This window comes from Manacus vitellinus, unplaced genomic scaffold (genome assembly GCF_001715985.3).
Source record: "Manacus vitellinus isolate BGI_N305 unplaced genomic scaffold, ASM171598v3 scaffold_13_pilon, whole genome shotgun sequence".
In the NCBI taxonomy this organism is placed as follows: domain Eukaryota; kingdom Metazoa; phylum Chordata; class Aves; order Passeriformes; family Pipridae; genus Manacus; species Manacus vitellinus.
The window spans coordinates 10,322,723-10,458,686 of NW_021938999.1; the positions used below are offsets into that span (position 1 = coordinate 10,322,723).

Below are 135,964 nucleotides of genomic sequence, written 5' to 3' on the forward strand. Positions count from 1 at the left end.
CCCGGGAGCCGGCTGGCCCAAAATACGTGTTTTCCAGCCCTCTGCTCCGTTGCTGCGGTGTCACACTCGCTCGGCGAGGTGTTCGCTCAGAGCGGGGGAATCGCGCTCTACAGCCCTGCCTTCATTATTTGGGAATCGTGTCCCTGAAAGCGGTGGCAAAGTGCAGGCGCCCTGTCCGCACTCCGACCCGGTGATTCCTGACCCGGGAGCTCCTGGTGTGCCTCCCAGGAATGTGCCCGGGCCGAAGTCCTGCCTCTGCGCAGCCTTCATGTATGTACAGCTTCCAGATAGTGGGCAGAGCCAGCGTGCGACTCCCTAGCCCGGCTGGACAGATGTGCCCCGCGTCTCCTAGGCTGAAAAACTCACTTATTTCCTTGAGCCGTGTCAAAGCGCCTAAACAAAACAACAACAGCAGTTCTGATTGTCATTGTCGAGCATTTAGTATGTTCTAGCTTTGTGAATATTTTGCCGCTTGGATGAGTTTCAGGGAGGAGGGTACTTGTAGATAGAGGAATCGAAAAAGCTAAAGCTATGTTGTGACCAGCTCTTGTTACTGAGTAACTACCAAAGTTCAAGCCCCTCAGTATGTGCTCCGATTGCTGACTTTTGCGGTTGTGCCTTTTCCAGCTCCTCTGTCGCGCCTTTTCCAGCTTCACCCCCCTCTGGGGGTGATATTATTATTATTATTATTTCTACTGTATTATTATAATTGTTATCATTATCTTCATCATTATTACTACGATACATTACATAAAGATGCTCTTTTTGTAAAGAAAGTCTTAACAGTTATTTTTGCTGTTTGTGGGAAGGTGTGTTGGAAGACAGGAGATACTGATAAACCTTGGAGCAGCTCAGAGCATCCTAACGCTGCCACTGAGGGCTCACAAAACCACTTCCATTTAGGGCTTAATCTAGATACAGGGCTCTTTATGAACTATGTTTAAGTGTTTGTTATCTGACTTATTCAAATATGGAAGATACAGTTTTCTTCCATGTCTGAGGCTAATCACATTAAATACTGCAGGCCTGGGCTTAAGCGGTACCTCAAATCTAATTTGCACACTACTTTTTCTAAATTCTCTGGATGTACTTGAGGACTGGAGTATTCTGTCACTAGAGTGACAGAAAAACAGTTTGCTTCTGTTTTGTTTGCTGTTTCATAGGAAATATGACTTGGTAACATTCCAGGAGTGGTAGAAATTTTAAAGAGGTCAAATAAAGGCCTGAGGTAGTTTTTTTTTTCCAGTTTAAAACTGAATTTGGATGAGGTTTTCTGTGGCAGCTAGGAGCATTTTGTATTATATTTAGAACAGTTGGAATTGTCTGCTTTGTTAGGGCTTTTGAAATTATGTCTTTCTATATGCTTTTTTCCAAATCTTAGGAACTCCAGCGTCTCTGAACAATGCTTAAACAAGTAGCTGCTCTTATCTTGTTAGGTAATATGAGCAAACATCACTTATCTTCTCCCTGGATGATACTGTCATTTCTTAATCAATGAAACACACTTAGTGAGAATACTTTCAGTAAAATTGCACTAAAATATCAGGTAGTTTGCAACATCAAGCTTTTTACAGAGTTACCAAACACTCTTACTAGCAATTAAAACAAAAGTGAGAATTGATCTTGGGTTTTTCTTTCTTTTTTTTTTTTTAAAGATAGTTTTGCTGTATCCACAACTGTAACATCTGTGTGGAGTACTGTATGTATGTAACATTCAGACTCTGAGAAAAAACATGGATCTGATCAGAAGGTTACGTACTTATCCTGTTGCAGTAGCTGCCGATCCGTACAAGCTAATGTTGGTGACGAAAATCCCTTGGAAGTAAACAACTCAGAAAGAAAAAATACATGCAGACCACACTGAACAGTACAACCCTAGCTTAGGCAGCTGTCCATGAGAAAAAAGTTGTGGTATCTCAGCGTCATATCTGTCACAACTCATTAGTCTGAGTGTTAGCTTCAGTGTCCCAGTTCTCTGTTGCTGCAGTTGAAAATTTGGGATGAAAAGACAGTTCGTTACTGGTTTAGTGCCTATACAGTTTCGGAAACAAAGTAATTTGGTGGGCAAGGATCTGTCTTTTGACAGTTAATCCAGCATCTCCTCCCTCTACAGTGTCTTTTCCTGTCTCTGTGTGCATCATAGGACATTTCCTCTTAAATCACAGAGATTATCAAATACTTGGTTTCAAAATCTTAAGTGTTTTTGAAAAACTGCTGAGAATCATGCTGATTTCTAGTTTAGTGAATATTTCTAGATGGGAATAGTTCCCAGTAGGTGAACTGTGCCCTGGATCCAGTACTGAGCTTCCATTATAGACTGGACCTTACTCAACTGTACAAGTGCTCCAGAATTTTTCAGACTGGGCTTCAAAATGTGCAGTTTATCTCTAAACCAGATAACAAGATAAATGTTTTTACATCAGTTAGATTTTTCTTCCTGTGTACTTTGTTACATGTTCTTAAGCTTCTACAAATCCCCCAACAGTATAATTCCTCCTGTGTGCTGGGAATTATATGCCATCTCCTCAGAATCTGGGCATGGGCATATGGTATGGTGCGTGTGCAACTTGCTGATAAATAACAGCAGTCTTTTTAAGTGTTCAGATTATGAGACTCTCAACAGATTCATCAATGTTAGCTGGGGAACCTCTTTGTCTGAATGTCCAGTTATAGCAGTGGCATTTGTTCATAGTAAAGTTTTCTGCTAGTGACTTGGTATTACTGAAAAAGGGAAGTATTTGAAGTCAAAGTCCTTGTTGCTGGAAAACTGCAAGTGAGGGGATATCAGCAGGCTCCTTGAAGCATTGTTTGTGCTGTGTGGTATCTTATTCTTATGTCTCTAGCAAGAAGTCCCTGGAACCTTGCCCTTCTGTGACAGTGAGGGTTCTGTTCACTCACTGCCCTTCCCAAGCCAAAGGGTCAAAGCCCTTCAGTTCCTCATTCGTCTGATATCCCTGACACAGCACCACTCCATTTTCTTTCTTTTTGATTCCCAATGCTCTGTTTATCCCATATTTGTTTATTTCTGCAAAGGCAAGAAACCTTCCAGGGTATATGTGGTCTGAAACTGTATTGAGAAGATCAGCTTGGCAGAGCTGTTTTGTTCAGTGGGAAGATACCTGTGACTGGCACGTACGGGGCCTGGGTTGGATGGACCATGAGCTGCAAGTGGGGAAAGGCCATTGACTGAACTTTGTTCACTTAAGTAATAATAGCTTATTTTGCCTTTGCCAATGAGATTTATTACTGTTGCTTGGCATGTTTCGTAATTAAGCTGATAGCTATAATAAGCTGCCATGCAATTACCCTTAGGAGGAGCTGACTTGCTATCTAGACTGTAAATGAGATCTGTTTCAGAATTAATTTCTTTCTGGATGCTTCAAGGAAACCTAAAAGATATGTTTTAACTCTTTATGCCTTACATGTTGAATTTTAAGTATTTGTCACTTCAAATTACTTCTTTTACTCTGCGTGGATGTAGGAGAGCACCGACTTCTGAAACACTTCACGTGAGTGTGTGTTTATTCTAGGTTTTGACAGCCTGTATATTCTTTATTTAGAAGGCTAGAGGTATGCCAGGAAGAGACATGAGTACTTTTTAGCCTACTGATTTTGACTAGTACTTAACGACTGCAAAGTATTCGTTACAGCAGCCTATATATACTTATTTTTTGAATTAAAATCTTGTGATGGGAGTGTGAATGTGTTCTTTTACCTCCTGTAATTCTGTCAGTGGAAAATCATTGGAAACTTCTGGCTCGGCGCTCCTCGTAAGATACAATCTTCACTCTATCTAGGTTCATTATCTTCCAAGTTTTGATTTGCAGTCACGTGGTGCTGTTACAAACCCCAAGACATCATTACTCTAAAGGAACACTGCAACTGTATGGTACTCAGACAATTTTTAAATTAATGGAAAAGTAACCCCTTCTAGAATCATTGCAATTTTCGTGTTGAAAGGGTAACTGTTTTTCTTTTTTCATTAAGGAATAGAAAACATGTAGCAGCATGTGCAGTAGTACAGCTGAGGAGTCACAAATGTGTAAACAGTAAACATAAGGCATTTTGTAATCTTTTTTCTGATAATCTTGGATGCAAAACTGTGCTGGTTTTGACTGAGGTAGAGTTAATTTTCTTCCTAGTAGCTGGTATGGGGCTGTGTTTTTGGATCTATGCTGAAAACAATGCTGATAGTTCAGGGATATTTTTGATTTTGCTGAGCAGTGCTTGCACAGAGTCAAGGCCTTTTCTGCCTCACGCACCATCCCACTGGCAAGGAAGCTGGGGGTGCACAAGGAGTTGGGAGGGGACATGGGGACAGCTGACCCCAAGTGACCCAAGGGATATTCCATACCACATGACATCATGCTTAGCATATCAAGCTGGGTGAAGAAGCAGGGAGTGTTTGAAGTGACAGCATGTCTTCTTCGGTAACTGTTTCACCAGCTGGAGCCCTGCTTTCCTGGGAATGGCTGAACACCTGCCTGCCCATGGGAAGTGGTGAATGAATTCCTTGTTTTGCTTTGCTTATGTGCACAGGACTTTTGCTTTCACTTTTACCCTTCCGATTCTCTCCCTCATCCCACCAGGAGAGTGAGTGAGTGGCTGTATGGAGCTTGGTTGCCAGTTGTGGTTAAACCACAACAAAAACACATGAAAATCTTTAGTGATAAAGGAATCTACTGCAAAGTGTCACTGTTTTTACTCACTGTATTTTCTCTGAGAAATTTAGAATACATTCAGTTCTAGTGCTTACACTTGACCTTGTTTTTTATATGAATGTGGACCTCATCATTTACAGCCTCTCTGCTGATAGTGTGCAGCTTCCATAGGAATTCAGTTGCTCGCTTTCTTTAGTTTTCTTAGTTTTGACTGATCTCTTTATTTTTTTTTCTCACTGCTGGTCCTCTTATTTTGCAACACACATATAAGAGATGGTGGATGAACTCAAATACAGAGACATTAGAAATCATACAAGGTCATCCTTCAGTCATAACCTCCATTACCTTATCTGTCTCATCTCATAAGAGCAGATATCTCCCAATATCCTCACTTTGGTTCTTAAACATTATCTTAATCTTATGAATTCTAATAAGGGGCCTGGAGTCTCTCTGTGGCTTTTTTCTCTACGGTAATTTGAAGCTCCTATAATCAAAATAGTAAGATTGTACTTGACTCTTTAATTTTTTTTTTTTAAACTCACGAGTGTCTTGCACTTTACCTGCTATTGTTGGATACCCTTTCTCTGGAGTTTAATTAAAGATTGATTCTTCTGACATTTCCTCTTTAGTTCAAATAAGCTTATCATTTAACCGTACTGGCTCTTGGTTTGGTTTTCATTTCCACTGTTGTGGTGTGTATTCCCTCTTGAAAGCTACAAAAGCATCCCTGTTGAATATAACTGCTAGTCACAGGTGTGTTGGGTTTTTTTTCCTGAAGGGGGTCAGCACTGCCTTACAACTGCTGTTTGTTATGTCTCATCCCAGTGAGGCATATCTGATAGAGCATTCCCTTTGCTCTTAAATACTGGTTCATCTCATTGTTTTCCATACAAGTTATTAGCAAACTTTGCTTTTAACTGCTCCATTGGCTAAATCTCATAAAGGTTTAGGTAAAACAGTCTTTCAAACCATGGCCTCTTTCCACAATGTTTGCAAATATTACGTAATAAGACAATTCATGGGATTCTTGGAAGTGCTTTGCAGAAGTCTCCTCAGTGTTAATACCAGCAGTACCACTGCACTAAAATCATCTAACTCAGTAAGTTGTATAGGGGAGTGAGGATCCCCCAGGTACCTCTTCCAGAATCAAGGCTTGCAGTACAGTGACCAACCCTGTGCCTCAGGCCCTAATTACATGCTGCAGACCTGCAGTGTTCTAGCCAAGTGGCCCAGCTACTTCCAGGTCATGCTGCCTCTGGCTTAGCTTCCACCTGTCCCTCTGACTCTTCATGGTTGTGGCTGTGTGGTGCCCCAGGTTTGTTAACTGGGTTGTTCTGTACCCATTTTTGCACTAAAGTTTTTTCAAAATAGCTCCAGCAAATTCAAAGACTGTCTTACTTGAACTGGTATTGTCTTATCACGTGTGAGTTACAGTACAGGCGAGATCCTACTGGGTAGATGTTTGGGGATTTGTTTTCTTCACTGTAGAAAAGGCTTAGACACATCTTTCTGGTGGTTCATGTTAGCATCTGACCCAGGGGAGCACCAGGAATTAACCACCGATGGAGATTTTTGGCCATGCCTGATTTCTCTACACGTCACATCTGTTTTTATCATGGTTTTAAATGGTTGAGTTGTATAGACTTAAATAACCTTTTAAAGCCATTTCATTGCAATATCTTGTCCAACAAAGCTTGTTGATTATAAGAATATGTATTTTTTTATGCCTGAAGTTTTCTTATCAGCTTATAAAAATGCAACATTTACCTCAGTCATCCCTGTTTTGTGATGAATACCCATTAATTCCTTTTTCTTAAAAATTAACTCTTAATGTTTGAGGTGGTTTTTTGGATGGCTCATCTAAATGCAATTTGTGCTTCATGCTTTTTCTTGAATGGCTACTTGATTTAGTTAAACAGATGTAGTGCTTGTGGAGGTATTCTTTGTTCAGAGTATATCTTTTTTGGAATTAAATTTAATAAGGAGCTATCACAACTGGAATAAAAGTGCTCTATTTCAGTCATAGTACATAATTTTGTAGGTAGTTGTTCCAAGGCTGTTTGTCATATGTTTTGTAGACAAAACCTAAACCATAGCCTTTGAACTAAACATCAAAAGGCCTTTGAAGATATTTGGGAGGGTTGTTTTCTTATAAGGGTCTCTTAATCCCAGTAAGAGGCTTTTGTTTGGTTTTCTGTTTGATTTTTTTTTTAATTCTTTTTTTATTTCCTGAAGAGAAGGGATTTCCTATTGACTTTATGGTCACTCCTGCTTATCAAGAGCCCGTCTGTACAAGTCCTGCTTCTGTCATCCCCTAACTGAAAGCATAGATTTATCAATACTGTCTCAATCTGTAAGTCACATAAATTTAATTTCAAATATTGTACATTGTCGCTGTTGTCCTTTCCACTCTTCTTTAGGATATAGAAAGATGGAAAGCTTCATCTGACAACAAGGAAAGATCAGGCATTTTTTGAAGCATAGTTTTCATTGTCCAAGTGCCTCACAGTGTTGTGTTGGGTTTTTTTTTTAGTGGTGGTGGTTGGTTTGTTTTGTTTTCAGTGGCGTTCTCTTCGTTTCCTGTGAACTGTTCCCACTCCCAGAGCTTGATCCTTTTTCAGGCTGTTTTTTACATGAGGCATTTCAGTACATGCCAAACCTCCTGACCGCCACTGGGTGGATGGGTATTATTTCCCCATGTCCTAGTAGTCCAGAAATGACAGCTAACACAATCTGCTGCTGTGACGTTGTGTGGTACTTTTAAGACTGTGGTTGTGCCTTGAAATACTAAGCAGTATTTAAAAGACCTTTATAGGTAAAACTAGCAGCTCTGTGGAATGTCAAAAGAAGCACATTTAAAATTACAGGTGTAAAGTTTGCTCAGGTGTAAATAGTGTAATTGCCAGGGATGTGTATTTTTCACTGTTTAAATAGATTCCAATGTATGAGGATTACAATTGAATACTACACATGTGACTTGTAAAATTAGTTCATTATCTCCTTCAAGTACTTAAAGCAACTAAATCAATAAAATGACATTTCTGTCGTACACAAAATTTTCATGTAGGTTTAAATGTCTAGAAATAACTATTTTCTGGACACTAGCTAGTATGAATTTTAAGTTCAGATTTAGTTTCATGTCAGAAAAATTAGCTAAACCTGTGATTTAATGTTTGAGGAACTTGAGCGGGTTTTTTTGGGTTGAAACTGTTGTCAAGGTAGTCAGGAGGATCTGTGTCCCCAGGTATGCTACATAAAGGATAAATCTGTTTGCATTTCAGCCTGATTTCAGCTCTCAAGTTCTGTTTTGCAGCCAGTGTATGTGTGTGTGTGTTCATATACCCATTAGTTAGAAAGACGTGTCAAACGGAGCATATTTGTGTCTGCTGCATAGTAAAGAAAGGGGGATGGGGATGTGTGTGTGTTTTCTTTTGTATGGGGTTTTTTATTTTCCTTTAAATGTGATGGTATTATGCAGAGAGTTTTCTGTGAGCTGGCAGTTTGATGTACTTTCTTGGAAGTTCTGCACAGAACTAGGAAAGGACATGTTATAATTTGTGAAGCGAGACATTTGTTAATAGCTAGAACGAAATCTAAAAGCCAGGTTTTGTCTTCGAGACTAACATTACTACTCCTAAGCATTCTGCTTTTGAGTGGCTGTGGAATTGTAACAGAATAGGTTTGTGCTCCAATAAATGCCTGTGGTGCAATGCTTTGTTTGAAGTGAAGGCAGAAAACTTGCAATGACAAACTTGAGTTTTATTTGATTGGCCTTGAAAACCTCATACAAGTAAAGACAATAGAATGATCTGAAAATTGACCTTGTCATTTTTCGAATATTTCCTTGCAGCATGGGAAATATAACCATAACAGCCTTCTGTTGGTGTAGGAGAACCAAAAAATTCAGTTGAGTTGTCTGGTTCATTGTCTAAACTGAGTGAAATACTAAATTTATATGACATTTGAGAGGAAAAGGAAAACTGAAGTTTTAAAATCCTTTAACATACAGTTTTAGTAATACAGGTATGGGAAACTTTCAAATATTTTATTTTGAGAATGTCAGAGGTACATTTAAAAGATCAAGACAAGAAGGGAGAAGTGGTAAAACTATCCCTTTTCCAGTTCCTTGTGATGTTAGAAACAGAAATTTTTAAGGTTATTTGGAGTAAATAAAGTAAGAAACATATAAGGAACTCATATTCTAACCTGTAAATGTAGGGTTTTGAAAAAATTCAGACATAACTTTCTCACAGCATTTTGGGTTTTGTTCTGATGTATGACTGTGCTGTACTGAGCCAAAGGAGCAGCTTTTCCTTCTGTAATGTATAGACTTGTTCACAGACTTTTCATCATAATTTAGGAAAACTCTCGATAGCTTCAACTCTGGGGATGCCTTACACTGATTTATATATTCTGTAGTTTAAACACTGATTGTCATTGTGTATTCCTTTTGTTTAATATGGAGTTATGGATTTTTGCGTGGAGCTTGCTTTTTACACATGAGGAGATAAAATTTTGTGGATTTAAGTTTTTAAATGTTTAAAGTGTACTTGTTTCAAATGCTGCTATTACTCAAAGTAAATTTCTGGCTAGATTTAAAATCAGGAGCTAAGAAAAGCTGTCATAGTTGAATCCAGAATAGCATTGTGTGTTTGTATGTCCAGTTTCCATGTAATACACACAGGCAGCAACTTTTCATGCTTCCTTTATGTTGAATGTGAAGTGTTTCAAATTTGGAAAAGAAATCCATCTAGCAAACATTGTGGGGAGGTACAAACCTTGGGTAGATTTTTAGCAGCACTACTGACAGCAACAGTTTGTAACCAGGGTTTGAGAGACCCACTCTGCTCATGTTGAATGAGATGCTTGGGTAAAGGCTGTTATCAATGCCCTCTCCAGTCTAGGTTTTATTTGAACTATGGGACTGTAGCCTTCAAAACTTCAATCAAATACAAGGATATATTTGGTAGGGTCATGGAATTTTGTGCTTCCTGTAACTATTAGGCTTGGCCAAAGTGTGGGAGAGCAAAAACTGACCTGGCACATTGGTGTTCAGTGCTGCTTCTAAAATCCTAGCCTGTGTCTTTCCCAGTTAATCAAAGCAAAGTTATCAGGGGAGGGGAAGAGCTAACCATGAAGATTACTCTAGGGGGAAAAGACTTGATGAAGAAGTAAAGAATACCATATGGAAGACAGTCTTTTGAACTGAAAATTGAAGGAGGCTAAAACTGTGGAAATTTCCTAAATACTTTGGTGTAGAATGTGAAAGGATAAATAATAACAGTCCAGAAGAGCTGGGAGTTACTCTTAAGCTTTAATGTCCAAATATGATTTCTATTGTGCTTTATAGTGATGCTTTGAGGTCTTACGGAAGTTTTTCTTAATGTAGGTTACACACTACAAGCAATATCCACCTAACACAAGCAAAGTATATTCCTACTTTGAATGTCGTGAAAAGAAGACTGAAAATTCCAAACTAAGGAAAGTGAAATATGAAGAAACTGTTTTTTATGGTTTACAGTACATTCTGAATAAATATTTAAAAGGTAACTGTTTCAAATTCCAGTAAAACTTTTCCTGTAAATAAATATCTTATTTTTTCTCAAACCTGTAGTCTTATATTTAAAACAATTCCAGGTTATCTTGGTATACCATAAGTAGTGACATGCATAAGATCTTATTTATACGATTCTGCAAATAAGTTGTCCACTCTCATAAAACTGTAATTCAGACACCTCTCTACTATCTTTATTTATGCCAGTGGTTTATTAAAAATGAAGAGGTGTGCATGTCCAAACTTCAGAGGGCTAAATTAAAATAAATGGAAATAAAGCAAGACTATGCATGGGTTCACAAGCAGATAGAAGACTTAATGGAAAGCACGTTTTGCATTTTGAACATAAACTTCAGTCTGTATTTGCTGGTTTGTTTACTGTGTAAACCAATAATGGTTTTAATTTTCCTTATATTTTGGATGCCCCTCAGCTTAGATCATGGTATATGTCAGCTACATGTGAAAATGGTTTTAACAGTGCTAGTTTTAAGAATTCAAGAAAATTCCTTGGCGCTGTTTGCTTTTTTGCATTATGTACAAATATCACCTGTTCTGACCTGAATGCAGGTTTCCTTCTGCCAAGCTTTAGAAGGAAAACTTTAGTCATATGACTTACTTATCTTTATCTTGAGCTAATGAATATCTCTGCCAATCCTGCCAAAGATTGAAATTCCATTATGATCAAAACACTTGATAATTTTATTTCTTTTGTCTTTAGCAATCTGAGGATTGTTCTCTAAGGTAGATGATTGGCCCTAGAGCAGTAGCAATGCTTATTCAAATCATGTGCTTTGTCTGTTGGCTCTTATCACAAAGTGGTCAGTCAAAGGTTGGTTGTAACACCTCTCCATGGTGATTCTCCCTGGAGCAGTGTAGCTTAACCCTTGTGTCAACTTGCACTATCAAAACATTCCTCTGGGAAAAGCACTATGACCAAACCTCTTGACAGTGCTTTGACCGTCATAAAAAAATAGTAGTCTCAAATTGTTCTGAGTCACCTGCAAACTCCAAGTGTATTTTATCCTGTTGCTTTCTTGAGCATCCTAATCCATATAATAAATTAAACTAAAATTTTGTTTAAACATACTGCATTTGACACATTCTTCATGTCTTTGTTGAAGGCAAAGTGACTTTGCTGTGCCTGAACCTTTTTGTATTTAGTTTATCAATTGATGAACATTATAAGTTTCTAAGCTTTCATCTGTTTCTGAAACTACAGGTAAAGTGGTGACCAAAGAGAAAATCAAGGAAGCCAAAGAAGTATATAGGGAGCATTTTCAAGATGATGTCTTCAATGAAAAGGGATGGAACTATATTCTGGAGGTAAAAAAAAATCATGAAATAGTTTGAGATCATCATGAAGGATTTCTGAATGAACTGTAGGATAAATACTTTTAATCTTGATTGTAAAGACTGGATAAATTTAGCTTCTCATGTTTTGTGTACGGGGAGTAGCAGCTGTCAAAGAATAATCATATAATTGTAATTCCTTAGAGAAAAGTAATTTTCATCCTTTCAGATGCCAAATACGGCTTTGCAGGTAATAAGGATTTATGGCTGCCATCAGCCAGCTCATGTAAGTGGGGGCTTGTTGGCAAGTCTCCATGTGTAATATAGCACTTAGTGGTTGCTTGCATCATTTATATTGCTTTCTCTAACTAATCGTAACAATTTTTATTCTAATGCAGAAAGCATTACAACTTCTTGGGTGTATAAATAGTTCCAGTAAATACATGTGTTGTTCAATTGTTTCCTAAATTTTTCAGAAATATGAAAGTCGAGCTTTATTATGAAGTACAAGGCTTCTCACACACAAAACCTTCCAGATTAAGTCTTTCCACAATTATCCTTTTTCCTTTTAGTTTAAAAAGGTGTCAGACTTCAACTAATTGCAAACATCTCTTCTCTCTAAAAGCAGCAGATTCAGACTAATAGCATTCATCAGAGCTGCTCTAATCTCTGCAGATTAATTAAATGCTAAGTTTCATTGTGGGTTCTGGTGAATGGTTATTTTTAGCTTTTGAAAGTACGTTTTTTAGTCCTTTGCATTTATTTTTTCCTGGATAAAAAGTTTGAGTCCTGTATGTATTTTTATGATGGCATCTGTCTATGATTATATCTGGATGTCATCTTGCCACTGGGGTGGACCATAGCTGTGCAAAAGAAGGGTGAATTTCAACTAAATGTTTCAAATGGCAACAAGGTAAATAAGCCCCCACTTTTGTAAGAGGGACTTATGGAGAGGTTTGTAGAGGACTTGCATCCCTTTCAAATAACTACAAATGTGAATTCAATTCATATTTGTGTTTAAGCTACATTATGCATTGTGAACTGTTCTCATCTGTATTTGAAGTAAGCTTGATCCCTCCTTGGAAAAACTGAATTAATACACTTTTAATGCTGCATGTCTGTCCTCGCTGAGTTTTAACATGATTTAACTAAGTCCACTCAGCTTTTGATTTAGTCAAAATAAGCCTTCCTGCATACCTCTTGTATACATTGTTTATTCCTTTGTCAGATTTTGTTATTAAAATCGTATGTATGTGTTAATATAAAACCCAAATATGATTGTCACATCTTGATCTCAGATGCCAGTGGCTCTCAAACTGGAAGTGTATGTACCCTTTGGGTCTTTGTATGCCCTTAAATGCACACAGAGACCCTGCTTCTGCTCACTGAACTCCAGTGTGTGTTCATATACCTGCCACTGTTTGCTCTCTAGCTGAGTTGCCTCAGATGTGTTGGGTAAAGTGGAGGGTGCAGTGGCTGTGTGAGTGAAGTGCCAAAATGAATCTGAAATGTGCATGTATCAGTTTGTACCGAGAGGAGATGAATGGGTAAATGTTAATCCAGGTATCTCCAAGTCTGACAGCTAAACCTGTGTGGTATAAACACAATATGCTTTAGGTTATTACATGTTTGAATAGACTTTTAAACTCTAGTGTAGAAGAGATTTCTGATGTGTTTTGGGCACTGGAGAATACGTTTTGGTGCTACTTATGAATCTGTAATTTCTTTGAATTAGTGCAATTTTTATCACCTTTAAAGAATATCTCATGAGAAGCTTTCTGTCAAAAAATATTGCCATCCAAAACATTATCAATATTGCCAGTTTAGCTCACAGAGCTCTTTCAGAAAGTTATAATTACTCTAATAGAGTTGCTGTTTGCAAGTTACTCTTTTTCCAAAGGCATATTTCATACAATGTTTAGTCCTTTGGGGATGACAGACTGACAAAAGAATGACACTTCAATATGAGATTCCATGTTTAGTGAATAATTGAGATGAAAAAGTCTTTAAAATAGTTATTAAATGGATCCTGCTGTAATAAATTAACAAAGCACACATCTATACTAAGCAAAACTAGAGACTTTTTGAAGGTTTAGATAATAACTACACTTTTTTAAACTTACTTCTTGTAAAAGCACTGAAGAAAACTGAGTGGCAAATATATCTTGTTCTGTGGGTAGAACTATTTTATTTTTATAGAACGCTTAAGCCTTCCTGGCTCAGTTTGCACAAGGAATACAACTGATAACCATCACTTGTTTGATAAAGAGACTGGTTTTTAGATTACAGAATTTTCCTCCTTTTTTCATAAAAGTGGATTTTCTCATTTATTTGGACCAGTAGGTTTATTATTTTTAGGGTTGAAAGAAATGAAGAAGAAGAAAACTTTATCAGTAAACTTAGAACTGACTTTTATTCATTGCAGTCAAATTAAAAAGAGAGGTAATCTTTCCCATTGTCTAACAATATTATTGTTTCTTACACAGAAATATGATGGCCATCTTCCTATAGAAATAAAGGCTGTTCCTGAGGGCTCTGTAATTCCCAGAGGAAATGTTCTTTTCACAGTAGAAAATACAGATCCAGAGTGCTACTGGCTTACAAATTGGATTGAGGTCAGTTTTGGAAATTTAATATATTTTTTCTAAGTAAATATTAGTGCACTTAAATTCAAGGCTGAATCCCTTATTGATTTAAGGGAAATCTCTGGCAACTTTCATTTTCTGCTTTTAGTAAGCCTGGATTCTTTTTTGTAGTCCTCTTACACAGACTTTTTTTTGCCACCTGGCAGGAGATTGTAATAATTTTAGAGGAAATTCACCATTACTTTTATCCACAAAAAAGGAGGATGGGGGAACTGTGTGTCAGTAGTTTGGGAGTGATAATTCCTGAGAAGGTCAATACCTCAGCTAGCTTATAAAGGCTAATTGCTTAAGCCCCAAAGCAAACTGTTGGAGGAATCAGTACTTTCTGTACAGGGAATGAAAATAAATAGACCTTTTTGTGCCTGCTAAAATGCCAAGTGGGCATTGTTAAGTTCTAAGCAAACACACACCTAATATTGTGATGGGTTTTGTTTTAGACTATTCTTGTGCAGTCATGGTATCCAATCACAGTGGCTACAAATTCTAGAGAGCAGAAAAAGATTTTGGCCAAATATTTGCTAGAGACTTCTGGCAGCTTAGAAGGACTGGAGTATAAACTGCATGACTTCGGCTACAGAGGAGTTTCTTCACAAGAGGTAATACTACTTGTCTAATAATTTGAAAAATCTAATTGTTCTTAACTATGAAGGATTGTAGCAGATATCTGTGTCCCTGTTCTGCACTGAAGTTATGAATGCACAGAGCACTGTGGACTAGTTGTGGAGGGGGGAGATCTGGGGTGGGTAGGTATGTGTCTGGACTGAGCACTAGACTGGGAGAGCTTTTGCCTGTGTCTTCCCTGTGTAAATGCAGGAAGAGAGTATTGGTGAAACAAGAACTAAGTCAGAGTTTTGCTAACTGCAAACTAGTGCTAGATGGTGACTGGATTTAGGCTCCTGTATTTGACATGGAAACTGAAAGTTGCATCTTTTTCAGACTGCAGGCATAGGAGCTTCAGCTCATTTGGTGAACTTCAAAGGAACAGACACTGTAGCAGGAATTGCATTAATTAAAAAGTACTATGGTACAAAAGATCCAGTTCCAGGATATTCTGTTCCAGCTGCTGAACACAGGTAAGATACTAGGCTAAGCCTTTCTAAAAACAGCTTAACAGAATGTAATTTTTTTCTTATCCATCTTTGTATCCAGAAATATACCATACAGTATTAGCCATGCTTGATCCAGCTGTAGAGGCTGCAGTTGAGTACTGATGCCTCTGTATGTTCCAGGCATGATTGGTCTTAACTAGAAATGTGTTTGAAATGTTTTTAACCATAACCTTCTTATCAGGTCTTATCAGGTCTAATTTGGATTATTCTTTTTAGAATAGACTTGAAGGCTTATATGTTGTAGATATTGAGGATTCACATTACGAACTTCAAGTTTGGTTTTAAACATAAAATCATAAATTGAAAAATCATGTAAGTTGCAATTCTGAACTCTCACAGATCATGGTCTCCCTCCAGAAGAAGCAGTTACTCTTAAGCTCCCCATCAGCATAACCAGTTCAGCCAATGGTAAATCCTTGATCTTTCACTAAGAATTGTGAATGAGTTTTTAAGAGTAAGGAACTGATCTCAGATGTTTGAGATGGACAGCTCTTATTTTTTTTGTATCCAAATGCTGTACAAGGTTAGGATTGAATGCAAATCCTTGGTTTTCAGTTGCAAATCTACACACTGAAATGAGCAGAATATGAAAGAAGGTTGTGTTTTTCATATTGAGCACAAAAACCAGTTTAATAGCATTCACTTAGGATTGCAGGACAGATAATAGAAAGGCTTACATGAATAGTCCCTGTAGGTAGTGATCACCTTTAAAGGAGCACTGCTTCACAGAACTTTCTGTACCATTGCTGTAGTGCTGTTCTAGAACTCCTGCTTGATCAGTAGAAGTGACAAATTTTGTCTGAAATTTCTTCTCTTAGCTTAGCTTAGTACTACAGATAAATTCAAAAAATGATGACCCAAGCAGTTATAAAATTTTTTGTAATGAAAGCAAACACATGGAGTCAAGAGATCAAATGTCTTTTTTACAGCATATTGAAGTGGTGACATTAGAGCAGACAGCTTAAACTGCCCTGCATAAAGTTTGCATTGCCACATGCAGACTGCAGCCGCCCTTTCCAAGTTAATACACAAAAAGGGTCTCATACAAGAGACCTAAATTTTTTCAGAATTGTTATACTATTCCACAATCTCCAATGTGAGGTGGTGGTGTGAGTGTGGTGCTTTCCTCTGGCATGGCAACAGGGCTGTTCCTGGAACTGCCTCAACCTCTGCAAAGCCAAGTTTGTTTTGTCTCCTCACTACCGTGATCTGAGGCTTGTCCACACAGTAGTTAATGATGGAATTTTAAAGTAAAAGTTCAATGCCACTGACTCTTATGCTGTCCTTGAGAGCGTTTTTGGGTCTTTGTGTGCAGGTTACTAAAGTCAGTTATGTCAGCTGGTCTGAGACAGCCACGTGCAGAACAGCTACTGCAGATCAACTGGCATTCAGTGACTTATTACTGCTCTCAGCAACTCTGGTTTATGTGCTTGCCTGTACCCTTGTACCAAGGGTAATGGCCTGAGGTTCCTTTGGAAGAATGTTTATACGAGTGAGAATAATGGTTTTATATCACTATTAAAAAAGAAAATAAATTCTGTTTTCTTCTTAGGATTTTTCTAACATATGGTGCTTCGTTCTCAACTTCCCATTTTGTAGTGTGAAGTTGCCAGAGCAGATGTTCTGTTCTTGCATCTGTAGTTCCCTAACTGTCTGAATTTCAGACTTAAAAGAGAAACTCTCTCACAAATGTTCATAAAATAAAAAAATCACATTTACATGTGAAAGAATTTCATGTGCGAAGTGTTTGTCTGAAGTGCCAAAGATAAATTCAAGGTGCTGTTTATTTAGTATATAGGCTTATTATCCATTCAACAGAGCTGATAAGCACATAGTTTATGCTGTCTTGTAATCACATTGCTTATCATTATCTTGAACTGTTGGTGGTAGGAAATACAGAATATATGATTTTATGTACAAGTGCCACTCTAATATGAATTTTTCAATTGCCTTTGCAGTACCATAACAGCCTGGGGGAAAGATCATGAAAAAGATGCTTTTGAACACATAGTAACACAGTTTTCTTCAGTGCCTGTATCTGTGGTTAGTGACAGCTACGACATTTACAACGCTTGTGAAAAAATATGGGGTGATGACCTAAGGCATATAATTGAAGCCCGAAGTCCAGAGGCACCACTTATTATTAGACCAGATTCTGGGAATCCCCTTGACACTGTTTTAAAGGTAATCCTTTCTTGAAGTCATTTGTATACAAGATTGGGAGGGCAGTTATTTGTTTTGTAATGACTGGCTAGCAAACATAGAAACATAATGCTGCAACTTGATATGCATTGTATATATTTGATACTGGCTAATTTGGACTTATGAAAAATGTAAATGTTTAGTTCACCTCCGAGTAGATATAGAAACTCTTCTACAGTCTAAATAGTTTAGTGTTTTTCATCAAACCTATTCTTGCATAATACATTTGTGCATTGTTACCAGTTTTGCTGAGGTAATGATGCTAGAATGCTTCTATAAAGAGAAATTTTCATCACTTGATAATAAATACGATTGGGAACATCTGAATATTAATAAATGCAGGTCAGTAGAACTTCTTACCACCAAGTTTAGATATCTTGGCGTCCTGTATTAAATCACTGTCTCGTGCTACAAATATAAGTTTAGTGCTCTTCTCCCTTTTCTAAGATGTGCATTTAAGTCAGTGGCACACAACCTCCAAGATGAAAAATGCTTCTTGCCTCATTGCTCTTTAGAGAGCATAATGATTGTTGCAGTTTCCTAATAAAAGCTGTTGATACCTCTGAATTTGAGTAGCTGTCAGCACTGTCCTAATAAGAAAGTAGGGACAATTTTAGGCACATTGGTACTCTATCAAATTGAATCTATACAGCTTTAACGCTTTTTTTTTTCCTTTGGGACAAGTGATGTGTCACAAATAGGAACTGTGAATGACCTTTATCGGAGCTGATAAGAAAAGCTCCTAACTGAAGTGTTTCATTTTAAGTATTCATGGCTTACAAAATCACAGAAAACTGAAAGCCTCATCCATTGTCTTAAGGGAGGTCAAAAGAAGAGCAGAATCTTCAGTTGACACATTTAATAACAAAAATTCACAGCAAGCAAAGAGAGAAAGGAGGGAAGCATGGTTCTGATTAGCTTTTGGGTACAAGTTCACAAAGACCATATGGTCTGTGACTGCTTTAAGGGCTCCCACCACAATGGCTGGCATGTTTTTTATTTGTGTGGGTAGATTTAGAGTATGATTATGTGGGTATATTTATGGATTTATTTTTTTTTTTTGGAGAGAGAATGATTCGAGTGTGGAAATTGTATTTCTTTATTGGGATGGCAGATTTTTATTTTCATTTTGAACTGTCTCCTTTCTCTTTTCAATAGGTCTTGGAGATCTTGGGGAAGAAGTTCCCCATTACAGAAAATTCAAAAGGCTACAAGTTGTTGCCACCATATCTCAGAGTTATTCAAGGGGATGGTGTGGATATCAACACGTTGCAAGAGGTAGGAGATCCTCTTCATGTGTCAGGGTGACACTGGCAACGTGGATATTTAATCTGGACTCTGTTATGACTAGTCAGATATTGCAGCAGAGACTGCTGACCCCATCCCTGCCCTTCATTTCAGACACTGGCAGCAATATCATAATGTGTAAAACAAATTCATTAAAACTCCACAGGAAATTATTAAAATGCATAAAAAAAACCCTAAAAGGAATTTGCTAATCCCCTTGTTGTAACCCTTCTCTTTCCACCGTTTCTCCTTTTGTTTGCTTTCATCACGCTTGTCAAGTCTAATTGAGATCAAAATCTGGCTGTGTTTAGTCCTTCATTGATGTCTAAGGCACACTGTGCATGATCACTGTGCTACAGCAATAGTAATTAACTGGTTTGGCTCATTAGTTATGTACCATCTGAAGTGTGTTTGCTCTCAAATATTGAAGGTGTAGTTTTGAAGGAGACTTTTTAAAATCAAGGGTAAGGCAAGCAAGTTCATTGATTTGGCAACTAGTGGAATAAGGATCACTGAAAACCAAAAAATATGTGTAACAGATTAAGCTGTAGTCCAAATCAAAATTACAATTTCACCAAGACAAAAAATGATTATTTAGGAGATGCTGTGTGCTTGAAACTAGTCATAAATTCTCCACTATTGAGTAGATGTAGAATTTAGGTAATACAATGTGGTTACAAGGGTACAGACTGCAGTGACTACAGATGATAAAGGGCATGTAGAAGGAAGAGGACTTGACTTTATCAGGTTTGTCCTTGATCATTCTTCTCCAGTTGTATTAGAGTTCAAAAACAGAAATAAGTTGGATAAATTTAAGATTAATTTTACTTGAATTTATTGACACTTGTCCTAGCTTTCTAGACCTACACATCCTTAAGTTCTTAACAAAGCTGACTTTTACTGCTCCTCAAAATTAAGAGTAAGAGAGATACCAGGTTTGTTTTTTAGTTAGTCTGAATCTATTTGTGGATCTAACATGGGCACATAATGTGAACCTCAATGACAGAACTCAGAGTTGTCACTTGGATCCTTAGAGAACAGTTAATACTGAGATTGTAACCTGAGATACCAACTGTAGAGCAGTCACACACTACAGTTTTCTTCTGCCTCCAACACCCTTTAAAGTAAATTTTATTTTACTTTATTTTTTCATCCCGTGTGGCTTTTTGAGAATATACAACTATGCTAGTGTGCTTTACAGAACACAAGCACAAGAGGTTAATAGCTGGAAAGAAAGTCTTACCATTAGATAGCAGGGGAAGACACTCTCTTTGTTAAAAAAAAACAAAAAAAAAAGAAAAAAACCAAACAAACCAAAAACCACAAAAAGAAAACTTGTTCTCAGCAATGGTTTAACAGGACTGATGCTGGTGCTAGGCATAGTATGTTGTGATTGTGATGTTCGTGAGTTGTCACAGGAAAGAAACTGGACTATTCTTTCTTGTAAGGAACTCGGGTTACTTTCTGTGGGTTATACTGGACAAAATTCAAGGATGCTCATATAGCATTGATTCTAGTCAAGGTATTAAAACTAGTATTTAAAATATTTGCATTAGAGTGAAAAATGCTCTGCTCTCCATGTTCTAAATAGAGTAGGAAAATATTTGCAACAGCTGTTGGGGGAGGATAAGAGACACAATGAGCAATTCTTTATTCAGGTGATCTACCTGTTTACATATTTTCCTCATCAAGCTGCACCTGATTATGAGAACTCTACCTGTAATATGTTGTAGAAGATCCAGTTCCACAAGACATACAGAGCAGACATAACTACCTGCTGCCTGGTGGCACCTTCCCATCTCTTCCTGACTGTAATCTTGCTGTGCCTCAGGGCAGCTTTTGGTCGTTGAACCGCTGGTCATTATAGTTTAGACCACACGTGTAGCAGCAAACTGACTCAGCCAAAAGTGACCTCTTTTGTGGTTTAGTGAGCTAAATTATCCCAAAAAGGGGGTCTAGTACTTGCCAGCACTATACAGGAGAAAATAAACTGTTGTTTTGAGCTGGGAGAAACAGGCAGGAAGGAAGGAGACACTTCTCATTTGACAGCAGCAACTTATGTTGGAGCAAAATGACCATGATCTTGCAAACTGATTTTAGTTGTGTTTACGTTTCATGGGTCTCTTCATGCTCTTGTGTCAGCAAAACCAAGGTTACCGTGCTGACTTTCAGAAGATTGGGTAATTGTTTACCATTTAAAAAAAAAACAAAACAACAAACAAAACAAACAGAAACAAACACCCCAAAACAACCTACAACCCACCAAAACCAAATCAGCCCTGAAGTATAATTCATTCTTTTCCGAAAGGAGTTTACATAAACAAAACAAATGTATTGTTGTGGCCATCTTTTTTCCCTCCCCCTTATAACCTATGCAAGTCATTATTCTAATTACTCCACATCAATGTTAGATTCTAGACATGATTTATTGTTACAACTCAGAGGAAAGGTAATGGGTATAATAGGAAAATCTAGAATGGGTAATGGCCAATTAGCTATCCAAAGTCTCACTTAGCTATCCAAAGTATGAAACAACAATATAGAAAACAACTCAGAGTATAAACTGGATTTTAAAATTCTTTGTTTTAATAGGGGATGCTGGTAGAACAGGTAAGGAAACTTTTCTGACTTTCTTTGCATTTTCACTTTTTAAAATCATTCCAATCTGCTAACCCCACAATATACTACACTTTCAAAGGATTTTCTTTGAACATTCAATTTCCAGATTTCTCTAAATTTTTATGCAAACAAAATCCTCTAATCTGGAGTCACAGTTGATGTATTAATCATGCTTGTAACGGTCAGAGGAAGCTGGTCAAAACCTTGACACCTGAATTGTTCTCCCTATATAGGTTTGAAAGTGTGAGACAAGAAATTCTTCTGTATTCTTTCTCCCTTTGGGGGAGGCTCCAGTTGTTTCAAATCTCCTCCTTCTTTCCTATTACTGCTGCTGTTTCCTATCTCTTCCTCCTACCTAAGGAAGCTGTTACCTGGGCCTTTGCTGTGGGTCACTAGAGCTGTCTTTCAGCTTAGTCTTGATTTCTCTTGACCCCTCACCAGACAAAGATCAGTCTGAGTAAGGAAATGCCTTTGAGAGAGAGAGGAAAGTGAGAAGCCAGATCTTCACCCAGGGTAAGTGAGGATTTGTGCCTGTAGCACGAGGTGAACAAACCATCTGTAAATGAGAGCAGGAACACGACTTGAAAGGGGGTTCACATTTCTTCTCATCCAGGCAAGAATGTTAAGCTGCCATGGCCCAGCTATGCTATACTTGGACTAACATCTGTTAACCTGCAAGTTAACCTGCAGTGGACATGAAGTCTAAGCATCACATGCCTTGGTGTAGGATGTTATTTATATAGGTAGTTCGTGCTACCTCTTGCAGGCATGTTCAAGCAAGTTCAGTGTCAGACCTGAGCTATAAAACTGCATAATGAAAGGAGCAGAAGACATTGGCTCAAGTTTGGCCAGCAGTTCACTTCAGGTGAACTTGGCTTCAGGCTTGGTCAGTGTCTGGACAGAACTTGTTCTGAGTCCAGGTGGAGTTTACCTACATTTGCCTCCTCAAAAGACAGTGTAGGTAAGAAAAATCCATATCCAGGTCCAGTCAAGTCTTGTTTCTTACAGTACTACTGGGCATTATGCTTAAGTATAGGGTATACAAAATCCCTTTTACCATTCCTTTGTCATCTTCAGTTACTTAAGAGATGCTAAAAGGAGTAATAAATTAATTTTAGTCCTTTATCTTCCCTGAGTACTCTTTTAACTGCTTCCAGGAGAACCTAATCACTTGAAAACAGAATTTCCTTTTGCACGTGGTTACTGAAAGGTTATGATGTCTACTGCTAAAATCCATGGGATTGTCAATGGGGCATTTGTTCAGGATACAAAACTTCCAAAGGTTTCTCTTAATTGGAAGTCATGGTGGTGGAGCTTGAGATTCATTTTGCTTGACTTCTTGAGTGAGACCGAGTAAACTGGTACCATTGAAATGATGGAAACTCACTGATAAGATCTCGACTGGGGAGAAATATCTGGTAAAAACATAGTGAGAAGATGTTCAGGGCATGCCCTCAAAAGGTTATGACTCTGTTGTCCACCTCTCCTGTTGATTGGCTTCTGCCAGGCATTCAGTCTGAGAGTAACTGTGAAGACAGTCTACGTGTGACTTAGTGGATAAACAAAATACTAGTATGCTCTTCTGTTTACACTACCGGTTTGCCATGGTCTGAAGTTGGAATTGCCTTTTTTAAGCTGTCCCTTAAAAAAAAAAGCAGCTTGACATGAGTAGCTTGTGAAACAGTCCTGTTCAATGTTACCCTGGCATTTCTTCTTGCTGCAGGAGGCTGAGACTGCACAAAATATTACCAGATTTCTAATGATGCTGCTTTTTGAAACTCTGCACTGTTCCCTATAGATTATGTCCTTCCATTCTGTTTCTCACCTTCCTTTTTTCTGGGTAGATGGTATATTGCTGTCTCACCCACTCTGGTTTTCTCACCTGCTTTTGTTAGTATGTTAGTAGAAGAGAGTGTTTCAACTCTGTATTGGGGCTATAACCATAATTTCAGGCTGCCATAAAGGTAATAGGTCAGGGAAATAAATCTTGGCCATTTATGAGCATGACTAAGCAAGCACCCATTACTCCAGGCTAGAGGATGTCATGTTTGTCTGGATAGAATGAGGGTAAGGGGAAATGATACAGTAATTTTTACCGTAACTATTGATTGCAGTGCAGTTCACATTGATCTGTACCTGCCTGAGAAGATGGCAAAGCAAACTTAAAGCAGCTTGATATGTTTTCATTTCCCATCTTCAAAATTGCTAATCTAATTCTAGACAATGTGTCTTCAAGAGAACTGCTCTGTACAAATCATTGGTCAGAGTGGGTAATAACATTCTGGAGTTGATGAGCAAGATGACTGCATTGTTTCAGGATACAAGCTCTGCTTTGAGGTCTTCCCACAATTCTGAGAAATTGGAAGGCTCTAAAGTACTCTCATGGAGTCTTTTATTTTCTTTAGAGCTCTGTTTCTCTGGGCATTGCATTACTGTGCCACCCTAGTTTGGAAAGTATATGTGCTGGCATAATAATAGTGTTACAGCAAAAGCTTTCTGTAATTATGCCATGCTGAAACTGTAAATAAAAATGCAAACAGCGTACCAAGTATTGACCAAATTATTATATACATCTCCTGGAAACTGAATGTTAGTTGGCTTAATTGTCTGTAAAAGCATCTTGTTTAAGTAGTATAATATTTTTATGGAAAAATGGCGTGACCTAAAAGTATGCTCCATCATGATTTTCTTTTTCTTATTAGATTGTGGAGGGAATGAAGAAGAATAAATGGAGTATTGAGAATATTGCCTTTGGATCTGGTGGAGCTTTGTTGCAGAAACTAACGAGAGATCTCTTAAACTGTTCCTTCAAATGCAGTTACGTGGTGACCAACGGTCTCGGGGTATGTCTTTGTACAGCTTCTACCATTAATGCTTCCAATACAGGCCTCCCCACCTGGAAACCTGTTTGACATTTCCTGTTACGTTACCACCATCTGCATTTGGTACACACGAGTCCCACAAAGCCCTTTCTCTTTAAAAAAATACTCTTTTCATTTTAGGTAAATGTCTTCAAGGATCCCGTAGCCGATCCCAACAAAAGGTCAAAGAAAGGACGGCTGTCGTTGCATAGGACACCTACTGGAGAGTATGTGACACTTGAAGAAGGCAAGGGAGATCTTGAAGAGTATGGACAGGTATGAATTTTAGAAATGTATTACATCATTCTTCATGCAAAAATAGACTGAGAAAAAGCAGGTTATAACTTAAGAATTTATTTCTGTTTGTCTTTTTGTTCAACTCACATCTTATTACCTCAAAAGTGTCCCCAGTGCCAAATTCGGTAACCAGCAGAATGTTAGAATGCCAATAGAATATTTATGCTTTACAATTAGAGATCTTTATCTTTTGTTTGTCTTTACAAACAAGAGAACATTGCTGCTGTTTCCCCAAAATTGATGTCTCAATGTTGCAGAATATATGTTGACCAAGTAGTTTTGTTTGGAGTATATTGCACAATTTGAGTAGTTGGAGGTGGAAGAGGGACAGATGTAACTAAAATTTGTTTATACTTCCCCACTGAGACTTTTTAAATAGTTCCTTCAGGGGTTAATGCTCTGTACACAGGGTAGTTGCCCAGTTTTCCAACTTTTAGATTTAAACCAGGAATTCATTTTCCCTGTGACTTCTTAACAATTGCAAAATGAAATGCTATTTCAGTGAAATAAACACAAACTTTAGACCAATCTCAAGCTTTTGATTTGATATCTCTTGCCTTTTCAGTGTGCAACATTGAAATGTTTAACTGCATGTTGACTCTCTTCCCATATTTAAAGGACTGAAAATAAGTTGTCAAGTTGCACTTTGGCTTTTAGAAGCTGGAAGTTTCTAGAGTTCTCTGATATACAGAAGCCTGTTTCTGTGCTACTAGGCACACTGTTTTATGTAACAATAAGGATAAAACTGAGATCTCTGAGAAATTTGAAGATGAAAAAAACTAAGTTATACACGCTGTAGATATTGTGCTCTGGATGCAAAGATCTAAGAAAAAAGAGTTTCAAACTTATATATACACATATGCATGTACATATTTTTGTGATAAACATTCAGAGAGAGAGAGAGACTGGGGCAGAGTGGAGGGGTAAGGACCTAATGATGAGAAATCTCTTCAACACAAACCATGAGACTTTGGCTCTGAGATGAGGCAATATATAGTCCCTTCATTTTTGACAGATGAAATCATTCACTAAAATTTTTTTGGTCTTGGGGTATTAGGGAGGGTTATTTGCGTGGTACAGGTTCTGGGAACAACAGGGAAGTGTCCTCTTTTGTGAGGCCGTTTCCCTAAAGCTCCAGGTCCTTGCAGTAGGTCGCCAAGCACAGGGACTGCTCAGTGTTGCTGTTGTGCTGACTTTTTGAGTGCCACACTGAGCTTATTGCCCTCCCAGTGTGCTGCTTTACAAAGTGTATATGAGCAAAGGGCACTGTGAAGAAAGATTTTTTTTTTTTTGTAGTGGGGAAAAAGATTTAATTTAATATAAAATTGTAAAAAATCAGTTTGTATTTGATTGGTTGAGTGTCATCTTTCTTACAAACTACTATAGCAAGGTATATTTAGTGTGTATTTGGCTTTGGCCGGGTGTAGGTTTCTCAATCAAGGCACTACCCAGCATAAAGCTGCTGTCTGTGCACAGGATGGCCCAAGCCAAGTCCTTTCTTTTGACTAACCATTAGTGAAAAATATCAGAAGAAGCTGTAAAGATTATCTTGATAGTTAAAGCTCTAGTCTTACCAGCCTTGATTTGTGTGCTCACTTTAGAGTTTGTGTAACTTGTGTTGTTTGATCATTTGCCAAATTGCTAAAACAATGGTGTTTCTTGCAGGACCTCCTTCACACTGTATTTAAGAATGGAAAGGTAACAAAGTCATATTCATTTGATGAAGTAAGACAAAATGCCAGGCTGAAGAACAGTGAATTACAAACAGCGTCTCACTAAGTTCCATTCCATGTCTGTGTATGTGTGTGTGTAACAAGTTCGTACTGCATACCTACTGGTTTATTGTACAGATTTGTGTGTTTGTGTTTTATGACATTGTAGCCAAATTATTTGTTGGTTTATGGACATACTGCCCTATCTTTTGCCAGTCTTTAGAAGATGAAATCAGGAAACGGTACTTACATTGTAAAACATATTTAATGCTAAAGTGTGCTTTTTAGGGCCCTTTGCCAGTAGTGATTCAATCTGGTATTGATCTTTTCACAAATGAGACAGAGCTGAGAAACTTTTTTATATATAACAGAATATCACAAAATGGATTTACATAAAATTATCATGATTGCTTTATGTTTATATTTAACTTGTATTTTTGTACAAACAAGATTGTGTAAAATATATTTAAAGTTTCAATAATTAAGTCTTTCCAACTTTTCATGATTTTTATGAGCACAGACTTTCAAGAAAATATTTAGTGGGGGGGGAATCCATTGCCTTTTGTCCATTAATCAGCAAATAAAACATGGCCTTAAAGTTTGTTGTGACATTGTTCCATTTGACAACTAAATCAGGACTCGTATCTCCTTAAGATCCCATAGAGTTGCTGACCACACCATTTCTTGTAGTTGTCTGTATTAGTAAATCTGCATTAAGCAAAATTACTGTTCTTACTAGAAGGCTTAGGTACTACAGATCTTGCTAGCACAGTAAGGTTTGTAAGTGAAATGCCAAATTTGAAAGGATTCTCTACTGCAACTTAACTTGCCAGGTCTATCCCACTTGGTATATGCACCTCAATATTTTAAGAGTAAAGTTTTTAAGAGATCTCCTCTTCCACTATAGAATATATGTGTAAAATACTGAAATATGGAAGCGGTGTATTTTAAAGTAATTACACTTCTGGGTTTATTTTTCATATGCTGTAAGTGACATGACTTTAAAGCAAAATACTGGACTGGGTAGTGCACTTTTTTACTTTTTTGTATTTTTTTCATTGATTTGCCTTTTGTCAGACTGGATGTTAAATTGTAAAAATGTTTAACTATTTTTGTTAACAACTTTAATAAAAGTCTATGCTAGCCAAACTCCTACATGAATGGCAGACCTGTTTCCCCTTCTCTTCCCATCTCTTTGGGATGAGGAGGGGCTTTTATTCTGCAGAGGGTAGCTGTAAAACAATATGTTTGAGATATAGCTTTGAACTGTCTGCACTTGATTGTATTTGCTCTCTGCATATGCTTGATATGAGTATCTGCTGGAAGACAAAACTGTTGAGGATTTTATTTGAGAAGCTATGTAGTAACCTCTGAAATGTTTGATAGTACTGTAGGATGGCTCTCACTAGAAAAGTACCTCCCTTAGAAACAAAAAGCTACAGCAAAAGCAAACAGCTCCTGTTATGCTGGTGATCAGCTATCAGCCAATGGCTTAATATGCTGATATAATTAATGCTTCTAATTAGTAAACAATGTTACTGAAAAATGCTAGGGGTCCTCTAAAATAATTTAAACCTACAAAATTTTATAAAATGTGCTTTTAGAGGAAGCTTGAAAAGCCATACTTCATTATTCCTATTCTCTCACCAAAAAGGGCCACATCAAAGCATCCATAATATTTCTAGGGTTTGTGGTTAAGATGTTTATGCCCAGTCTCAATAGTTCTTGTTAATAAAAACCTGTTTCTCACTTGTAGTGTATGTAATTATACATTTAAGTGATGTATTGTTTCAAAAATAGTGTTTTAGTAAGACTCTAAATGCTGACCTTTCACACTGAGGAACTGCCTTCCCTTTGCTATTAATTATATAGTTTGGTTTTGGCCAGGAAAGGTTTTGAATCTGGACCTAGTATCAGTAGCAGGTATTTCACTCTAGGATCAGTAGCAGGTAAATAGTACAGAGCCTATTTCACTCCTCCACATGTGTACTAGGGAATTCTATGATGTATGGTTTAAAAAACAATGAACTAAATGCTGCTTTCATTCTGTACCAATAAAAATTTTGATAACTATTGACTACCCATAACTGATATTTTTGTACTTGAGAACTGAGGATATACTGTGGAAGCACTGTTTTCTTGTGTACCATGAAATACGTTAGTAATTATTCAGTATTGTCTAAAACTTTCAGCTTATTAGTTGGAAACTCAAATTCTCTATTTGTGCATGTCACTTTCAGAAGGTTGTAACGTCACTCGTTTTATTAAATGTTAATATCTCTAAAAGGGAAAAAAGAGAAAAAAAAAAAGAAAAACACCTGGTGCTATTCAGACTTGAATACTTGTCTCTGTGTTTGGCAGTTTGACATTCTGGGCATCAAGGAGTTGACAGAAATTACTGCAGTGCTTGAACCATACAATATCCTAATTCTTCCACATGAAAGCAAACAGCATGTTTGTTTGCTTTAAATTACTAGATTTGTAGTCATTGATATATTTTAATTATCCCCATTTCATAATATAATACAGTATTTGTATTTAAAAATAGGAATTGGGAATTTTGTGTTTAATACTCTGATTTGTAACCATATTTAGCATAAGAAATGGATTTTGTAATACTATTTTTTTCTTCAGCTGCATGATTATAAAAAGATGCTTTTTTGGTACTTTGAAAGATCTGAGGAGAGAACAGAAGAATACTTAACTGTTTGGTTTGCCAAAATCAAATCAAAGCTTAAACAGTTCTTTTCTTATAGGTTTTTACATTCCTTCTTGTTTAGGGAAGAATAAATATTCCTCACTTAAATCCTCTGTTAAAGTAAGTTTAATGTACTTGACATCAAATACCAGTATGTAACACACATGGAAATAAAGTTTAGTTCTGGCAGTGAAAATAATAGCCATCTGACTGTGTCTTAAAGTTGTGATGTTGGGCATCAGATGTCATTCCTGTGCTCTTTGTTGGCAAACGCAGACCAGAGCAGAGCTGCGCTGTCACTGCAGCCCTCTGAGGAGAGCTGTTCTGCTGGCTTGCAGGCAGTCTGGGGCAAAGTGATTGAATTTACAATCAGCTCAGTTCTAGAGAAGAGAAGGGAAACTGGGCACTGGGGGTTTTTTTCTGCTTTTTTTTTTCCGCTTTTTTTTTTCTGGAGTAAGTGCATCTGTGCTTCAGCATCTTTTCTGTATGTGCTTAAAACTGAAGCACTTGTAATTGAATATATGAGGAATTATCCTCTATATTTGACATAATCCTTTCTCAAATAAAGAAGATTCATTGTTTAAACTTTACCTCTGAAGTCACTAAAAATGTTTGTTTAAAAGCAATTTAACCATCAGTGTTTTAGCCTTCAGTTCATTTTAGTATCTGTGAAAAAAACCAGCTTTTTGGCAGAGAGAACATCTCGTCCCTTTGGATGGGATTTTCATGATTAGAAGAAGTCATACTTTTAACTCCTGCATGACTTCAAATTGCAGCAGGTACCTTACAGACACATCAGTATGGGTGTATAAGGCACCTCCTGTAATTTATCATCTGTTATTGAGCATCATTTGTTGCTGGTCCCTTCAGCTCATGCTGTACTGTAGAAAGGTGCCCTTATAGCCTTTTAGCACTTGAATTTAAAGTGTTATATTATCTACAGAGAATCTGCCCAAGTGTCAGGCAGGCTCCTCCTCCTCCTTTCCATGCTGGTAAAACCCACCAGCTACAACACTCCAGATTTTCTCACTCTAGTCACCCTTTGTGCAAAAGTAATTACCAGTGTGAGTGTGCAGTGGTGGCTCCCAGGTCACTGCAAGGAGTCAGCAGGGAAATTCCAGGCCTCAGACTGTGCAGAAGGCAAGGGACTCACAGGAAGAGATTTATGTCCTCCAATTCTACTCTAAAAACTAAAGTAATGGCTGTGCTGAGTTGCTCAAGGCAGGGACTGTGAGGGTGCATTTGAACAATGGTAACTGCATCTCTGCCTGGTAACACTGGGGTTTCTTTGTCCATGAGAGCCCTATCAGGGTCCTGCACATCTTCTCTGTCAAATTTGTAAACACCTGAGTGAAAGGTCATCCTCTTGTCTTAAAACTGGTGGATAGAGGCCTTATGTGGAGAGCTGCATGCCTTCTAAATAACCAGATGATCAGAAATAAGGAAATACTGAGATTAAAGATGCTTTGTGAAGTCAGGCTTACTGAAATCACAGTTGTTAACCATGGATGTTATGTTCTTTTGGGGTTTTTTCCTGTTTCACTAGCAGCATAGCTGACTTCGTTGATTATTTTAAGACACCTTCACAGGTATTTAAAGATATTTGCTTTTAATTCATGGTAAGGGATGAAAAGCACTTAGCACTAGAGCATTTCCAAAAAGTATTTTTCTGTGGCACAGTATTTTGTTGAAAGGTACCCTGATGCCTGCTATAACATAATCCAGAGCAATTCAGAGGATATGGGAGGGTAGTCAGCAAGATCCTTCTAAAGTAACATATTTTGTTCCATATAATTTCGTTACTAATCTTTGTCTGAGGACTCCTAACTGCTTTTTGAACACAATTTGTAGAACTTTCAATTTAGGGTGAGATTTCCTGGAATCAGAATGGCAGTCCTCTCTCCTGCTTGTGGCTGGAGTAGAGAAGTCTCTTAGGGATGGCTCTTAAGGAGCCATCATGCCTCCAGCAAGGTTGTTACTTCCCTCTTATAAATATCAGTAGAACGGCAAGTTTATTGTTTGTTTGTCTTCGAGCCAAAAAACCAGTAAATTTGGGTTCTGTAACTCTTTTTTTCCCCCCAGCAATTTAGTTTATATATAAATCAAATCAAGCTATTTCACAGATTTACTAGATAAATTTGCACAAGCATACTCTAATTTATTAATATATGTAACTATTTACACTTTCTAGTGTTTTGTTGGTTAATATTGAGATCTGTAAGATCTGAGGATTTGATTCTTGGTAATTCTTCCAATGCTTGTGCGAGGAAGCATATTGTATATAGCCATGTAATTATAAATTGTTGAAAATTACTTCAGAGTTTTTTATTGTTACAGTACTTAAGAAATTCAAGTGGATAGATACAGGATGTGTGGAAGGATCTGAGGGCTGGACATTTTTACTTCTTTGTCATTAGTTTAGGTTATTAGTGTAGCTATTCAGAGCTTTCCCATCAGCTCTTTTATACAAAAGGAGATGAGGAAACTTATTTTATAATGACTGAGTATTCATATCACCAGAATATTAAAAAAGTAATGCACATGTCAGACAAACAAAAGGACTCTAAACCTTATGTCTTCTAAGGTAAAGGGAAGAACTTCAGTCTCAAAATTCCTTCCCTTTCCTACAACTGGGAGAAGAAAAAGCCTGTTTGCTCAGAACATTTGGGATGTGCCTTCCTCAGCTTTCTGGCTGTAAAGAACAAGGCTGGTGTACTCTTCCCTTTCAAGGAATTTTTCCCTATTCCAAAAGATGCTACCCTATTTTCAGCATAAGGAATTGTGGTTGGCTGTTGGATGTGTCAGAAGGATGACATACCCCAGCAATTTAATAGGATAATCTCTGGGTGAAATGGCTTTGGGTAGAGATACGTCTGTAAGTCACAGAAAGGTCAGAGCATGACCTTTCTAATCTCCCTCTGGTGGGGGTGCCTCCCTGCCATTTCTGTCTCAGCTGAGCAGGTTCAAGTCTATAATCTGCTGTGAAAACATAGAATCTGTACAACCAAAACAGTGTTGCCGAGTCCCTGTGATAACAAAGCGGTGGTCTGTTACTGTGCCCCAGTCTAACCTTAATCCATTTTTCCAGGCTTGTAGCTTGTAAAACTTGTTCAACCAAATGCCAATGACAAACTTCATTAAAGCTCCTGTTCTTCTCACACACTGTGGGTTTTGCAGTCTCACCTCCAGCGCTGCTGCTTGAAGACCTTTATTTGTTTTTATTGCTACTGTAAATCTCCAGAAGATCAAAAGAAAGATTTCACCTCTGTACAAGGTTTTGCAATCCTTACACCTTCTGACAAAAGCAAATATATTTTCACACTAAAACCAAATGAGAAAGGTAATCCTTTGCTGCCATTTGTGTCCTGAGTTGTGACCATGAAAATGTTAATAGCCATGTGAGAATCTGGCAACAATAAGAATTTGTTCTCTTGAAAACTGGTTTCCTTGTAAAAACCCTATAAGGAAAGATACACTTAGAACCTTTACAGTAACTGATGAAACATTGCTGAATACTCAAGCACTTCAGCTTGTTTTCTGGAGGTGCTTCTTGACTGACCAGGTTCCAGTGGGTTGCTCACAGTTCATCCCATCAGTCAGAGGCTGCACTGGCACACAAAGTAGCAAGACAAAGTTCTCGAGATAAAGACACAGAGACTACAATGCTGGGTCTGGTGTGTGCTGGGCAAGTCCCACACTACTGGAAATACCCTGTCCCACTGCCATCCTGGACCCCAAAGGAAAAAATGCATTTTTGGTGGGTTTGCTGAGCCTAATTCAGCTCCAGCTCTGCTTATAGCTGTGGAGACTGTTCCCATGGCTGTTTTGTTGTAAGAAAGCATGTACATGATTGATTCCTGGTCTGTCTTTCACAGCTCGTACTGGATTAGGCAAGACCTGAGAAGAGTTTCAGTAGTTTCTTCCCTGTTACAATGGAGTGCTGCCCAAAAAGACAAGAACACATATGGTTATTGAATATGTTGTGTGCTGTAAACCGGCATGAGAGGAGGAGTGACTTTGTGGGTTTTGGTATGATTGTAAATAATAATTCCTTCCCAAGTCAATTGATTAGACACAAGTGCTGTCACTGAGATGGTTCTTATAACACCTCAGCAAAGACAAGGCTATCGAGCTGCCTCTGGTTCTTTTCCAGCTGACTTTTTTTATCCACTACTCTCTTAAAAGACATGGAATTTGAGAAGTACTACTACCATCAAGCAGCCATGGGTAATTTTCCTACAATGGAGTAAAGCTCTGTGTTACAGTCTCTGTTCTTGACTAACCTTTGAATGGCCTGCTTTTGGTTTTGTTTGGTTGGTTTTAGTCCTACTGAGCTTTGTACTGACATTTTTATGAAACTATTTTTTATAACCCCAGGATTTTCAAATTAAGAGGTAGTAGATGAATCATAACATGTCACTTCATGCAAGGTTAGGATTATTTTCTCCTATACACATCAGTTTATGCTGAATTTAATCTACTATTTTAATTAGCAATCCCTGTGTTTCATAAGGTCCTTTTGCAATTCTTCACAATCAGCTCCCACCTTTATTACCCTGTGTAACTCAGCACCTCCAGCAAGCTGTCACTTACTTGCCCATGCTTCTCTATGTTGTTTAACATGTTAAGCAGCATGAGCTCCAGCACAGATCACTAAGTTTCACACTCTCTGAGAAAGCTGAGTAATTTTCCTCCTATTTTGCATCCTTTGATCCAAGTGGTATCCTTGTAAGGACCTCCCCTCACATCTCAAAACTTCTTAGCTTCCTTCGAGACTTGATTAGAAACCTTGCTGAATGCCTTTTTGAAATTAAAATAGGTTGTATTAGAAGGGTCTCCCTTATCCACACACCTGTTGATTCTTTCAAAGGACTTCAAAAAAGTAACTTTCTCTTGTACATATATCAATCAGAATCTTCCTCAGGAGCTTAAATTCGTTCTTTCTACTGTAATTTCTCCCTTGGTCTTACTGTGCTTTTGTCCACAAGATCAAAGGTCTTTTGAAAATTTGGGAAATCTGACTCCAGGCAACTCGGGGAACTTGTGAAATGGATTCTTTTTCTCACGCTGTCTTTGTCATCTTGCAGTACAGTGCTCAGTGGTGAATAGCATAATGCTGACAAGATTCTACAGTGGAGTACCTTGGGATAAGAAAACCAGTGAGCCATTAGGACAAATCTGTTCTTCAGGTTTGAATTAAAGAGGAACAGTTACCAAGTGACAGATCACCTTGTGGGAGGCTTGTCACCTGGTGATGCTTCTCAGGGACTTGCATGAACAGGAAATCTGGACATAATAAAAGGGGCAACCCCAGCAGGCACTGTGGACTAGAGGCAGAGATAACCTAGTTTGCACAGTGCTCATCTTTGGACTCCTAAAAAATTCTTCTGTTCAGCAAGGGACTCTGGACTAAACCTGACTCCAGAATGCTGGGCATCAAGTGAGCACTGGCCACTGGTATTTTACATATACTGACTGTACAGGGATCATATGCAAATAAGTATATGTACATATATATATACAGTTTGCACACAGGAAATGTTCATTAATACTAAGGACATTCTAATAGTGATTGTTCACGCACTATGATCTTTCTTAAACTCTGCATACAGGGATCCTTGCTCTGTTTCTTCCTGATAGCTTCATTTTATACATGAAAGGGTTGCGTAAGCAGCCTTTTCAGCTACTACCTGACTGGCAACTTATGCTGAAATGATCATCTATGATTACTCCTCAATCTGTCTCTGGATTACTGCTTGCCAAGAGACTCTACATGTCTGTATCTGGTGTTGTGTAAATTGGTATTTAGCTACCTGCCAGTGGATGTCATGGGACTGTGATCAGGCAAGTCAGGTTTGCATAACAATAACCTGTCTTTGTCCCTCTTTATTACTCCTCAATTTAAATGTCTTCCACAGACTTTATCAACAGAAATTTTATGTCATTGTCTAGGTCACCGATGAACAAACTAATTGTGGCAACAAGACCTCAGTCATTTGGCACCACTGCTATATACAGTCCTGCTCATTGGTGAATCCCAATGATCAATATTTTGAGATCAATGAAAGAACTAGTTTTTAATCCACACAGTTAATTACCTGAAAATTACATATTGTTTGAGTTTTTAAAGCCAAACACAGTGTTGCCCTAATGTCTTGGAGGAATTAACATTGTATTATGATGGTTTTCTTTATTCAGCAGACCTGAAAAAGTAAAATAATGAAAGAAAAACACAACAACCCTATTTCATTCCCTTTGTTACTACCAGCCAGCAAACTGCTCTGGAATGGAAGGTTAAGGACAGTCTCCTTCTCCACTTGGGATCTCCTTCTCCCTTTAGCTTTGAGCAAGACTTGCTGCTGGGCAAATCTTGGTTTCTCCTGCAATTCCTAGTGATGAAAAGAAATGTCGTTAGGTAAGGAATTTGTTGGGAATATTTGGCTGGAGAAAACACAACACCAGAGGAGAAGGGGGATATGTGCATTAGCTAGGTGAAGTCACAGAAGAAGTGGGGACCATCACCCTGGGGACTGTCCTGCCTGGCACAGCCCAGACCTGGCAGTTCACCCATCCCTGCTCCAGCAACACTTAAAAGTTTCTGAAGTGAACGTAAATGTAGTGTTCCCCCATGTTTAGGGGGAACAGTTCACAAAACAGTGAGCAATGATGATGAGGTAGGAAAAGACAATAAAGGAACAACATTTTTAAGGGAGAGCACACCTTCTTCTTACAATACACGTGGTCCAGCTCAAGCTGGTGATACGGTTCTCCAGTGAGAAGGACAGCTAGTCCCCAGCCCCTGGGGACTGCCAGTGGTAGTCATACACGCAGGAAGGTCCAGGTGGTTTTCTGTCAGCACTGATTTTCTGAAGACAATACACACGTGATCACAGAAGAATGAATCTGAGGTCTGCTTGCCTTTCAAGGAAAGCCATCAATGCCATTATCCAAGCTTAAGAATTTTGTTTGAAGGGGATGCAGGGTTCTGGGGTGTTGGGATTCTGCGAGAACAAGATTGGGATAGCCACTGTTAGTAATAAGACCACCAGCAGGCAAGGGACTGTGCTACCTCTGACCCACGCTGGGCTTTCCTACAGAACAGGTCTGCACAAGAGTCTGGAGAAGAAAGTCACAGCCTCTCTCAAGCCTGCAGGTGCCAGCCAGGTAACTGCAGAGAGAGCAGGTCTGTGAAGGGAGAAGCTCAAAGACTGAACTGCTTCAGCCAGGACCTGACAACCCAGAATGGCTCAACAAACCTCTCTGGGAGAGGAGCCTGTGCATGTTTAGAGCAGCTCAAATGTAAATGTGTGCTGTATTTTGGGATTACCTATAGTGCATCAGAGATAATGCACCATAATACACTTCCCAGAGCCTGCCCTGGTTGCTTCCCTGGGTTTCTCCAGCCCTGCTTTCTCACTCAGAAACAGAAGAGTTCATTTTCTGCAGAAGTACTCACACACTCACTGCAGCCCCCACATGCAGTTCCCTGCTGACTGTGAGATCCCCGTGGGGTAACACAGGGCTCTGCCTGGGGTGGTGTCCACCTGTGCAGGACAGCCACTGAAATGTAGCACAATCTCCCTCCTCCTCTACTCTCTGGTGGACCTGCCACAATGTTCTCACAGCCTCCAGGGCCAGTGGTCCTGGGCAGCAGCTGGGGCCAGAGAGACCACTATGGTGTCAGTGTCTCCAGACTAAACATATGGCTGATGGCAGGATGAAATTTAAACTGCTGAATTAGACAGAACTCAGGTCTGGATCGGAGAAGATTAATGCGAAGAAGGTGGGGAATAACAGAGGTCAGCAAACCAACTAAGGGTGAAGAGCAAACTCTCTTCAAATTCCCAGCATGCACCATGGAAAAAAGAAAAGGCTGTGAAGTTCATTTTCCTCTTCCACATTGCTCCCATTCAGTTAGGGATGGGCAATCACCACTGGGAGTGCAAGGAGCTTCCCAGCAGACCAAACTGAACATGAGAGGTTCGCTTATGTTTCAGAACTGAGTCCCAGATCAGCATAGCTGCAAGCTGGGAAGAGCAAAGTTGTACAGACCAAGGGAGTCTGTAGGCATCCAGCTCCTCTGAGGATGCCAGATCCCTCTGTCTGCATTTAAGAAAAGCCAAAGGGACAAATACTGCTGTGTGCATCCTCTTAAGCTTTCCTGTATAGCTTTCCCTGGTGACCTTTCAGCTTCTAAAATTTTGGCTATAACTTAGTAAAAAACACTTTGACTTTACTATCACACCTGTCCAATTGGAGGTGGGGGGGAGGAAATGAACTGGAGCCAGTGAAGCACACTTTTGAGCACAGTGCTCCCCTGGAGATGCCAAGCTGCAGCCAGCAGCATGGCCAGGCTGTCCTGGGCCCTGCAGCAAATCCTCTCCATCAGCAGTTGCTGCCCAAATGCTGTTCTCAGGAGGGGCCTCTCTGTCCCTGCAGCCCAGCAACCTCTGGAGCAACTCCACCCACAGATCCAGGTAAATCCAAAAGGTGAGTGAGCAGCCTCAGGCCAAAACTACATCAGATCTTCAGGCAGGGTCAGGCTTCTGGTCAAAACTACTGCACGTGCCTTGTGTCTGTGTAGTGTTTATTTCCCTTTGGGACACATGTGCTGTCTCTGGACAGGGCATGAGGTTTTTCTCTCCTGTAGGTGCAGACTCCAACAGGACAGGACACCCCTGGGTAATGGGCAGGTGTGGCAGAGACTGTGGCCCGTGGGGGATGTGCTGTGCTCCTGCTTTGTTCGTTGGCACTTCCTTCTGAATAAGATCCTCTCTGGCAAGCTCAGTGTGAGCTTGGTACTGGTCAGGAAAGGGTAGCAGGCAATACCAGAAAGGAAAAATTATTTTGAAACTGAAAGAATCCAGGGTTCTCTGATGTCTTTCTCTGCTGGGTGAATAACACACCATGCAGCCACAGTGTTTGTAAGTAGACTCTTCTCTATATTTTTAGCAACTGATCTATGAGATCATTTTACTATTTTCAGTTGTTTGTGACTTGGGAAGTTTTTGCTGGGAACATTCTGAGTGGGAAGGAGCACATACTCTGAGGTTCCAGTGAAGAGCTGAGAGGACCCTACGTACCCAGTAAATGATACTCATTTTCTGAGCAGCTCACCTCCCCAGAGCATCATCAGTCCAGGGCATCTCCAGCATTGTGGGAAATGCCCTCTGGTGTTCTTCCAAGATACAGGAGAACAGGCACGTACCCCAGAAAAATCCAGACACTCTCCATTAAACTGACCAATCAGTTTTATAAGCAGGCAGTTGGACTGTAAGCCTGGATGGCATCTCCTGTGCCCCATTCACAAGCAAACAGCATCTTGCTTAAAGCAGGAAATACAGTTCTCAGTGGTTTCAGTGCAAAGAGTCCACAGCACATGACACATATATTCTGCATGTCCTACTCTGTTCCCAGTGTTCACACAGTGCTGGCTACAAACACCTACGTCTGGCAGCTGGGCACCATTAGCAGCCCCTGCCCTCAAAAGGGGCAGCTTGATCATCTCTCCCTTGCCTGCCCCTCCCCTGCCTGCCCTGTGGCATTAGTGCCTTACAGCATCTCTTGTCTCAAATTACAGAGACCCTGACCCTGAGTGCTGCTCTTCATTCATAAACGAATAAGGATGCAATAATTAATCGACTGAGAGATAAGCCACTGCTATAATTGTACATCAAACCTGAAGGATTCCCCCAACGCCGCCCACACTGTGCTAAAACTGTGGATTCCTTCATCTACGCCAGAACTTTAACAAGTATTAAACAGAGACAGCCTCTTGCCACCAGGGCAAGGCTCAGAAGAGAGGGGTTATTGGGGCTGCCTGTACGTGGTGTGGCCCCAGTAGTGGAGGAGTTGGAATGCAGGGCTGTGGGCCACAGCTTGACACGCTCCTGCCTGGCACCTTAGGACCAGCCTTAGCCCCTTTGTCCACCTTACACATTTGTTTCACATTGTAGATGCGATTTCTTGGTGGCAGCATCCTCCTGGCGTTGCATCCCACCAGCCCAAGTCCTCTGCACCATCCCTTTTCTCCCCAGGAGGAAACATGGACACGCACCAACCACTCACAGCCTCTCTGACGGGATGAATAATCTCCCACAGCAAAGGGCATTATAACAAGAAGCTTATCCTCCTTCCCCAGCAAACCTGCACCACATCAACAACTCTCCAACAGTCCCTGCAGCAGTTGCCAGCTGGGTGCCAGCAGCACCGCTGTCCTCTCTGCTCAGTGTCCCCCGAGCCAGGTCAGTGTCTCACAGCCAGACACGTGGCTCACACCCAGCCCTGCTGACCTTTAAGACCTTGGCAGGGCAGCAGGCTTTCCAGCCAGGATGATTTTGTCTGAGCAGACCCCCAAGTTCAAGGTCATTTTTAGATTTTTGCATGCTTGAGAGCTTTGGCAGGCCTTCCATGAGTGAGGCCCAGCCACTGACCCAAAAATCCATCGGAGCCAAAGAACACTGGAGCCCCTCACAGCTTGACAGTCATGGCTGGCATCTGCAAGCCAGTGAGAAACAGATGTCTCAACCTTGGGACTTTAGTGTTTCCACGGCTCCAGGTTCACCAGCTCAGCCACAGAAGTTTTAAGTTACTTTATTACATTCTCTATAGTGCTTATAGAAGTATGAAATGGCAATTTTAGTACCAAAAGGAGACTGTTTATCTATTTTTATTTCCTTTTGAGTTAGAAGAGTGAAAAAAAAAAAAACCAAACTTGTTTTCTCCAAGAAAACAAACTGACCTTTGAGTGTTATGAAAGCCTTTATACAATAATTTGGGCAAAGAGAACTGGAATTTCTTCTGTGAAGCATTTTTTTCCTTAAAAAATGCCAGTTTGCTAAGACCAGAACAGTTTGCAGAAAGGCTTCATTTCAGTGAATCTGCCCATTTGATAGATGGTTAGAAAATTTTTGAACTGCTGAAATGCTAAATTTGTCAGCACAACTCTTCAAATAGGAAGTTTATTTACAATTGGAGTTTTAAAAATAGAATTAAAATTTTAAAAGCAGAAAAAAATAATAAAACTAAAATTTAAATTTAAATAAAAACGAAGTATTTTTGCATTATTTTAAATCAGAATGTTTAAACTGACCTAATCCAAAACACATTGTGATCATCAGTTCACAACAGCTTTGAAATTTGGATTTCTGGGAAGTGGAAAGTTCACCCCACCCTGGGAGGAGCCTGGTAAGCTGCTCGGGCAAGAAAGCTTCAGGCAGGTGGGGACTGGGGTGGGAGTTGAAGTTCATGGTTGTGCTCCTGAGAAAACTGCCAACCTTGTGCAGTGGCATCACTTTCTTTTCAGATGTCTCCTCTGAAATGGGCTCAAATAACTCCCTGACCTGTGCCTGTGACCATGGCCATGCAAAATATGAGCTCTGCATATGGGCAGGCTGGAATGCACCTGTTATCTCCTCTAAAGAGCTGCATGCAAAATAAATATATCTAGGACTGATGCAAAAATAATGTCAGTCTGAAATCAAGAAGCCCCATGACTGTTTTCTCCCAGCAACTGGAGGTGGGGCACAGCCACTGCCTGGTTCCCTGAGCCTGCACAAGGCATGGGGTGGGCTGGGACAATGTTGGGCTGTCCTTGTTTATGCTTTTTTTACTCATCTGCCCCTATTTGGTGGGTTTGGTTTCAGTATTCAGAACAGCACATTTTCAAAGCAACAGGTTTCTGACAACATTTCTGACTCTCTCCCTCTTCACCAAAGGCAGTGCAAGACCTCTAATGAAAAGAAAAACAAACATTTAACTAAAGGCACATGTTGGTCTTGCTAACCAACACTAACTAACCCTAGAAGGCTTATTGCTGTTTTGGCGTTGCTTTTTACCAAAAAAATAAGAAAAAAAAAAAGAAGTAGTATTCTGGGCTGGAACTACTGTAAGACATATTTAGAGCAAGATAAAGATCTAGTCAAGATCCTGACCTCTGTTGAAGGTATTATTGTCCAGGAAACATATTGGGAATAACTGGCGGGTGTGGAAAGCCAAAGGAAATAATTAAAAATGGGTGTGTGAACTGAGTTTTTTTCCCAGGTTTGTTGGTTGGTTTTTTTGCCCCTGCTTTTTGCACCAGAGAAAGCACAAAAAAACAGTTACATTCATTCTAATTTGGGGAAAAGCAGAGGTTTTAAGGTCAAAACAAAAAGGAAGATTTTATCCTACAGTACCTCTCCAAAGCCTGCACTGTCAAGGTGCTAATGCATTTCCTTTCTGGGTGGAGTGATGCTGTCCCTGACCCTGCCCCCTGGGACACCAAAAGGCACCCAACTATGGCTCATCATAGACATCTTTTATTGTGGCTTAGGGCCAAAAAGGCAACAATAATACTTTTATTTGCACAGAATGTTTCATAATCCACTGGGGTTGCAACCAAGTAGGTTGTGTGCAACTGTGCCATTCTCATTCAACTTCCTAAGTACCAAATTAATGTGCTGGTTTGTGGTTGTTACAGAAGACACCAAGTGGCCTGTTTTTCCTCCTCCTTGCTTGATAATGCATCCTGCTGTGAGTCCTCCTGAGGGCTGCTGCTGTTGACTTTTATCCTCCCAGGGCTAAAACAACATTTTAATACCAAACAGTGCATAATCAGTGCAAACCTGCCCTTGCTCTGGTCCCCAGCTGGCACAAGAGATGTATTTGTTTGAAACCCAAAAAGGCAAACCATTCTTTCTCTTGGTTGATCATCTCCAAACTGCTTTGCCTGGCAGCTTGGAGTGAGGCTCCTTCATCTGGAATCAATGTCTGTTCTTCTCCTTCATGCTAAGCCTAACATTTTCCTGAATAGCCAGGAATAGACTGACATTGTGGGGTTTTTAAGTTCACAGAGCTATGTGTTATTAATAATAGCCAAGAATCAAAAGTATTATGATTAAACAGTTCTAATAAATATAATTGAGAGAGACAGAAGTCTGAAGGCATTTTTACATCTGAAACAGGTTAATTCAAGCATCATAAAAATTCACTGCTATAAAGAATATAAATACCTGGAGCTTTTGGAGCAAATCCAGTCCAAGCCCAAAGAGCATCAACCAGGAATGCCTTTAATAAACATTTAATTAATCAATCATTCCTAATTCTCTTCTAGCAGGCATTTTACCTGGTAATTAGTTTATCTATGCTCTGAGCTCACATCATAGCCCAGTGTGCTCCTCCTTCTGGGCAATGCCACTGGTGGGTGCTCACTGATGGATTCCAAAGTCCCTGGTACAGCTGTGCTGGCTCCACTCCCAGAGGCTGTATCAGAGGGACATCCAGCACCACAGTGCTCAAACAGCCAGACCAGGTGAGTGCCCATACCTGCACCCAGGGCTTGAGGTGTGGCTAGGTATCCGATGTCCCCCACGGTAGGCAAAGAGGGATGTGTTCTCCCACCAAGACCTGGGGTAATGCAGCAGCTTCCCTAATCACCTGGGATTTTGTTGGCAATGAGGAATCTCGTCTCCCTGCTGTTGCTGCCACTGTCCGTGGGAGTCACAGGGGCAGGATTGAGCTGGACTTACTGGGCATGCTGAAGGCTTATCCTCATCCTCTAGGAGCCACAAACCTCCCAAGGCAGCCAGTGAGAGGGCTGAAACCTGAACAATAGGCACCCCAGCTTGGGGCATGTTCTCCCCTCACCCTGGGAGATGAGCCTGACCACAGCTCTGTAAGCATCATCTGGCTCCTGCAGTGTCCAGAGCAGTTTACATCCAGGCCATGCTATAGCCCCAGTTCAAATACTGATAGTTTTGAAACTGTATTTTGTTTTACTCGGTTTTCGTTTCTATGAAAACATGATAAGAAAGTTCATTTCAGCAACTGAACTGTGGGAATCCATTAGATAGTTATCCCTGTCCAGCTTTCTGAACTCCTCTGTTGTCAGATGGAACTGGTTTCTCTTGAGGACTATCTTTATTTTGACTATTTATTTAGAATATTTATTTTGACAATCAAACTAGTATAAAAATGCTGCCTTGAATCCAGCCCTAGCCTAGTTGCTTTGGGGCTGAGCTGCTTTAGATTTCAGAGACTGGAAACCAGTGCTGGGCTTGCAGAGGGTGCTCAGCTGCAGCCCTGTGGCTTGATGTATCACACCTAGCTTTGTCTCTTAAGGATTATGCTGACAGGGTAGGGTCTGTGCCCTTTCCCTGCCCATTTGTTTTCTAGGCCATTTGATCTCAAAAGGTCTATGAGGTCTTCTAGAGGGAAATGCTTTGTAACTTCTACTAATCATAAAATAAATCAGGTAGAAACGCACATAGGGACCCTCTAGTTAGGATCTAGAACTGCATCTTGCCAAGGGACAGAGCTGACATCTCCTGAAGTGAAAGACTCTCCTCAAAGGACAACAAAATATGAGGATTCCCCACCATTGTGGACAGACAGACAAATATGTCTGTTCTGCATCTCTTCAAAGATGCAAAGCCATCATGCTCAGCAGTGGGCTCGCTCTCAGGCTGGCATTGATTCCTGGAGGTTGGGACCTGCTGGAGTGTCCCACGTGCACAACAGTACATACCAGTATTTTGACATGAGGGTGACAACCGAATGCCTTCACAGCTGGGTTGAGCAGTGTGTTGGAGTGAGGTTGCTGATCAAACTTGGCACAATGTGATGGAATTGTGAACTGTGGGAGAAGCCAATATCAATAAATATCAGCATTTTCAGCACCAGTCTCAGTTATGTGAAGGGCCACCTCATTCTGTGAGCACTTCCCTCACACTCCATTATTGTCCAAGCAAGTTTCTTGGCTGCTTCCTCACTCCTGTGCTGTGCTGGTGTCTCCCTTCCTCTGTGTTTGGCAAGCACACTGCCATCACCATCCTCACCATGGGGTTCCCTGCAGGGCATGTGGCAGCACAAATGACTGCACAGCAAGTGCACAAGACAGTCCTTGTGTCGAGCATGTCACCATGTCATTTGTCACTGCTGCAGTGTGACTGTTGATCTCTCACTGCTTGCAATTCTTTTTAATGAGAGTAGATGGACTTTAAAGCCCCAGAGGAGTGAATTCAGGCAGGGGAAGGTTGATATGCAGCTCAGTCTTGCTGGCCAACTTCCTACTGCTGAAGCTAATCTGAATTTGCTAGTCACTAGTGAGAAATGTGTGGATGTGCCTCTGCTCCAGGAGCCCCATGTCCATCAACCCAGGTTGCTCCGACCTCCCGTATCTGTAAGGGGATACAGGTAAATTTTCCATGGCTATCCTGAGTGGCAGGATGCACGCTTATGTTGGGCTCAGTCACCCAGGGGGAATTCATAAAGTTCCCAGTGCTGACAGGAGCTACCAGGACAAGTATTCCCGGAAAGTAAGCCAGCACAGGTTGGTCACTGCCCATAAATCCAAGGAGGACACTGTGGCATGTATGGGCTTAACATAGGAGGGTAGGTATGGCTGGGTGGGATTCAAACAAAGGAGAAGGAGATACCATGTAGACAAACAGGAAAAAATAGGATTTTTTTTCAAGGAAAAGCCTACTTTTTAAACAAAAATAGGAAAATATGAAGGAGTTTGGATGCTGCTCTCCTTCATCCTTTGCTTCCATGAGCAAGGCAGGGAACTGCAAAGCAGCTGCCAAACAAACCCAGAGAGTGTGAGTCCAAGGCACGTGGCAGCTACAGCTGGCATCATCTCAGCCCTGAGGCTTTGTCCTTCTGGGCCTGAAACCCGCCAGGGTGGCTGTGCCTGACTCTGGTCTCTTGTAAATTGCTATAAATCAGACATAGGTCCCCATCAAGTCACATTAGTGCCGTCTGTACCTCATTTCTCAGTTTCTCATATGCCATTTCACAGGAATTTCCTAACTTTTTGATGTAGGTTGCCTTTTCCACACATTTTAAAGAAGGTGAATTAACTTGAGGCTGTTAATATATAAACCAAGTTGAAGCATTTGCTGATAAAACATAGACCTCAGTTTGATAATGACAACTGGAAATGTTGCTAGAGCAAAATGTAGCATCCAGAAACAGAACACTGGGTTTGCACACGAGGATATTGAGCTGGTTTGATGGGGAGCATCGATTTTCCTCTACAGGCAATTGCTGCCACACAACTTCTCAAATACTCCCTGCTCCCGCTTTGTTCTGAAGTTAAAAAACGCCTGCGGTGCTGGGGACAGGGCTGATATAACAATAGCTCTTTTTGTCTTTTCTTGGCGACACGGGGAGAGCAAATTGCGAGGGAAAAAAAAGAAACAAACAAAACACTTATCTGCCAAGATGAGGTTTGCCCTTTTTGCCAGTGGGCTGAGCAGAGCACGTAGTGTCTTTCTCAGAGGAATCATGACTGCAATGAAGATTACAATTCCAGTGTCAGGAAATCCTAAGTTTTCCCATATGAAATGACCAGAGGAGATTTTTTGGTCACTGAAGACTATTAGCCACTTCCCCAGAGACAACATAGGAGTTAAGAGTGCAAGCAGCTGCCCTCAAGTGACAGGACTATATAAACCTCTGTCTCGAGGGCAATAGAAATGAAACTACCTCTAGTGCTATTGGAAAATCCTTCCTTGTTTCTTACTGGGTACAACCAAGCAGAATTAAATCACTATTTTTTCCTTACTCAGGGCCGTGCATCTTGTAGATGAAGGAAGATAAATGTATAACTGTCCATCTCTGGCAGCTTGTCTGGCTGATACTCTGTTCACATGGGCTGGAGAAAACCAACTTCCAGAGTGAGGCAACAACTCGTTTGTACTGAAATCAAGTCCTATTTTTCCTTTCAACTAGGGAAGATCCAACATCAACATTGCTGTCATAGCAGCTGCGCAAGGAAATAAGTGATTTCCTGTCTGAGCATGTTCCATAACTCAGCATTTTATTTTTGTGCTAACCACAACCAGGTGTGTCACCCCACCCTGTGCTGGGGCACTCTACCCCCTCCCCTGCCATTGGAAAGACACTGGGAAAACATCATCGGGGCAAAACGTGCCACAAAATACCTGGCCAGTACTTGTGCCAAATGCCTTTCCTAGAAACGTGCTACCAAGACAGAGCTTTCTAGACTTCTGGAGTAGCCAAGAACTATTCTTGCAGCATATACCCCTTCCTCCCAGAGCTGTCAACCTAAATCAGGACAAGAAATCCATTCCTTGTGTCCTGGTTTTGGCTGCAATAGAGTAAATTTTTTTTTCTTAGTAGCTGCTACAGTGCTGTGTTTTGGATTTAGTATGAAAATAATGTTGATAACACACTAATGTTCTAGTTGTTGCTCAGCAGTGATGACCCCTAAGTCAAGGACTTTTCGGTGTCTCATGCTCTGCCAGGGAGCCAAGAAGTCAAGAGGGAACGTGACCAGGACAGTTGACCAGAACTGGCCAAAGGGATATTCCATACCATAGAACTTCATGCCCAGTATATAAAGCAGGGAGAGTTGTCCAGGAAGGGCCAATCATTGTTCAGGGACTGACTGGATATCAGTCAGTGGGTGGTGAGCAATTGTATTGGGCATCATTGTTTTTCCTCTTGGATTTTATTCCTTTCAATCTCCCTCTCTTTTCCACTATAGTTGTTTTTATTATTATTGTTTTTATTATATTTTACTCTATTTCAATTATTAAACTATTCTTAATTCACAGGTTTTATGTTTTTCAGATTCTCTTCCACATCCCAGTGGGAGTACAGAGGGGGTGGTGAGCAAGTGGCCACATGGGGTTTAATTGCTGCCTGAGGTTAAACCATGACACCTCAGCACAACCTTCAGTCCAAACTTGCTCCAGAATCCAGAAGATAATGAAACTTTCTATCTGGCTATGTAAATTATGGAGAAAAAAAAATAAGACATCGATCCCTCTTATTTCCTCTCCTTTCCTCAGTAATAATTCTTATAATAAGACAAAAGAGTTAACCTGCATCCTAAAAGGAGCAGATTCTGCTTGGGTGCAGTGCCTCTAATGTCCGTGAGAGGGCTATCAGCAAGTGCATTTGGGTTTTCCACTCTCATACAGAAATACAGAAAATGCACTGCCAGCTGATTACAAAATTCACAGGCACTCCCTGCTCCCTCACAAGCTTTTGCACAATCTCTGGCTCACACCGAAGTGCTCTTGCACCAGCTGGAGCAGGAGGCAGCAGCTGGGTGCAATGTGACCTCCTCTCCCCAAAGCAGCTCTTGCAGTGACAAAGTCATTAATGCCTTTGCAGCATCAGGGGGCACTTCGGGGGTTCTGCTACCTCCAGCCCTGGCTCCCCACAGGTTCCTGGACAATTTTCTGCATTGTCAGAGCGTCTGAGACAAGTCCCAGGCCAAGGACTGATTTTCTTAATATGGCAGTTGAAATAAACCACATTTTAATCACATGCGGTTGAAAGACTCTGTCATACCCATAATGACATATTTTGTGTCTGATCAGGTTTGAATTTATTCTCATCATTAAATAAGGTAAATTTTACAATAAAACATGCTTTCAAAGTGAAAAAATCAGAGCATTTTAACTGAAAATATGTGAAAATGAAATCTTATCTCTGAACGTGTATATTTTATTCATATATGTCACATATTAATCAAAATATTTCATACTTTTTTCCTTCTCTGTATATATCGTACTATTACCTTAATCCAAAAGATGCTTTCTAAATTAGACACAATTTTTGGACAACACCAGAGAGATTGGGGGGGAATAAGCCATCTATAAGAAGAAAAAAAAAAAAAAAGGAAAAGCTGAACCCCAAATCCTTTTCTAGGTCTGAGATTTTGCTACCATTCACTTTTACAGTCACCACTAGAGCTGGTGGCTTTTCTGAATGCACCTTGAGGGAAATTCAATCCGTCCTGAGGTCAACATGAATGTCAGCATTACCTTGATGGACAGGTCCTATTTGAGAGGTGCATGATCTGTAGGCTAGTGCTGGTTATTTGCAAAGGGCTGAATGTGCCCTTTAGATTGCTCCTTCAGCTCATCTGAGACTTTGTACATTATCTTTGTACATTATATTAAGCGTGGCAGGATGAGCTCTCCGGGGAAATTTTGCGGTGTTGCCAGCATTCTGACGGCAGGTCCCATGGAACACGATGTACTTCTATCCCCAGCTTCTGGAGTCATATGATTATGTGAGGATCTCAGCTTTCATGACAATGAAGAGTATGCTTCTAGTCATTGAGACTGCAGAGAAAAGCTGGCAAATGTCACCTCCAAAAGGCAAAAGATCAGAGGACTAATAAAAGGAATCTCAGCTACACCAAGAGACTGATTTTTAATTTAACTGCATGGCTTAAAAACAGCACAGTTTTGAGGACCAACTGTTAAATTTTGAATACTTGGAATAAGAAATAATATAATGAAATTCTTGAAGAGTGAAAAAATTGCTCTTTGCTTTTTTTTTTTCTTCTCTCCCTGCCCTTCTTCCTTCCTTTCTAAGGCCCTAAGCTCTTTGATACCTCTCAGTCCAGAGCTGCCATTGGAGGAGGATGCTGTTAACCAGTCAGACGGAGTGTGAGCACTGGGAATTTTCCAGGTCTACAAAACGTTTTCCTTGCATCTGCCAAAGCTGACGGCAGACGTTGCTGAACACGTACCACTGGAAAATCACAAGCAGGCCGACTGCCAAATATGCAGAGCCCTTTGGACGGAGGCACGCCAGGGTCTTTTGAGTGTGAAAGGACGCTGCCGTGTCTGAGCCATCCGGGCGGCGCTGCCGGCTGGCCCCGGACACGTGTCAGCCCACGGCCGCCTTCCCAGCCAGGAGGGCTGGGGATGAGCCAGGCATTGCCCGAAGATCCATCCCGGGAGCTGCCGAGCTGCACGTCAGAGCGGGTCTTGAGCGAGGACTGTCCGTCTGCCGTCAGAAGCCGGCGTTTATTTGTAATGGAACAGGTTAAGTGGAAGTAAAGTGTTCAGCACGGAATAAACGATCTCGGCTAATGGCTTGTTGACATTCAATCGCAGTTCAGCAGGGACATCTCCAGCACCCCTTGAATCTTGTGCCAAGCCATTAAACCCTTCTCACTTGGCAATAGGCATTTGAAAAATGAGGCTGAAAAGAAAGCTACTGAGTAATTAGTCTACTGTGAGTATGTAAAGAAGAGTGTCACCGGTGCGGTGTGGGGAATTTTAAATTTATACTGTACCTGTATATCCATACTCTCTGGCAGTGCCCAAAACTAGGAGAAAGATACTGAAAATTATGTAAGTTCTTGTCCCAGCCTCAAATGAGTTGTGACACACAGGATTTGGTGAGGGATTCCATTTGCCCGTGGCATTGTGGAAAAGAAGGAGATATTTTTTACAACTTGATGAATCTCATTACTGTCATAATTTCTCATCCAGAGAAAAGCTGCTGGGAAAGAATGAATCTGTGGAACTTAGAGGGATCATAATTTTTCACAGGATCAAAGAACGGTTTTGGTTGGAGGAAACCACTAAAAATCATCTGGTCAAAGCTCCCAGCCGTGGGCAGGGACATCTTTCACTAGACCAGGTTGCTCAAAGCCCATCCAACCTGACCTTGAACAGTGGGCAACCTGTTCCACTGTTTCACCACCTTCATTGTAAAACTTCTTATTTATATCCAGTTTTGGTACTATCTGTCCAGGTGAGAACCTCATTTTACATGTACAGAGAAGAGTGGAATATTCCCACGTGAACACACACCTCTGTATACAACTGCTCTCATTTGAGTTGATTTCTGTCTTCATGCTTTTACACTGAAGCCAGATACTTCCATTAAAACTATTTATTTCCACAGGACATGCTCAATGGCATCTATTTTTGGAATATGACTTTCAGGGAGTTATTCTTGATTTATAGCAACTTAATGAAAAAATTGAATAAAGCTCCATCTTACAGAAGGTTTTGTCAAAACACTTAGGGCCTAAATTCTGCCTTCCATTAACAATATGCCTTTTAATCAGATGCTTGTAATTCATAGTTTAATGTAGATTATGTATGCATGTGTTATGTGCCAAGCCTATATATACCTGTTGGAGGGAGCTCCAAAAAACCCCAAACCCCTAGCACAGGGAAGCTAGAATTTTTAGGCACTACGTATAGCCAAGAATTTGGTGCATGCTCAGTGCAGAAGGGATGAAGGGAGGAAATGCAGGTGGATTTATGCCTTTACAGAACCAGCCAAGCTGGGACAGCCTCGCAGCTTGCTGCCTGTGCCCCTCAGAGGTTGTTGCAGCTTTATGTACCGAAACGCTGCCTGGGGCTGACAGACTACCAGCAGGACTGATTAAACCAGCCACTGGAAAAATCCCCAGGAAGCCAGTCAAAACATAGCATTTCCAGCGCTGAAACACGAGCTGTGTTAACTCCTAGAACCGACTCCTGGGTTTGGGTGCTTTAAATCAGCCGTTCCCACAGGCGGGGGCACAGCAGCCCGTGGTGGGGAGGCGGCGGCACAGCGGGTGCCTCTCAGGGCGCGGCAGAGCCGGGGCTGTGCGGGCTCTGCCCAGGTGAGGCGCGACCCACCAGCCGTGTGCTACTGACCTGCGGGGATTTGCTGAAGGACTTACGGCAATGACGGTGGCATCGGGACACGTGAGGAAAACCAGAGTGACTACACAATCAGGCAGCATAGCATTTCCTTCTGAGCTTTCTGTTCTTCGAAATTTTCTCTAAGTAAAGGGCTTATTTGTGAATATGATGAATGGCTCATGAAACGGCTTGTACAGCAGGATGCTTACAGTAAAATGGATTTGGAGCATAAAAGGCAGCATTATTATTATTCCCCTGCCTGCCTGGCTTCTTGCCAGTCTCCTGCTGCCTTCTATCTCCCATCACAGGAGGCTGGAAAAATTCCCCCTAGGATTGATTAACATGAGAGAGACCTGTGAAAAATGGAGGCGGTATGAAGGAAGGAGGAGATGGTGGAAGGAAGAAACCAGGCTTGCAAGCACTGACACCAGCAGCTGAGTGCCTGGAGAGGTGAGAGAGCGATGAGAGTCTCTTCAAGAGGGAATGAGAAGGAAATCCCAGGCAACTTCTCTCTCTACGGGTGTTCCAGCCCTCCCACAAAAATGCTGCTTCAATACGAGAAAAATTCAGGAGTGGCAAGGAGAGCCACTGCCCTGGAGCACTGTCAGTCAGCAAACTGATGAAGCACTCCAGGGTAGGAATTGGACACATGGACATGCTCCCAAATAATTCCCAGGCACAGTTCAGGAGTGATGGTAGTCCAGAGATGGTTACAACCAGGTCATACAGCAGCCAGGGTTTGGAGGCTGAGGCTTTTTGAGCAGAAAGTCAGATAGCCCCATGTCAGCTGACTTGGAGTCCAGGAAGGTCCCCGGACACATTTCATTTGCTGAAGCTGAGGAAACGAAGGTTTTCTGCAGCATTTTATATTATATTTTACACTGTGTCCATATTGCCACTCAACACATTGATAAGGTCTGGAAAGTTAAGAATTTTTTTTAAAAATTAACCTGAAAAAAGTCTTAAAGAAAATCTTCTACCTGATTTCTAAAAATCATTCTGTGAGGGCCAGCTTTTTACAGTTCAAGTACTTGAAAGTCTGGACGTGCCAGGTTGCTTACAGGAGATTTTTTTCTTCTGGTTTCCCTGTGGTATTGTTTTCCTAGGATAATTTGCCAACATTACAATATCTTTTTTCTCAAATGGTATCCTCATTTGCTCAGTTTCCCTGCCGAAAGTCATGCTCCTGTTGAAGCCCACAGTGTGTCTGGAAGGTATTAGTAGTGCTCCAGTTTTTTCCCTGATTAGAAGCAACAAGAAAAAGCCAGGGGGGTCACTGTGCACCTACTCTGTTTCTGCTAAGTGTCAAGTGCTGAAGCAGTCCTGAGGAAAGATGTTACACATGTAGCCATTACAGTGCCAACAGTACAGTTTGCTTTTTCTATGTGAAGATGAACCCTTGACTTGCACCAAAAAGAGAGCTCACCCTTGCAATTGGGAGACTATGAATTTTTGGACTAAGGATTTATGATTTTTTTTTTTTTAACTGAGTAGCATTTGCATTTAATGACATTAAGAAAGGCTTTTTTATTTATGTAGGCTGCTTGAGACCTGTTTAGTTTGTGTTTTGTTTTCTAAAGAATTTAATCCTGTCAGATAATAACTGAATTAAATACATAGCAACACTTTAATTTGCTTGTGCCCTCCGTTTGAGATTTCACTTTCCTTGCTATTTTCACTACATTTAATCTGTATGTATTTTAGCAATTTTTGATCTAAAATATATCACCTACCCAGTGCATTTATTTGTTTTCAAATTCTTAACAGATTCTCTAAGAATATCTATTGTGTCTTGTTTGGCAGACAAATATTACCTGCTTGACCATCTGTATTCGCGTACAGTTATTCCACCCAAGTACACAGACTTCCTTCCTCACCATTTAGGATGAGAAATATTTGTACTGTTGAATAGATTAATTTTTATTTTGCGGCCTGATGTCCACAACCCAGATTTGAGTTATAAACCTGTTATTTGCCAGGGCTCATTATCCACTGACTGCATAAGCTATTGTTACCAGAATAAATTTAGAATTCATCTGAAAATCACAATTAATCATTTGACCACCTCTACAAATAAGGTCAGCCAACATTTCTTGTCTCTAAGTTCAATAAGTTTGCTGCCAGAATATCTTCTGAGTTTTAGCTGCCTTGATTTGTGTTATAATCAGAAATATCTCATTTCAGATTCAAATTACAACACTAACTCAAGTGTGTTGGCAAGTCTTTTAAAGTCTCACATATTCAAAATATATGCATAGACAATAAAGTAGCAAGATCTGAAATAATTACTATTTATACCCTTCCGTTGTTTTCTCCAAAAGCAGTACTTTAGACTTAGATATTGTTTTCAGAATGATTAAGCTGACTCCTAAAATGTTTTTCCTAAAATGTTTTTGTTTTTTCAAGTCCAATAATGCTTCATGACTATTTCCATCTGGTAGTAATAGTCCTGTTTATTCTGGAACATCTTGGTTTATATTATGCCTCTGTGTCACAAAATCTATTGAAATCATGCAAAACACCAATCTCTCTGCCAAAGTCAATAAAATTACTACTTGTTGAAGAAAATAGTAAACAACAGAACTTCATAATGATGTCATTAACACATCCTTTGTCAACAGTTGGGAAATCTGGAACCTTCAAGAAAAACAAAGAAGGAAAAAAAAAGTAATGCATTCAGCTCAATTGTATAATTAATTATACATAAACTTCTAATGAGATTTGGTTAAAAACACAAACAATTTTATAGCAGCATGTAGAGTGGATGCTGCGTTTTAATCATCCAACAAATAAATGGACACATTTTAAAACTTCTTTAATCTTGAGAGTCAGTATTCTACAACAGGCCCTGAGCTGACCTTGAGTCCAGTTCAGGAGCCCGATTTGGCACATTTGGGAACTCGCAAGGGATTTTGTCCTACCCTGCATTTTCTGCTGGGAGCAAAATTCTCAACACTCCTGAGATGTTGCCTCAAACCACCTCTTGCTTTGTGCCAGCACAAGCTTTTTTCGCATCCATTTGGCACAAAAAATTCTACTTACAGGTTTATTTTTCATTCTGATCAGTTCAAACATGTGACAGTATAACCTCCTGCAGAGAACAGCGGAGCCATGGATGGAGTATGTTTATTTAATTGTCAGTGCCAACCAAGCAGCACGTAAAACACCAGAAAACCCAGCAGTTGGCTGAAGTGTGATGGACAGATATTGCCTGAAGTAGCATGATAAGGTCAAAACTGAATTTACTAGATTAATTCTCAGAGATTACTGTCAAAAAAAATGAAGAGAGGGAAAAGGGAAGGGCTTTTCTGATTTCTAGATTCATCAAAAAGTAAATTAATAATAGCACTACAGAGGTGTGCTTTGCTGTAAGGTACAGATCGCATGCAGTACTAAGCACAGTGAGACTAGTGTATATTCAGAGATGCTACTGGCAACCCACATCAACCTTAAGTGCTCTGACTGCAGCAGAGAATATCTTCTAGCCCCTTTCCACCTATTTTCCACTTCAAATCAGCCATTCTTAATGGCTTCACTTCATCTAAGAAATTCTGTTGGGTTTCAGAAATTACAAACACAAATTAATAATAATTTATTAAATTAATGATAACCTCATGGTGAAAATGGGCAATTTCTACCTTGTGCACTGTCCCAATACGCCACTAGATGGTAGAACAGGACTCTGCACAGTCCTGCAGCCACCCAGCATGCCCAGACAAACCCTTTCAATAAGCAGCTGAATCAATTCTGCCTGAAGATTCATAACTCCGCAGTGCAATTTACAAATTTTTTTCCAACTGAATGCATCATATTCTTTGTCTTTTAGAGTTAATTGTTATCCTCCAAAACTCTGTCTTCTGCAATTACTTTCCAAAGTGTACTCAGAGAACAAGGCACACCCCAGCATCCTGTAAAGGGGAGGTCCCATAGTACCTAGTTAACACCTACAGAGTGATGAGCTATGAAAATTGAGCCACAGGATTCGCCTGTAAATTGTGATCTCCTATGGAAATCACACTACCTGGGAGGCAAGAGCAGCTACAGGAAACTTCTGCTCTGAAACATCCTCCAGAGGAGCTACTGCCTCACTGAGAAGGGCTTCTTTCTCTCTTGCCCTTTGGAAATGCACACAGAAATGTGGACAGTAGGGAACATGATTACCTGCCCTTCAGTGGCTTCCCCAGGAATTAAGGAGAATAACAAGAATTTTTACACATGCAATAGTAGAAAATTAAACTTCAAGGCAGAAAGGGTACTAATAAGCACCATAATAGTTCAGAAGTAACTAAGCTGCTGTGAGTAAATTAAATAAAGGCAGCGTAAAATACCTAGAATTTGGGTCTTTTAAAAAAATTCATACGATATCTCAGAAAATTTAACTTGTATTAACTACAGAACTTAAAACCTGCTTGGAGAGACAAATGGCACATGCAGTGAAATATATCTCAAGGACTTTTAGCAAAGATCAAACACACTAAACAGTGATTTCCAAAGTCTTGGAGAAAAGGTAAAGGGGTACTAGAAAAGTCAGGGAAAAGGAACAATGTAACTTCGTGTTTTTATTAGGCAGCCAATGAGAAATAAATGGAACAGTAAATGTGTTCGCAGGTCTAAAGAGGAAAGATTTAAAGCATCAGAGTGCACAAGCAAATAAAATTATTGAGATACTAGAACACAGATAAACAGCTAACAAATGCAGCCCATTACATCACCAGAAACTACCTGTAGAGAGTTATGTGGCATGTAAGATTTATCTAATCTGGGAGGAAGAAAAGCACTTTCTCCACCTGAAGTTTCCAGACCTGCCAAATAGACAGCATTGTGGACAGAGCAGTCCTGTGCAATGGTGCCTCCCCTGCCAGATAAGTATTAACTTAATCACCCACTCTTGCTTTATCTATAAACACAGAGTTCAGAACTTCCCTGAATTAATCCTTGTTTGGATTGCATAGGGGATTGGATGGGCTAAGAACATCGTGAGCCATCGGTTTTTTTTCCTGTGCTATCACGAGCAACATATTCTGAACTCCTTCTAAAACAATTTTTTTTCAGTGTTTGCCTTCTGTTGGAACATATTTCCAGAATCTCATACTCACACTTTATGTTCAACATAAATTATATTCTTTGATTACATGCAGTGATCCCTTTGGTAAATCTGCCTTTTAGCACAAATCTCTGCCTTCTCTGTGTCTACTCCCTTTTGAACTCCAAGCCAGCAGTAATACCTGAAGTTACCCTTCATTTTGCTGAACCACCCAAGTTCTTTCACTCTTAGAAAATGAGGTCTCTGTGACCCTTAATCATCCAGATAGTTTGAATTAATCTTCCACAAGCATTAGTAAATGAGACCTGCACAGTGCTCCAGGGGAAGCTCACTCACTCCTCATGCAGGGGCACAATCACTTTGCTGTCTCTGTTGCAGACATGTCTCTGGGGCAGCCAGGAATCCCACAGGCCTCTTCCACAGCCTTGTCAGACACCATGAGACCAGCAATATAAACACCTTTGTCCTTTTTTATTTTCCAGAGGATGGGACCTGGTATATTGAGAAACAGGGTGTTTTTTTCACTAATAATATTGATTTTCAGTTAAAGAGCAATCAGGTACCTACTTTCTAATTAAATCAGTGTTTACATCAGTTTTATATCCTCTCAGAGTCATCAAATATCCACCAAAAGCTCCCAGAACCTGGAATTATGTTACAGTGTCAACTATTATCAACCCAGTCTTTTGATCAGCTTAAGCATCAGCTAATCAGCAAAAACTGACTTCCAAACGACTGTGTAGCTTGACATTAACTGTATTGTTCTAATTTGATTCTCTACCAAGAGGGTTCTGCATCAGTCACTCCATCTCTTTTCTCAGGAATTGAGATAAATGGATAGGCCTATATTGCCTTAGCATTCAGACATCTGGATCTGAACCAGTGTTTCATAGATGACCGGCAATTATTGTTCCTATTAAGAGAGCTCCTTTATCAGCCCTGTCCAAGCTGGGGTTGCTGGGTATTGACAACTGATAGAGAAGCTTTAGCAGATGTGACTCAGCACTCCCCTGAGACATGGTGGAGTGGAAAGGATTTATTACATGATTAGCATATTAATACTGTCCTGCTTTTTCCCAAATACAGAATACAATATTGGCTGTTCCTGCCTTATTCTCTCTCACTCTCTCTTTTTTTTTTTTTTTAAGGTGATTCCATCATTTCTGTCTGTTCACTTCGATATAAGCTCTTCTTGTCTTCCTATGTTTCAAAAATGCATAGCTGTTGTCTGCAAGCCTGTAGACCATATACTGGTCCCTTGATCCATTTGCTTTCTTATCACTTTTCTTCTTATCACTCTTCTGCAATTTATATTATTATCAGCTTCTCCTTTCTCACATTTGTTCTATATTTTTTATACTTCTGTCACTTTTCCTTTAAGACAAGCTGATTTTTCAATCAAAATAATTCTCTTTTTCTGTAATAGGCTTTTTTGGTGCTCCTAAACAGTATACAGTCTTCCTGCTTAAACTCTCCCTTGCAGAGATTGATCCAGAATTTGTTTCAGGTTATGACATTAACTCTCAGGGAGGACTACTTACATTTTAATGTTTGATATCACCTTGGAATGCAATCCACTATAAAAAATGTTCCAAAATACTTTTAACCTCAGTAGACAGATAAGTTATATGGAGTGAAAAATTAACAGTCTTTTCCAATTTTGAATTACTAAGCCCACAGCTAGAACACTGTATATAGTTCAGAGTACATCCATACTGGAGATGTGAAAAGACTTGAGAGAGAAAAAACATATAAAACATATAAAAAACCCAAAAGAGCATTTTTTAAGAATGCCTTAAATAATGAAATGGTTTTAACTAACTGACAAGTGGGAAAGGAGAGTAATCAAACAAGGGTCTATATGTGTTTTTAGGGAGATACATTGCTTGTAGGATTTAAGTAGAATATGGGGAAGAGGGAAGGAAGAAAAAAAAATTACAGAGGTATATTGGATGAAAGGGCAGGGAGTTGCTTGGTTGATTTAGGCTGAACTAAGATTTTATATGCCACGTATATATGGAACAGATTTTCTTCAACATGGAGGATGTGGAGAAGATAAGCAAAGAGATATTTCGTCTTCATCTGTCCCTGTTTTTGTATTCCTGTTTTACTCCTTATAGGCACGGGCTATCCAGGCAGCTAAGCTAACCAAGGTAGCTTGAACCCTCAGCACTGCTTCTCTGGATCATGGGGCATTTTTTGTGAGATTCATGTATATAACAAAAGCAGTGAAAGAAAGGAAAGAGGCCTCCTTTCCACAGCTCTGGCTTGGACTACCTCCGGGATCCCATGGCAGGAGGCAGATGTCAGCACCTCTTTTGGTCATTGTACAGAAAGCTAGGGTCAAAAATCCTCCTTGAACTGTGTGAGTTCTTGCCAATGTTTTGCAAGTGCAGCCTCAGGCCAGCTGAAACACTGACTCTTTGCTATTGTTCTCACATGTAGTCCCCAGCTGGGAAGCTTCCTCATGTATTCCCACCTTTGGCTGGCCTCCCAAGACTTATTCACAGTAGTAACATCCATCACAGAGCAAGCTCGGTCGAAGTTGACCCCAGTCTCCATAGTCCTGACCAGTCTTTCCTTACCTATCAGTAACAGGTCCACAAAACTCCTCAGCTTGTCAGCCCTGGGACTGAAGAGCTGCACTAGCCCTCAGCAGTTTGGTTTGAGCCAAGGCTCTGATGCACCAGGGAGAGCTGATCCCCGTGACCCACAGCACATCACCACCACAGCTGAGCATGCATCTGCTGCTCCATGGAGACTGCTGGCCCCCTTCAGCACCAGCTGCTGCACCCACTAACTGCACCCAGGAGCTGCACTCCAAGCCAGCTCTTCCATTGGCATCTCCTTGGCACCTGCTGCAAGGCTGCCTGGTGGCAATAACAGGGCTCAGCTGGGATGAAACCTCCCAGTACCCTTTGGCCAGGGTCTGCTCACAGATCTTCCTATAAGCTGTCAGATCAGGTAGATTCTACCAGGAGCAGCCACAACTTTCCTTAGCCACCCCTTCCTTAGAGCATCAGCAGACACCCTGATGCTCCTCAGAAGGTTCCCTGGAGTCCCCCAGTAAGCCCTGAAGAAGCTTCTAAAAGATCTTGAAGCAGAGCCAGGAAATTGCAGCAGTGAGTGCTGTGCCCATGGTCACCTTGGCTCTCTGGCCAGGGAGGAGGGCAGAGGACAGCCTCTCTCACAGCCCTTCTTCAGCATGAGTTCTAGCTCTTCACTTTTACTGGTGATTAACACATCAGCAACAAAGCAGTCACAATCAAATCACACCACAAATTAAAAAAGTAGTTGGTGAGATTTTGGCAAGCATATGAATTGTCAAGTGCCCCTGCCTTGTTTGCCATCAAATCATCAAGCTCAAAGTATGGCACATATGATTGTCCGAAGTGTGTGGTGGAGGAAGGGGATGGGGAAGAAGTCACTGTTTACTCACTGCACAAAATGGCCAGTGCTGCTTCCCCTTGTGACAGTCACTGCACCACTTCCCCAGCCCACAGAAAGGTCTGAGGCTGAAGAGCTCCAGCTGAGGGATCTGTGAGTGGGCTCATCCCCATTGCCAGGTGAGGGGGTGTGGCAGGGGTATGGGGTGCCCTTATAAAAAGGTGCTGCTGAGGCTGCTATAGTGGGTAGGTGTTAGTCTTGGTTCCTGCTTGCCTCTCCCAGGATGGCTGGCTTGAGAGTGGACTTCAGCATGCTCCTGGAGGCTCTGGGCTTTGTTAAGGTCCTTGAGTGGGTGAGTGGGGCTGTTTCTTCTCCTTCCCCAGGCCTGGATTTGCTCCTGTGCCTGAGCTGGGTAGAGCTGAAGAGGTGTGAGCTAATGGGCTGCCACCTCTCTATCCCCAGTTGCTGGTAGTGAGTGTCCAACACGAGGCTGCTTGTCAGCCAAGCCCTCTGGTTGGCAGTGAAGGAAACACTTCTGCAGATACATAAACTCAATGTGTTAATTACAAGTGTGTTACAGTACCTTATAGTGCTGTGTGTTGCATGTTCTGGTGATCAGGGGTTTAGTGTTTGGCCAGTGACCAAAGGGAAAATAAGAGCTACTTACAGAGTTAAGTTGATGTGTGATACTCTGAGCATGTACCTTCTGGTTACTCTACCTTACAGTTGTGGGTATCTGAGACTTGTAAAAGTATTTCCCTGATCAACTGCAAGAAATACTGTGCTGGTTGTTAGCATTTAAAAAGAAACAAAACCAAAAACCCAGACAAAAGACTTTTTCTGTATGACTAAAAATAAACACAAAGTGCTTTCAAATGGGCTTTGGTTAGCAGTGTTGCTCATGGTTTTGGGTTACAGAAACTCAAAGTTTTCTTCTTGATATCACTTCATATTTGACCTTTACTAGCTTTGTCCCTATTTCTTGTCATCTTTAGCTGTTTCAGCTGAATGCAGAGTTTTTCTTTTGAGTTTAAGTGATGTGCACTAATGTGTCTGTGTATCAATTCCTATAGATCTTTGCCATTTTTGCTCTTGCCACATGTGGAGGCTTTCAAGGTAAAACTACCCTTCTAGTTTCCTGCAAAGGTGTGGTAAACAAAACAGTTACAGCTGCTTTTGCTTATCCATTCAGGTGAGCATTATCTCTGCGGTGGTCACTCAGTGATTATTTATTATTCTCTTTTTTCCCCATCTGTCTCCTTATGATTATGTACTTATTGTGTATATCTAAATGAAGATGTGAAACTTCTGGCTTGCTCTGTAGGAGCAATACATAAATATTTAGTTGTAATTGTTCAAAGCACTGTAGCTGTTTGTGCTTTATGGAAAGAAGCAGGTAGAAATGGCAATAGGCTGTGTTACTGCTTTGTATCTCTCTACCTTAAGCTTTAGTCTAGCAGTGCATGAATGCTACAGAAAGTAATTAGTAGGCAAAACAATACAATTAATTTTAACAGCCCAATTCTTCATCAATTTGTAGCTGCTTTGAAGATTATTTTGGACTTGCCATTATCCTACAATTTTGCAAAGACTGAAAGGAAAATACATACTTCTCAGTTTATTCCACCATTAGCTTTCTGAGGGTGTTGGGCACAGAAAAACTAAATACTCCAGTGTCACTGCAGTGCTCTTGTAGAGACAAGCTCCTGTTCTGGAGCAGGAGGACGAAGCTTCCTCTTTGCCCTTGCAGCTGTACAAGTGCAACAAGCACAGGGTCAGTGTTTCATATGTCTTCAATCAACATAAGTATTGAAATGGATTCAGAAGCCACCCAGCAAAAACCACTATGAAAGTATAGAATTTGGCCACAAAGCCCAACATTGGTAACAGCATTCGGAGGGAAGAGTGGGGGTCTGAAATGACTTTGTGCCGGTTACTGAGTGGTCACTGCTAGTCACATGAGTTTTACTCAACTTCTGTGCTTGCATTTTCCTGTAGCTGTAATGCAACTATGCCTTTTAAGTCTTGATCCCCTTATTTAATTGCCAGTCTAAAATAATGTTGTTAAGTCTGCTTCCAAATTGGAGTTTCTTAGTTCAACTCAATAAGATTATGACCCTTCTCCTAAAGCTACTACTGTAGATCTCAGTGTGGGATAGGGAACAATCTTCAGATAGCTTGACAAATATTTGTTGCATAACTGCTACATTATACAAATATAAATAATCTTATAAAGTAAACTTTTGCAACCGGAATGTTTAAGCACTGTTATTATGAAGCGTGACAGCATGAAGTTTCTACTGTATAACAAACTCTAACTACATGAAGGATATAATCTTTTCAGGTTGAATACTGTTGAATTTAGTGCACCAGACCCAAAAGGCTGTGCTGGTACTTGGACTGACGTCCATCTTGTGGGCAACTTCTCCTCTTCTGCACAGTTCTTTGTTACACTTGGGGTGTTGGTGTTCCTCTACTGCATGGTTGCCCTTGTGGTATATATTGGATACAACCATGTGTATCAGCAAAATAACAAGTTTCCACTAACTGTAAGTAATACTAAGATATTTTAATGTTTTGACTTTCAAACCACAAAGAGATGAGGAATACTGCTAATGCAAGAATAACTCGTGGATATTCAGTAGTTCTGAAAGTTACATGGCGTGTGAGCACAGGTATCTCGGACTAGTTGCTAGAGCACTCCAGCAGAAAAGGGGGCCCAAAGCCCTTGGACTTCTATGACATCATACCATCTGCAGTTATTGAAGCAGAGTGGAATGAATTTTCACTTTCTCAGGTGAACAATGTCTTCACCACAACTTTTTTTTCTTTTGTATCATGTATTTGAATATACAATTGTTTCATAGGTGGGACCTCTACTGTTAATCTCTGAGAATTTTCCCTGTGTAGAGCACCTGCTGTGCAGATGCAATTAGCAGAGGGAAGTAGTTACCTTGTGAATTTTAGTCACCTTAAATATCGAAGCCTAGAATGAGAAATTTCAGAGCATGCTCAGAAATGGATCCAGTGACCTCAGGCCAGATCTAAATCACCTGCCCCTTCTCACCTGTCACCCCCACTTTTACTGAACTTTGACTTAAATTTTTATAATGTAAATGTTAGGTATCTGATTTTTTAGAAACAGATTTCTTATGAAGGATAAGATTGCTTATGTTTGATAGATGCAAAGGTTTTGTACCTGATCATCAGCATTGTGCTGTTAATTGCAACATTGTTAATGACTAAACTTGCTTGTGATCATTAGCACTGATGCAGATGATAATTTGGATATAATTGATACTGTCTCTGCCTTGCTCCTATGTATATTCCTGTGTTTTTTAACCTACTAACAAATACTTCTCATGTGTAGGACTTGGCTATCAGTGTCTTGATAGCCATTTTGTGGATGGTCAGTACTTTTGTTTGGGCAAAGGCACTTGCTGACATCAAAATGTCCACGGAGGCCAACATTATTCCAGGAATTGAAGCTTGTAAAGCACCAGGAACAACATGTAATTTTGTTTCTGTGACCAGCATGGGAATTCTGAACTTGTCTGTGGTATGTATGCCTTTCACCATATGGGTACAATAAATGTGTTGGAAAATAACAAATGGCACCTGAGAGTCCTGTTCTACTGATTACATGTATTGCTTTGTGTTAGAATTGCTTTATGTGTTATTAGTCATTCAGGTCCATTAATAATGTGGTAAAACATCAAGCAAATTCTTTTCTTTAGAAGAAAACTTATTTCTTTGAGGGAACAAGATAATCAACTTGTGGGATCTATTTCTGGAGCTGTTAGATGCAGCACTTTCAGACACATTTGAGTCCCTATTATTTATGCCTGTAGACAAGAACACCTTAAAATATGTTACTGAGCCACCCAAGTGGTTTGCTGACTGATATAAGTCAGGAAGAAACGCTATGATTCCTGCTGTCTTTTGGTGCCAAACCCAGCTTTTTAATCAACTGTGAGAATTGTTACACATCAAATCAAGGTTCCTTGTAATACAGTGATATAAAGCTCATGTTCAGAGAAAGAATGCTTCAGAGCAGAGCAAATTAGGCTTATTGTATGATCTTCCTAGTGAATTCTGCTTTTCAAAGCTCTGGCTGTTATTCATTGTCCCAATAATAATTAATCATATGCTCAGGGAGTGCATATGCGGAGGTGCTGAGTGACTGAAAAGAATTTGTCTAATTCTTTTATAGGATAGAGAAAGTCGACTATCTGATCTCCAAAGAAGTCTGTTAAAATAGCTTGTCATACTCTAAAGAGTGTCAAAATGTCTTTTCCAAGCCAAAAGGGTGTCAAAAATGGTGGCTGTTTATGGTTTGCAAGGCATACTATTGTTTGGTTTTTTTAAAAAAGGCAAAACAACTAAACACAACAAACTCAGCCTCACTTTTTTCCCCTCATCCTACAGGTATTTGGCTTGCTTAACGCAGCTTTATGGGGAGGAAATGTTTGGCTTGTATACAAGGATACCAAGTTGCACAACCAATGGAACAGAATTTCTGAAAGTCCAACTGAAAGAGAAGTATAAAAACAAGTTGATACTTTAAAATGCTTTCACTTTTACACCTCACTGCCAAAGCATGGATTCGTTAGGATTTGTTTCAGTAATAACTGATAATACTTCATAAAAAATACTTCATAAAAACTTCTGGTTTTGTACTGCGGTTTGACATAAGGTCTCGCATACTCCAATTGAAGCATTTAATTATCTTGCAATATATTATGCCTTTTGAAGTTGTGCAGCTCTTTATTACAATTTTTGAAGAGTAAAATGATGAGGTTATCTGGATGCTGACCCTTTCTGGTTCTTAAGGGAGAGATGGGGCCTTATAGGAGAGATGGGTGAGTTGAGTTCTAACAAGCCTTATCTGAAAAATGAAACCAGGGCATGCAAAAGTGCAATTTGATTTCTTCCTATCACTAATACCTTGCAAAAATCACCTGAGTAGACCTTGTAGCTCTGTCAGTGTTACAGCCATGACATGAAGGTTTCCAGGTACTTCATTCAGATCATGGTATCAAACCTGCTGACAGGCCTGTCAGAAAGGACATTACTTCTGTGTTCAATATGTTGTTACTATGTAAGGGCTTGGGATGATCTCTGAGCAAGGAGATTTTTTGGATGAGTTTATACTGAAACTATAAGATAAGATGAGGGTTTATATATGTGTGGAATAGAGGAGTTAAACACTGAAGGCAAAGTTGGGGAGAAAAAATAAAATATGGCCCCAAACTCTTATAAATACTGTAGAAATCAAAGTTGATATATTGTAACTGCTGCTACCTGAGCTTCTGTGTATTCCCTTCGAGGTGCATGAACAATGTTTGTGTGTGAAATAACATAACTGGAGATGTCTGAATATGAATAATTTTTTCATTGATGTTGTTCAGCTCATCCATTGGAAATAATATTTAGGTCTTCTCATGTGGGTTTCTTGCTTGAGGTGTCTGACTGTGTGAATTGCCCAGAATGAACGTTATGGTAAATCTAATAAACAAGCTGTTCACAAGCTGTTTTGATTTGTTTAAACTGTTTGTGACGAAAATAGACATAGTAATGTGTATAAAACACAAATCCTAATTGTTCCACGTGTCAGAGCTACTGACTTTCTGATAGTAAATTTACAGTCCAAAGAGGCTATAATAAAGGCTATATGACTGCTGAAAAATTGTGTCTTGGGTCCTTACTGCTGTAAGTGATGCAAATGTCTTGGTTTTGTAGCTTCTGGGAGATGGCTTTAGCTATTGCTGACCTTGCCAGCTGAATGAGTTACCTGTGCTACAGAAGTGATTTTTCACAGTGATGCCTTGGGTTTTTTGTAGAGAGGACTATCTATCACTCCTGCAGGCTGTGGCTGTCTGGTGCTGCCCAACACTTCTGTCAGCCCAAAGTGGAGGCTTTTGTTACTTACAATTATCCAAAATGTCGTTTGAATTTCCTTTTGGAAGAGGTAAGAAGTGCAATGTTGAGATGTCATTTTCTGAAAGTGCTTCTGTTTCTTCCCTATTCCTGGAAAGGGGATTTGAAAGCAATGACCTTCTGCTGTTTTCTGTTTAACAATATTAGCAATGCTACTACTGTGAGAAAACAGGCTGCCTTTCCTTGGTGGTTGTTCATGTACCAAGTATTATCCCACCTTACTAAGGCCTCTTGAGGGAAGAAAAGAGAGAAGCAGTATGTAGTTTAACACTTGCACCAAAAGTATAGCACTCAGAAAAATAATGTAGTTTTTTCAGAACCTTCCCTCTGTGTTCTGGACCTTTTCCTGATAAGAACTGCCTCTCAGGTTGCAAAAGACTGGGGCAGAGGGTTTAGGAAGAACAATATTATTCTTGCACTTGGAAATGAGATATGAAAGCAGTTACTTCTATGATGAGTTTGTTTGCAGGGTTTTTTTATAGCAGCACTGGGCTGTGACCTAAAGGGCTGATGAAACTGTCAAATGGTTTTGACCATGAAATGGTTTTTAGCTTCACACTCAAAAGTCTTTAAACAGATTGCTCTTACTGTAGTGATTGACCCAGCTCTCTCAATGTCCTTGCTGGGGTAGATGTTAATGCAAGTGGACCATGGCATGTGTGTTATTCCAGTAGCCCCACACTGCTTGCCTTTCATTCACCATCAGGAAATGAATCATGGCTGGGTAGACTCCTGTCACTGTAGTGATCTGAAACTGAGTCTTGAAGCTTCTCTGGAAGTATCGATGATAAAAGCTGAATGCAAAGTTTTTCTTTCATCTCTATTACCAGGCTCTACCCAGCAGAATTGCATTGAACCATAACTGTAGTTTGACTCTCGAGGAAAGTCTGCACATAAAGCAATTACAAAGCTTTGGTGCTAGCTGAGAGAGAATGCAAAGCTTCTATTGAGATTTAAAGTACTGAGTTAGTTTAATTGATTAGAAATACAAGGTGTTATTTTTGAACTGTTCTGTTGCTAGATATTCTGCCTCTCAAGTAGCCCTGCTGACAAGGACTTTTGAGGAGTCCTTTCTGACCTCTTCACTTGCATCAGTTTATTGTTCCAAATACTAACTTTAAATTTTGAATCCTCGTTCCTCCTTGAAGTGAGTTCTTCTATTATCTAAGGTTCCTCTGAGCTGACAGTTGTCACAGATGGCTTGTTCTGTAATGTTATATCTATATCACTGTGAATTAGCTAGGAAGAGAGGGACAGAGAAAAGTTGGGGAAAGAAAATTTACTTTGCTGTATGTGGTTTGTTTTTTTTTTTTCATACTTTTTTGTCAAGTCAAAACTGCTGGACCTTTTCTGTTACTCTCTTCTTAGCAGAATTATAGACATCTGAGAGAAAAATCTGTGTTATTTCATCATGGTGAGATATGATAGGATCACTGGGATAAGGTTACAATGATCGGTATTTAGATGTTTTGGTAATTTGTTTGCTATATTTTAAATTTCAAAGCTAGATCTGAAGCAAATTATTATTTGTCCCTTGATCAAAGTACTGCTTTGAGTAAGAGGTCAAACCAAGTTTTTTTCAGAGGGACCTTCTTTGTAATGCTTTCTTTTTTGGGCCATTGTTTGTCTTTGCTCACTGTTATTTTGACTTTCAGCCAGAGGGTCCTTGTTTGCATCACTGTACATGTTTATTTAAAATACATATTTCATCCTAAAATCTAAAACTTCTATTTTCATATTGCCTAAGAAAAAACTTGCTAATTATAGATTTAAATTTCAATCTTATAATTCTTTGCAACGTAAGGTTACACACGATGTGGCTAAAATATGTTTTATTAACCTTTAATATTTTTTACAGAACTATTTTCCTGTCTTATGTGCTTATCTACTTTGTCACCAATAGACTTGTTAGAGTCATTGGGATGGCCTAGTTATAAAATGGTAGTTGTGTTATTTTTGCACACACGAGAGCAGGAATGGATTAGATCAGTATATGCCTTGTTGATGGCTGAGGTCTAGCCAACAACTGAAAAAGAGTTGGAAAGCTTAGCACACTATGACTGATTGTTTCAACAAAAACTTAAGCTTCATATGCACTTAAAAAGACACTTTTCCCTTAGGGCTGAAACTTTCCCTTACACTTTTTGTAGAAGAAACAAGTGTGTCCCATCCCCAGAGTGCTTTCCATCAAAAGACAAGGAGACAGAATACGGCAGGCAGGACTATAGCTGGTAAAACAGAGAATCACAAATATGTGGTTATATTTTGTAGAAATTTGGGCTGCACCTCTCTGTTCTACACAGCTAAATGCAGAGCTGCTAACAGGCAGCAAGTGCAATGTGTAGTCCACAACAAGTGAGATTTTAAAAAAGTAAGAGTTACTTGTGTCTACTTCTGGCTCACTAGGATAAGACTTGTTTCCCTTTGTAAGGGAGAGGGATTGATGCAGAACACTGCTGACTTTGATGGCTGCTAGAGCCCTGCAGCTGAGATGAAATGGAAAGCATCATGCAGCAGGAACAAGCAGCTGCTCTCATTTACCCTGGACACCCACAAAGGGCTGAGCAGCCTTTGCCTTTGAATTGACATCATGTTCATGCTGGCAGCACCAAAACACTCAGTGTCTCATGAGAGTGGGGAAAAAAAAAAAGACTGTCTGATAGACAAGAGTCACCATTGTTATCAGGAGATGCAGTGTGCTTGATCCCTCTGTACTGAGGGAACAAAAGGGCCTGGAGATCTGCCAGCTCTCTACAGGTAAGTAATCCTCTGCTGGCAGCAATTTTTCTTGCAGCCATCAGTGGAGCAAGTTCATAAAAATCCTGTCATACTGTAGGAACTATTCTGGTAGCAGGCTACAGTTATGTAGCTCTAGCAAGTAAAGTGGTGTATGATGCCTGGTGTGATGCTAGAGAGGGGGATTTTGATCAGAAAACCATGGTGGGAAAAAAGGCTGTATAGTGCCAGTGAAAGAACATAAAGCTGAGAGGCCAGTACAGGATAGCAATAGGAAACCCCTTGGTGAAGCATAGAATCCATCAGAATTAGCAGGTGTTTAAGGAAGCTAGTACTTTGTGGTTTAGGGTGCTGTGACAAGTGATCTGAGGGTCAGGCTTCTATGGCAATGCTGAAAATCATTCTGGGTCATCTACTTTTATTTTTGTGGCAGCATTTAACATGTTTATTCCTAACGGGTTTGCTGTATAGCCTAAAGTAAAGTTGTCATAAAGCCAGAGGTCAGTTTTTGTTGCTTAGTCATCTTTAAACATTAACCTGAATAGTTAAATTAGTCAAAAAAATTCTAGAATAGGAGTGATTCCCATCTCTTAAAATTGAAGGGAAGTTCCTCATATTTAAGATCAAGTCCATGTATGGTAGTAACAGCTATCGAGTTGCATTTTAGAGCCTGACTCAAATGTGGAATTCCCTTCTTCTGGCATGTCAAGTAAATTTAGGTGTGCTTAAAAACACTGCCCTCCTACAGACCTTAGAGCAGGGGAAAAGAAATTAATATTTTAGACTAGTGTTTTCACAAATTTTTCTTATACTTTTCAGTTGCAATTTCCAAAAACTTGCTGGCACTCAGTAGCACTCTACTTGCCTGGATACTTCATTCTTCATCTTGAGTCAGGAAGGCAACAATGTAGAGCTGAGTTGTGTCATCCCTAATATTTGTGCCCATATGGGCACAGTCAAGGGTTTTGCCCTTTGTTCCAGGGCAAGAACTCTAGGGGCTAGAGAAATCTGTGCCAACCCTAACCATATTTTTCTTTCATTCTTTCCTTGAGGCAAACTGCCTCTGCCAGATCCTCTTCTCTGCTGTCCATGTTTTCAGTTAATGTTTCACTGCAGATTCTGCTTGATTGATGCAGGAACTCTCCCTAGTTTCCTAGTTTAGGGGGTTTTTTATTTGTTTTTTACCTCCTGGACCAGACTGATAATAGTAAGATTTTAAAGTATTCTTCCAGCTATCCAAGTAGGTTCCCTCTCATTCTGCTACATCAACATTTCTTGCAAATAATGGGGCTGTATTTGGACAGCTGGTTCTCATAATCCATCAGGCTCAAGGAATTTGCTGATGGGGTACAGGTACCTTCAAGCAGCAGGTACAGTCCCCTGGCAGCAACAGCAATCAATCAAAGTGTGGTTTGTACTTGCTATTACACCCTGTCAACAACTGAGCAACTCCTCATTTATTCATAAAACATGCTCTGTCTTTTCTTGGCTCATGACTTCATGTTATTGCTGCCAGCTGCATTTCCTTCTTACCTGTCTGCACAGCAATTTGACTTAATTCAGTCATTAAGGAGGCTGTATACAGATACTTTACTCTGAGTAAAGCTTTAATCAATTTACCTGTTTCATTTCAGTTTAGTTTGAAGTTTGAGGCAGTCCACAGCTGTGCTTGCTTTCTGTGGCCGAAGATCAAAACCTGTTTGTCCCAAATCCTGTGGGTTATTTCTTGTGTAAAGCAGTAGTGATTTTATGTGCTGCTCCCCCTGTGCCTTGGGATGGGAATCTATCTGTTGTTATACATGCTGCTGTTCCCAACTACTTTTTATTTTCTCATTTATACATATGATCCTCTAAATCATCTTCCCTTGGTGACTTCAAATCTAATTCTCCGTCACTTTCTGCAGATACAGCACCTATTTTTAATTTTTGCATCCTGATCTGCTTTTACAAGCATCTAATTTTAGCTTCACATTTAATATGATCAGGTTCCCTTGGAACTCTCCTTTGCTCTAGGGTGAATGGCTGCACTGTGCATGTTAATTCTTCTGCTGGATTCTGCTTCTTTATACTTCTATGGCTTTTCTTTCCCTTTTTCTGAATTAAAAATGCTATATTTCACTATTACCTCTATGAGCCACTAGACTGTATTCCTTTTTGAGTTCTGCAGTATTTTCTTTTAAAACAGTTTGCAGATCAAAGCAATTATTTTCTGATTTTACTCTGACTCTATCAACACAAAATGCTTTAGCTGCTCCCTCAACAGTCACAGTAATACAGGAATTGTATCCTTGGGTTTCATTTTGTAATCATTCTACGTGTAGCTAGAGAGCATTTATTCTATATCATGCCTGGTCCTATGAGCTGAAATGACACACCTTTTCTTCCACAGAGAGGTGTCTGTAGCCTGGAAAATCTTTGGATTTTTTTTGACTTTTCTTATATTGCTCAGGTTTTCAGTTGGCATCATTGGGGTGACATCAGTGGCTTGTCAAAGTCTCTATCTGCACTGACCTAAAGCTTGTTGTGCAGCAAGGAAACAGAAGACTGGGCAAACTATAAAGGACAGATTCTGGCTATCTAATGAAAAAAAATTCTCTTTCTGGTACCATACAGGAGCCATAGTCTGCACACAGCACAAGAAGGCTGTTAATGTCTTCAGATTGAATTTTAATTACTCTTACACAAGGGCTTCATGGAGTGTTGCATCTCAGGAGCCTTCCCATCTTCAAAAGGGCCAGTGTTGGCTTTGGGCTTTTTACTGACATAGTGTGTTTCTAGTGCTCCTGGAACACCTCACATTTACACCATGGAAACAGCCTGCAATTCAACTGGACATTTTACTGTGAGCTGGCCAGTAAACAAAGATCTCTGATCAGAAGCAGAAGAGGAGAGAAAAGGACACAATATTCTAATAATGAGTCCAAAGGAGAAAAATAGAGATACAGTCCTTCAATCTGCATCAACTCAGAGCTGAATTTGGTGTTATTGGAAGTTCCCAGTAGTGACTGTGGCACATGAGGCATCTTTATGAGAGTGTACAAGCAATGACACCAGGCACAACACCAGCAGTGTTCCTGGAGAGTACTCACGCAGAAATAGGCGTGGTACTGGCAAGGCCTCTTCCCAGAAGATCGTGGATGCAGGTAGATCAGGCAGTTACAGTTAAAGAATAAAATAGTGCGTGCCAGTAGAGGAGATGAGGGTGATTATTTTTAGCTTTAGTTTCCACAGAGACTGTGCATCAAAAGTAATGATAAAGGACTGGCAGGCACAGGAGGCTTTTTACACTCAGCTCCATGAAGAGCATCTTGAGAATGAAGCTAGACCAAGAAGTGAATTTGAGAAATGCCTTGCTAAAATAAAAAAGCCAAGGGGCCTGTATCTTGACCTGAGGCCCTGGAAGCTCTTAATCAAGGAAGAAATTTAGTTTTGAACTTTACTGATTGTCTGGTTTAGCATGCGGCCAACATGGGCACTTCAGAGCTTTCAACATTTACTTGATGGAAAGAGAGCAGGACTTCTGGAAACTAGGAAGATCTCTCCTTTCTTCTTCAAGAGACCATAAACCTATTTTTCAGTGAGCTGGGTGGTTACTTGTATGGATTTACAGCAAGTGCAATAGACCTTCAGGCTGGAGTGACAGTTTTACCTGCAAGCTGGGCAGGACTGTGAAGGATCAGTCTCTTAAGGATTAATTCCTCTGGCTACCCTTCAGTTGCAACTATGTGTCATGACCCACAGCTAACAAAGCTGAAAGGACAGTGAATCTTTCATGCAAGAAGAACCAGCAGAGTGATTACATCCAAATTCTGGCTGGAGGCACCCTGGGGCTGGCTGCTGCTTTATTTTGTTAAGTGGGTAAGTTCATGCTCTTTTAACTCTGGGGGAAAAGCTTCTGGTTCAGTGATGGGGCAGGATCTCTTCAGGAGCTTGTAAGAACATGGTGCTAATTCAACAGTGGCTGTGCTTGGGAGCATCCACCTTTATCCTGACTTACCTGTTGGAACAACACTGAAATATTGTCCTGAAATCCCTGTTACTTTAGTTCTTTGATCATCTGAGCTGGCTCCCTCACTGAAAGAACAACAGTGAAGGAGAGAGGTGACAAAAGGGTATAAGGTACCAGGTGCAGCTCCACTGGTCCTGGAGGGTGCACTAAAGTAGGTTAGCTGTCAGGTGTCCCACGGAGACTATCCACTTTATGCAGACAGGGAGAGCTACACCTATGCTCTGCTCAGTTCCCCCTTCCCTTTCATCTCCTTCAGAACCAGTTGATAGGGGTTTGATAGGATGTCAAAACACATCCTGGTATCAGGCAAAATAGTTGGGGAAATTCCTCATTGAGGTTTCTATATCACTATTAGGACTCTGGTGTCTCTGGGCAGGCTCAGAAGATGTCCTCAGAGATCTAGGGTGGCTTTTGGGGTGATGATGAACAGACCAAGGTGCCTAATTTCTTCAGGCACTTTCAGAGCTGGGTAGCAGCCAAATAGGTGAGGTTGCACATTTGGATTTTGGTCCTTACTTTTTAATCTTTGGTAGCACACAAACACTGCTGTATTTCGGTATAGAAAATAGCAAAAACTTCTAACAGAAGGTCACTGGCAGAAACTGGTGTCAGTTTTGATCTCTTTGAATGCAGTCACTTTTCTAAACTGCTTTTTTCCCTCCTGGAATTTTGGGGGAATTTCTGATCTTATAGATGCTTCTGCCACAGGCTGCATACTTTACCACCTGTAAGGATGTTTCAGGGTAAGTACATTAGACAGCTATCCCTGGTACTAGTTAATAGTAGTTAATAGAGAAAGCTCAGCCTCCTCTGTAGGTGTTAGTGTGGTTATACTACTTGCATGAAGTGGGAAGATGCAATCAGGCTGGATATTGCAGGGAGGAGCATTTAGAAATTCAGTGTGAAAATGGATTGAATATGGTTCCTTATTGCTTTGGCATCCATGGCTGTGTAGAGAACTGCCAGAGTATCTCTTCCCCCCTGCTAGCTGCATGGATATAAAAGAGTAGTTGATGAAGTACAGGAGCATCCATCCTGTGGCTCACATAAACAGCAAGAGATGGTTTCTGTTCAGTGTGGCGAAGGGAAGAGCTCAAAGTAAACAGAAAATAGGTCATTTGATCGTTCCTGAAGTGACCCAGTGTGCTCTGCAACGGATTAATCCTATAAGGGGATCATCTCTTTCTGGATACGCCTGCACCGCTATGGTGCCTTACGGCCAAGCTCTTTTTCCTCGTTTTTCTCAAATTTACCTTTATTGCTGCCTTCACCCTCTCTCCGGGACCCCTGCACCCGTCGATCCTCCGCTGGGCCGGGTGCGGGCAGGGGTGCGAGATACCCCGAGAGGAGCATCCTCGGCCGGCGCCGCCTCTCCCCGGCCGAGCGCTGGGGGTCGGTGTTGCTCCGCGAAGCTGCGGCAGCGCCGGGGCCGCTCCCCGGGCACGGGGGGACTCGGGTTGGGCTGGGGGAGCCGGGGCTGGGCCGGCACCGGGAGCAGGGCTCGGCCGGGGCAGTTCGGACACGCCGCAGCCGCGCTGCCGTGGGGGGAACGCCGCGTCTCAGCTTCCCTGTTCCAAGTGCGGGGCATCCCCTGCCTCCCTCTTTGCCAGCAGCGCCCGGAGGGCCCGGAGGAAGTTTCAGCTGACCGGTCACTGACAGGATGGTGGAGAGCCCTTCTCTGCCATTGCCTTCGGTAACTGTAGGAGAGGAGAGATGGCTGGAGCGAGCTGGGACCAGGCCAGCAAAGGGGGTGCTGGAGCTTCTCTTCCTCCCAGCGCCAGTGTGGCCAGGTGGCAATATATTGTGATAGAATCACAGAATAGCTAGGGTTGGAAAGGATCTCTGGAGATCATCAGTCCAACACCCTTGCCAGTGCAGGGTGACCTGGACCATGTCAAGGTGAGTTTGGAATGCCTCCAGAGAGGAGAAATCCATGACCTCCTTGTCGTGGGCAGCCTGTTCAGTGCTCTCTAGCCCTCAGCATAGAGAAGTTCTTAATTTTGAGGTGGAATTTCTTGTTTTTCAGTTTATAATCATTGCTCCTCGTCCTCTCACTTGGAACCACTGAAAAGAGTCTGGCACCATCTTCTTGACATCCAGCTTTGAGATAGTTATATGTATAGATGAGATCCCCTCTCAGTCTTCTCTGGACTAAACAGGCCCAGCTCCTGCAATTTCTCCTCATAAGAGATGTACCAGACCCTTAATCATCTTTGTTGCCCTCTGCTGGGTCTTCACCTTGTTTTTCTAATGACAGCTTATCTGGACCTCATAGCAGGCTGTGTCCAGAGCTGTGCTAAATGTGCACATCCAGCAGCCTGTGGGCCCACCAGCCCTGCTGCCTACAGGGACAGGAACCAGTCTGCAAACCCTCCCCAGTGGAGGTTCCTGTGCACTGGGATACTCACAGCTCCTCTGGAAACAGTTGGCTGTCACAGCTGGCCAGCAGGCAGGGCACCATGGGCTGAGCCCGGTGCCGACACCTGGGCAGGGCAAGCTGTGCTGTGCCAGACAGGGCTAATCCAAGTGTGCCCTGTGCAAACACAGCACTGCTGCTCCTCTTTGCATGGCCCCAGCTGGTACCCACCATAAGGAATTGAAAATTAGGCACAACTGCATGGCCAGACCAAGCCATGCCTGCCTGTGTCGTTCACCAACTGCTATTTTCAAGCCTTGGAAATTAAACATGCACCTCGCCTCAAAATCAAATCCCAGGGCATCTATCGACCTGCAGGAGCTGGAGTTTGGTACCAAAGAGCTACTGAGTGGTATCATCCTTGAATAGCATTCAGAGTAAGATCTATTTATCTATTTTGATTTCAAGGGTGTCTTTCACTCAATAACAGAATCACTGCAGAAACTCGCTGAAGTTTGTATTTGAGTTCTTCAGTCTCCTGGCCAGGTCCATGCTTTTCTACAGGGCTGCTTTGAAGCACATCTCAGAACATGCTTCCAGATGCAGAATTACCCCAAGTTAGATCCCAGAAAGCATCCTGCAGACCTTGGAGCACTAACAAAGCATGGGTGGAGCCCCATTTCCTCCTGAGCAAAGCCTGGGTGACCTCTGTGCTCAGCTTTCTCCTGCTTTTCAGCTTCCTCAGGCTTTGGGGCAGCAGTACAGACCTGCCCTCACCCGAACAACCTGGGCTGAGATTCAGCTGATTTACCTTTGTGTGTATTGCGGAGGCATTGATATCTGATCTAGACATCCAGAAAGAGCTGCTTTTAGGGCACAGTTCATCTGATCTGTTCTAGACATCTTGTTTTTAATATGTCACCCCCAAAGTGCTCTTTCTCCCCAGTGACAACATGGGGAGCTTGCAGTGACTAGTTCAGACAAACCGTGTGTGAATGGAACCCAGTGGGGGCCATGCCCATGTTCAGCCTTTCATCTGGAGCCTTTTGAAGGGCCTGTTGTGGCTGGGGGTGTCAGACAACTAATCATCCAGGGCATGTGCAATATGTAGTTGTGGCTGCTTGCTGTTAAAATGCTAGTTCCATTATAGCATTCCAATCCCGGTCTCATAAAATAACCTAAGTCAGATTTTTGCTCAGAGGGAGGAGGATTGTTCCCCTTGTCTGACACTCCTCTGAGGGGATCCAAGCACCATCTCCTGCTCCTAGTGAGCAGTTATGAAGTGGCAGTCTCCTGGGGAGACATTTTCCATCTCTATAGCTGAGGTTGTTCTCACGTGTAGGTCTCTTTGAGACCATGAGCAAATACAGTATCAGCACTTTTACATTCCTTGATAAAAATGAAGTTACACTGCCAAAAGCTGAGACTTCTGATGTTTATTGCAAGTGCTATTTATAACACCAGCATGAAAGCAGAACATTTATGCATTAGAAGTACATTCAGTTTGGAGAACAGCACAAAAACCTCAGTAACATGATCACACATAAGCTACGGGGGGAATTAGACTCAGTCAGGAAAAGTGACCCGTGCTCTTTCCTAATCACTCTTGATACTTTCAGAGCAATGTTAATCCACAGGTCTCAAAGCACTTTAGAGATGTGTAATAGGTAGAGACACAGCAATCAAAACCTGTGGCAGAACTCACACTGATTTTTGTAGACCAGATAAAATTAATGCATAACACGTAATAGGCAGCTGTAGGTCAGGAACTGTTGCCCTCAGCCACTTTGCTTGAACCACCAGGTGCCTTTCTTCTTCTTCTTCTGGTCTAAGCTTATCAGTGTCATCACTCCAAAATAAATGGCACCAAAGTTCACACCTTGTGTCTGTGTGCACAGAGACTAACAGAGCTGTTGAAGACTAGAGAGGCTGTTCCCATCATCTATTCTGACCCACTACAGCACACAGCAGCCATTCTTGACTTCTGAAGGCTTCAAACGATGGAAAGGCCTCCTGGTCTTAGCTAATTGTTCCAATTATCAAATGCTTTTATTGTGTAGAGCTGCACTTAATCTTTGCTCTCAGTCCATCTAGTGCCAGTTCAGGACATTGAATCTGTGCTCTAGGAGACACTTATGAATGAGAAAAAGCACAAAAGCTGGTTTGACAATTAGAAGAGGTTTCTAACATTTAAAGCTGCACTGCACAGCATATTATAATTTCTATTTTATGAAAAATATATGTTGCTTTTGCATATATTCAAAGCATCATTTCACGTATTTTTTGATACAATAAGTAACAGGTGTACATCTAGGTCAGTCAGTTCTATCTTCTCAGCTTTTGCCTTATCAAAGGCAGCCCGGAGAAATGAATGGCTGTGCTTTGGCTCAATGAGACCTAAATTCATTCTTGATTACTTCACGGGGAGAAAATGGTGCCACTTTTGCATAAAGCTATTGCTTATATAAAGCCTTGTTTTTCCTTGATTTAGTGGATTCCAAGGAAGGAAAGTAGTCCTGCCCAAAACAAGGTCCTGCAGTGAAGATCAGGATGAAGAATTTGTTGGACCTGGAGATCAGCATAGCACATATTGAAGCAACAGTGTAAGGATTGGTGAAGCTGCAGTTTATGGCCAGCACACTTGTTTACCCATGCAGCACAAACCACAGGATGCTTTATCTTGCCTAAACCTGCCCCCCTGCCCTGCCCCCAGATTCTGAGTATACCAGCTAAACACACCTCAACCAGGTGCAAGCATTCTGGGCAGTGTTAGCTCTTGGATCTGGTGTCTCTTAAGTCCACGGCACCTCTTTGTAGAACTCTCAGTTGTTCTGAGGTTAGAGTATGTGAGTCACTATGAGAGTAGTTGCTTTTCACCCAGTTGTTGGCCAGCTGTCAGAGACTACAGCACCAGCAGTGTTGACTGTGACAATGTGTTTGCATGCATGGGTGTTTGGAGTATGCTGTGATACCATGTTATGCTGCTGTTGGGGTTTTTTTCCTGAGAAGGCAGGAAATAAGTTTGTGCAGTTCAGAGGCAGGAACAGTAGTAAAGAAAGAGGAGTATTCATCTGTCCCTTTGCAGATTTCCCAGCTGAAACTACAGCCTGTCTCTGCCTCCTTTTAAAAAAAAAGGTATTTGCCTCTTAATCACTAAAGTAGAATGAGAATAACTGAGGAAGCAGAGCAGCTGCCCTAGAGAAATGTCCAGGAAAGTAAATACAAATGCCCGTGTGTCTTCCTGCCATGAAAGCGATGCAGTTAACTTCTTCAGGTAACAAAATTTACCATTTGGAGGTGCCATGTATGCCTATGGGTAGCTTCGTGCCAGAGTGCTAGGAAGATCAGAGTTACAGCAGTACTACCACTTACTGCAGAGTTTCTCTGTGTCACTGGAAAATCACCTGCATAGGAATCAAATGTATTATATTTACAGCAAACAAATGCAAACAATAGTGGGTTGGAGCACTGAATGTGTGTCTGGCCCTGTTGATGCTGGAGGGTCAAACAACACTATGACAACCGCCAGGGACACAATAAATTGATAACATGCTAACAGAGTATAAATCACTCTTTCCTATCTCTATCATTGTGATATTCAATACATGCTGGGTTTCTGATTGTGCAATGAACAAGTTTTTGACTGAAGGTGATTGGTGTTTGTAAGGGAAGTTGTTGCTGAGCCAAACCACTCCTTTGGAGCACAGCAAAGGGTCACAACACCATGACGGGTGGTTTCATGAAGTGTAGGATCCTTGGTGAAATTATCATGGACCTCTCCATCCAGGTCCTTTATTGTATGACAAAAAACAATGCATCTGACAGACTGAATAAAATCTTCATTGACTGTCCCTGCTCAAGTTAAACTGAGTTTTTCTTTCATCACCTGGTATCAGTTTTTTGTTGCCAAAAAACCTTTTTGTAATCAGGAAAGAAAAGAAGCCAAGATATGAAGCATTAAGTCATCATTTATAACTATTTTTCTTCAGATTAAAATAATTTTCAGAAATCTTGTAGGGTTTGCTTGTTTTATATCAGTTCTTAGACAGCACTTACATTATACATGCCCACACTCGGAAAAGATTATTTCACCCCATGTGCTTACTGTCATTATTCTTTTGAGTGTATTCCACTTGATTCTGTAAAGCATTAAATATGCCAGAGGAAATACCAAAGGTGAAGATATTAAATGCTGCTAGTGTTGCTAGTGTTATGAAAGATAAATAAGCTGAAAGCGTTGACATGACAGCCTGAGATACCATAACAAGCTGTGGGTTTTCTCCACTCCATAATTGCTTTCAAGCCACAGTCTTTTCTACAGCAAGATGGGAGGGCAAGGAAGGGCTGAAATAAAATACTCAATGAAAAGCAAGTATTTTTAACTTTTATAAACACACATTTCTACACACATTTCTACCCTGATGTGGTTTTCACTCATTCTGCTGCTCAGCAGGGACAGGAGACCCCATTTGCTGGTGAGAAAGCACATCTCTGTGCATGCTGCCATTCCCAAAGGCAGTCAGAGGATGTGACCATGTTGGTTGGGGTTGCAGAGCTCCTCCAGGAGGACACTGCCAGTGTCCGTAGGGGGCAGTGGGCAGCGAATTCTTGTCTGTGACTCTGCTTTTGTCTCCTTTTCTCCCACTTTCACGTCCCCCCTTTCTCTCTCACTCATACATGCACCCGTCAAAGGTACCTCCAGCTTTATCCTGTTTTTGGGTCCAGTATACACACCAATGACCACCTTATGTTTTGCAGCTGAGATATATATAGAGAAAAATCACATCTGATTCTTTGGCTATACAGATCAGAGGTTGCTTGGAAAGCACCTTGGAATCTCATGAACTCTGGCTTAACGGCAATGCAGGGTTCATTTGGGGATAGGAGGTCAGTTCCTGCCTTGAGGAGCTGCTGAGGATAACCCCCTGCCCTCAGACTCCTCTTTCTGCTTTTGTAATCTCAGTCCATCCTGGTCTGCTGAGGGCTTGGTAGCTGGTTTTGTTGCTGCAGTCAGCTCTTTCCTCTTCTCTGAAGGTTCTTTTTTGCTTGCTGCCTCTGCTCTGTCTGTCCCTTGGCCGCTATTGTCTGTGGCACTGGATGTTACCTGACCAGCCAGCACTGGCTTAAGGGGCTCATTGCTCTTCTTCCACCTCCGGGCCCCCGACCGCGTATTGAATTCATAAATTCTGCCAGTAACTTGCAAGAACAAAAAGACAACTGATTAAAATCATTCCTGCTTTAGCAGATTCAGACATGACAGTTCTCAGCATGGGATTGAAGTGAGAAACATGAAGCACTTGGAAAATCAGCTGAGCTGGGGAGGTGGCCCTGAAAGTCTCATTTCTGCAAGAGAAAGTGGGGACTTGAGCATTGCTGTGGCCTCTCAGAGGAGTTGCTGTTCTGCCACTATAAGAACTGGCTCTACAGTTTGGGGCATAGGAATATTCAAAACATTTCCATTCAAAAAAATAGCACCTTCTTATCATCCTATACCTCCATCCGAGTTACAGCTACCATAGATGAACATGGGCAGGGTAACAAACACATCCATAGTTGTTAGTTGTAAGGACTAACTATCCCAAAACTTCTGTCTTTTGCCATACTGAGCAAGGCCATTGTGGATGTCTGTGCCTATTTTGTCAAGTAGAGTTGCCTACCAGAGGTAGCAAAACCCGTTTAGGAGCACAATATGTTACAAATATCTTCCAGGCAATGTAATCTCATCTAAGTTGACGCAGGATTTAGAGATATGGGCTCTCCAGTGAGTTTTGGCTGCATGTATTCCTTCTGCATTTGCACAAAATGCTTTCCTTGAGGCTTGCTGTGCACATTGTCATTAACAGAGCGAAGTACCGTGTGTTTTCGGTTTGTACAAGTACATGCTTCCCTCATATATATAAAATATTGTTACATTTTGGTTGTTCAGCACACATGGCTGCCTTTCCTTATTAGGGAGGTTTCTGTCTCTATTTAGATTTTATGGGTGATTTCTGCTTGTACTTTAAATGTTTTCTCCTTCAGCTTGTTTGCTACCTAGAGATAGGTTGAAAAATTGCCATGTCTCCAGTGTGATCACCTCATAGTCTAAATCTCTATTTCTTGCTAAACAAAGAATCAGGAGCTATAGTGGCACTTCTTGTAATTAAACATTAGTAATATAAGACAAACAATAGACCATTTAGGCCTGGAAAGAAACAGTGCTTATGTGTTACTACATGTTACAGTTTGTATCAGAATTAATGGTTTCTGGCACATTAACACAATTTGAGCAATTAAAGATGAAACTGGATCTCTTTATATGTTATTTTTATTGCCCGCTTACAAGGCGGGCAGGTTAAAGCAGCCCAGATCAGGAAGCAGTTTCTGACCATCCCTCTTAATGATATTCAACAGATGATGTCCTGGGAATTATTAAATCTTATTTCCAAACTGGCAACACTTGATCCTCTAGGTTTTGGATGAGCTGTGGAGAAGAGAGGGGAGGAGCAAGGAGCACACATTTCCCTGCTGACACCACAAAGCTGTGTTACAGCTTAATGTTTGTGTCAGGCATGACATAAATGCTTTGGCTCTGGAGTGCAGATTGGATGGGCTCAGATATCCTTAAGTTTAGTGTGGTCAGGTTCGCTGAGAAAGGGAGCCACCAGCTGTCATGCAAGAACACTGGAAAGCAGCTCTTGTGGCAGCCTAGAGACTATCCATGTATTACAAATGAAGTTACACAGGGAAAAAGCAGGGATTCTGGAGCCCATCCCTCCAGATCTCTTTATAAAAAGCAGGTGTGCTTGGACTTGGATCAAACTGGCCTTGAGCAGCCTTGTGGATGGGTTTAATTGCACAGTAGGGCCCCCTTTGTTTTTCCCAAATTCTACTGAAGTCTCCATGCCTAGTGTTTCCCATTAGCTCAAGGCATTCAACAGCTCCGAGCCAGCTAATAAGAAACACAAGGTACAGGCACTTGGGTGGAAATTGGCCAGATGAATTCAAGCATCAAAATAAACCTGCCTTCTTCTGGATAATTTCTAGACCTATTTTCAGATCTATTTGTTAAAGACCTATTTGGACTGACTGTCACACATTACCACCCCTCCATCACTACGCTGGGGCCCTCATCCATTAGGCGCAGGGCTGGGCATCCTAATTCCAGGCCAAGCATCACAGTGAGGGGCTCAGGCAGGGGCTGTGTTTCAGGGGAATGAGGTAAGTCAGAACAACCCTTAGAAAAAACCCACATTTTTCTGCAATGAACCCTGCTGCAGAGCACATTGGCTGTCACTTGGGGGAAAGGGATAAGCACACACCTCCCTGATTGTCCTGGGTTTTGTAGCTTTTGCCCTATTTTCCCTTTTCCCAGCTGGTTAATCAGATATGCTCAGAGTTAGCATAACTGGAGCCTGGTGACACACTTGATAGCTGATGCCACCATAACTGTATCTAAAAGCAAAAGGTCTTCCCTTTCCTCCCTAACAATTGATGCTTGGATAAAAAGCAGCAATGCAGTGTTTCTGCAAAGGAGAAGATCTGTGCAGGAATGAGTGACCCACCGTGCATCCAGGGAGAGATTTAAGAGACAAAGTCAGTACTACATTAATCTCCTGGCCATTTCCCAGAGATGGGATGGGGGAAACCACATAGCCAGAGCAAGAGGCTCGAAGAAAATTCCTCCTCCCCTCCCACCTTCCTGTACCACATCCATATATTCAAGTTTGGCAGAGGAGTAGTGAATAATCTGGCCATTGGATGTATGCTTTCAAGGGCCATGAGTGTATTCTACAATTAGAAATGTTACTGAGGCACTGTCTTGATTTGTACTCTCTGTGAGATATAACTCCCATTTTCCTTGGAAACAGCAAACCTGAAACATGAAAAGTCAATGTCGAACCATATTTAAATCTACTAATCCAGTTTGTTTCCAGACAAATGTTCATATCCCCTGTTAATTGCTTTTTCTTACCTGGGTCTCTGGCTTCTCCATCAAAGATAGTATTTAGCTTTGTCATCGTCTGTGAAGAGACACGAAATGTGAAATGAATCCTGTGAATTAGTTGAGTATGAAGAAGAAGCAGTGACTTGGAAACAGTGATCTACATGGATGGAGGTGGATTTGTGTGACCTGTATATTGCATTCCTTTAGGCTGGGTTTAATCTAAACTGGCAACAAGAGCCATTCGTGGTGTAGAGTTTTGCCATGAGGTGTTCAAAAGAGAATTGATAAAGTCTGACACTCTAAATACCTCCACCTGGGTAACCACAAGGTGGTCTCCTCCACACAAAGAAGGTTTGGGAATCACCTCTCTGACGAACTTGTGGAGAGGGAGTTCACTGATGAAAGTGTCTTGCATAGATTCATAGAATATCCTGAGTTGGAAGGGACTCACAAGGATCATTGAAGTCCAGCTTCTGGCCCTGCACAGGACCACTCCAAGAATGACACCATGTGCCTGAGAGCATTACAGCCTTTATGATATTATGTCTATGAAAAAGAAGGAGCCCTGAGATCTAGGAGCAAAGAAACATCCACAACAGTAGAAACAACTCTGGCATTTTCCTGCAAACAGCTTATCAAGACCAGATTCTATGTAAGGTACACAGCTTGTGTACCTCACTGCTTGCACTCAGGTGGGTCAGGGTCAGCTGCACAGGTCAGAGGTGTCTCAGCAGCACACCACTGCCATCAGTGAAGCTGTGGCACTCGTCATCCCACCTCTGTGGGTGCAGTGAGTCTCCCTTTCCTTGTTGTGGGTACAGCCTGTCTGGCTCCCCAGTAGGCATTTCAGCATTTGGAAGCAAAGGGGCCCCATGCAGGCGAGCATCCCTCGTACCCAATGTCGCCTCCAAACACAGAGGCCAGTTGGAGCACTGAAATATTTTGCACTTGGGGGCAATCCTTTTTTCCTTGCCTATCATTTTTATATTCTCTTTGAAAACAGACATCTTTCATAGAAAGGGTCCCATGATCATATTGCATGATGGGGCTGGCAAAACAGGGTTTTGTTTTGAGGCCGGCAGTACTTACCACAACCACATCTTTCTTAGGTTTCTTCTTTTCTGCAGAAAGGAAAACACACACACACTGTAAAGAATCAGACTTTTCTGAGCATGACTATAGAAACTAAAGCCAAGATTTCCTCAGACAAATAGATATTCTTGCTACTCAACTTCTGAGACATCTCAAATGAGCCTTGAAAAGTGAGTTCCTTCATAGTATCTTAGAGTGGGAATCCACAGTTGCCTAAGATTAATTAAAAGTCTAGCCTTGAAAAGTCTTATTCCTTCAGTAATGAATGAATAACAATGGTTTTTAAAACAAATTTCCCTTTTTAAATAATATGAAGATATAGAGAAATTCATCTTTGGGGATATCTGAACTAGAAATGTGGACTATCGTAGTTACTTGAACTACAACAAACATCCACTTGGAGACAAAACAGGCAAGTGCTCCAGTTCCAGTCAAGTAAAATTCAGACTGAAGAACAGTTTGGTTTTGTGTGAATTTACCACACCATTAACTCTCCCACATGCAAACAAATACAGCAGCAGTGCCATGGGCATCTCGACAGCATGGATTCATGGATGATACCCAACAAGTTGCTACGATTTCTTCTTGCTCGCTCCTTGCCAATTTGTTTAATGGGCTTTCTTTGGAGAACTGTGTGCCTGGCCACCAACAGGCTTTGCAATACTCTGAAGTGCTGCAGATGGGTCTCAACCTGAGCAGTGATGGGAAGCCTGTTCTGTCTGGCCTTTGCTGCCCAGCATTTGAGAACCAGTTTTTCAGAAAAAACCAAGCATTCATCTTTTTGGAACCCAGCCAATGCTGAAATGTCTCAAATTGGGCAACCAAGAGAACAGCTAATTCTTTGGGGTTTGTTAGTTCTGTGTTTTTTCAAGATGGGAGATAGCAGCTGAGGAGAAAGAGTTACAAAAGCGGAGTCCTACTGAGCCCATACGAACAATGCTTGCTAGCAGAAAGCTAATGGGATAAAAGGAACTCTTTAAAAAAGCATGCTTTTTCATGTGCAACTTATGCCCCTGCTAAGTTATACAAATCCCTTTAAAAGCACCAATACTTGAAAATAAATCTTCAGGTACATGAAGTAATGGTGTCAAGGGAGCCAATGAAGTGACCAGAGAACAGGGACTTAGAGTGGAGAGGATTCTTGAAGGTGCTGTAGGTGGATGGGATTATTTTTTAAGAGATAGTGTATGAATTGCATGTGAAAAATACAGTCATTCTTTAGCACCCGTGCCAAAATACCAGGATACTCTGAATTTGCTTTTTACCTCATAGCTGACAGCTTTGAACACCAAAAGGGCCATGAAATCACTTAGGCAGGCTTTCCATAATTGGCCAGACTTATCTAATCTCAGTACTCGTGTACTGGGTCAAATTCATTTGTCTAGAAATTAGTTTACAAATCTTACACTGAATCACAAACAAGGTCTTGTCGTGAAGCATTAAAATATAAAAAAGAGGTACACACCTGGAGCATTTATCCTGTAACAAAAAAAAGATTAAGAGTGTAGTTAACAAATGTCATACTTTTGCCTACCTAAAAATGCTTTGTTCTCTTTTATTTGGCAAGAAGGGTGTTTCCTTGAGTTCTGCAATTTGCCTGATTTGTTTGGTTTCTGGTTTTGCTTTCACTGAAGGCCTGCATCATTTATTGCTGCTCTCAAGCAGGAAAACAGACCTGAACATTGCTCTAACACCTCTTCAAGAAGGGATGATATTGAAATAATAAAGTCTTATTGATGATAGCATGATGGATTTATATAATCTGGAAAAATATATTTTCAGATACTGTCATCTTGTTCCATCCTTGGAGGAAGGTCAACTTTTTGAGTCTGATCTGCTCAGATAATACCTTTTAAAATATTTGAAAGGTTGTAAATGTTTTTGAAAATATAGAAATTGCTTTTTAATGGGAGAACCTGGCTCCCAATGAATCATTTTGCCTATTAATAAGTAATAACAATAGCTTAGATTCATTTGTCATTTTTATCACACCTTGCAAATGCCTTGCACACACCTTTTGAATTAACATCACAGTCATATATTACCTCTTTACATTTCCTGTAACTTCTAAATTTATGTCCAAATCCAGAGAATACTTACAGAAATTCTTTCTTTTTTTTTAATCCCAGTCCACTTAAAGGACTGTTTACCTTTGTTTTGTGAAGTAAAAAGTCAATTTAGAGGCAGCCTGTCTCCAGACCACTGAGAAGCCAGCCAGCAGGGATCCCTGCACTTCCCACAGTGAACCAGAGTCCAGTCCCAGGTGCTTCCACGGCTTTTGCCAAGCACAAGCATTTAGAGGTACCATTAAGCTTTATGGGCCAGAGCCTTGCAACTGGCTTGGGTAAAACTCCAGGAAACCTGCAGAAGCTTTGCCAGGACAATGATTTTGGCATGAGCAGATTTGCAAAGGACTCTGGGAGGGAGGAAACTGCATCCAGTAACTACCTAGATGGGAGCTCCCTTGGAAAGGGGATCAAATGCAAACCAAAAGCATTGGTACTTGCTATGGGCAACACAGCCTGGCACAGGCTCTGACTGAGCCTCACGAGCATAGCTGCCTTTAGAGGTCATAATTGCTAATTCCCCTGCTACCTTCAGCTAATGCTGATGTTACTAAACCCATGAAAAAAAATGCCATAGACATTTTTTCTTGATTTCATATCAATAACACTAAATATCACTGTAGCTGGTGACAGCATTTACTACAGGGAAGGGCACAACACTATTAAAGATTTAAAGTGTAGATTTCATTACAGCTGAAAGGCTTGGGCTATCTCTGTCATTGCCAGGCTCTGCTGGGGACTTCCTCTTGGGAGGACTCACAGAGGTGTGCGGTGTGCTTTCCCTGCTGGAGGGCAGCAGGTGCGGACCCAGGTCACCAGCAGGAATCCCAGGAACCCCAGGAGTCCGAGGAGCAGCAAACTGCCAAGGGTGACGACGAACGGCACGTACCACGCCGATGCAGAGTAGAGGTTCTCCCTTCTTGTCACAACAGTGAAGCTGGGCTTTTAAAAGAAGGCAAGAAAAGTTCCTTAAGGCTGAACACTTGTGAGGGTACTGACACCAACAGCACCTTTCATCTGGTTGAACTTCTGCATTGAAGCACCTGGCACCTGGGAAATAGTGTCTGCTGGAGACAGTGATCTATCCCACCTACCTGGGGCAAACAAAGGCAGGTGAAATGAAGCCCACCCACAATGCAAAAGGGAGGTTCCATATCAAGTTTCAATACCTTATATTAAAACAAGCATGTTGTGGTGGGGCTTAAAAGCCACAGGTTGACTGAGAGACTGTGAGCGCACTTTTGGAGGGTGAGCAAGTTCAGGGAATACTGCCATTACTGAGATAATGGTTTCTTATTACCTAAGGCAAAACTGGAAGTAGGTCATCTTCACTGCAGTCATCGTTCAGCCTCCTTTGTAAGAGGAGTTGAACCCTAAGGAACTGGGTTATTGTATAAAAAGAAATGAAACTCCTTTTTTTGCCCCGTGACTTGTTCCAGAAGGGAAAACCACACTTCCTGAGCAGTTGCAATCTCCCACATCTTCCTGAGTGTCAGGAGACACATCTCTGAGCTGGCACGTCACTTGGTGCTAGCAACTCATTCATTAAGGTCCCATCATGAAACTATCCTCATGCATTTAAGAAATTAGTCATTTGCTCTAGCTGGTTCATTATCCATTGTGGTACTATTAGATTTTTTAATCTACCGAAGTTTTTATTTACCTTTCTGTGAGACATTTGTAATCACATTGTGTATGAAATTTAGTAGGGTGTCTATTTCTTTCCAGTTTAAGGATAATTTTAAAATAACCTATTTAGCCTTGTCAGTAAAAGATACATCCAATCCTTAGAGAAACTCTCAAATAATCTCAAGATCACCGCCACCACTCTATCCTCACTTGGACTGAAGTCACAAATGACTTTTTGTGACAGGGCTTCTTTTCTACACTACCAGCCTTCCAGTATCTGATTCATCAAATTGCTGCACTGAACACATGAGTAGTGATGGGAGAACTTACTGTAATGGAAGTGCTCTTCTGGAAAATAGACTGAAAGTGGAAGGTTGATATCTCTGGAGAGGCAGATTTAATGCTGTGGTATGTGGTTAAGACTGTTTGTATTTGTGGTAAAGCACGGGAAAGAAATACAGAATAAGTTTATTCAGCTTAATTTTCATTTCCACATCAAGTAGGGGGGAATAGAAGGCTGTGAGAAAACCATTTATTCCTTCCCAACAGAGCATTAAATAATAACAGCGTTATTAATCAGTCTGCAAATTTGGATCTAAGCATTTTCATAGCACAGCATAAAGACTTGTATGTGCTGTTTGCAGGATCCTTGGTTCTGGCTCAGTTACCAGCAGCCTCTAGCAGACCCAGACCATTTTACAGTGAAGAGCTCTTTTACTTTGTAAACTCATATTTTCATTCCTGCATGCAAAAGAGAAAAGGGTAATGCCATCTGCAGGCAGGCAGGGAATGGATGAACTCTGGATGATGGAAGATGGTGCGGCAAGGGATAAAGGAGATGACCAACACAAGAATGGGGACAGAGTGGTCCATACCCTCAGGATGTGCCACTTCTGCAGAGAAGACAAAAGAAAGCTCTCCTTACATCCTGCACCAGCCTGATGCAGGCTCCAAAATCAGCTCCAAAATTAAACTGGAAAACCAGAGCTTGCCTGGGATGGCTGCGCAGAGGAGTGAACTGTATTGCTGGGACACAGGCCCACAGCCCCACAGGCTGTGCAAGATCAGATCCCACCTGGGCTGCCAAAAGCTGTACAGGCTTCCCTAACTCAGCTATGGACCACCACATGGGATGGGAGATCAGGAAATATGCATCCCACCCCTGTGGATTTATTGTCTGAAACCTGCTGAAACCTCAGTGACATGCTGAGGCTGTGCACAACGGCTTCAGCTCCTGACAGGCTGCTCCAAGTTTTACAGGACAGTGATGGGAAAAAGATCCCTCCAAGTGATGAGGATTTGTTGTTGTTGTTGTCTTTTTCAACTTTTGTAGCCACAGATTAATGTATTCCACTGCTAAAGAAGCACAGAGAAGTGCAAGGAAGCTGGAGAAGTAAATAGATATGAATAAAAAAAGTAGTGCAAAATGCATGAGGTAATTTTAAGGTTCCAGGCAAAGGTTAATTCCTGCTCTTTCCTTATTAATAAAGCTGCCAAAATCTTTAACTTTCCAGTTGCATGGTAATGGCAGTGTGCCCAGTCCTTTGGCCACTTGCCCTTTTTGTTTTAGAGACTGAAATACAAAACACATGTTACAACTCTGTACCTGAGACTAATGCTTCATGGCACTAAGCAGATCAAGCACCTTTGGCTTTATCATAAGAGCATAGGGCTCAGCACTGCCCAGGACTGGACCCAGTCTAGGTTTTTGCTTTCCTTTTGCATACACCTACCCTCTTTTCTTCAATTCTGTGGAGATTAGTCCATAAAGGACATGCAGAACTGGACATAAATTTCAGTGAACTTACTGTCGTGGTAATGGCAGTAGTTGGGTTTGGGATAACTCTGATGCTTAAAGTCACCGTTCCAGTTTCAATTAAATGTGTAGTTTTGTCCCTGACAGACAGTAAATTGTCATCTGTTATGTAGATGCGCAGATTGTAAATCCAGCTTGTGTCAAACCCGCTCTCGTAGTCAAACCGCGATGCAAGAATCAGCCGAGATGTATTGGAGCCAGCACTTGGTGAAAAAGTGAAATGATTGTTCTCGTTGCCTGCAAAAAAAAGTAACACCAACATGCCAAAAAATTAATCCCACAGTAAAGTATATGTGTGGAACAAGCGATGAGGTGTGGTGAAATGTCAGTTACAATAATGGCTCCTGGATCTTTCTGTTACCATATAAAATAATTTAAAACAATACAGTCATAAAGGCATTACAATATAGAATAAGATCCTCTATGGGGAAACAGCTAAGAGGAGGCTGTGGAAACACTTCAGAGCCATAGGGCACATGAGAAGTCACCAGAATGACCTGTCCTTACAGCCTGGGGAGCACCCAACAACACCCAGCTGCGGTGAAGACCCTACACTGTGACTCATTCTACTACTGGGTTGTCCCTGGAGTGTTACTCCAGCCCCTGTCTGTGGCTTCTCTCTCTGCCAAGAAGCAACAGCCTTTGAAAAGGTCCCCCAGAAGACAGCTAAAGACTCAGGGACATTAATTGCCTCCAGGGCTTTGTCAGCACCATGGGGCAGGGAGGAGAGCTCAGAGGTGCTGGCTCCCCACCTGCTGCTTTCTGTCTGTGTAGCTGAAGAACTGCTCATGGGTTGGGCTGCAGGTAGGACAGCCCCAGCTCTTAGGCTCTGGGCAGACACATGATCAGAGTCATGAAAATGCACCAAATGTGCTTTAGTTTGGTTCTTGTTGCCCCATAAAGCACTGGAGTTGACATGACCTTGAAGGCTATGTCTATTGTACAGCACAAAATGAGCCGTGGGCTGCTGTGTGGCTCAGAGGGTAAGTACATGGCACAGCTCACATCTGTATTGCCAGAAGTGGACCTGTGGGCAGACCCTAATTGACTAACACAAACACAGACATTGTATAGGTTCATGTGTCAATACCACTGCTGCAGAGCTCCCTCTCTGGCACCAAGGGGCTGCAGCAGGACAGAGAGTCTCGCTTTTGGTGCTCACAGCACCTGGACAATCTGCTCTCTCCTTTGCAGCAGTCACCTTAGCAACACAAAAGGAATTGCCCCAAGAGAGTGTGTTCCCTCTTTTGTGAAGCTGAGTGTCATCCCACACCACTGCAGTTCTCCAAGTGGATGTTGCCGTAGGTTCGAACAAGGGTTGTTAAAATGGGGATTTAATGGATACAGCATGGACCTAGGACATGCAGGTTTGAACAGTTCTTTTCAACTGTATACCAGCATCTAGATGTGAGATACACAGAGTAACAGAACTCTCCATCATTTCTCACAATTTGTTCAGCTGTGATTGGAATGGAAATTTGACACTGCACATCATTCCAGCTCATTCTTCCAAAGTGCGTGTCAACTGTGTAATTAATTGCCAATTAACTCATGTGGTAAGCAATGCAGTCTTGTAAGGGAATTGTTCTAGGTGCTAGCACCAGTAGCCAGCTTGTGGAGAGACATCTCTTTTGGTAAGCAGCAAAATAATGGCGTGCAGAACTTGTGGATCACGACTAGCTCACCATGACAAAGAGCACATAAAATGTGTTAGATTTTTGTTTACAAATCTAAGTGAACCATCAGCATTCACTAATTTTTTCACCGTTCCCAGCTAGCACACTCTGACACAGTACCTTCATTAATGAAGTAACGGAAAGACCTGGGATCAGAATCACGATCTTGACATTCAATCCTGAAGCTGTTAATATTGGTCCCAACAGCTAAGCTGACTGGGATTTGAAATGAATAGAAATTAGGTGAACAAATTGGTTCTTCATCATTTACTTCCAAAACATTCACAGTTACCTGAAAGAAAAGAGCAATAGCAAGCTGGAGCTGCTCCACTGTGCTGAGTCAGAATTTTATTAACTTCAGAAACTGTTTGACTTTGCCCATTTTATTCTTTTTATCAACAGCAGTTGAAGAGCACTGAACCCCCCTTCCAATCCAGTTCCTGCCAGAAAATGTCTATCGTCATTTGTGCTTCAATTTTTCTTGTGATCAATGCTCTTCTGGGAACAGGTTCCTTGACCTGAACCATCTTCCAAAACTGGGATTTTCAAGCTTTCTGACCATTTGAATAACCTGAATTGTGTCATAGTTAGAATGACATATTCATTAAACTCCATTTCAAACCTCTTGAATTGCTTCACAGTCATCAGTTAGGCTTCCTAGCATATTTAATAATAATTCATGGCATGATCCATGGAAGAAACAATGCTTATAGACTTTTTCCAGTGAGAGAGAAATGCTGGTAATGGCCTTCTGCATGGCTGGGAGCACCCTGAGTAGCACCAGATGTGTTTAATGTCAGCTGGGATTATCTGGCTGAGAGAAAAAGGCTACCCTTCCCAGAGTTCTTTCCTAGTCAGGCAATAGATAAACTTGTCATACTTAAAATCTTCTGATGCTGAATTTTCATTAATCGTCACCTAGAAATATTATAGATGATAAAGAGAGTATCTCCCACCTAGCATCTCTATGGGTGGTGCTTGACTGGAATAAAAAGCAAGTTTAGTACTTGTGTCACCTCCAAGAGATGTGCAAAAATCAAATGTGAAGCAGTCATGAGGGAGAAAATGTGAAAAGAAGCAAAAAGGAGTCTGTCTGTGAAGGACACTGGGATGCTTTGAAAGAACTGACTATAGAGTGACCTTTGTGGGTATACCATCTATATTTTTATTGCTGAATAAAATAGGTCTGGGCAACAAATTTGAGCACAACCCTGCTGTTAAATGTTGTCACTGGTGCCTGGCATGGCCTTGGATCCTGCCAGATAACACCATCAGGGAAAAAAATAGATCACAGTCAGGGGAAGGCATGTGTAAATGTTCAACTCCAATAGGCCATGTGGACACAGCTGTGCTGGGCTGGGCCCTCTGACATTAACCCAAGAGGCTGCCCAAGCCTTGCTCCCATCCCCAAGGTATTTAGAACATCCTCTCTGTGCCACCCATGAGAACACAACTCTGATGGGCTGCAACACAATTCCCACATTACTTTGGATGCCTTACAGTGACAAAACATGACAGATAAAATCTAAATTATGTTTGAGGGCCAAGGGACACTACTCAGGTTCCAAAAAGGACTTGTCACTAGGCATGGCTACTATTAGATTGTGCTACCTGGCCTCAAGACCTTGTTATTTTTCTATTTTCTGGTACATATATAGCCATACAGAAAAACTTAAATTGTTTAGGGCTCAGAAAATAATTTCACTGCTCAGGTAAAATAAGAAAAAAAGACTGAGAAACAAAAACCACAGAGTTAAAAACATTAAGATATTACTTTAATTGTTTCTGTAAGAAATAAACCAAGACTGAGTGAACTGAATGAACCTTTTTCATCTGAGTAATATACGAGTCTGTGCAGGGTTCAACTTGCCCTTCACAGACCAAAGTGCTTTGCCCAATATGTTACTGTTCTTGACAGGAAGAAAAGAGAAAAACGTAGATAAAGTGGAAGAAGTAGAGTGGATTTACTCACTGATGCTGTTGTAAACTTTTCTTGGTCTGAGGCCTGTACTATGAAAATGTGTTTCTGAGTTGTTTCATAGTCTAATCTAGCTAAAATCCTCACATCTCCTTTGGTTGGGCTGATCCAGAAGATATTTGTGTAATCCCTGGTGCCTCCTCCAGCTACAATGGAATAAGTGATGATAGTGGGTGGCCAGTCCTTGTCTATGGCATGCACTCTTCCAATGCTGGATCCAACTGAGAGACAGAAAATCCATATTTCATTAACATTTTAAGGAACAGCAGGTAAAGAGTACTTGGTCCTACAAAAACTTGATGAAACTGAAGACTCGGTTTAGAGTTTTTCCCCCCAAAAAATTAAAGCAATGGTGTGAGAAGCACTAGTTCCCTATGCTGTGCTATGGCTCCCCTTGCATGGGCTTGCCTGCCAGCAGTAAATACCAAAACATGAGGAGTCTGCAGAGAACCACAACAGAAGTGCACCGTGGCTAGGCCAAGGGAGTCCTCCCTTGTCTGTGTCAGTCTGTAGTGGTTTCTTTGCAGCATCACACTCCCTCCAAAAGGCTAATTTAGCAAGAGCAGAAAGACATCTGAGTTCATTTCCTGGCACTGTGACAGATTTCTTGTGCAATTGCTGAATTTGTGTCTCAGCTTCCATCTGTACAATTGGAGTTTTCGCCAGTTTAGTCTATTTAAGGGTAGTAGGTGGTTGTATGGTGAGACCCTGGTTGAACTGGAACTTTGAACCATTCACCTCATTTAAATATATGAAAATTCATGCAGAGCTAAGAGGTACTTACCAACATGACAACATTATTTCCATAATGTAGGTGTTACTGTACCTTTAGTAATTTCTGAAACATTAAATATGTAAGATAAAGTACTGAAGACTGGAAAAAATTCATTCACTGGCTTTATCCTGATGTAAATGTAGATGATATCTGGAAATATAACAAGATTAAATCAGAGTTAAGTATGGCTGTGAAATTTTCTCATGCATATATTCAAAATACATATGGTATCCCTCTCTCCATGCTGTTACAGCACAGAAAACTATCAAAAACAATTTAAAAGGGATACTTGCTTGAGTAGTTAGGATGGGCAATATCTTGCACCCTGACAGTCAAAGTATAAACTTCAATTCCTGGATTAGCTGGGTCCTCTAAATCAATAGTTCCAGTCATCTAAATTAAAAAGAAACACAATTGTATTTATGCTTCCTTGTGGGAAGTCACAGTACACAGGATGGCAACTACTTTTTTCAGCATTCTGTAAGTATGGTCTCCCCCTTGGACATATAGAATTGTTCTACAGGAATAATACAGGCTATTAATCAATCGCAGGATTGAATTCCAGGCTTTTTTCTACACATTCATGCTCTGTTATCTCTTGGAAATTCAAAACTCTTCTCTTCTGCCAAAAAATTTCTTTCCCATAAGTGCAGGAAGTTTTATCATTTGGATCATAAGGTCTTAACCTTTTACCTAATCAATTCAAAGCACATGTAATGAGCTGGTTATTAACTCTGCCCTTTGTTGGCTCAACAAGAATCTGTGATTGCTAAACAACAGTAGTTACTCCTTGAGCTCATGCCTGCAGACATTTACTAAAGGTATTAGGTCCAGCCACAAATGTTTATCCAGGCACCAAGTTGTTACTAAGTGGTGGCTCACATGGATTTAAATCCTAATCTCCTGAACTCTCTATCTTGCTGTAGGAGCCTCATAAACTTTGGGGCAGTAGGACTAACACACACAGGCATCCACTGTTCATCATAGTCTACAGGGAAACTCCTGGGGGAACAGGTCACTTCAGATAGCCTGTTATGTTACACATACACAATGATCAAAGGGCTGACAACAATCATATCCTGTGCAGCAAGGAAAATGCTTTCTATTTTGGTAGATAAAGCAACTAAGGATAGTACTTATTGGTAAGAATATCTCAGATCCAAAATTAAAGTAAGCCATACAAAATCATTTTACTGCTCCTGTAGCACTCTTGTCTTTTAGACAGAACGCCTGTTTTTTCTTGCTTCCCTTTTTCTGTAGTTGCCCATGGTTCTTTTTTGAAGCAATAAAACAACCACTATTGCACATGTCCAGGAACTAGTGGAGTTTCTGGCCAATGCGAGTTTGCCAGCAGCTATCATCATAAGGAACACATATTTTGACATACAAAATCACACAAGTGCAAAACCCACCACACTTTTGGGAAAATTTGCCACTCAGAGTGGTTTTGTAATTCTGACCAATGAAGCTGGGAAGTCATCACTGAGTGTGGAATTTCTAAAGTATTTAAATTCTTCATGCTGAATAGCAAGGTTCTTCTACAGTCTGTCATGAGTAAATGGGTATGAAATGACATCAGATTTCTGTTTATCCATGTCAAAATTGGTGCTTCACACTCCCTAAAAAAGGGTATTTTTTTTAATCATATCTATCACATTTATTTAAAACTGGAGAAAACAGTCTCTGTTCACTAAATTCTGTAGAATTCTTAGAAAGCACCCAATCAAAGGGTATGTAGTTCACATCCAGTCAAAACAGTCATTCTCCATATTATACCAACTGTGAAATGGATTACAGTAATTATTTTTTTCTTGTGCAGACAATGAATTAAAAAAACCCTTATAATATTTCATAAGTTGACTTCTGAAATGGGATAATCTAATATAAAGCCACAAATGACTGACCACAAGTCTTCCAGACACAGTGGAATCCAGAATGAAGTTATTGCTTCCAAAACCAGATAATCCAGTGAAATTAAATTGATTGTTTGATGGATCAACATCAATATCTTTACAGTAATTTCTAAGATCAATGAGAAATGTCCCAGGAGCCGTATTTTCATTTACTTCTTTCCTGTTTAAAACAAACATGTTTCCCATCAGAGCAACTTATATTTCTTCTTTTGAACTCTTCATATCCTATTTGCCAAAACATTGCTTTATTTTCTAAGTGAAATCCTAGATCCAAATACGACAATAGATGAAGCAACCCGGAATCTGATCCATATGTTGTGAAGGACAACAGCCCTGTACAATGGGCAGGCTAATGATTAATGTCCCTTGGAACTTCTAGCTGTAGATCTGGGGAGCCCAACTGATGTGCCCTGAACTGCACACTGGTCTGGGGCAGAAAGGCAGCATCAAGGCAGTAAGACTCTCAATACCTGAAGGCAGAAGGACTGCATTCTGGTGGGTTGTCATTGATATCATCAACAATGATTGTGATCTCCATGTTACTGGCATGACCATTGCTGGGACTGTCCTCCACCTGGACTATCAGTGAGATGTTGGGATGGAGCTGCAGTGGAAGGGCATCACGGTCGATTCTCCCAGTCACCTGCAGCACTCCAGTCACTGGGCAGAAAGCAGACAGAAGTAGGACATTCACCATGGGGGGAAATAACAAATGGTCATGGTGTACATGCAAGAGGATAGGGCAGCTCAGCAGACAGGTAGCAGAACAAAAAGTCTTCTATTCTGTACAAATCATGTCTGGTTTAGGGGGTTTTTTTAAGTGATACAAAACCGTTCTGAACATTCTGTTCTGAACATCCATAATGGCTACATACCCACTGCTCAAATATAGGCCCTGAGAGGCCTCAACAGAGCATTTGTAAAGCAGTTAGGCTTCCCTTACTCTCAAGTTGTTATTGCAAGTCAGAGTTGAGTGCATTCACAGAGCATCAAGGAGAATGAGCTGCTAATGCCTGTGCCATCCTTGCTCTCTAGCAAGTAAGACTGCTTCACTTTCTACTGTTATCATTCAAGCATCCTTCAGCACCTCCAAATCTACTCAGGCATCAACAGAGCTGCTCTTAGCTGTGACAGACTGTGTCAAGTGCTCTGGTCAGCCATTCACTTAATTTTTTTTCACTTCTGTTAGCCTCTGTTCAAAAATAGAAGGTTTTTATGGCACAGCACAGTACTATTCCCAGAGCACAAAGGTAAAAGAACAGCGTATATATCCTCTGCCTTTTGGAGTGTAATTGAGGGAGAGGGTGACAACATACGGCCAAAGGGCATAGGGAATCCAAAGCATTTGAGGATCTCCCTGATCCCCCCCAGCACTGTGTTGTGTGGTACCTCTTACAACTGTGATAAGCAGTTCTAAAGCAATAGCAGACAAGGAGCAAAGCAGTCGATGAATTCCAGTCCTGGAGTAAAAACCTCTGAGGAACAGATATATGGACCCCAGAGAGCACGAAAGAGGTAGGACCACTGTAAGAGAGAGGATTCTTTTGGATGGCCTTACCTGAGAAGGGTCATGAATGGAGCAATGAACCTAAGGTGTAGATTTGCTGTGCACCTCAATGCTGGAGAGGATTTCAGACAGGAGAGAGGACATTACGGTACAACTATGTGCAGCTGTTTCAAGAGCCCCAGAAGGGTCACTGCAGCTCTCAGAGATTAAAAAGAAGTAATCTAATCTGATTTCCACCCAAGGGACCATCACCCTGCAGCCACAAGTCAATATTTGTCAAGAAGTCACCTTTGGTCTACTTTCTTCAAGATATGTCACTGAGTCTTGGTCAGGTGACCGAAGACTTTGACCCTAATAAGGGACTGAGCATTCATTATTGATATGGGAAGGCTCAAAATAAAGTAAGTCAATTTAAAACCAAGGCAAAAACTTTTTATCCAAAGTAGCCACTCTCTTTTTTTTTTTTTTTGGATGTCAGAAGGCACATTTTTGCTTGTCTTACATGGATTTATGGAGAAATATCTGTCAGACGACTGGATGCTGTAGAAAAGTCTGCTGGGAGAGCCTTCATCATCTGGATCTTTAGCTGTTATGTTGGCAACAATGGTGCCTGGGCTTTGTTCCTCTGGAATTCTATAGATTCTTTGTTTTCTACAAGATAAAACGAAATTCAGCAAAGCACACATTGTGTTTACAAGGGCGACTGACTACAGATTTCTCTGAGCAGCCAATTGTAGGAGCAGAGCCATGGCCATACGGGGCTCAGAGATGGTATTTTCATGTCAGGGTAAATGTCTGCCAGCTGGACATGTAGCAGTAGCTGAACTGGCATGTGTTCCTGTGTTCATAAAGCATGACACAGCCACACAAATAAGTGTTCTTCCCCTGCAACTTTTCCACAGTAAAAACAGTTTGACTTTCACAGAATCATGGAAGCTGAAGATGGGAGGGGCCGTTAAGTCATGCTGTCCATCTCCCTACAGACCCACCAGCTCGTAAAGCCACTTGCTTTAATTACTTCATTTTGCAGGAGAAAAACAAAAATAGAATAAGTTTAATGTAGTTAATCATCTTTTGGAATAAATGCTGGAGGTTTCTGGGGGACAACAGTATTACAGAAAAGCTGAGTTGTCCCTGCAGTAGGCAGAGTCAGGGAGGAGAACTCCTGTGGGTGCTCGACAGATGAATGTGCCTCAAACTCCCAACAACATCTGTCTGTCTGATGCATTTTACATAGAGAAAACGTTTTTTACTGCTGCTGTTTGGTATGCCAGTGCTCCCAAATTTCCTATTAATTGAGTTTTAGCTCAGATATATCTGGCAGGTATGTGCAGGATTGCTTACAGTGGTTGCAGTTGCATATTCACATAGGTACTTAGGTAGGCAACTTGAACCACATGCAAAAACAGGCATGGGCCAGGACAAAAACATTGTGCAAGGTATTTCTGAAGGCTGATTTATACTACTGAAACACATGCAAACACACAGGCATCTCCTGCTTCTAGAACTCAAAGGGAGTTGAAGGTGCTCAAGAGTTCAGCAAAGCATTAGTAGTGTGTTTCAATACTAAATACCTTTTGCACATTTTAAACTTTCTATGCCACCACTTAACTAATTGACTAGTCTATAGTTCCCAGTACAGGAAAGCATGAGCCCTTCATTATTCTCTGAAAATACACATCATGTGGCACTTAGCAATTGGAGCAGAGAATTACAGAACAGAAGATCCCACATCTCCAGGTCTTCAGTTGCAATTTTAAAATGGTTAAGAAGGCACATTATCTTCAGCTGTTCTGCCAGATCATATGAAAAGAGGCAAGTATACAAGAGAGAAATCACATAGGGTTTTCCTGGTAAAAACACCTAACTTACAGCCAGAAGTAAACAAGGAGTTTATGAAGGCTGTGGTATCAGTGTATTTATGAAGCTTCTATCTCACTCTTGGCATTGGATGTCTTCCTTCCTTGTTATCCTGTTGCTTCCAGAGTCACTCAGAAAAAACCAGTAACAGATGTCCTTCACTTGTACCAAAAATGCCACCCCAAAATGCCTGAAGGATATAAGAGGGACAGCTCTATCTGGTTTTGGTTCAAAGTAGGAATTCCCTAGGCCCACTGGAACCACAACTCTAGCCTCTCTGTGGACAGCAAAGTCACCACAGCTCCACTTTCCCTACCAACCCTCCTGCACCCTGTGCTGGTCCCCACCAGATCTTTCAGAAAGAAGTGGGACATTATTGAGTACACCCCCATAGCACCAAGTACCAGTACAACTGGGGAGGAGTGGGGGCCACTTCCCACACAGCTGTGTCTGGGATGTGTCCTGTAGTCCATCTGTCTGCCACTTGCCAGTGGCTTTTTACAGGATGGTTCAAGCAGACCTTTCAGACACTGCAATGTAATTGCAAAGGGAGCATATGTTTGTTGTCTTCTCCTTTGTTTTCCCGACTCCACAAGTTTTCCATGGATTTTAACAGCCAGAATTTCAAAAGGCTGAATGCCAACGGAGCGCTGTGAACACCAAAAACAGATGTGCTTGCATATACTGTGGGAACAATTAAAAAGACCTTTTGAAACTCTGTTCTTGACAGCTTTGATCGGGGTAAATAAAGGAGGTTTGCTAACTCATCAAGTTTCCCCAGCTCCCATCCCAGCACTAATTATTACAGTATCAGAAAGTACATGGTCCCAGCATGCTGCTCACATTTTAGCACAGGAGACACCATATGTGTGCATACTAAGGACAGATCATGAAGTGTAATTTAATCTAAAGTGCTTTACAAACTGAGCTGCACTTTTTGGTCTGTAGTGTCAATCTAAAAGGGAGAAGATTCAAACAAATACCAGACTGTATTCATGCCATATGAGAACTGAGTCTTAGAACTTGGGTGTTACAGATGCTCAAGTCACTGCAGCTTTCACTCATTCAAACAAGTAGATAAATATTTAAAAGAGCTCCTTTAGCATTCCAGAAATAAGGATAAATACACAGAAATGGCAACATTTGGAGGGAATAATCAGTCTAGAACACAATGTGCAGACGTTGGCACTGAGAAGAGGATTCCTCCTTCTTGCAGAAGTGCAGTAACGTGGGCCAGGCTATTAAGATTATTGTGTACTGCAGACATGAGGTTCAAGTATCAAATAAGTAGTAGCAACAACAACAAAAATCCATTCCTTTTTCTAACATTTAATTCTTCTGTTTCTTCAGATTCTCCAGCCCTCTACCCATCACGATCCAGATCCTTGACTTCAGCACAGGTGCCATGCATTGTTCTGGCTTCACAAAACACCCAGAAGGTTGTTCCAAACAAGTGGCTGGAACCTCTTGGCATGGCCCCAGGTGCTATCCTGTCTTAACCTTTGCACAGATGGCAGGAGAGCAGCCATCATAAATATTCTCAGCAGGGCCTTGTAGAGTCTCAGAATCAGAGACATAAAGAGAGTGTCTTGAATCCCATTAGTGTCTCATGCAAGTGACAAAGATTAATCAACAACAGAGTCAGATGGACTGCAACAATTGTCAAACTCCTGCTTCAGAAACAACCGTCCATCATGCTTTCCACCACAAAATAGCCTGCTTGCAGCAAATGCATTTTCTTTCCCATTTTTCCGAATTTTCAACAATATTCCTAATTCCAACTAAAACTCCATTAGTCTTCAAAGCTATTTCTGACGTGTGTTATGACATAATTTCCTGCTTATGACACAGTAAGAGACAACGTTTCAAAAAATTGCTGGGATTGTTTACAAGTGTGTCAGGGAAGAAGAAGAAGACAGATCAAAAGGGAGACCTTTTTTATGTCTAGACATTTCTGCATGAATAAACATCATTATGGTGAAATGCACACCTGCATAAAGGGTAAATTCTAGATGATTGTATTCACACAGGTTGAAATGAATCTCCTTGTCTGAACTTGTCCAAAGGTCTTTGCATACCTATAATCTCTCTAAATGCTAAAAAGTACAACAAGCTTGTTTGACTTTTCTTAGCATGAAGGCAGAGCCTGGAAAACTCTAAACTACTAAGAATATATATAAGAATAAAAGAGGGAAATTAGGACAAAGCTTTTCAGTGTAAGAACAGGAATCATAACTAAATTAAAATACTTTTTTCAATTATGTTTTGATTGTTATATTTATTTGCCCTTATGTTACATGGGCTCATTGATGCCAAAACAGTAAACCTGGGAAAACATCTACATTTCGAGTGCAATGGAAAATTTTCACTCACGTGGTAAAGTAAGGACTTTCATCATTGATGTTAATTATATTTATATTTACTGTTTTAGTTGAGTTGAGTCCATCCAGATCTGTCACTGTTACATTTAAAAAGTAACTGTAAAATAAGAAAAAAAACAAGAATTGTTCTGTGGCTATGCAGGAAAACATTTCTCTGACTACTGTAAGCTAACAGGTACATGGTGAATAAAATACATTCTCACCAATGTGGATCTTTCTCATAGTCAAATTCTTTTGTGGAGAAAATGGCTCCACTTTCCGTGATCAAGAACGGCACTGTCGTAGGGAGCAGTGAATACTGAAATGAAGAGAGTAAGGAATTAGTCTTTGTATATTTAAACATCCCTCCATTCATTCCTCGTCTTGTAGAATAGGCCAAGTTACAGTACAGCATTTGCCTCAAACTGCACAATGAAATTCTGACACACAGATTGCACAGGCCCTGATCATCACACCCGAACAGCTTGAACTTGGTCGTAAGTGGTTTGCTTACAGCCAGTGAAGAGTCACAGACACCAAACTACATCAAAGGTCACACTGTTCTCTACCTCTGGGAACTCCGTGTCTGCAATTAGAATTTCACAGAGAGGGCAGCCATCCGGGCCACAGCACCACAGGAGATAATCAGCTTTGTGGTGGCAGCAGAGCGCATGCACAAAGAAGGACAAGAGAGAAGGGGCAAGGCTGGACTTGTGGGACATAGATGCTATGGAGGAGGCAATGACATTTGGGGATCCAGATGATGGGAGAAGACAAGGAGGGGAGAGTGGCCTTTCACAGAGTACATAAGGGGGTGAGGCTGGAGGGTGTTCACAACAGCCCAGTGCTAACAGAGGTGGGACATAACAGCAGCCACATTGTTGTGCATTGCACAACACCAATGGGTACTGCAGCACTGCATGGGTGTGGGAGGGAGAAGAACACCCCAACACTGTACACAGTAGGGAGAAAGGCAGCACCCTACTCCCCGTGGCTATGTGGCAGGCATTCCCACCACGTCCTGCCCGCTACCTTCACATGCCAAGCCAGCACTAGTAGCCCCAAGGACATTTCCTTTACTAGTGCAGGTGTTAATAATACCCATACAATCTGAAGTATGCAACAACATAGAGTCATGCACCATGCAAGTACCCTGCAAAATCCACTGAGCAGATCTGTCCGAGGATGTAACGGCATTTCTCTATTTGCACCTTCTTAAGCCTGAGATGTGTCAGCTTGTGGAACTTACTGCCGTTGCTTTTAGACACAAAGCAGAGCTAAACTCCCACAGCTCTGCTTCCCTTCTCACCAGCTTGGGTTTGGAGCTTTGACTGGGCAAAGCCTGAGGATGGACTTCAAGCTAATTGCTTTCTTGAATAATGCTACACGTTGAAGTAGCATCTTTGGGTTCAGTTCTTTAATGTGCTGTACTTATTGGCTTTGTAAGCCAAAGCCAATAGACCAAAGATACAACACAATTCTTAGGTAAGTGCAGTTACTTTTTCCCTGTCTGCAAACAAACTTATCACTTTCCAGATTTTTTTCTGATACTGAGAGTATTTTCAGATCAGCTAACACATTTTTGTAACTGAAGCTCACAGTTTGCCCTGGCATTGTCAAAAACCTGAGATTTGATTGCCTGGTAAGTGATTTCCTTACAGTCTCATTTAAAAGAATTTACATTTTGATACAGAAGGTTAAAAAACTTATTTACTTTTAGTCACTCTCATCTACAAGAAATGTTTTGCAAGCCTTTTTTTTTTTTAAAGAGTCACAATTTCTACTGCCTCTCTGGTTAACAATGTCAAACTCTGCCTTCAATATCACCTAATTTTGGAAGGTTAAGAACTCAAAATACAACTTGTGCCAAATATTAAGGCTGGGTTTTCTAACTTTAGTATTGAAAATGCTTATTTTTTTCCTGACTAAACCTTTTCCTGTGCTCCTGATAAGGAAGGAAGTTGTTGAAAGATATTGGTAATTAGCTTTTCAGATACAGTGGATTATATAATCTCTGTTTGGCTTTTTTTCTTTAATACAACTTACTTTGAGTTTCGCATTTTCAGGATCAGCTGCATCAACTTGGTAAATGCATTGTGGACGTGTTCCTTCCAACACATAGATCATTAGAGCTGCATGGATATAAGTGTACTCAGTGTTAGTTGGGTAAGAATAAAGTACCCAGCAGCAAACAAACCGATGCACTGAAGCTGTGTGGAGGTATTACTGCTTGCTGCATGTTCTCACTTCACAAGTGTAATTCCAAAATCATCACAAAGATCACAAATACTCAAAAGATAAAAAGAAACCAATTACACATCTGTAAACAGGTAACCATCACTGTGAACTGCAACATGAATTGTGCCTCCAGGGAAAAGACTGATCTTTCCATATGGCCTTTCTTGAGCTGTTCACAGTTTACAGAGTAAAACTATGCACTTGGACTGCATCTGTGTCTTTCTTTACTATTCAGATGGGGAGAACACAGTTCTGCGCTAGGTCCTCATCATCATCCCCTTCCTCTTCACCTCCTGTGCCCTGCCAGGAGAGCTCAGAGCTTTTCCTCTTCATTTCTGTTTTTCCTTTATACCTGTGAGGTAAACAGTGGATGGTCTGCACCAATTTAAATGTTTGCTTTACTAAGGTTGCTAATTCAGTGCAAGGTGTATTTCTTTACGTAGCAGGGATTCTCACAGCTGGGCTACCCCGTACTGAACCACTGGCAAGAAGCTTATCTCTCCTTGGGTCGAGCAATTAACAGGACAACAGGTCTTTAGATCACATTATTTGCTTTATGCCTTTTCGTGTCTGCTGGACCTGCTCTTTCTGGACTATTAATTTCCACTGTGACCCCTACTGATTGCTGCTTCTCATCAGAGCAGTGGGAAATCCAGAGCAGCATAATGAGTTGTTCCCAGAGGACAACAATCTGAATATAAAGTTTAATGAGATGGAGATACTTTTTCATAAACAGTGAATGCGCAATTAGTGTCTAATTGTAGCTGGTACTGTTAACTAAAGCCACACAGTCAGACAGATCAGACATCTGTGCTCACCAATTTATGGCAGCTCTAGCTGAGAGTTAAGCTGATGCACTTATTTGTAACAAGCTCCCACGTAGTGTGTTTCATGCTGTGTTGATCCCCTGAAGTGTCACATTTAATTATTATTAGATTCCAGCAGCACCTATGATATGCAAGACACCAGCTATACTGAGAAGATGACACAACCTCTTCCCTAGGGGAAGCTAATTTGCTTTACAAACTAAGTATTGTATGGAATCAGGAATGTCAAAGTGCTTAGGAGGCATCAGTGAAGCGGCTGAATCTGAGCGGGCTGGTCAGAACTGGCAAGTTGCAGCCCACATTATACTGCTGCCAGTCCAGATCTGGGGAGTCAGCAGCCAGCTTTGAACAGCTACCACGAAGGGATCACAGTTTAGAATTTTCAGACTTTTAAAAACTGAATACTTTAGTGTGCTCTGCCATACAGTGATGTTAGAATACCAAGTCTTCAAACAGGCTCTCAGTACATCATGAAATAATCTGAACTGTTCTGTCTGCATGTGAACACATGACAAATACATCACCATGTTCTGCTGCCTCCTGGTACAGTTTTTCCATGTCTCTCTCATTAGTAAATGAGAAAGATAAGGTTGATCAGAGAGTAAGACAATTATTTCCTATCCATTTGAGGGAGTTGCCACTTGCATTAGGTACCATGGCATGCACAGCCTGCACTGGCCACAACTGGATCCAGACTCTCCAGCCTCATTCCTAAGGCTACTACACATTCCCCCCCATTGCATCTTTGCCTATGGTCTAAAGTAAACGTGGTTAACATCATCTGCCCCACACAGGAGACAGAACTCTCTACCTCTTTCCATTTGCACCACCATAGATCACAATCATTGAGGTCTCACTCTTCGAACTGATTTTCCACTTCATTTCTCATGTGCAGATGCAAATGTAACATACAGATGTAAAACATCTGCAAAGCAATTTTTTTATCATTTTCCCTCAGAAATTCTTGCACATATAATATACACTTATTTAAATTTATCTGGCCTGTCCAAATCAGTCCAATTTTCAACAAACTACTGAAACATGTACCCATACACAGTGGTTATATCCCCACCAAACTTCAAGTCTCTAATATATATTTCTAGGTAGGTATTCATCTAATCAAAAAAGAACATATATATTTATTGGTATAAATTCTTTTTTCTTTTAATTTTTCAGGTGCTTCAAAATGGTTAAATAATTTTTGGTCAAAGCTTCAAGAAAAATAAAAGGGCATTTCCAGTGATGAAGAACACCAAATACTTGTGTTAAATAAAGCTGTGATAAACACCATGTCCTGTTGCTCCCTCATTTTTGTAAAGGAAAATTCATAGACTACTTTAGCTATGGGCATCATATGCAGCTATAGCTTTTTTTAAGCTGATGTCATATTTTCAAATATTGTTCTTTTCAAATACTACCAATATCTTACTTTGAATTGCCATATTTCCTCTAAATACAGGATGTTCATTTTTATCTGTTACTCGAATAGTCAATATGCTAAGGTCAGTTCTTCCAGTTGTATCTTCAACGAAAATGTGTAAATCAAAGCTCTTTGGCATTGTTTCATAATCTAGGACAGGGTTTCCAGTGGTAACAACCTGAAAATAAAAGATTATCATTAGTACATGATGCAAGAGATATAAGTTATAGTCTAGATGAGTGAATAAGTTATGGTCTAAATGAGTGAATAAAGTAAAGGGATACTTTCCATCACTAAACAGTATTTCAGATCACCTTCTACTTGCTGGCACATTTCTTGTCAGTGGCAAAAATGTGACAAAAACAGAGTGGAGAGAGAGACCAAATTGTTGTGGTTTCATGGAGCAACTCAACGATCTTCAGTGTGAGGACCAGTTTGAGGAGGAGAAAGCCTGGAAGGAGCTGTCCTGCCTCACAGACAATGCTTTTCCTTCAAGGTCAGGACTACATTTTGCCCCTTCCTCATGTAACCTGTTTCTGGGAGAAAATTTGCAGGAAACCACAGGAAGAAGGGAGCTGCACAAGTACAGTACATGAGAGAGAGACCAGAACTGTTTGGTGAAAATGCTGAAGTAATTCAAAAGTAACCTAGGCCTGGAGTTTTGCAAGACTGATAAGGCAAACATTTGCTTTGTGTTTGGGGTTTTTTTTAAGGCTTCCACCTCTGCATATTTCCTCTTAACACAGAATATGTACAAACATAAGACTGACACTCCAGGAAAAAGCATTAAATGCATTCATTTTGGATTTTGGATGAGTCCAGAGCAACAGCCAGATGCTGAAAGTTGTATGTTTCAAACTTCACTGTTGAAATCAATAAAACCCCAAGAACTTTCCTTTCTTGGACAAGAAAGGGAAAGGTAACTGTTCAGTTTACTGTGTAGCTAAAGAGCTGTGAAGCCTGAACATAGTAGCAGGGTGCTGTGGAACTGGAGAAGGAGGACAGTTGGGTCTCACAAAGAGAGACAAAGAGAGTGTCTCTATTCACAATGCTGCAGAATAAAGAAGGCTGGAGAGGATGCAGAAGGAGAACAATGAAATAAATCCTTGGGTTTAGATTAGATACTGTGGCCAGAGTTCAAATACAAAAGTGATGTCTTTTTTGTGTGGTTTGAAGAAAGAAGCCAAAATAGAGCCAATTAACAAAAAGGAGAGTGAACAGAAGCACAAATGTTTTGTGCCTTCTGGTATGTAAAAAAACTGCTGTCTGGAACCTTGTGGATCTTTTTGTTACAATACTGCAGGAGAAAATAACTGTGTCCTGGATGGTTTCCTTTCCTCCTGTATTATACAGATAGAAGTTTGATGCTACCTCAGAAAAACCACGCTACGAAAGTTTGTCACACCAGTGGAAAGACTGGTCTCCAAAATGAATGTTAGTTGGCGATCCAAATACAGTAAGCAGATGCAATGAATTCAAAATGAGAAACTGTCCTATTCTAAGCAGAAGTAATGTGCACTGGGTATTATCCCTCAAGTTCACAGCCAAATATTTTCATTAATGCTGTAACTACAGCCAGACTAAATGTGTCTAAATATACTTCTTACACTCTACTTTATAGAGGCCTTGGAAGTAAAGATGTGAATCTAGATGGTTTCTTTCTAGGTTGCTTTTGAACTTTTTTGAGAAGAGCTTGCCACTGACATAGGCTGAGAGCCACTATTCACCTTTATTCCAGGCAGGACCAACGCTTACTGAAAAAGGCAGGACTGTACATACTTGAAGCAGGTGCAGACTTTGTGAAAGGGGGTCTAGAGTCACCCCATAACTGTCTACCCCTCATTCCACACTGGAATTTCACGACTCTCTGCCCCCCCCCCTTCACCTTCAAGATATTCAGAGAACATCACTAACAGCACCCAGGTAGTTTCAGGTAGAAGTATGTTTTCATGCCTTCAACACATCTCACCCTTGGGAATCTTAAGAGTAAGGCAAGGTGGAATGGGCAGGGCTTAGATCTCAGAAACTGTGACTTTCTCAGAAATTTCAAAACATATCAAGAAATGTGCTATTGCTTTGTCTTGCAGCAACCAGAGTAAATGTGCTTCATAAATGCATAAAAGCCTGTCCTAGGAAGTACTTAGCTAATGTGAAAACCCCATAATTCATACATGAAACACTGCCTTTTTCTATATCTTAGTGAAGATCTAATAGCAGTAGGTAGAGCTGAGATATCTCACTTAGGATGACATCACTTTTGTAATATATTGAACAAATCTTCTACAGTGTAGCATAAGTAATTAAAAGCAGCGATGCTCATAAAATAAATGAACTAAAAACACCCCTGTATTTATCCTTGCCTTATGAGTTGTGATTAACGCTCATCTGCTAATTTGTAGAATTTGTATGTAGCTTGCTTTATGACTTTGTCATGACTGATATTCACTGACTCAACCTCTTTGTTCTACTCCTCCAAGTGAGTTAGGACACCTTGAAAACAGCTACGGTTCAAGCAAAACATACAAAGGTTCACAGGCCATTCTGGTATTGGGGCTGTGGAATGAAATTAATATAAACTGGCACTTTGGAAGAAGCAGACTCCAGCCTACAAATTTTTTTGCCACTCATTTTACTCCTTGTGTCACTCTGAACTTGCTAGAACAAGAATTTCTCCATCATCCTTGTCATGACAAAAAACCAAGAAGAGACTTTTTATCTATTTGCAGAGTTATTTTTCTTCCAGATTAATTTCTCAGTCTCACTCAAAAAGGAGCAACATCACTTATGCTTCACAACATAAAGATGGCATGGGACAGAAGCAAGCAGTGTTTTGCAGTATGTTTTGCAGTGGAAGGAATAATTTTAATTCAAAATGCCAAAATACAGCCTAGAAAGGGAATCCCACATTATGAATTTTCTGGCAGCAAAGTCAGCTTGAGGGACATATCTGTTTCCTTCTGACTGTCACACAGGACTCTGGGAAACAGCATGAAGCTGTGTCAGAGGAGGTTTAGGTTGGAGATTAGAAAAAAGTTCTTCACCTAGAAGGTGGCTGAGCACTGGAACAAGCTCTCCCAGGAAGTGGTCAAAGCACCAAGCCTGACAGAGTTCAAGAATCATTTGGACGATACTCTCAGGCACATGTTGTGACTCTTCGGGTGTCCTGCACAGGGCCAGGAGTTGGACTCAATGATCCTGATGGGTTTCTTCCAACTCAGCATGTTCTATGACTATATGATTCTACGATCTCTTCAGCTGACCCAGTCCAGGTGTTTGTCCAGCCACATCCTATGCTTCACAGGTGAAAGAGGGCTTTTCTGGAAGTTTTTTTAACCATTTCACTGGCCTGGCTGGGGAGCAGTAAAGAACCAGCAGAGCTAGCTGCTTTGTACTTTGTACTTTGCTGGGAGGTCAGAGTGTGGGAGCATGTGAGCTGCAGCAGCTCCCCTCAGGCAGGTCAAATCAATGAGCCACAACCACCCAGGGCGACAGTCTTACTTTTCCCAAATTTTCTCCTAGAAACACCAGCAAAGAGAACAAGAAAAGAGCCCTTGCAGCAGTTCTGCTTCGTTGGAAATACCCAGAAAAGGGTATTCAAAATTTTTAAGATGCTTCTCAGTTTCTATCTGTATCTTTTAAAGATGCTCTTCAGTGTCACTGTTCAGTCTCAGACATAGAAGCAAGTTACAATGGGATGACAAGTTATCATGTGTCTGAACACTCATTGCCAGTGACAAATGGGAGCTAATACTTGCTAATTTATCCAACAATGAAAATTAGCCTGAAGTAATGGAAGTTGCTTTGCATTTGCCACAGGAAAGAGAATGCAGTGGATAGAAATAGATCACAGATGTGTGGAAAGCTGATAACTTCTTACCTCAGTATAACTTCCTCATGTGCCACAGTCTTCGTTCAGAATTAAAAATTACTTTGATCTGACTCAGCTGCCTTTATTTTGGAAGTGAGTCAAATTAATTAATTCTAGGTGAGAGTGGCCAAACAGAAGCTGCATGTGGTTTAACTAAGCCACTTCAAATTCACAGTGACTTCATGTAAATTAAGTTGAAAAACTATGGACAAATCCTCAAAACAGAAGCAGGGTTCTACTTGTTCTTCTTCACCTCTTATTTTCTAAAAATCACGTTTTTTTCTATCAGAGAATTAATGGAATTATTGTGATGAGTGATTTTTGCCTAGATGCAATTAAAAATCATATTCACTGTTGCTATTCACTGGTCATATCTATTACAGCATGTCCAAATACTACCACATCTGCATTTACAACTCATTTCTGATTAAAAGATGAGACACTGTGCACTCTCAGTGCTCAGTAATCCAGGAAACGCCAGCATCCATGACTGAACATTGCTCAAGCTAAATGTAAAACTCACCCTGTATTCAAGACCTCCTTTTGATTCAATATCAAAAGCCTCTGTGAGTGGATTTGAATTTACTATGGTAGGAAGAATTGCAACACCTTCAGAAGACAATGGAGAAACAGTTACATTGAAGTCACAGACTGAAACACCAGCTGCTGTGTTTTCTTCAACAGTGCTTGTTGCAGGTAAACCCTTAAGCAACGGGGTTTTTCTTCCTGCAAGATGAAAATAAATGCAAAATTACTTCTGGAAATCTTGGGCTATCAGGAGTACACAGCTTTTGCCAAGAGCTGCCATTATTGAGCACAAAATGGACTAATTCCCTTTTTGCTTATAAACGGGGGCATGCATGGTGGTAAACCTAGTGCTAATGTTAAAGAATCAAACTTTAATTCAGTCCTATAGTGTTGTCATCTAGAGTGGTTGTTGTTGGAGTATTATTGTTTGCCTTCATGTATGTCTTTCTACAGAAGCAAAGAAATCAAGGATGTTTCTATAATTTCATTTTGCTCCCTGTACTAATTGCTGCCTCTGTTCACTGTCACATCAAAAAGCACCTAGAATCACACAGACCAGGATGTTAAGGAAACATTTTTTGTAAATTATGCTGTCTGCAGCACCCATTTCCTCCATTTTCCCTCTTCTAATTATTTTTAGGACAGCTTTGTGCATACCTGGCTCGTGAGTAGTGTGAGTTAGCAACAACTTTGGGTGTTGTGCTGTTGTGTCTCCTGCTTTGGGCATGGAATAGCAACCTGGAGTCCTTGGAGGAGATGTGGATCCACAAAAGCTCCCTATGATTCAAAACTGCCTTGAAGCAGCCCATACTGGTGAGGCATCCAACAGCTTGCCAGTCAGATCTCTGGAGTCCCCAAACCAAACCTTTTGCTTTCTCTGTTATTTAGCTTCTAGTTTTTGCTATTTTTGACAAAACCTGTTGTGATTTATTTCATAAAGAGTGTCCAGAAAACATAAATCACAACAGCTTTTAAGGTATGTCCCGAAACAACATCTTAGTAATTTCACATCCTCGAACTGGCAACATGCCCCAACACGAGACTATGGCAGGGCTGACTATTGCTTGGGGATGCTCCTCTGGCTCATCCAAAACACTCTCCAGGAAAGCTGGCTGCATTCAGTTGAAATTCCTACACAATGGGTGCCAAAAGGAAGGCAGATACAGCTCGCTCAGGGGCTGGGACAGGCTGTTCATACACCAGCAATTACTGTAGGAAAAGCTCCGGGAAGTCTTTATTTTTGCTACACAGCTGCAAGGTAAAAAGGTGCTAAGGGAAGTAGTCTGAGGCCATTAGAGCTGCAGCCTCTACACAGCTGCATGGGGATTCCCATGCTCCCACACTCCAGATACAGCAGGTCCATGGATCACTGATCTGGCTGGGACTACTCTGGCATTTATGGAAAAAAGGTCCTTGGAAATACTGTGCAGGTGGGTGAGGTACAGGCTGGGATGTGGGAGACACTGAGGTGGGAAGACTGTAAGAGCCTGCCTGTAAGAGTTAATCTGAACAGGTCATGCTGACACTCCAATAGGACCGAGTTCAGCTAAGCTGTTACTGATTTATGTGTGAAGGACTAAGTTTTTACTACTAGTCTTACAGATTCTGGAAAACACCATCAACAAAAAATAACCCATGTAAACAAGGCTGGGCTGAGAGAGTCTTCTGGGAATACATTTCCATAAGTGGAGCTGAACTTTGAATATAATCTCCTGTGGACAGTACCTGATTAATCCAGTTCCCTCATTAAGCCGCAATTCATTAATGGAAACCATTTATAAAAACAATGAAATAATTTGCAACATTTAGAAATGTAGAAAGGAGTTGCTATTTTTATATTGTCTCTAAAGATTTTGTTGGCTGCTTATTCCAGATCTGTCTTTCTAAATCACAAGTTCTTACTTTTTGATCCTTATTTTTAACTGAAATTTTTTGGTACTGCATCTAAATGGCTTCTTCTTTTTCCAACTGATTTTACAAAAACCCTCCTTCTGTATTCACAAGTCCTTGCTTACCTCTTTACTTTGCAGAACAAAATATGCCTGAAGTAATTTAATATATTATTTATCATAATTGCCAATGTCAAACACTGACGAATGCCGAGTCCAAGACAAAGCAATAATGAGATTAGCTTTGAGAAATTTATGAATATATAAGCCTTATTTATCTGTGATTTGCTAGTCTTTACAATGTTCTTGAGTCACACCTTGTCTCTCCAAAACCAACAGGTTAGAAAAAGGAAAGCTAAGATTCTCATGCAATGTCTGCAACACAGCTTTGGGGACATCAGGAAAATAAACACTGACAGGTTCCTGAGGGATGGCAGAACTCTTTCAGTTCCTCAAGACCAAAGTGAACAGGTAGCAACATCACTGCTCCATGAGCCACACAGGCTGCAGTTGGAAGATCTACTTTAAGTTGTTAACATGAACATATTTGTATGGGCAAATGTTCCATGCATTTACACTGAACAAGGACAGTGATATTATCTTTCTAATATTCTCCAAAAGTTTTTTTTTATCTGTTTGGTCTCATTAGGTTGCTTGTTTTACTTTGTCAAAGAGAAATGTTATCAATACTTGAAAGGAGAATACTGGACTATTAAAACTACTTATTTTTTCTTGGAGAGCTGACCTCCTTTCCCACTCCAATGCTGTCACACTAGCAGTGGCTATAACACATGAAGTGCCTCATTCAACAGTATCTTAGAAAAGAGGCATATCCTTTTCATTATACTGATGTAACCACAGAGCTCAATCTATTTCAGTAGGAAAATAATTGTTACTTGATTTTTCCCATCCATGTCTGATCCCTAAATATGTATTATAAAGCTCCCAAGAGAAAGTATAACAGCCAACAGTGTTCTAATTTTAGCAGCATAATGAAATCATGTTCTTACCAGATACTACTCCCAGCAAAATGAGGAAAAGGAGAATGATCTTCATTGTCTTTACAACCCTCTCCTTCGTGGTCCCAGGATATAAACTGAAGGAAGATCATGGTATGTTCTCCCTAGTTTACATCAGCTCCACTTAAAATTTTTTTCTTTGTCATGTTGTGCAGTGAGAACTGAAACAAAGGACTCCTGTCTCTAAGGGAGTTTCCAAACACCGTCAGCTTGTTTGCTTGTCAGGACCTGCTCCTTGCTGACACTTCATCCACAGACCTGGTCTGCACTTGAGAAAATAATCATTAATTGTCCTTTCACTGAATTGTCTTATTCAATGAAGCATTATGAAGAGAATCTAGTATGTTCTAAATCTGGAAATACCATGCTGCTTTCACCACTCTGGCAATGAGCATTTGACCAGAGTCAAATACTCATTGCTTTTTTATATGATGAAGTTTGTACATGATGCCGCTTTGCTGTAGCTGTCTCAGGAACAGCACGGACCCCTGTACAAAGTGCACTGGTTCCCTCAGATTAGGCATCTAGCTCCCTAGCCCACAATACACACATACAACTTTTTTTTTTTTTTCAATTTAACTACGGGCAGTCCTAGTGTTTTTTTGTGGGGCATAGTATAAGTTTGACACTAATATTGGAACTGGATGCAATATAGGTGCATTAGAATCGACTCAGAATAATTTAGGCTGGAAGGGACCTCTAGAGGTCACCTACTCAAACACCCTGCTCAAATCAGACTTAATTAGATCAGGTTGCTCAGGAATTCATCTAGTTGATACTCAAACATCCACACAAAGTTAACAGCTCTGATAAGAGGTAGAATTTTGAGATTCAGGTTTAACACCACTGTGGAGAAACCTGACTGACCTGTGAGCTAGGCTAGCATTGCTAGATGGTTCTGCATGACTCTCTGTGGCTGTCACACTGAAAGCTGACAGTAGTTCAGAAAGCTCTGTCCTGTGCTCCTGTGTTTTGTGTAGCATGAGCATGCTAATTGAACATGCTGAACACGAGCAGACAGTTTAATGCTGGGGCATGCACTGCCTATGCTTGTTGCATATGCAGCTTAAACTATGTTTTAATACACATATGTGCCCTGGAGAATTTGCTGATACAATGAAACTGGAAAAGATGCATCAGTACAACTTACTGATTGGAACTGAGCTATATCTACATATCTGATAATGATTTGGGGAACCATGAGAAATATTCATTTGATGGCTAATCTGCATCTATTTTAAAGTGCTTGTTGGGCCTTGTGATGCAGCCTGGGTTTAAAGTGGATGTGGCCACACCATATCATCTGGGAACACACACTTCATCAACCTGTAGTACTGAGGAAGTTAATCTTCCATTGCCCCGGGAAAGGTGTGCCTAGACTTTATGTTAGTAAAAAAATATATGGAAAACCTCACCCTCAAGTGACCTAATTATGCTGATAATAATGTAAATGTATTTATCTTGGCAAAAAGTCTAACCTGTCCCTTTACCTACCAGATCTTTGCCCATCCTGTTTTATGTGTTTCCTAGGTTCACAAAGAAGCTTTTGACCTGACTAGACATCTTGCAAAGATGAGGTCTCTGTGCACAGGCATGAACCAGGTTTGTACAGTGTGATGTCTTGTACAGTGATCTTTTACCTGTTACCAGAACACTGTAAAACTGCTGCTAGCTTTATTCCCTCCTCTTAGTTGCAATGTATAATCTACGCCATGGTAAGGTTGTATCTCTAAGTCTTGGAAAAACTATAGAAACATCTGGGATAAGTTTTAAAGTCTTTCAGACATGTGACTAAACATGTTTAGTATCTACTTCAAGTGATAGGACTGATTCCATCCCAGTGATAGGACTGTTCTGAAAAACCAAGCCATCTCCAGAACTCAGAGGTCACAAATTTTATCCTTTATTTTCTTTCTCTTACTGTTTAGATTAGGATTTGGGGGTGGGGAGAGGAATTGGTTCTGGTGTGGCTTGAGGTGGTTTTTTCCCTATAAATACATTTTCCATCTTCTTTGTTTTGTCCTTCCTTCCTCTGAGAACTTACACAAATCTACTTTCAGCAAGGGTTCAGTGTCCATATACATAAATCAGACTTTCCTCTGCACATTTCATGATATAGACACTACAGAGGGATATGGGAGACATGGATGGGAAAGGCATCTGGAATACACACGTGCTTGAAATGCTAGCCTTTCCCCAGCTTAACCTGGAAGTGGAATAGGTAATTGTTTCAGGTGCTATGTGAATACCCATGGAGAAGTTAATTTCTGGTTTCTCTCTAAATATATCTCCAGGGCTTTCAAGTAGTTCCTGTTAATCCTCGTGGTTCAAGTATGTTGTGAGAAGAGACTATAGAGGTGACCAGGGAGATGAGAGGAGAGCCAAGCGTAGCACACAGGAACGAGGAAGGAGAGTGTGGAATAAGTGTGAGCAGAAAGGGCTCTGGCTCTTTTTTCTTCCTTGAGTCACTGCCAGTATCTCTCTGGACCTCCCTTAGGTCCCTCTTTTCTTATATTCCTCTGAGCAGATTTCTGTGGTTTTCTGATTCAACCTGCCAGGTTGAGAGGCGTGAAGTGAAAGAGCAGCCAGAATTAAAAGAGAGCCCAGAGCAGGTTGAAAATCCAGTAGAAATAAGTATACAAGCTGGTTAGGAACAGATGAATTAGGAAAAGTTGAGCAAGGCAGAAGTTCCCTGGCAAGGGTGGCAACAGCAGCTCTCACACTGCAAGAAGGTCAGGACTGAGAATCCTGGGAATATAAAGCAATTAGATGAAGAGAGATCAAGGCAACACAAGCAAGAATACAACCTGGGAGTTTGCAGGCAAAATAGAAGGAGGAAAAGTTAATTGGAGCAAATGAAAAGGTCAAGGAAAAAATGGGGTTTTAGTAATTCTTTGGTTTTCAAGATGTTTTGAAATCTGGTCATTTTAAAGCAGTACAGAAAACATACACCTCTGAAAAAATGTCTTCTGGATTATCAGGTAAATGGAGAATACAAGGAAGATGCTACATCTTTCAAGAAATCAAAGAATCCTGGTTCCAAAGGAAAGACCAATAGATTGGAGTATGAGAGACTGCACTGCCTTAGACTTTGATGCCCAGAGAAAGAACACAGGAAGTGAGGGATATCAGGTGGGAAAGAGCAGAACTTGATGTGCAAGCTTCCAAATGCCTGTCCTCAAAAAAGTGAGGGATTTCAACAGAGGCCAGCTTCAGAGAAGTAGTCTACTCGCATAACAAAATGTTCAGGGTAACAACATTCATCTGTTTTCTATGCATTTAATTCTTAATGGCCTTCCAGTCTGTCAACATGAAGGAAATGTTCTCTCACTTTTCAAACACATCTGAGGTTCAGGACATAATTTTCCCATTAATGGCTATTTCAGGCAGAGCAGTGCCTCTCTTGCCCTTAGCCAACTCATGGGAAAAGAGACATTTTGCTCTTAGTCTGGTAATTACTCACCAAAAATTGAGTAGCCTAAGGAGAATTTTCATACACCTGCTCCAACCTCAGTTTATGAGTATTTATTATTGTTATTTCATTAATTAAATTACTGAGACTGTCAGGTTTTATTTTCAACTCCTTTCTCTTTAAAATACAGTTTCTCCATTCACTGCCTTGGTAACATTTCCTAAAAAATTAAAACAGTACCTTAGCATCCTACACCAAAACCTTATGCACCATTTCCTCTGATTTCTCAGCTAAAAGCTTCCTCTGTACCATTTGTGAGTGAGAAGAACAAACTAAAAGTCATGTAGTACTACCCATGCTACCTTAATTTCACCTAAAGTGATCCCAACCTAGCAAGGTCAGTAACCCATACAATGACAAAAAAAGTCCCAGGCACACATCTTCCTAACATTGACTCGTAAACATGTAAACCCACCAGTCACTCTCTTGACAATTAACCTGAGGTGTTTGTTAACAAGAAGTGATTCCATCACAGCAACTGATTTTTGGGGATCCAGATTTAACTTAAGAACAGACTAAAATCTGGGTGAGTACACACAGAAGACTAGAAATGATGCTGTTGTCAGTGCTGAAAACAAGTTCTCCCATTGCTTCACCAGTTATACGCCCAAGGATGAAAGCATTTGCCAGAGAAGAAGGAATCCTGAGAGTCTGTCTTTTGCAACTAAGAATATGAGCACTTATTTTAGGAGTGCTAGGAGTATGTAAGGCATTAAGTTAGCAGAGATTGTTCTGATCCTTCCCATTCTCTCTGTTCCATCTTGACAAAAGTGGACTGAGGCAGACAGATGACTACAAGAATATGAATTCAAGAAAGCTCCAGAGATACTTGAATCTTCCCTACAAAGACGTCAATTGACTTTAACAAGGCCACACAGAAAGTACGGAAAAGCCAAAGTTTATGGTCCCACTCCCAATCTCCATCATGATGACTGTAAGACATCATGATTGTAAAAAGCACATTGGTTGACAAATGTTTTTCTCTTTGAGAAGTTCTTGTGCTGGTAAAAAATACTACTTTTTCTTCTGCCTTAAAAAAAACATGGAAGCCAATGACAAGTTTCAATATTCATTCACCTGAGCAAAGTTGATGCTATCAGCAACTACGTTGTGTTTTGTGGTTCAAGATCAAAAACATGTGGTGGCATAGAACATTCAGTGCCTGCAAGAAACTATGTCACTTGTCCACACCCAACATGTATAACACTTGGATTTTAATCATGTGATTTGTCTTCCAAAGCAAGTTCTAATGCCTGTAAAGATTCAGTGAAAAATGTGTTGAGGCTAATGAAGTCTTCTTTCTGTGTTTACTGTTTACTGGATCATGGCCTGAACCGATGCAGTGATTCTTTGTATATCTCATGTTACAGCATTTACTGCATATTACACGTTTGTCTGTTTTTGCAATTGCTTGACCACCTGAGCTGTTTGGTAAACATATAAACAAGGATGTGAAATACCAAAAGATGCAAATACAACAAGAATGCTCTGGGCAATTATGGGTACACAAACTGAGGTTTCTATGTACACAGCGTGATGCACTTCACTTAGTCAAGTATTTTATTATATAATCAAGAATTACTTCAACAGGCTTGACAAAACATACTATATCTTCCCTATTTTATCAGCAAAAGGGACTCGATTATTTTTGCAAAAGCAACCTTGCATTTTAGCACAAGTAAAATATTTTCTGTTGACTTTGTAAAAACAACTCACAGAAGAGTGTGCAACTAACAGAAAAGAGCATGGCTGGGCACAGGCTGATGAGGGCTCAGGTGGTGCAGTTCACTCAGAAGGGGACAGGTTTTTATATGTAAGCTACTCAATCCTTTGAACAGAAGGAGTGAGAATAATTCACTACTTCCTAACACCATGAAATTTTGTTTGTTTATGGTTTCAAGAACTTTGAGATCTTTAGCTGGGCTCTGTGGCTCTCCAGGAGACCAGAGGAGGGGTGTGTGAGGAGAGAAGGGCCTGTAACTCTGGATACACTCCAGTTTTGCTTTTACTGCCAAAGCTGTGGTGGGGACTGACCTGCACCAGGGCCCTGAGGTGGCATGGTGCGTAAGGAGGGACATTTCACTTTCTCTCTTTATTTCACAGTACAAGCTCAGTCTGGCTGTTGGACTGATATATGTCAGAGAGGATAATACTCTTTTACATGGAACTTTAAATAACTGCAAAGTGACTGCTCAGGACTTTGCACTTCTGGTGGTTCCTGCGAGCTTCTGTCCCCATCAAATGACTACCCATCAGTTGACTGATGGTAACCACAATGTGCATAGTCTCAGTCCTACCATCACCATAGATCAGATGGCATGCAGCAGCCTGATACCACCTGAGGATTTGGCGTATTGTTTTTGTCTCTGCTCCATTCTCATGCTTAACAATATCCAATGCAGTAGTACCATGATTCACTCAGCTACGTGAGGGCAGACACTTGTGAGGCAGAGGATTAAAGCTGGGGCTGTGAAATATAAGACAGTGAAGAGACATGATGGAGGAAAAAGTTGGATCTCTGCTGGGAAAGTTGAGGAGTGGAAGAAAGGAAAAGATGGGGTGTATGAAGCTAGGGACATGGAGATGTACAATACAAGGATGAAGGAGGCAGTGGGTGTGGTTTTGGGGTCTTTGCAATAAGAAGCATGTGGCAGAACAGCTGTGGCAGCACAGATATAAGTCTGTAAGCTGGAAAAAAAGTGGTGATGGGGTGCATGGGAAGTGGCAGCCATCAGCTCAAAGAGGAGGCTTTGGTGATTCTAAGACAGGAGGGGAACAAAAAATAAATAGCTTTTCCAAAATAATTTCAATTTTTACCTCAATATCTTGCCTGGGACATATATTGTCCAAAGCCATCCTTGAAATCTTTCTACATTTGGGTAGCACTACCATTTCATCTAGGCTACTGGAAAATAATTACAATGACCTTAGACTCCCAAAGATCAGTGACAAGCCAGATTTTGAAAGGAGCAATTTCAATAGACCTGGACCTGAATAAAGTGGTCCAAAGGCAAACAAAATCCTAATCACACAAAGGAAACATGCAATATTCATCACTGGCCCTGTTCCTTGCTGTCTGTAAGCTCTGTGATTAGAGAAAACCTTTAGAAATATCGCACACGGATAGGATCAAATTCATCTGGGTACCGACACAGAATCACTTTTTTACAGTTGCTGAGTTTAGATTATGCTTATTTTATACGAGAGCAAACATGATTGGAAAAAATAATTTACTTACAACTGACATAAAGAAACATTATATCTGAGTAATGACTTGACTGAGTCTGCCACCACATTAATACACAAAAGGCAGCAGGAAACCAGTGCAATATTCCGGATGTAGATACTTGCCTGTGGATCTGAGCATCAACATCATAGAACAGTCTGAGACCATAAGAGCTTTCTTAATGAAACAGATCCCACACAGTAAACCTAGTGTCCAATAAATGTTTTGACAGAGAACTGTGAAGCTGTAAAGGTAGGTGGATGAATGCACAGAGATTAAAAAAAAACTCTGCAGCCCAGATTGAGCTTAGTCACATAAAACCTGGTTGTTATAATATGAGCTACGGGGGTGATAACAAGAAAACAAGGTCAGGATATGTCCCTTTGCTGTGTATAGCTCCCATTGACCATTGCTGGAGCTGAGGGAATATTGCCATCTAGTGCCACACAAAAATCCAGCTGTCTAAACAGAAAAAAAGCCATTTAGTTCATATAGGCAACGGTTACAAAGCATCCTAAAAAGCAGGGACATTATGTGCCAGGGACATCGTTTTGGTCAGTGTCTTTGCCAAGCTTGTTACTAAAAATGGTACATTTTCTCCTTTAAAAAAATGACTGCATTGTGGGGACTGAGTCATAATGCTTTGAAGGAGAGACCCTGTTCAGTCTTTCAGAGGTTGTGAAAAGTGCGAAGTATTCCTATAGCGGTTTAGCAAGTAACAGTCAGAATGATGGGATGATGTTGAGGATTGGATTTACCTTACCTTCCTTGATATTAATAAAACACAAACCTGTATATGTTAATGTTATATGGTCAACCTAGGCTTCTTTTGGAAACAAAAAAGTACCAGGACACAACTGGTGAGACCAGCTTTAGCTGTTGCCTTTAGAATGGGAAATGCCGTACTTTTGAAACATCTGTTTCCCCACAGTGACAATAGAGAGGGTTTGGGATAGCTAGGTCTGATATTCAGAGCCCTTCAACCCCTAGTGTCTGTCTCTGTGTCATTTTTTAACCAGATAGGCAACAATTTTGATGACCTGTCAGTGGAAAAATAAATACTGCTTTTAGACCCCTAGACCCCATGATCTCAGTTGTGTGATTCTCATTCAGGTTGGGGGGACACATGTACTCACACAGGAGTTCCCGCTGACCACAGTGGAAACAAGTGCTGGCCTGTACCACACTGCCTTTGCTGACAGGCCAGCACACTGGACCATGACACGTTTTAAATTCACCTCTGTGTGCTGCAGCATTATGAAGTTCTTCCCGTTGTCATGCCAGAAAGAGCCCTTAGGGGTGACAGAGCAGTTCAGTTCCCTTCAGCCAAGACCCTGCTGAGCACGAGATGAGGGTTTTTTATTGAGTGCATATGTTTGAGATACTTTTAATGAGGCCATCAACTCATCTGTGTTACCAAATACATGCCATATTATAACAATTTTCAGTCACTGCCCATCTGGAGCAGATTCAAACCAGTGGTTGATTTTCAAAAGCAATTTGAAAATCAAAATCAATTAAGTAATCAAATCTTCCAACTGCAAACAATGTCCAGATTTTCAAACCAGGAATGTCATGTTTATATATGTTGACTTAAAATTACTTAAATGTCCCTCCAGCACCTCTGTGTTAATTGCCATGTTATTGCCTGTGGTTGTGACTTTCCCACTATGTCTAGCCAGTAACCATTCAAACAAAAGGATTAAATCACAAAGAGAATTAAAGTCAATAATGTAAAAGAATATTTTCAACCCGAGAAGAGTTTAGACACCTACCACTCCTTTTCTTTTAAATAGCATGAATGCCAATTAAACAAGAGGTTACTAAATTAATTTGCTTGTATTTTAAAAATTTATTATTTCACATCATCAAATATAAATCCTTTTCTTCACTGATTTTAAATACGCTGCAAAAAACGTGTATTCAAAGTTCCTCTAAATGAGGACTTATTTAGGTAATAAAATGCCTCACAGTAATAGTAGCGTATAAAGTTACTGATGTCAAACTCTGCCAGGATTTTCAGGGGTATTTTCTTTGTTTTAGAGAGGGAGGTTCACTTGGCAAAGCCCTTACATATGGTATTAGAAAAGAAAAGGAATATCTGCACTGTCCTGAGTGTCCATAATGTGAATTAAAATCCCATCTAAAAAGGAACCTGAAAAGCAAGGATCGTAGATTTATAAACAGATTTTAAAGCACCTAGAAATGTGACTTTCTAAAGCTCTCACTCTTACCATCTAAGTTCCCCATAACTAAGTTTAGCTAAAAAAATTCTAAGCTAACAGCTTCCAGAAATAAATAGCAAGAAGCTGGCAGCAAAATCTGGAATTCCCCCACACCTCTTAATCCACAGGGACATAGACTGACCTTTCAGATGCAACTTAAACCCAGCTGATTTCCTCAGGCTTTTGCCTGAAATGAAGCCTGGCTCTAACAGCTTGGGTGTTCTAGGCAGGCAGGAAAGGATTACTAACATTAGCTCAATATCTTAATTGCTGTACTTAAAAGGCTGCCTACAGCTGTATCCAGCACAGAAAGAAAGCTCTCACTGATTTCACTGGGATCTGGATTGCTCTTTTAAGTTTGAAGGAGCTGGGGAAGTGACAGGAAGGATGGATGTTTTACCTACTGGTACAGACTACCATGACTATACTGGCACTGGCATCAGCTGAGCCTTTACACCAGGCCACGCAGTTTTAGGAAGCTGTGACATGAAATACATTCAGAAATTGTTTTCCTATGCCAAGGGGAAGCAGTAAGATGACATGCCAAATCTCTTTAAGAATCAAGAGGTGAACGCCTCAAGATGTCCACCCACTCAGCAATCCAGTTGGATGGACAATCTTAATGCAAAGAAAGGTGATGTCCACACACGTTTAATATCAGCACCTATTTATCTTTTGTTTCAATCAACACTAATGGCAGGCAGTGGGGTTTACTTGTTTTGCTGTACTGATATTTGCAAACCTCTGAGACTGTTTCTTTGCATAAAACATTTTTCTGCACATGGGCATTTTTCTTGATGAAACCAACCTATGCTGCACAGTCCACTCCGTTATTTCATACCAGCCTAGGCTATCCCAGGCTAATGCACCCACACAACTGCTGGTGTTGCCACACAGGGAACTGGATCCACAAATTGAGCCTGGATGAGAACTGAGCGAGTGGATGACACACCCAGGAACAAACGGCCAGGAAATAGGGGTCTGGGCAAGAAAGTGCCTGTGGAACTACAGCCTGAAACACTCCCTTCCTTTGTGTTCAGAGGATGTGGAGTAATGCTCATCCAGGTTGTGGGATACACCAAAAATGGGTTTTAAAGACCCTGAAACCTCTAACGTTGTTGCTGTTTTGTGACTACAGAAATTTAGCCTGGCTTCTGTTTTTTTTTTTAAAAAAGTGCTAAACGTTACACTATTAGCTTTTTTCTGTTGAATTAAATGTTCTGTGAAATAGCAGAGGGACAGTCACCATATCCCAGCTAAATGGTTTGTTTGGAGCAAATTATTTTCTATTCTTGAGCAAAAAGAATTTAATCAAGTGTCAGAAACAAACTACATCTTGACAGATTAGCAGGGTTGTTGCTGTTAAAATAAATTTGTTGCCAGATTTGTTTACAAAACTTATTTTTTCAGGGATGGGTGAACTTCCTGGAATTTGTCAATCTCTTGAATAAATATTGTGGAAGATCTGTAAAATGAGAATTAATTAAAACTTTTCCTATGAGTGTAAACCAGACATTTTGCTCAGCGTAAAAAAATTCTTTGCAAGCCAAAGGGAATTCTTCAGGGGGGTGAACAGTGGAGAGGCAAGAAAATTTGAGCACTGCCTTTCCTCTTCCAAACAAAATTTGGGATATAACAACTATGACTAATACAGGAATTGTAGTTTATATACTAGATTTGATATATCCCTTTTTAACTTTCTTCACGGTTCTGAACTGACCTCCAGACATTTGACTTCAGCTTTCAAATCCCTCAGAGGTTTGTTTATTTTCCTATGAGTCTTTTTGGTTTGGCTGCTTCTGTACAATACGTGGCAGATGTGCTCATTTCTGGACATGGAGCTTTTTGATACTGACTCCTAGCCATGATTTGTGTGGCTCCAGGGAAGACAGTGTTAGCTTGGATGGGGTGGTATCACCATCTCAGACAAAGAGATAAGCTTGCTGTCATCATCCATTCATTCTGCTGGGGTAACTGAAGGAACCAGATAATGAAATGCTTATCCTAGTCAGGCAGAAAACAAGGACAAGTATTTGCATTCCACCTTTTCCTTCACTGCAAGTTGGGTTTTCTGGTGGAATTTGGGGAGTTTTATTATTTTTATAAGTGATAAGGAGGAAAACATTCTTCATTTATGAAATGGTAGACAGCAAATCTTTCGTTCTTTCATGTATAAAGTCAAGAAAGTGTCACTAAAGATTGGAAGGAAAATCTAAAGACAGCAACTCTTTTCTAATAAAAAGACAAATATTTCTCCCATTTAGACTAAGATGTTCTTATCTTCCCCCCCCCCCCCCCGCGGTAAAATGTCACCTTGAAATTGGTCCTTGACAAAAGCCTTCAATGCTACTATTTGTAACATGTTGTTTCTGGCAAAGCCAGCGTAGATGTCAGTCTGCAATGGCCAACAGCAGTAACATCACCGTCCAGGTGAATTAGGCACACGACCATGGGTGGGTCCTACAAATAAGTTACAAAAGAGGTCATGGACTTCACAGAAGACACAGGGTTTTAAACCATGTAGCATTCAGGCAAACAGTCTTTCTTTGATTCTTTGTGTCAAAACAGAAGGATTGATTCTTCCCAGTCACCTTTCCTTAAAAAATTTCCAGGTTTTGAAATTACCATGACTGGTCTTAAAGATTTGATTAGTCAGAGCTATCACACGCTGCTGCTGTACTAATTAAATTAAACTCCACTGGGTCCATCCTCCCAAAGCCTTACTGGGTGCATTTGAGCAGTGTTTCCCACGGTCATATGTATGAAGCTGCATGTTGGCAGGATGGATAAGCATCTCTGTTTTAAAGACAGCCTCAAGCTTTTGCTTAAAGAGGCTAACACTGCCACTAACAACTAGGAAATCCTGGCAGATAGTCCACATGAATCTCTCCTTCTATATTTGCACAATGTCAAGCACTATCAGCACAGAATAAATAATAATCATAGAAACCTGGAGTCAGCCAGGAAATAGCTAAGAATGAGACATTTATATTTTAAAACCTGAAACCACAAAATTATCTTGTTATGATTCTGGAAAACCAATCTTTTCATTTTCTCCTCTTGTTTTCTTTTCCTAAAGAAGAAGAAATGCTGCTGAAGGTACCAAAGAAAGTTGATTTGGTCCTGTATTACAGAATTACACATCTGAAGTGTCCTGCCTGCTTAATACATAAAGCCCTTCAAACAGCAATATGAAGAACAGTCCTGATTTTAAATCCAAATAATTCATTTCTAACTGAAAACAAAAATTAGAAATGGAATACAAATGTATTTATACCATGGGAGAAAGAGGGAGAGTAGCTGAAAAACAGTTTCACCAGATAATCTTGCTTTAGATAATATCTGGACAAAGTCAAAATTTTTCTAAATATGATTGCAACTCCCTATTGAAAAGGATTTATATTAGTCATAAATCTTTAAAACAATGAGGAAAATTCATGAAGAATTTAGTCTCCAGCTCTATAGAAATAATAATAATAAAGAGTAAAACAAGTTGAAATTGGGAACTCTTATTTAATTCAGACTCTTGACAAACATTCAGGGTTACTCTTTCTTCACAAAAGGATCATTCATGTCTCCTTCTCTGTTCAGGTGTAGGGCTCCTATAGTATACTAAATACATTTTAAGACTGTATTTTGATGGTTACAGATAAGAAGAAACAGATTCTTACTTTAAATTCTGGTTTTATAATTTTGATGGGGTACACATACAAACTTTTTTTTCATATATTGGTCATCTTTAACAGAAATGCAAAAAGATCTGAGGAATGTCTCAGTACAATCAAATTAGAATTTATTCCAGAAGCATTTGTCAGAAGACATAATGGCAGGGATTATAAAGGAGAAGAATACATTGAAAACACAGAATGCCAAAAATCACCATCTGCTGAGATGATGGGAGTATCATGCTCAAAGCTGTTAAGGTGCTACTAGAGCTGTTGCACGTTACAACATTAAACAGTTAATTGCAGTTCATGGGTTTTAAGTAAAAGAACTGGGGACTGCTTTTTACCATAGCAACCACAAAAAAGAAATCTCTTCCAGCATGTATGCAATGTGCACCAACAAAAAAGCAAAGAAAATAATTATATTTGGAATTCGGCTTCTAAACTATAATTATTCGGACAGATTCCTCTTTCCAAATTTACATTCAGAGCATCCTGGGGAGAATTAGATGTTCATTCCAAATTTATCAGATGTCTCCTGAGGGACAAAAAGATGTATTACATTCTGTGTCTTTTCTCACTAACAACTGTCAGGATGACTCCTGCTGCTTAGGTAAATAGAGTAGGGAAGTGAAAGAATAGAAAAGAAAGGAAAACTTCTTTCATCTCACAGACATGTGGCCACTTGTGCTGCGGGCAGGGCATGGGTATAAATGCATCAGTCAAGATCACATGTGTACTATTGCTTACCTTTCACCACTCCAACCATTTCCATTGTGTGCTGAGGTCAGCCTACTTGTGCTCTTTTAGCATGAGGAAGCATGTTATGGTGACAACATTTCTGGTTGTTTAATCTCACGCCAGGTCAAGTTTGAGAGGAGGAAAGGAGAAAAGGAAAGCAAAATGACAGTGACATCATCATCATTCCTTAAATACTAACATGTAACATTTTGATACCAATGGAACTTCTCATCCACGTTACTTCTTGAAATAAAAAAGCCCAGCAAACTAACTGAAGCAGTCACCTAAAAGGTGAGACAGGCAGGTGAAAAGCAATGAGAAGCGAGAAAGAGGGAGGTCTTGCTGGTTGCTATCCCCAGAGGACACCCCGAGGGCAGGAGACAATAGGAAGAATTGTATTTCACTAGCCCTGAATTAACTAAAGGTTTGAATATGGAAATGTTTTTAAAACATCTATTGTAACTGCTGAAAACAATTATGTCTGTGGTATCTGCCAACTCTCATAATTATCTGCTGTTGTTTTAAAAATGTGTATGGGAAATTTTGCAAAATCTAGGACCAATAATCTCATGGCTGACACAGCATGCTCTTAGACTCTTACACCACAAATGTAGTGTGAGAACTGAACACAACAGTTGGCTACATTAAGATTCAGATTGACAAAGACAGACTGAGGGGGGTTTGTCAGCTGATGCAAAAATTTCCATAGGCAAAAATATTAAACACTGAATACATGGAGGAATTCACTCACATTTGAGTGCTTTCAGGACCCAGAGATGCCCTTCAAGTTTTACCTCTACAAATCCAGAAGATGCGTGTTCATGGCTCTGTGCACCCACAAATTCTCCATACAAGACTATTTCTACCCTCTACAATGTAGACTCCTCTCTTTATTTCAAGAAATTCAACTGTACTGCTATTAAATCTTGTGTTTATTGAGGTCTTTTCACCACCATAACTCACTCTGTTTCCATACAGACTCTAACTTTATATTTGTATTTATTTATAACAGCACCATGTATGTTTTGCCTCATCAGTTATGAAAATCTTTAGAAATATTTTGAAGTGCCCAACTCTACTATGACATGAACATATAATTCAATAAAATGCCACTGCTTATGCTACTAGTAGATTTGACTGAGTCGTATTAATTGTGCTAATTATGATATGTGTGAGGACACAGAAAAAAAGGGCTCCACTGCTCTTATAAATGGAAGATTAGAGACCTCTTGCCATAGAGAACTGACAGTCAGTATATTCTTAGATGTTTAACCTTACATGAAATTTTTCATCCCGCTACACATAAAGCATTCTAATTTTGCTAGCTTTCCTGTATCCCAGGCCACAATTGTAATAGTGTTTTGAAGTCACTAGTAGCTGCAATGCCAAAACTGCTGTTAGTGCAGAAGGAAAAGCAGGCATTGTATTATCAGATTATTATAGTCCTTGAATATAAATATGAATGCAAGTAAAAATGTAAGAGCTCAGATTTAGTATCAGAATAAGACTCCAATTCCCCACAAGGAGGAAGACTTCAATTCCACACAAGAAGGAGGAGGAGTTTGGGTATAGTTAATGGTCTGAATTTGAGTATTTTCTATTAATCTATTATTATTGTTATAAATTATTCAGCAGAATTAAACACAGACAGTGAGAATCCACAGATGCCCACTGTCTATTAAAGGAAAAGCACTTTTTTTATCTGTCAATTAAAAGATTTGGGAAACAACAGCCAGTTCTGGCTATAATTTTGCATCAAATGTGTATCTGAACTACAAGATTCTCAAATACTAATTTTGTAATTATTTTTAGTTGTGGGTTTTTTTCCCTAAACCACTATTGTTCACTTTTCATCGGTCTTGTAACTTTTGCATATACCAGATGTCACATGCTGAGCATCTACAAATAAGACTGGATTCAATGCACAGAGCTGCATCACTGGATGTTATTAACCAGTTAAAATGTTTGATGGCCATAGACATACAAAGATTCTCTTAATCTGAGCTTGCAAAGTTGCAGCCTTAGCTCTGACATTTATCAAACCATAGGTTTCCAACAAATAGAGTAGCAAAGGACATTGTATTTATATCATTAAGAGGAGGATTTAATTAAAAAAATTAGATTGTGAGATCGCAACTGAGGTCCATCCACATCTGGTCTCTACAACTGTATTGCCTCTTTAAAAGGTCTGGTGAAGAGTTTGATGACAGAAGTGCAGGGTGACCCATAAGAGGTTTATGCATGTGAGCCAATGCTTAAATATCGAACCTATTTTCTACCTCCAGTGCCTTTAGTTGTCAGGCACATCCCTCACTACACCTCAGTTCCTGGTAAGGCCTTTGAGATCCATTTGGACTGAGTACAGAATTCGCAGTGCTTATCACAAGATACCATCTTTGACTCTTCCAGGGTGCAACGGGAATCTTATTAGGACAAAGCTCCTCACAAAGATAGCACCAGGAGTGCAAGGAGCACAGAAGAGTTCCCTGTACAATAGATGAGACACAATTGATTTCTGGCACTCCACTTCCAGGCTCAGCCAGAAATACAAGATGAACAGGCTTGCTTTCTTCTGCTATTTCAACATGTCTGCTTCCTGTATGAGCTGGAAATAGGACATACCATAACAATTGTCAAAACATTTCAGAAGCTCGAGCAAGGTGTGATTGGAGCCAGCTTCTGGAGTCAGCGAGGGCTTGGGGAGCCACGTGAGCAGGCTGGGCCCTCTCTGCTACCCGCTGATGCAGTGACCAAATGTGACCCCACCAAAGGCGTTGCAGTTTGACCCTCATTCAAATATCTTGTCTGGATAGCCCCAAACTTTCACAGCCTGGCTGAAGGGAACCCAAGTGTCTCCGAAACACCAAGGGACAGCCCACCCAGGCTGAAATCTGAGAGCTCTTGGGTGCCTACCCTCAGCTCACTCATGCATGGTGCCTGGCCCTGCCAGGGATGAGTCCCTGCTTACAGTGGGGAACTGTGAGCTCTGGGAGAGGGGGACAGTCAGAGCACCAGCACTTGTGGAAAATGGTGGGAGGGGAGGCAGGCCCCTGCACTGAGGGCAAGGGGCTCCAGCCAGGGCCAGGACAAGGTTGTGAAGGACTGCTGGCTTTCCAGGGAGAGGCAGAGGAGAACGGGCTGCTGAGAAGAGGGGAGATGAAAAGGGGACTTCCCCCAAGAGGTGAGGAAGCATTTAGAGAGAAGAAGAGGGCAATTCCAAACTGCTTTATGATGGGAGACACAGCTCTCTGGTGGGACAGGGAGAGAGGACTGGGAGAGACCTGTCTTCCACTGAGGGAAACAGCGGAGAGAAGAGGAAAGGCTCCTAACTGCAAAGGAGGGAATAAAAAACAATGAAGTAAATAGTAAAAGATGATAGCCACTGGTGAGGCAGTTGGGCCCAAGTGGGACGGTGGTGAGTGTGGCTGGGGGCAAAAAACAGGACCCAAACTGGTGCTTCAGTGGAGTAACCTGGCAGGAGATGAAAACCCACCCTCCAGCATTAGGGTAAAGTAACAGAAAAGAGGGAACAAAATTCACAAAAGGGAAGCAGTTGGGAGAAAGAGAGATACAAACAGGAGAAATATGGCACCTACATTGAGAAGGAACTTAAGAAACTTGGTTATGACAGAGTGAGGTAGAAGAGCTGTTGTGTGCTGCCAACACACGCAAACATGGCTGGTGAATGGAAAGTTATAATATACGTTATTCATCAGGGCAAACTTAATCTTTAATGAAAGAATATTTCTACGCCTACCTCACGAAAAATGGGTGAAGATCTTAGGGGACTTTTGTGGGTTTGGTTACTCACATGGGCATTGTGAGAGAGCAAAGCACAGGAAAGTAGTACAATGTTTGAATGCAGACTTCATACTGAGGCGAGGTAACTTTGTCCATCCCCAAGTTGTTTTATACCTCAAAATATAAAGAAGTTTGCCACATCTTTCAAAAATGCAGGGAGCTCCTCCAAGTTTCTTTTCTGTCCCAACTGGATGGTTAAGAGCCTTCCTCTAGAATCTGGATATGGCCTTCAAAAATATTATTGTTGTTGTAGTTTACAAAAAAAAAAATGTTTCAATTAAAAAAGAAAAAGACAGATAAGTATTCAGTAAGTAAAAGTGATCTTCTGCTAGAAACAGCTAATAATTTTAAGCAGCAGTAAGAAACACATACTGATGACTGTGTTTTAAAACAATTTCTCTGTGATCTTTCCTGAGTACCTGTCATAGAATCACAGAATCAGCTAGGTTGGAAGGGACCTCAGAAATCATCAAATGCAACCCTTGATCCACTGTCACTGTGGTTACTAGACCATGGCACTAAGTGCCACAACCAGTCTCATCTTAAAATCCTCCAGGGATGGAGAATCCACCACTTCCCTGGGCAGCTCATTCCAATGTCTGATTACCCTCTCTGTAAAGAATTTCTTCCTAATATCTAACCTAAACCTCCCCTGACACAACTTAAGACCATGCTCTCTTGTCTTACTGAGAGCTGCCTGGGAGAAGAGACCAACCCCCACCTGGCTACAACCTCCTTTCAGGAAGTTGTAGAGAGTGACGAGGTCTCTCCCAAGCCTCCTCTTCTCCAGGCTGAACAACCCCAGCTCCCTCAGCCTCTCCTCATAGGACTTGTGCTCCAGTCCCTTCACCAGCCTTGTTGCTCTTCTCTGGACTTCTTCTCTGTCAATACAAGGAAACTGAATTTTAGCCTGTTGAGTATTCTTTGATCTGTCATTCATGTCTTCCAATTTCCCAGATAGATATACCATCTACCCCTCAGTCTTCTGCAGTGAATGCACTTGTCTGACCTGGTCTAATCCTTGGTTTGTTGCCACAAGTCTAGCCAATAAAGTGTTGGGCAGGGTCCTTGGGCAGTGTGCTTTAGGAGTAGAGTTTGAGATCCATGTTTCATACAGGTTATACCATAGCACTGAGACTGGATGTTTGGGTGAAGGTCAAGGGAAGATTCTCAAGGGAGAGAAAATACTGGAAATAAGATGGTCTGAACTGAACTCTCAGAGAGACTCCTGTCTAAAACCTGAATCTGCTGCAGAGTAAAAAAAAAAACCAAACTATTGCAGCAAAAAAAAAAAGAAACTTTTTTGCTTCTTCCAAGCAATTGGTAAGTCCTTGTGTCCAGTGAGGATGCACGTCTGCAGTGCACAAGGAAGTCCTGTGGTACACTGAAAGTTACCATTACCAGCTTTGGTATCAGAAACACTCTAGCTATGGTAATAAAGTAGATAATTATCCTCTTGAAAAGACAGTAAAGTACTACATTAATGCACTTAGACTACAGCCAATACTCAAGCAAAATTGCTTAGAACAAACTTAGCCACTGGAACCAGAGTGTGTGCAATTTTTTCACGGTGCTTGCATAATTCTCTTGGGTTTGAAATGTGTAGTAACTGTTGATTCCCATTTCTAGTTCATAGCCCTTTTTTTGGTAGCATTTTTTTCTTTAAACTTCCCTGAGTTCCCTGTAATAAGTTACCTTATCGTGCATTGTCTCTTCAAAAATCTGTGCAGTACACCTCTATTTAGATTTCCTATTTCATCTGATTAGTGCTGCTGTAGTGTTTCAAGCATTGCTTTGATTTGTGTGAAGCAATTTGCAACCCCTGTTTGAGAAACATGTTTTTGTTTGGATACAAGAGTATCTCAGAATTTCTTTTTCAGTTCTCCATTTTTTCTGACTTTCTTTTTTAAGCGCTGGCTTCTTTGGCTAAGATGGAACTGAAAGCATAATTCAGATTTTTTTTTCTTGTGTTATTTCAGAGGACATTAAAAATAGATTTCTCTGCTATAAGTGTCTATTTAATATAGTTTTCTAGCTCAAATCTTCTATGATGGCACTCACACAGCGTTTGAGACACCTTCTGAAATTACAAAGAGATCAGAAATAGTACAGGGAGTGCACTTTTGGTCAGAGTCTAGGAAGACTGGCCCAGAGTGGCTTCTACATTTGGCTTGCTAAGTGCTGCATTGTTTTCATGGCCATCCTGTATGCATCTTTTTGCAGAAATCTAGGTATAGGGCTTTTTTTAAAGTATCTGTTTTATTTAATGAATTCAGCTACTCTAATGATCACATAGCATACTAGGATGTTACATTGTATTAAAAAAAAGTTTCAGAATCAGTTTCACCAGAGAAATGCAGGACTATCTATCTGGTACATTTTGCACCCTGAGGTGCTGCTGGAGTATTAAACAGAAACTTCATTTATCCACTGTGGAAAGAGAGACAACAGATTGAAAATCTACGGGTGAAAATCAGCAAGAGTGTAAAAATCCACTATCAAAACCATTTGCACACAAGTCAACATACACATTAGTTTTACACTTCTAAAAATCCTGGAGGAGGACTGAAGTTTCTCTGCTGCTGTGACTGACAGCCAGCTAGTTTGCTGGTGCTTTTCTTATGCAAACTCCATCACTGACTATATTTAAGAAAGTCTTGTGATTCATTTTACTGTTTCATTCCCACCAAAGTAGATACATGAGTTCATAAAACTGTCTACTATGTAATGATTTCTGCTATATAGGATAAAACCACTATTGTGGTAAATCCATTGCAAAACAGGATCCTGAGAAGTACTAATGAATTTCTTGCCAAACTGCTTAAATCATAATTACTTTGTCACAAGCATCATATGTTTATAATCTCGTTATGATACTGAAGCCTTATACAGCTGGGTTTTTTTGTAACATTTTTGTAGCCAGTTTAAAGCCATCTGGTGCATGTATTGCCAGGTATATATGATTTTGTTGTTGTTGTGACTACATGTGCACCCTCAGCAAAATCACGGTATTTTCTCAGTGTATGACAGTGGAGTTGAAATGGGATCATGTCATTATTTAATTGGACACAGTGACTACTTATGAGGTTCCTGATAGCCACATGTGAGAATTGCTGTTTTAGTTTGTTATCTCTTCACATTCAGATCCTGAAAGTTATATAAATGTTAGATTGATCTCCAAATAGAGGCAAAGATTGACACGCAGCTTTGGATCTCTTCTAAATGTCGTAACTTTTCTTGCGCTTTTATAAAGCCCAAGTCTTTAATTATAATTCTAGTAAGTAGATATAGGAACATATGATTTTTATCTCCTGGTTAGTTAGCGAAAAGCTTACATTTGGAGATCATCTTACTAAAAGACCTGTGATATATGGATTAAAAAGATTAAAGTTTCATCTGTATTTTGCTGTCTGTCAATTAAAGGACATCATTTGCTTATAGTTTACTTTTTTAATACCATGTTATGATTGGATCACTGTAGTATTTAGAAGCTGCAACCAAAATAAAAGCTCCATTACCTTGAATTCCAAAAAAACACAATAGTAAAAGGAAGCCCCTGCTTGGCAGTTGAAATAAAAAAGATCCTCAGAGACCAGGAAGGGAAAGAAGCACCTTTCCTGACTGACTTGATTATTTTTCTGTGGAAAAATGACTTGTTGAAGATCACACGTAATTGAATTTCTATGCTGGTGGGCAGGTGGAAAAGAAACAGAGGATGTTTGGTCTGCATTTTCATGCACAGCCTTTTTTTTATTCATTTCCTATGGAAATAAGTCTTATGTGATCATGTTTGTGCCTTTCCCTCCTTTTTTTCTCTCCACCCATAACTTTTGGCTCCACTGATTAATAAAAACAAATTTGAAAGAGGAGTAAAAGTCTTAAATAGGATTGTCTTCAAATGAATTTTGTGAAAGCAGATGTCAGGAGAAGGGAAGAAGAAACCATCTGAATGTTCTTGCTATGGTAAAGCTGCAGCTCAAGTTCACCAGACAAAACTACATATATTCCCAACCATGGGAAAACTTCTATAATGTCAAATCAGCTCTCTTCCTATTTTGCTAAATATTTCTAGAGCATAATGCACAGCTCTCCACGCAACATACACTAGTTTGATTTGGCACCAATCTGGAGTGCTTCTTCTTTCGGAGAAGCCCTGGTGCAGAACAGAAGCTACTTTTCTGCAGGTTCAGGGCTTGCACCCTACAAGCCAATGGAGATAAACTGATGGCTGGTTTGCTCAGGGATGGGGTTCATTCCTTGGTGCAGATCACAGAGGCAGCACAGACACAATCAAAGCAAGCTCGTACTTCTTAAACAAAAGATGCTGATCACTGGAAAGGCTTATGCGTAGATGTGGCACTTAGGGACATGATTAAGTGCTGTACTTGGCAGTGCAGGGTTAATGGTTGGACTTGATCTTAAAGGTCTTTTCCAATCTAAATGATTATATGACTCTGATTGTGGAACCATTTGTTTAATGGCTGTTTCTAAACACATATGGTAGGGAGGAGGAAGAATCCCTTTGGGAGGGCTTTGGAAATCTTTCTCTCAAACTGTAAGTCACTGGATTCTTTTGAGGAAGGAATTGGTACATCTTGCATCTCTGATTGTATGCTAATTTTCCTTCATATGGTCTGTTTCTGTTAAGAGCCTAGACTGTAGGTCTGCAGTGTGTCATGGTAAGCAGTATGTAGATCAGTGCCATGTGTCAAAGCTGGAAAGTTTCTTCACTTTTCTTGCTTTGTTTGAGGCTGCTTGTATTAAGTACTTTCCCTCTCTCCTTTTTTCTCACTTGTGTGGTTAGGAATTGCTTTACTGCCTGTATATCCTGTGACAGTGTTTAATACTAGTTAGATGTTTGGCCATCCGTACTTCCCTGAAATCTAAAGTTGGTTTTCATTGACGGGGATTTCCTGGGTGCTCACGTGCCTTTCTTTTCTATCTTGTCTCCAGATACACATCTTGGGCAATCACACCAGTGTTATGGTATAAGCTGTGCAGTGTAACTTCTCTAATTATGGGACTATCTGGCTGCTGTCAAGATTTTTTGCTCAACCATCTTGCAGTGAATTTGAACACAAGTGCCAAACATGTTGACTATTAACTTCATGTGCTTTATCATTTCTCCTAAGGAATTCCATCTTGCTATTCCTGACCAAAGTGCTTTTCAGTATAGTGGACAGGGTTTTCAACCTCAACATAAGCAGCTTATGTCTATTCTTTATTTTTATTTCCTCACTGATGATTATGTCTCCTTATAATTAAAAACATCAAATATATCCACTACCAGCTGAATTTTGTTAGACTAAGTCAAATTCTTCTGATATGATAGAATCTTAATTCCTCTGATCTTTCTAGTAACCCTTTCCACACTTTTTCTGTAGGAAGATTAATTTAAACTGGTGGATAGGAGTGTACTTAATATTCCAGAATAGATCTTGCCAGGGCTTTGTACTTTACCACAAGCACCCTTCCTGCTTCTGGAAATTCCACATATATCTAAGATCATGCATCTTATGTCTGCTTCATATTGGTTGCTAATAAGCCTGCTGCAACTGACTGGTTCTCACATGAGGCGTATTTTGGTGAGCTTTCTACTTATTTGATTCTGTTCCTGAAGTTTCTTGCAGCTAATATTACTTGACTGGAGGCACTCTGGCCAGGCCACATATTATGAAAGCTTTTAGGCTCCCCTCCAGGTATTAAGGATGGGACAGCTATTTTTTGGAAGAGGTGGAGTGTGAACACTGTGTGTATTTACCACTGCATCTGTTGACAGGCAAAGTGTGTCTGTCCTTTGCCCAAAACATTTTTCCATTCCAGTGCTGTAAAGAGCCTAATCTTAATGAAGCTGTGAGAAATTTACTTAAATCCATTCCAGACTGTAGCACCATATACCTTTAGGCAGCAGTGCTGACTTCAGCAATTCCTGTCCTGCTCCTCTGGCCATAAGTCCAGACCCTGAGCACACCCTAAGTGCTATTCTTTTTTCTTGAGTCTAGATTAATTCCATGCTCTACTTCAGCATTGTCGCACGATGGTTTGAACCAGCAAAAAGTGAATGGTGACAAAGGGTCTTAAATGAGTGGCTGGCAGAAGACATAGATGGGGATAGGGCCATGCAAAGCCCACATCAGCACTCCAAGAAGTGTCTGATGAACAATAAACATGAGCACTCCTGCTGGGGCTGCAGAGCTGTATGAAAGGTGCTGCATGTGGAATTAGAGGCTGATTAAATGAAACCAAGTCCTTCACCAGCGGTGTTCATGTTTGGCTTAAGAGGTGTGAGCTGGAGCAATAGGCTTATGGTGTAACTCCTTACCCAAATCAGGTATATTTGAGGATAATTTTCAATTTCTATTCTTACCTCAATGGAGAATTAAATAGAAATGACACGGCCCTGAATTAAAAGCATGTACATCCCACAGGTTACGTAGAGCGAGATGAAAACCTCCGTGTTGTTTGAGAGGAGGAGGACCTGCGAGCTCAGAGCTGCTGTACCTAAAACACCAAATACTACCTGCCTAAAACACCAAAACCAGAGCAATCCCATTTGCAAGCAGACGAAGCCCTGCTACAGATCAGGCAGCATTTGGACAACAAAATGGCTGGGGCTATAAGTGATCCACAGAACC

At 40.7% G+C, this 135,964-nt stretch overlaps 3 protein-coding genes across 5 annotated transcripts in view; 2 read left to right on the top strand and 1 right to left on the bottom strand.

Annotated features, from left to right (window-relative positions):
- NAMPT (nicotinamide phosphoribosyltransferase) overlaps positions 1–29,125 on the top strand; it is a 31,857-nt gene extending 2,732 nt beyond the window's left edge. Inside the window, exons 2-12 of one of the 2 annotated variants that reach the window (XM_018068046.1) lie at positions 10,051–10,207; positions 11,435–11,538; positions 13,992–14,120; positions 14,588–14,746; positions 15,087–15,223; positions 17,218–17,443; positions 18,620–18,739; positions 21,341–21,358; positions 24,070–24,210; positions 24,370–24,504; positions 26,191–29,125. In XM_018068046.1, coding sequence (XP_017923535.1) covers positions 10,051–10,207; positions 11,435–11,538; positions 13,992–14,120; positions 14,588–14,746; positions 15,087–15,223; positions 17,218–17,443; positions 18,620–18,739; positions 21,341–21,358; positions 24,070–24,210; positions 24,370–24,504; positions 26,191–26,304 — 1,440 coding nt within the window. In that variant the 3' untranslated portion in view covers positions 26,305–29,125. The remainder of the gene's footprint in view (positions 1–10,050; positions 10,208–11,434; positions 11,539–13,991; positions 14,121–14,587; positions 14,747–15,086; positions 15,224–17,217; positions 17,444–18,619; positions 18,740–21,340; positions 21,359–24,069; positions 24,211–24,369; positions 24,505–26,190) is intronic. The other variant, XM_018068044.2, reaches the window with a different exon arrangement.
- A 21,182-nt stretch (positions 29,126–50,307) lies between these two features.
- SYPL1 (synaptophysin like 1) lies at positions 50,308–64,459 on the top strand. Its single transcript, XM_008921517.3, has 6 exons — positions 50,308–50,789; positions 59,053–59,122; positions 59,844–59,962; positions 61,115–61,319; positions 62,141–62,329; positions 63,199–64,459. Exons 1-6 carry the CDS (start codon positions 50,713–50,715, stop codon positions 63,316–63,318), a joined length of 780 nt encoding a protein of 259 aa, XP_008919765.2. The 5' UTR covers positions 50,308–50,712; the 3' UTR covers positions 63,319–64,459.
- A 10,821-nt stretch (positions 64,460–75,280) lies between these two features.
- Positions 75,281–112,457, bottom strand: CDHR3 (cadherin related family member 3). Of its 2 annotated transcripts, none has more exons than XM_018068047.1 (19): positions 112,191–112,457; positions 109,287–109,489; positions 104,905–105,073; positions 102,457–102,542; positions 100,635–100,729; positions 100,424–100,528; positions 96,693–96,841; positions 95,154–95,343; positions 94,675–94,843; positions 93,064–93,163; positions 92,822–92,920; positions 91,990–92,141; positions 90,138–90,309; positions 88,334–88,578; positions 85,657–85,838; positions 84,296–84,309; positions 82,828–82,859; positions 81,766–81,814; positions 75,281–79,007 (listed from the first exon to the last, which is right to left on the bottom strand). In XM_018068047.1, exons 1-19 carry the CDS (start codon positions 112,234–112,236, stop codon positions 78,700–78,702), a joined length of 2,565 nt encoding a protein of 854 aa, XP_017923536.1. In that variant the 5' UTR covers positions 112,237–112,457; the 3' UTR covers positions 75,281–78,699. The 2 variants fall into 2 exon arrangements, with proteins under 2 accessions (XP_017923536.1, XP_008919754.2); XM_008921506.2 differs by having other exon boundaries at positions 91,990–92,216.
- Between the last annotated feature and the right edge of the window lie 23,507 nt (positions 112,458–135,964).

Coding starts and splice junctions, on each gene's coding strand:
- SYPL1 (XM_008921517.3), top strand. CDS start 50,713: ATGAAGGAAGGAGGAGATGGTGGAAGGAAGAAACCAGGCTTGCAAGCA. Junction 50,790..59,052: donor GCAGCTGAGTGCCTGGAGAG/GTGAGAGAGCGA, acceptor TGCCTCTCCCAG/GATGGCTGGCTTGAGAGTGG. Junction 59,123..59,843: donor TTGTTAAGGTCCTTGAGTGG/GTGAGTGGGGCT, acceptor CAATTCCTATAG/ATCTTTGCCATTTTTGCTCT.
- CDHR3 (XM_008921506.2), bottom strand. CDS start 112,236: ATGAAGATCATTCTCCTTTTCCTCATTTTGCTGGGAGTAGTATCTG. Junction 109,490..112,190: donor TTTGCTGGGAGTAGTATCTG/GTAAGAACATGA, acceptor TTCATCTTGCAG/GAAGAAAAACCCCGTTGCTT. Junction 96,842..100,423: donor GAAAGTCCTTACTTTACCAC/GTGAGTGAAAAT, acceptor TTTATCTTGTAG/AAAACAAAGAATCTATAGAA.